The sequence below is a fragment of the Diorhabda carinulata genome, chromosome 4 (assembly GCF_026250575.1).
Source record: "Diorhabda carinulata isolate Delta chromosome 4, icDioCari1.1, whole genome shotgun sequence".
NCBI lineage: Eukaryota > Metazoa > Arthropoda > Insecta > Coleoptera > Chrysomelidae > Diorhabda > Diorhabda carinulata.
The window spans coordinates 22,485,330-22,607,225 of NC_079463.1; the positions used below are offsets into that span (position 1 = coordinate 22,485,330).

A 121,896-nucleotide genomic window follows, 5' to 3' on the forward strand; every position below is an offset into this window, starting at 1 on the left:
CATAAACGTGATTTTTATGTCATTTCCATTTTATTCGGAGATCTTTATTGTGTCATGTGTTATTTTTTCCTTCAGTTCGTAGCTTACCAATATAAAGAGATATAATGAAGGGAATACATAATATCTATTGTAGGGAAGTCGCATCTCATTATTGATACTGTCATATTTCTCGGAGGTTATTGATCTATAAAAATATTGACACAATATTACAGATAATAAATTGATTGTATTATCGTTTTGGTAACAAATTACAATATTATTGAAATTTAGACGCAGTTTTACTGGATATTATCAATACCAAACGATAAATAGACAAAGGAAGCAGCAAACAACGTTCTAGGTAGTAGATAAACCAAGATAAATTTGCCTCAAGTAAAATATAAACGATATCGATTAAGGAATTGAAGAAAATACTTATTGGTGAGTACAAACGAGAACATTCTCTATTCCATTTCATGATGTATCAATTATCAATTAATCGCCAGTTTAATTTGAATTGATATGGAAAAAATTGGTATAAGTTGGATTCGAGAATCACATATCACAAATTCCCATTCCATAGGGAAAATTCTTATTTAAGTATGAATCAATTTAGGTAGAAATGTACATTAATTTTATATGATCTATTCTATACTTATACAACAATTAAAAATAATCTTTCGGCTTGGAAATTTCTTATCTATATCGTAGATAATTACTTACGTTAAATATCTAATCTAAGTAACAATGATTGCATTTTTTCTGGGAAATAAATGTGAATGAACAAACGAGGTTTTTCCATTTCCATACGTATATGTGAGATACCTAATATTAATTTTTTTTCTTCTTCAGATTTCGAACGTTATCATAATCTAGTCATATATTGAATAATAAATAACTTTATTAACTTTATAATCAATCATAAATAACAGATACCAGACTTTCAAAAATCCTTATTTAAATAAACGCGAATGTAAATACCCAACTAATGATCTTTATACTTTTAGATAATAATTTGTTTCGTTTGTGTAACTGCTGAACGTTATTATCGCGTCTACAGATATAGAATCTATGTGACCGCAAGAGAATATTTACTCGTTATAGTATTTTTTTAATATATTTTGAGAGATTTCTTCAAGGAACACAGTAAATTTTCTTCTTTTATACCTCACAAACAAACAAAGTAGAGAAATTCTGAAACTGAAATGGAGGGACCGAGATACATCGAGATTTTCCTAACAATCATAATCAACAGTTTCTGACGTTGATACGTTCTGTATAAATTATTTCTTTTACAAATCATTGTTATCTATCGATAATTAAGTGGTTTAAATTATTATTTAATAATCAGCCATTTTATGCGTTTAATTTCTAAATCGGAATTTCTGGAACCGTTGGTGATATTCGTACTGAACGCACTGTGTAGTGGTAGTGAAATCAGTGTGTTCAATTTTCTGTTGTTCTGTTGATAAATATGGATTCTTAATAGAATTAGAAGAAATTAGGTGGATACTAGGGGGTAAAAAAGAGGGAGAATTATGGCTAAGAAGAACAAATAACGAAATATGAAAGTCATTTGGAGAAGCAGGACTAAACAAAGATCCAAAAGAATAGAGTCACATGTCTGAATTTAAAGCAACAAAAAAATTGATGGACATAGAACAAGGAGGAACAAGAAAAAAAGAAAGACCAAAGAAAATGTAGTATGCAGAGGTGATGGAAGACCTAAGAGAGACCAATTCAAGACTGAAAAACGAAAGCAGAAGTCCTTTTACCTTCAGAAACAGTGTAATTGCGAATTTCACGTAATGGTTTGCGAAAATTAAATAGTTATTTGGAAAACATGTTGAAAAATTCAATTTTTTTAACGGTAGATGTGATTCAATCTCTTTTTTCGTCAACAAAGTTTTACAGAACAGTCACGTAAACGAAAGCCGCAGATTACCAAGACGACCACGCATAAGGTTACACGACGACGTAGAACAGAATGTGAAAGAACTAGGAATTCAGTGGAAATTGATAAACACTCACTTTTAAAAATGTTTTTCGCTGACACTTCCTTCAGATATCTGCAGAGATCCTGGTGCATCAGAACGAATACCTGTGACTTCCACTCTTAAGAGAGATACTGGTCCTATTTTTACAATAAAAAACTCAGTATCTATCTAGACTAGACAAGCGCCTAATCTGGAGTAAATTTAACCTGACTTGCAGGAAAATGTACTGGACGATGGACGGTTCACCCCAATTATCTCTTTAGAACAAATTGTTTGTATACAAAACGAATTTCTTAAAGATACAGCGTTTTGAAACTAAAGTACTCAGATCGCTGGGTAAGGCTCCATGGTATATATTCTCGAATACGAACTTGACAGAGTTCCAACAATTACTTGAAAAACCTGCTAAATTAGCTGTTTATTCGGAGCGTATTGGATTTTTTTTATTAAAGCAATTATGAATAGAGTTGTTTGAGTTGAGGATTTTCGATTGGATATTTTAGAATTTAGAAATATTTGCAGATTTTATGCTTAACTTTTCAGATTTCGTAAATATCTATTAGATTCTGTACACTAGAAGTTTCGATTCCGTTTAGCTCGTATATACCAACAAAGCGGTTTTATCGGAGTTGTTAGAGCGCATGTCTTCCGACTTTTCGTCAATACCGTCACCAATCGCCGCCGTTGCTAGAACAAAATAACAAACCCGTCGGTATAATATAATGTGTATCTGAATATAATCCAGTCGGCCTTGGAACCGTTTTCCGGTTGAGGCGGCATACTTTGCGGCCGCTAAGCCGAGAAAAGATCGGTACTTACTAACCTACGTTGCGTTGGTTGGTGCGCCTACTATCTATCTCAAATTTCATTTAACAAAATGGCCGGATAATCGTGTGAAATCCCATTTTGAATACTAATCATAGATACGAGGACGAATCGAAAAGTTTTTTATCTGTTATGTCGATTTTTAGGTTAAATTCGTTCTACAGGAAATATATTTAATAGATATTATGAAAATGATTAATTCTATGTGAATCGACGCGTTTTCCTTTTTATTAATACAAATTAAAAATAGTTTGTTCGAAAATTATGGATAAAATTCTCAAAAAGATCAGAATTTGGTGATTATTAAAATATAATTAAATTTTCGACGAATATTTTGATCGGTCCCGATATATTTTTTTGTGATAAATCAAGTAAATCTAATAAATATAAATTGAGGAAATCAGAAGACAAAAAGAAACAAATAAATATAAACATTAATAAGATAAATATTTGAAAGTAAATATGTAATTTTGAAAAAACGATTTGGTTCTATTTGCTTTTGGGATTAGCTACACGTATTATTATTTTTTATTTATAATTGGCAATAATATAATATTATATCTGAAATTTTAGTAAGTAAACATTAATAATTATTAATTATATCGTCGGTTATGTATCATCAATTATTATTACTATTAATTGTAGATTAGACGAAAGCATCTCTTCCATGACCTAAGTCAATGATTTGAGTAAACATTTGACATGCAGTGATTGAATTCGAATTACGATTGTTAGTGTTATATATTATTATTATTATTATTGTGATGAATGGATGTTTATATATTTACTGATAATTAAGCGTGTGTTAAGGCATCTACTGCATTTTCCGTTTAATAATAATAGTTCCCACATACTTCTCTCTATTGATTTTATTACGAACGAAATTCATTGGACACCATATTGAATATATGGGTAGCTTCATCTGGTAATATTTATCGAAGCACTAGGTGAACAAAAAACAAAATGAAATTGACAAGAAACAAATATATATTTTGGAAATAATATTTTTAAGCATTTATAAATCGTTTACAAAACTAAACTTGAACTTTAAATAATTAATTATGCAGATTCCTCATCGTAATAGATTTATATACAAAACAAACGTCGTATCCCTTTTAAATGATCCTGCCAATTTTTCGTTTATCCTTATCCGGCGTTTTATTTTAAATGGCATTAATTTGACTAATAACGTAACAATAGCGGTAATAGTTGTGTCGGGGATAAAGTAGGGGTGCAAATCCACCCTTTACAAGATAAAGATTCAATCTGTCGTCGTATTTTCTGGTCATGGTCTGTCGGTGGGTGTTGTGTGTTGCTGTATATATGTATATGTGTGTGTGTGATTTCAACATATGGCAATAAATGAGTCCTAATGCGGAGGCTTTTATCCAGGCGGTAAATTGAGTTGTTGTTGAGATAACGCAGGAATAGCAGGATCGGAATATCATTACAACTTTATAAAAATAAATATTTAAGTTTTCATTCTCTCCAAATTTATATCTAAATCCATCAATCTCAATAAAAAATTATTTCGCGAAACAAATTTTTATCGAATAGGTATTTCCGAAGTGAAAATAAATATAAACGTGACGCGGTTCCTTAAAACTTTTCGACTAAAAAAAACTAACCAGAGGAAAGGAAAACAAGACACATACCTACATATACTTCCAAGAAAGTTGACGGTATACGGAAATATGGTTCTAAAACCAATCGCAAAGGCAAATATGTGAATTGTTACGACGATAGTAAATGTTTACAATGTTGCAGATTTCCTAGAATTCTCTCACCTACTTCTCGTCGTTCTTATCCCGAAAACAAGTCAGCCATGATAACGTTATTATCAATTGTCGATTTCGCCAGTCTGTTTGCATTTCATTGTGATTGTAATTCAGTTTGTTACGTGAGATGGCGCTGCTAATTTTATTTTTTCATTTGACAGTTGCAATTATTACGGCTGCAGTAACATATTTTGATAATCAACTGGTGTAAAATAAGAGAACAGAACAAAGTTTTTGATGAATCAAAATTATACAGAGGAAATATAGAATACATTTCATGAATGACGTGGTACTTTAATTATAACAAAAAAAACTAATATTTTTAATGATTCTTATTAATTGGAATTAAAATCTTAAATATATTAAATAAACGAAAAATACCGACTCTAAATTGGTTTACGAGGATGGTCCCGGAAGTACTTAGACTAACTAATATAAAATTTGAACTAGATTATACTCGGGATGAGACTAGTACTTTTCTATCAAAAGTAAAATATGGGGTAGTAGAGTTTAGACGAGACCGTACGACCTGCGGTAACCAGCATCGCAATGTTCGACCAAATAAGGTTAAAAATCAAGAATTGTTGAAGAAAATCCACTGGATGGTCGTCCGCTGAAAATGGGATTTCAAAAATAGCGATATATCGCGTATTAACTGAAAATTTTGACGTGAGAAATCCGTGCGCAAGATGGGTGCCACTTTAGTCACAATGGAACAAAAACAACGTCGTAAAAATGTTTCCATCGAGTGTTTGGCAATGTTTCATAAATATGGATGAAACTTTGGTCCATCACTTCACACCCGAAACAAAAGAAGAATCAAAACAATGGACTGAAAAGGTAGAATCTACTCTAAAGAAGGCAAAGAAAGGTTTTTTGGGATGCGAATGAAATAATTTTCATTAAATAGACTAAAGTTTTCCCAGATTCGTGTCATTTGTGTTTTCTTTGTAGGGCCAAGTACTTATGGGACCATCCTCGTATATCACAAAGACTACGAAAATTAATCTCGGAAGGAGTAGGTGTTTTTATGAAATCTATCGTATTAATACATAAGTTGTTATCCAATAGATCTAGTGTGGAAAATTAAACGAGCGAAGCAAGGAAAATTTTCATAGTGTACCTCGCCCTTATTTATTTAAAGATTATTTAAAAATTTTATACAGTATCCTGGCTAGATTTGTCCTTTAAATATATATATATATATATATATATATATATATATATATATATATATATATATATATACCGAATTTATTTACACAAAAGCCATAATATAACTATAAATAGAACGTTCGCGCCTTTTCATAAAATGCGGCACACAGTGTGGAATTTCATAAAACCATAAATAATATTTTATGTTGTTTTTCAACATTCTCTCGTTTTTACGATACAGAACGTTGCGTCATTGGTATAAGGTACGCCGTAGATAACGAGAGTAGATTATAGTTATCTCTATATATTACTGTACAGTTTCGGCAAAATATATCGTGTTTCTCCTTCAAGTAAAAATAATAATAAAATACAATATATCATTTTATATACTACCTTATTTGGATTTACATTTAATTTTCATTTATGTATAACTTTTCTGCTAATGCTTGTTGCCTCTTCCTAGGGTTACGTTTCTGCCTTGCAAATTACTTGGTTTTTGTTTTATTCTCGAGTTTTCCATCTATTCAATCTCAACAATTTTCTGCGGTATTTCATTTTTATAGTTTATAGTTTTTTGTGAAAATCCAGGATATCTACACATACAAATGTGGAAATTGGTCGATTAATAGTTTTATACCCCGTATCTCCCTGTAGAAACGATTCTTGTTAAATATGAAAAATTCAAATTTTCATTCGTCACAGTTCAATACCGTATGGTTAAAGACTAATTTTCCATATTATTATAGTTGTGAAAAATTTTTCTCTACAGTCACATGCCTTTTATGTGGCAAATACAACTCATTTTTCGAAATATGCGGCCTTTTACACATTTTTGCATCTATTCAAACCAATTCTAGAAATTTCTATTTTATCTCTGAACTGGAGAACCATAAAAAAACATTAGGCGATAAATCGGGGAAATACGGACATTGAGACATTTTTTCTCTTCTAAATATTCAGTTGTTTGACTGGGACATATCTTTCCGACACCTCTTCATGCAAAATCGATTATAGTGTAGTTTATTTCAATGTTGCTACAACTCATTAACGCCACTTATTGTTCGGAAGTAAAAATTTTAAGTTAACCCTCGTATATATAGATTTAAGCTAGTTGGATGGACAGAGGATTTTTTTACTGTTTCAAAAAATTCCTTTTTTTTTACGTAAGCGTTCGTTACTTTTCCATTGTAATTTTCATCTATCAGTTTAAATTGAGAAACAGAATCTATTCCAGTTCGTTAAGTTTCGAAAAAATTAACAACTTTTTTACATTCCATTAGCAATTTCAACAGACTAAATACTTTAGTTCCTATTCAAATTACTTCTATCGGTGGAAATGAATACGAATTAAAATCATTTTCGTCGGAATAATTTCATTTTAATCGTGATGATCGAATTAATTTACAATCGATTTTAATGTATAACATTGTTAATTAACCATAAATTAATTGGGAAAAAAAATCGGATGCTTTATATATTTTAGAACGAGAATTTTTTAGAAAATGGAAGAAATTCGTTCATTGATATGTATTCGGAAAAAAACAGAAAAAAATAATTACGATTAAAGCCTTACAGGACTTCATGATGATAACATATTATGAAGAAATTATGTATTATTTTGGAAAATTCTCTACTTATTTGAATAAATATGAAAAAACGAAAATAAATTTAGGGAAATATTTATTTTTCCATGAAAATCTAATAAAAATGAATTGTTTTACTTCCGGTATAATTCGGAAATAATTGAAAAAGCAAATTTCCAAAATATTATTCAATCTATAAACATTATCTAAATCCTTCGTTCACAGTATACAAATTTAAAATAATTAATTGTAAATATTTTTACCTCAAATATTTTTATTTACCTTTTAGTAGAAAAGTACATATAAATTGGTACAAAATGAAGTATTTGTTTAAACAAAACTGTAATCTATTAAACAACCAACCAAATATTGTTCAGTATCGGAATTGAAAAAGGTAATTAACTGTTTATAAAGGAAATTATGTGATTAGTTTTTTTAAAAGAGAAGAAATATGGCAAAAACGTTAACAAAAAATAAGGAAAATCCTAAAAAGAGAAACAACAGTTAAAATTCAAAGTTAATTTAATGATTCAAACACGGCTTATGCATAAATTAATATTCCGTTTAACCGCAGATGCGTTACCAAAAACTAGCCAATTGAAATCGCTCCTCTGTCTCATTTTTTCTCCCATCAAAACTCGCAGACAAGAATTGATCTCGAGTAGGCTTTAGAACAAAACTCGAAATAAGCGGTTTATTATTTGGGCCGTTGCGTTCAATAACGACGAACAAAAGAATATTCTCTTCTTTTCTCTCATATATAATATATATATGTACATCGCCCCTTGATAAAATTCACTTGTTATTCGCGTCAGAGCACGCTATGTTTTTATCGACGACAGATGATCAAGCATTATTTGTGTTAAGATCCTCTCCTATAAATAATACGTGTGCGTAGTACGTAGCAAAAGTACTTTCAATATTATGTCGTTCGGTTTTCAGATGAACTCGAATACACATTTTTAATCTTCTCAATGTCAATTTTATTCATTTGAAAAAGTTGGGGTGGAATATTGAAATAACATTCATTATAAAGAAAAATTGAAAGGCGTGTGGTTATAGTATAGGAATCATCAATCGATTATGCTATAACACATTCGATCTGAATGGATTGATCAAACTCACAAAGAGAAAAACAATGTTTTAGGTGTTATTGATAAGGGGATGATATTTTAATATATTTACATCTCCTGGAAACATTGATCTGTCTTATTTAGTGACTGCTTCAATCATTATAACTTGAAGATACAGAAAAAAATGAAGATAGAATTGGAACTCGAAAGTTGGATCAATGTTTTGGTGTAGTTTATAGGAAAATCCTTCAACGACGTACAATTTCAACATATTATAGAGCTCAAACAATATCAATAGAATATTTTCGATTGTTGTTTTATCAAGAAATTCTTGAGATATGAAATAAACAAAATTTTGAAAAGGAAAAGTGGTAAATCGAAATAGAAAAGATTTTTTTCCTGCTTTCGACCCAAAATGTGACTACCTTTTGGTCAAATTACGCAATTAATTATTAAGTATTGTTCACGTAATTTACTGGGGGTTAAATGTTTGATACCCGCTACGAAAGTCATGCAATCGTTCCACGGTGGTCAGTTAAACATGCATGACAGGTGTGAGCGAGATATTTGAATTACCCTTATTCCATTATTTCTTTAACAATATGGTGTTTATTTTTTTTTTACAAAATCTCTCAAATGTTATCACGTCATTTTTATTGCAAACAGTCATGAGTTAAATAAATTTTAATATTGATTAGGTTTTGAATGAATTTATACAAGTATACGAGTCGATGATATTTTTTACATCTTCCAAGGAAACATATAGTGGAAAAGGTTGAATTGGAAAGGGAGTTCGACAGTGACATCATAAGATCCAGACAGGGGATGAAATCTGGTAGCACCGAGATTGGAATATTCTAATATCGGCAGTTTGTTTACAGTTAGAAAGAAGAGAAAAAGAGAGGAACGAGATATAGAACGGCGCGCAATGAAATATTGAATCTCGAATAAACCAACATTTTGTTCAACTCTAGTTTAATATATTTTTTGTTCAAATGATAATATTTGCCGTATTCATATAGATTTAGAAAATTTGATTAAATTTCGTAATATTTTTTCTACAAACTCAAATATAGTCGTTTTATAAAAACTAACGTATTTCGACTTTGTTTTTCAAATTTTTTAAAAAAGATTTTCTAAAACTACAACTAAACTTTAAAATCTTGTATCACACGAGAAAATTCTCTATGAATTTCATTTTCAAATACGATCTATAGATTCTTTCATAAATCTTTAAGAATTTCGAAAGTTATATCTCTGCCCTTCTTTCTTTCTTTTTTTTTATTGTTCTCTTTATAACTATAAACCCACCGTTTAATATCGAATAAGTGATTCTTTTCATCCCCCTCACAAAATACGAGGAAACGAAATCCTTCAACCCTGGGGGCGCAATCAAACTTAAGCCGACAATTGTGTGTTCATTACACTGCCCGGGGCGTAAATCTGGCCAATACAAATTATATCCGTCGGATGATCACCCCGTTTACGAGTTTGCCGCCCTCTCTTTGTAAACGTGCATGCCACCCCCGTATATACATATATATATAAATATATCTTTAGAATCTCGCAACTTTTGCCACCAGGAATGCATAATATGCGTATTGTGCGTTCGAAGGGAATTAGATGAGGTCAAAAATTTTTATTATGTTAAATTGAATATAAATAACGTTCAATCAAACATAGATCTACTAGAGTATATTTCTATATTTATTTCGAACATAATAACTTTTAAAACATGATTTTGTGCCCTTATTTTTTTAATATAAATGAAATAAGAATTATATTGGATGAAAAGATTAAAAATATTTTAAGCGATGGAAATTAAACAAGTGAAAGCTAGTAAATTAGCCCGTGTTCAGTTCATTTACTAGTTTAAAAGTTATTCTAATATTCATAAATCGAATAAGTTCCGCCTCAAACCAAATAGTTTTATTAAAACTACATTAAACTTTTCACCTGTCTCTGTTTTACACGAAAATTTTGTAGATTTTAATTCTATTATAGTTAGAAGTAGGTACAATAAACAGCAAAAGACAATATACGACAGTGATTATATCGAGATTTTCCACCGTTTTCTTTCTGTCATTTGTCAAAATGTTACATAAATCCGACAGGTAGATTAGTTCTAATATTGATATAAGGTAAATTGTTTTCGATGTTACTTAAAATGAGGAAAGAAGAAGAATTTTGAACAAAAAGGTCATATCTCCATTGAAAAATGTCTGTATCAAACATTTATGCCTTCCTATTCACCTGATCTGGTTCCCTTCGATCATTGTATTTTCAGAATTTTGAAAAAAAAAAGACCTAATGGAAAGATAAAGACATAGCAAACCCAGAACTTGTTGATAGGTGATTGTGTTGTAACAAAATATTTGTCATTGAAAATATTCAAATCGCTTCGTATATACAAAGCGTCGCGTATAATCGTGAAAAATATTTCTTTTTTGTTATTGATTTATGGTAAACATATGTTTTGAAAAGCCTGAAATTAGTTCTTAATTCCGTGTAAACATCGATAACGTCACGGGGTAAAAATCAACATCGTTTAATTTCCGTCCCACCCACAACAAAAAGAGAAATTATCACGTTTTTACGAACGTACACCCATATGGCGTTTCATTAAAAACGTACCTATAAAATTTCGAGGCCAAAAAAAATTTCAATATAAACAATCATTAATATACATGGAGGATTAAACGAAATATCGAATAGCCAAGTGAATGAATTAAATGAAATGAATTCGAAAAATCTATAATGCAGACACATTACATATCGTTATACCGTTTAAAATGCAATTCAGTTAATCTATTCAACATTTTTCCATCTCGCCAAAAAAAAAAGTTTCCATTGAAATTTCTCATTTCCCTTCGTCGTCGTTCTTATATCCCCTTCTTTTCGTTTACGCACATAAAAACCGAAACACTCCACAACTAACAGCATCCTCGGGGACCTCTTGCGTGCATCCTGCGTTCTGTACGTTGCGCCAATGTTTTGATTTTTATGGGAGAGTAGACAGAGTCGGAGGAAAACGGTATTATGGGGAGAAAGAGATCGGATAATTGAAAAGTTTTTGTTGGTCATTGAGATTAGTAGAAACGTGCCTATATTTAATTTATTTTAATGAGTTCGATATTCACTAGAGAATTTGTTTATTGGTTTGTGTGAAAACCGTGAAAATATCTCTAAGGACTTAGTTGGAATGTTATGATGGATCATTTTACTATTGAAAATAAAATTTTTACAACAAAATCAAAAGTATGAAGTGAATTTTCATAGAAAATATTATTTGACATTTTAATATACCAAAAGAAAATCGAAATATCTCTCTCTCGTCATTTGAATATCTATAATTTCGAAAATAAAAAAGAAAATTGTAGATATAAGCTATAAAAATAATATTGAATCTACTTATTTAAAAGTTGTTTGGTTTGTAAGCTTAAATTTTCTAACAAATCCTCTGTATATGTATCCTTACATTTTATACTGTGTTATAGATAAATAAATAATCCCAAAAACGTATTCTTAAACAGTGTTACACATGCCTTAAAAATCCCTTGTTCTCGCGAATGTGAGAGAATACGATTTCAATTAAGAACATTACTAAGGGATTTGATTTAACAACGTTGAAATCACGTCCGTACAAAGGGGCTCTATTTCCCGGCACGTGGATACCGAAAACATAAGCGCGTGTCCCACCGACTGCACCAGGAGCTTATCCACTAACAGACGGCGATGCTGAATGCCTCTTAGACGATGTATTTTATTTTTCGAAACTGTTACCAAAATTGCGCCTCGAGGCGGTAAATTTTATTCGGTCGATTTATTAATATAAACGTTCTTCCATTATTTAAAACATTCTATAATTAATAATAATTGCATGTTTTTCCAGTGCTGATTTTACCGATTTATATTATACAGAGTGATTCATTAAGAATGTCCAATCTCTGAACAGTAGATTCTAGATTCTCAAAATATGATGATTCTCCTCAACATACCTTATGCAAATATTGCTAGTTTCCGAGATACGGGATGTTCAAAGTAAACTTTTTTGAGCTAAGCTCACAACTAAAATTATAAAAAAATATTAAAAAGCATTAAATTCTACAAAAAAAGTTACTATTCTTTGATTCGTGTAACTCAATCCGTTATCGAGTTATTTGCTTCTAAAAAGTTCAATAAATTTTAATTTTTTCATAAAAAAAGTTTATTATTCCTTAAATTGAAAATGATCCGCTTTCGTGAAGATCTCTTAATATCAAAATCACATTCGTGAACTAAACCTTGGTTTAATTTTTCGATTTCTTTTCAAGTAGGCTTGTATCGCTATTAGACAGTTTGCGTAGAAGCAAAAATTGGATAATAATAATCATTAACAAGTGTAATAGTTATTTATCAAATAATGCCTATAACGGTAAGGTATAACGATTTTTCCAATAATGAGATGCGCGATATGATTTTTATGTTTGCTCAGTCAAATTATAGTGGTCCAGCTGCGGCTCGAAGATATTCACAATTATACCCAAACCGAAGGCAACCCAATTACAAACTGTACCGAAATCTTTACAACCGCTTAGCTGAAACGGGGTCTTTACGCTCTAAAACTGAGCACGGTGCTACAAAAAAAATCACTGCCGATGAAGAAGATGAAATTTTAATTTGTGTTACGGAGAATCCAGATATCAGTACTCGCCGATTAAGTCTGCAAACATGTATAAGCCAATCGTCTATTTTTAGAATACTGAAGAGGAAAAAATTGCATCCATATCATCACACTCCTGTTCAGAATTTATTACCTCAAGATTTACCTAAGCGTCTACAATTTGCCCATTTTTTGCAAGATAAACAAAATGTTAAACCCAGATTTTCTGGATACAATTCTTTTTACTGATGACGCAACATTTACCATACGAGGAATATTTAATTATAAAAATAATCATTTGTGGGATTTTGAAAATCCACATGCTATAAGGGAAACACATTTTCAGCACGAGTTTAAGGTTAACATTTGGTGTGGTGTAATATGTGGGTATTTAATAGGTCCTTTTGAACTGCCAACCAATTTAAATGGATCTCTTTATTTAGATTTTCTTCAAGAACATTTACATGAATTACTAGAGGATATACCTCTCGCTTTAAGACAAAATATGTGGTTTTTGCACGACGGAACACCACCACATTATTCTTTACAAGTTCGTCAATACTTAAACGAACAGTTTCCGCATCGATGGATGGGTCGTGGAAGTGAGTTTGCTTGGCCACCAAGAGGCCCCGATTTAAATCCTTTGGATTTTTCAATTTGGTCGCAAATGAAGGCATTAGTTTACAAAGAAAAAATTACTTCTCTTCCATAACTGCGACGGAAAATATTAGAAGAAGCCGCGGATGTGATTAAAAATAATAGACAAGGATTATTTGGTATTAAGAGATCTTTACGAAAGCGGATCATAAAGTGTTTTGAAGTAAATAGTGCATTTTGAGCATTTGCTTTGAAGTTTTTTATTTTTGTTTACAAATTTGTTATTGTTACATATTTAATGAATAATAAATTTTTTTTATGAAAAAATTCAAATTTATTGAACTTTTCAGAAGCAAATAACTCGATAACCGATTGAGTTACACGAATCAAAGAAGAGTAACTTTTTTGTAGAATTTTACGCTTTTTAATATTTTTTTTATTATTTTAATTGTAAGTTTAGCCCAAAAAAAGTTTACTTTTATTTAATTAACCCATACAAGTGTAACTAGCGCCCTTTATTAGCAATGTTAAATTAGAGTGCAAATTATGATTCCTCATGCCAAAAAACGTAAAATTGCCAATTTTCAAAGAGAAATTGTGAAAACATGAAAAATTATTGCGTAAATCAAAATTTAAATTTAAACTTTGAACACCCCGTATCTCGGAAACTAGCAATATTTGCATAAGGCATGTTGAGCAGAATCATCATATTTTGAGGTCTAGAATCTACAGTTCAGAAATTGGACATTCTTAATGAATCACTCTGTACACATCTCAATTTTTGAAATGTTTATTTTTGTAAAAAGTTTCTATTATATAGTCGTGACGTTAAGAAAATTTTATATTGTTTCAAAGATAATCCTCTTGGAAACTTTAAGCTTCTGCGTGGAAATTTTGTTATCGATTCCTACAGTTTCAAATCGTTTTCCGATATTTTATTTTCTCTATTCAACAAGAAATTTTTTGGCAAAGTGAATTTACGCCTAATCTTTCAAAATATCAATAGAATGTCAACCGAGTTTAATCGAATTCCAAAAGCCATTACAAATAGATAAAAAATTATTAATAAAATTCGAAAGTTCCAGTAAAATTAGACATTATTTACAAAAGTACCAACATTTGGATGATCAAAATCAAAATATAATCAATACATATATATATATATATATATATATATATATATATATATATATATATATATATATATATATATATATATATATAGGGACCGATCGTTTAAGCAAAAACACCTCTAAACTTGATTAATAAATCTAGATAGAAAAAATAATTTCCTACAAGTTCCTTTGGAGGTCCATGTGCGGTTTTTGAATTATTAAAAGGACGCTAACACCCGCCGCCACCCTTCTCTATACCCCCCGAGTATCCCGAAACTCATATATTAAATTAAAGCCAACTTTGATTGACGTGGCTATGTGGGCGAGCGGCGCGCTTGAGGGGACGCGTGTGCCGCTGCTTTTGAGCCCCTCACTTCGCTCTGTTCGTCACTATGCTCTTTAGCTCTTTATTAGTGTTTATTGTCTGGTTGAAAGACTTACGCCGAACGGTTCTATATTTTCATCGCGCCAACTATTTATACAATTAATCATTTTCTATGATTAATATTTAAGTAAAGATAAAGTTTCGAGATGTTTCGATTTTTTATTTTGGAAATTAATCATTTTTTTATTTGGAGATATTCGAAGAAGAATTTTGTAAATTTTATAATTCTGATGATTCGTATTAAGGATTTATAACGACATTTCGGCCAAAAAACCATCACAAGCTTTTATGTCGATGTAAGTGAAAATCAATCTTACCTTGTTGTAATCTCTCCGCCATCTGAAACAAAAATATCATTATATTAATAATAACGAAAGATAATTTATATAATAAATACGAAAAATCGATGTGATGGATGGAGCTAATTAGGGGTATTATAAAAATTAAATATGTTTATATATATTTCTTTTCAAGACTATATGTTGATGATGATATGAATACAACTCATAAAATTATATTTCTTTTATAACAACTACAAATAACGTAATAAAACGTATTCTTGTTATTTGCCTATGTCGTTAACGACTTGTACATCACGAACTGTCGGCTAAATAAAACTTTGTACTCATTTTCCCCTTACACGGCCATCATGATGGCCATAATGAGTTCCCGGAAATTTTCTCAAGGTAGGCAATAAGATAAGAGAACGAAAGAGAGAGATACACATACTTATATATACCTAAACGCACACATTCCATCATCCGTGACCATAAACCAGTCTTATTGTTTACCAAAGATGGCGGCTTGTGTGTTATCTATATGTGCAACGATAAGACCAGGTATACCGTGTACCCAATAAATTACAGCATCTCTTCTCCAGACCAAAGTGTTTACTTGATACAAACATTAGCCAATGGCGTATAGAACGGAAACCTCTATATGTAGAGGGGAGATATTCATTATGTTTACCGCCGCCTCCACAACAAGGTAATTAACTAATTATCTACAAAATATAAATTTTCTTTTAATTGCGAACGTTTCTCATTTTAAAAGTATAATATAATTTTAATAATTCGGAAATTTGGTTAATACGAAAAATATTCGTACGGTTATTTCTTAAAGTTATTTCCATAATAATAAAAAAATTTAGTTACAACTCTTCAATAAAGGTCTTAAGCATGAATGACGTTTGTAGTTAGAGTACGTGTCTTCCGAATAGTTTGGTTACTTTGATGGAGTGCCCACCCTGACACTTCTAACAATGGCACTAGTCTTAATCTAGTGCACTCTGTCAGTGCCACGGTCGTTTTGATACACTGTCGAATAACAAAAATAATAATTGTGGGGAAAATGAGCAAAATATGCGTGTGACATCTCGCACACACACACACACACACACATAGATCAATGAATGTGGTGGTTTAAAAAGAAGACGTTCTTTTGTCGATGAACAGCGTATTGTCATATTTTGGGGATTTATTATACCACGGCGACTATCTACGAAATGTTTATAATATTTCGAGATAAGTTGTATAAAAAAAATTCAATAAAACTAATATATACACAATTTATCAGAAAGTAGCGAAAGAAGAACTTTTAAAAAATAAAAACTAACCAATAGTTTGTAGTTATATATAAATGCACAGTTGAAAAAATTTCAAATTTGAATAAAAAAAAACTAATGGAAAAGACGTACAAGACCTACGTAGAATAATTTGAGTGCAAAGCTGCGTTTTATCTGTTCATCGAGTTGAATCAATCGAGATACGGTGGAAGATTTAAATCTCTTTGCAAGGACATAAAACATTTTTAATAAAATCGACAAAAGATCCTGGGATGTCAGTCATTTAAGTCTAACATTGTCAAGTAACATAATTATAAATTCTTCTTAAACTGATGCCAATTGACCAGAAAAGTCATTTTCAAACTATTTCAATTTATTAAAAATATGAGGTATTTGGCGTGACTTACTACCCATATCGTCCCACAAGTGTTAGAGTTAGATACTTATTGTGGACCTAGCTAGATACAATATCCACTTTCTAGCGGTAGTTTAATACTGGTCTGAGTTTAGGGGATGTATATTACCAAATTCCGACACGTCAACGACTGTTACTTATCTAATAGTAGCACATCTCTCCAAGTCACAACCAACACACACTATAGTTTATTCTTCCAACAATTTTGCATTTGTCGTATCATCCACCAGGAAGTCGTCATAAAAACGCAATCAGTCGCGGTATTTTTTAGTGCTCTGGATACAGTACATTCGTAATTATTATAAACAATGTGATTTTCTAAACAAGTACAAAATTCAAAATTTTTGTGGGGCAGTATATATAATCTACCGAATAATCTCATTAGTAGTATTAGTTGCGGCAAGTAGTTTCAACTAAAAAAGTAAATATTTAACCGCGCAAATATTTAGTCAAAACAAAAATCGGTAACTAGTTAGATTAACGATTTCATTATTCCGAGGCATCTCTCAATATTATAATGCGAAATGTTTATTGACTACATACAATAAATAAATAAATAAATGAATATATCGCTTATTACCTGTATGTGAGTGTGTGTGAGACCGCATGTTTGCCAACTCGAACTCAAATATGGCAAACTAGTTTTAATCTGGCGATCAAACATTAACACTCAGATACAGACACAACATTTACAAAGAGATAGGATTTACTCTATATTAAGTGAGAAGATTAACGAAATCTTTTGTCGTTTGTAAATGAAACGAATTACTAATTTATAATTAATATTGTACGTAACTTGTTCGAGATTTTAAAATTATAAATTTTTCGATGTACATAAATAAATATACATACTTGACCTACTTCGACTTGTCGGAAATCGTAAAAGAACAACGACAAAAATAATTTACAAACGAAAAAAAAAAAGAATAAGAAGAATCTTATTTGTGAAAAATATTTAATACCCTGATTTGGCATCAGTAAATATTGAAATAATCACATCACAAATCCGTTTTTAAATGCAACCGTTATTAAAAATTCGCCTAAAGCCCTCTGGTTTGTTGATCGAGCAAAGTTTATATTATGAATTTTACTGCTCTTTCATCACTGCAGGCCGAGATTTTTTAAAAACTCTGTACACATTGCTTAATACATTGTTGACTTTTAGTTTTGAGCCGATATTAACCGAAATATATTAAGTAAATTTGAACAGTTTAATTTTCCCAGATGTTGTCGATTTCCACAAAATTATTAAATCTAATTATCGAATTTTTTTTTCGACGTTTACAGAAAAAGAAAATATTTTGTTCTCTGTTTAAAGGGGATTATTTTTTTAAATTTAACATCAAGTGATCTATTGATTAATATAAATACGCAAATTGTCAGTATTAATATTTTGATAAAAACTTAAAATTAGTCGAAACGTCAATTCTTTTAACAAATTATCAAAAAAAAAACTAATTTTGAAACAGAAGAGACCTAAAATCAAGAACATTTAGATGCATTAATATATCAAAAAGTCTAAGAAATCAGAAATTAAAAAAATTTAATATTTATACGAGGAAAATTTATATTTATAAATTGAACGAAATACGGGGTCACTACATCAAATAATGATAAATAAAAAATATTTTTTTTAAAAACAGAGTAAAAACATTTAATACCTTTTGAACTACTACCCTAACGTCGAATCTACTTCAAGTTCTGGAAGTAGTGTAGTTTCAATATCAGAAATGTTTGTCAAAAATTTTCCTTTTCGGCAAATTTTTATTTTTTGAGTACAACATAAATCGCATGATACTAAATTTATTCAGCGAGGTGGATGAGGATTCGTGAACGACTTTTGGTACGTCGCATTGTAATAAAAAAGAAAAAATCCGTTCTAGACGTACTCTATTTTTGAGATCAAGACTGTTTCTCATCCGTAACCGTGAATTTTCGTAAGAATCTTTGGTACTATGGTTAATTCAATACATATTTCACGATAGAAATTCCAAACACCATCCACGTCCAGAAAAGCAGGTATAAGGGTTGTCCGGAAAGTTTCCGACCTGAAGAGATCAGCACTTTCTCACAATAAGTAAGACAAAGGGCGCATTCTTATAACATTTCCTAGGTCAGGTTAAAAAAGTTGGAAAATGAAAATAATTATAGAAACAAAATGTCTCGTTTATTTTTAGATCGGAAACTTTTTAGACGCTTCTTGTATCGGTTGAAGCATCGTTCATAATGCGTAATGTAAAAAGGAAGTATCAACTTTTATTTACTCGACACTGTGTATATGTAGATTCTAATGCATAGATTACTGGTATTAGACGGTTAGTAAGTAGATAGATAGTACGCGATGCCAGCTTCAATTTTTGATCCACTTGGCTCTTACTCACATACGTTCATATGTACGTACGTACAGAGAGAGAGCAGATGTCTAGTAAATACGATATCGGTGAGTCCGGACAAAGGATGTGTACATAGGACAGAAAAGTAAACACATTTTACTCGCGAAGAATTTTCGACGTTTTACCCCACGTGTGCTATAGTTCCATCTCGATCTACTTTAGGAAAATCGTACTATGTACGAGAGAGATATCGCGACTAAGTGTACATGGATAATTTTAAGGGGGACAGACTGCATTAGTGGGATGGTGCTGTTTTGTTGGGCTCGATTCACTGACATTGTGTAATAGAAATTTAAAAATCATGTCACAACATATCGATTTCTTAAAAGTAATTGGTGTTCAAGGTGAACGAGTCTTAATATTTCTACATAATATACGTATTATATATGTATATATAGGGTGAAAACGATTATTTATTTATGATACGAATTACGTACATAATTTCTCTATAGCCCTGTTTCATCGCTTTTCATTTAATTTCCCCAATCTTACCGCTAGTAGCCAATTTTTCGTATTCACTCTGATAATTCATCTTTTCTTTATGCTACTGTATATACATCTTTTTTATATATGTCGATCTAAAGCCTTTTCGCTAATTTTTCATTTCAAGCAAAAAATATTTCTTTGTATAGCCAATACACATAAAACAAGAAGTGGTAAGATTGTGGTAGACCACCCATTAAGTGATACTTAACTCAAAAACCATTTTATATTTATTTGTCTAGTTAGACTAATATCAACATTAAAAGTAGCAGCAGTGTAGTAACATCGAGGGTGGTTCGTCTGCACCGTACGTTTACCTAAAAGGAAACTTAAATATTCCCAATTTGCCATAGTGTGTCCTAATTTTTTCACATTATACGAGTGGAAATTTCCAAATATTGCGACGTTTCGAATAATACGCGATAAACTGATTAGAAATCCATCCGAATTTTCAGAGTATGATGAATTTGTACCTTCGACTCTTTACTTTTCATGAGCGTGTATTACGAACATCGAAGGGTAGCTACCCCCTGTCCCTGATGTTTACTCAAAAGATCCAGTGGAAGGGTGGTTTTGTTCGTTCATGGGGGGCTTTCTTCATTACATCAACCACTCACCAGTTACTGGTGACAACGTTCCAGTTAAACGATATAAATTGCAACTGTTATTTTTATTTATAAATTTATTTATTAGTTGATCTGTTGTAGTTTTAATAATGTTCATAACACAGGGGTAAGTTTTGATTCAATATTTTTTCTAATCAGTCTTAAATATTATTTTTCGATACATACGAAAGAAAATGGTTTTATTTAAAGGAATTATAGGCTATTAAATTTCAAAATATAATCAAAATTTTTGGGGTATTTCGATTTGTAATTAATACTTTACGTAAGCTTAGGAGATTAATTTTTTCTGGTTTTTTGTAGAAAAATTTGAATGAAATCTCAAAATTTTGAAATATATATAATAATGTGAAACTTATTTTGTTAAAAGCTGTATTATGTTATTCTAAAACTACAGCGAGACCAAACTGATTTCAAATTTTATTGAACACCAGTATTTTAAATATTTTTGTACTATCTTAAGATATTTAAAAACAACCATGTCAATAGATAATGAAAATCGTTGAAACTAAATTCGTTTATCTGAATTCGGTTCTTAGTGATCCAGGAAAACATCGAGGATTCTAAATGTAATGGATGAGGTATTTGCTTGACCGTTTATGTGGAAAATATCTGCAGAAATCAGAGGTATCACTACAAACATTGTTTTCATCATCAAAGTCATTGTAAGGACATAGTAAGATGTCGGTACTAAGAGAAACGTTTAAAAGACCATTCGTGGTACTAAAAAGCCCATGACGTAGAAAAAAGAAAGACATTAATAGCCAATGGTAGTGCTGCAAAGGACTTTTACTGTATTTTGTGACTATACCTTGTAATTTTGGATAATTGACTGGTCTATGAAAAAAAAATTGAATTGAAGAGTCGAGCTAGTAACGAACTAACGAAAACTACATACTAGGGAATCAATATTGGAATGACTGCTACCGTAAGATAAAACATCAAAAATGGGGTTGTAGGTAAGTCGATTTGTGTAACTTAATGCGAGCAAACAAAAATCTATTGGGTTTTATCAAATTGTGAGAATAAACTCCATTAGATGTGTTTTGTTATTTTTTTGCGTTTTCTTTTTATTTTTATCATAAATTGTATAAACAAAAATGGATTGAAACTATACCTTCAACATTTAGATATGCAATTACGTATTTAAACAATATTAATTGAAAATTTGACACAACGACACAAGTAATTGTATCAAACATTTGAATATTATATATAACAGATAAAAACAAAAGATAGGAGAATACCTGCAAACTAGATTCCTAATACAGCATACTCTAAGGGGCATATAATTCCCCTTCCTTATATACCAGCGGATATTGTACGAATTCGGCGTTGCCAATTTTATTAAGTGCATTTCATAAATTCCAATATTGATTTAGAATGTAGGTTTAGAATATATAATACGAGGACTCCGGCGAGTCAGGTTTCGACGTATAGCTGTAAAAATTTCATATGTATGAAAACATTTTCTAATGACGTAATTTTCCGAAAATAAAATTTCGTAAAGCAGGAACAAGCGATGGAATTTTTGTGAGAAATAGTGAAATTTTGAAGAATCCATATTAAAGTCCCAAACAAACAGTGACATTTGACATTCCATTTTGGAGACCTCCGTTTACACCAGTGCAAGTAGTAATTAATAAAAACGCTTTTATCCAATTATTTCAGCAATTTGGACGAAAATATTTAAAAATAAAACGTACTGAAAGTTTAGAAAACGAAAAAAAAATTTGTATGACAGCCAAAGATAGACTAATATAGAATATTTGCCACGTTAGAGAGAAATTTTTGCAAAATTTTCCAATTTCTAATCCTATTGAATCCAATAATGGGTTATATAGAATGGAAAATAAATCTAGTAATAAAAACAGAATTCATAATCATAATAAGAGACAAAGTATCATGTATATAACGATATATGGTAAAAATAATAAATAAAGTTACATATGTGTAAAAAAACGAACGCCGGCAACCGCGCTTATATATTTTGTGACCCCTGAAGAGGACTGGGGTTTGCCGATGGCCCTCCCTCTTGTGTAAACAACCAATCAGAGAGTGGCCTGATAAAATCATGGGACCATAAAGCTATGCATGTTCATGCGTGTTTGCTTAGTCCATACTGGTCTACAGATTAGGTCGATTATGTACGAGGAAACTCAAAAGTGAAACTTTATTAATATTAGCTTTTCCATTGTTGATCGTTGCGTCTAGCTAAGGTAGGTATGTGTCTATCCGTTCAGGCAAAGTAAACTTTATTTATAGGGGTAATTAAACCGAAAAATATGAAAAGCTTGGCGATAGATTTCATTAAAAATGCTCATCTTCTATTTCGTATTTTCTCAATTGCAATTCGTTTTTGGATTGACCTCAACGCGTCCAATCTGACTTTTCCATTTCTATATCGAACTTTATCTGTTATTGTAACAGAAAATTTCTAATAAACTCAGCGGACAGAACCAATCGATCACCCCTTGTCTAAATGGTCGATGATAAATGATGGCAGCTTACGGTCATCTTGACTAAACTACCGAACCGAAATAACCGGAAATAGAAATTATGAATATGTACACAATCAATTGCAAATTCGTGACTAAATATATTATAGTAAAACTTTACAATAAAAGTAAAGATGTTCTAGTTGTATATTTTTAACAAATTAGTTCAGTTGCAACTTGCAAGGTGCAGTGTGCAATCTATTGTGAATCCCAGACTGATGGACTTTTTCTTCAAATTTTCCAATTTCCCCGTTTACATAGATACCACCCGTTTAAATTCGGCTTTTTGAAATTTTACGGATGTAAAGCTTTAGTTGTCGTAGGCGTATTGTTTTTCAAAATATTTAAAGACAGCTCAATTTTTTTTATTTTCAAAAAAATTTTCGGAACTAATCACACGATAAGTGCTGGCATCTTTAGGTTGAGGTAGAAAATTTGTCAGATAACCCTCGTATACTAAGCACTAGTCGAAAATAACAAATGATTCTAATTTTAATATAGTATATTTTGTTTGGAAAGATCGATATTTAATGTAAGTTTTATAAGAAAGAAAGAAAGAAAATGGGAGAGAAATATTTTCACCTAAAATTTTAATCACTTGGTATCTTTTCCACGTCCTCGGTAAATTTACATAATACATAATTAATTTTGTTTCAAGCTACAAGACGCGTTCTTATATAAGTTTCCATTTTAAAGTTGCTCTCATCCGTGCCAAAGGGTTGAGATGACGTTGAATAAACAAGAAGACGAATCTAAAGCGCTTCCTTAATTAATAAACTTCTACTAATGAAAGAAATAATTAATTTCAGCCTACCACTGTACACTCACTCCTCTCTCATTCTCTCCCGTCTCTATTACTCTTTCTCCGACATTTTAAAAAAAAGTTTTACACTTTCAAGTTTTTCATAAATTAGTAATAATAATAATAATCAAATATATAAATTGTTTTTCGTTATAAAAGAAAGAACGCACGTGTCTTTCTCTATATTTCTCAAACACATACCTGTAATAATGAATACATTGTTTACATGCCTCCATGTCAATGTTTGTTTTGTCTGACATATTGCGAATGGCGAAAAGGTAATTTCCTGTCGACTTTTGCTCGTCTATCCCGTTATTGCTTACTCGTCTCAACCCTCGCCCGTCCATTATTATATTAGATTTTATGGATTATGTCAAGAAAATATAAAAATGTCCCTATAATCGAAGTACCTGCTACAAAGATACGATAAACACACCGACCTCATTTGGGGAACCGAAATATTTCATTTTTGTGATACGCCTCAAATTTTTGAAAAACCAAACTAACAAATCACTCAATAAATCGTGTGACTAACTAAGAAAAACACATTTTTAATCAAAAATCGATTTTATTCAATCATTCCAACGCTTTACCAAATTTTCGATATCCTGCTTTGCTTTTTGCCTTAAAATATGCTTCAGTTTTAGCAATTGCTTCTTCATTTTGCTGAATTTCTTATCAGGGAGCATTTTTTTGAAATCAGCGAATAACCAGTACTCACTGGGGGCCAGATCTGGACTAGACGGTGGATGAAGAAGCAATTCGAAGTATAATTAGTTCAATTTAATCATCGTTGCCATCGACTTGTGAAACAGTAGATTTTTCTTCGGTATATGCGGTGGTTTTTCCTTGATTTTTGCATTCAAACGATCTAACAATTGAAGCCATAACCTTCTCAGCTGACTGCTATACCATTGTATAAAGAATAGGATAGTAGGTTAACCTTATGAGGATATCATTTGACGAGGTGAACGCCACCAATAGATGGCAGTAGAGAGTTGGCGTCCACAGCACGTCTTTTCTTACTGTACGTAGCTTGAATTACGTGTTTTCTTAGCTTTGGTTGCCGAATTAACCCAATAACAGATGGCGCCAAAATTATTTAAAATATTATATTCAACCCTTAAGCTATGTTGTAAAGTTTCTTATTTTGGGTAGCTATAGCAAAGTTGCAATTTGAGTTCATTATTGTATTGTGTTTGTTGTGTTATTGTTCAGTTTCGTTGGTTGTGCATTTGGCTTATTTTTTTATTTGAGAATATTTGAACTTGGATATATGGGTGATTCCGTTCTAACTGTGATATTCAATGTCCTGTATTGTTTTTTTGTACTAGTCATTAATTAATAATCAATTAATAAAAATTTTGTGTTAATTGAATAATTCTTAAGATATTTAAACATTATTTTTATACAATATAACTTGCCACTTAAAGAAAACTTATACTACATCACTTGAATGTCAGTACCGTGTCATGTCCATTCCTAGAATTTACCGATAAATTATTAATTTTTTTTGTCGTAACAAATGATTTAAACTAATTACCTTATAAATTCTAATGTTTATGATCAAACTGAGGAAAATTGATGCACTTGTTGTTTAATATCTTAAGTTACCATGTCAGTACCGTGGATAAATGAGTCAGTACCGTGGAACTCAAAATCCGACATTTGTGTCTTGCTCGTGATACTTTGAAGTTGTAGTAAATTCCTCTTAGAGTTTTATTTTTACAGTAAAATAGATGAATAATATGCATAAAAAAGTTAGAAAAGTTAAATTTTAAAATCTTGAAATTTTGAATACAAAAAATCACAGTTAGAACGGAATCACCCATATATTTCATTTTTAAGGTGAGTGAATATTATTACAATTAATATACATCACTATTCTTTTAGTTAATTTAGTTAATTACAATTTCGAAAAAAAAATCTGTATATTTAGCGAACTACTTACTAAAATGTTTTATATAACAAATAATCACTTCTTCTTTTAAATTTTTTAAAAATGGCTGAAAATAAGTGGGTTTATTTCCAATGTGGACTAAGTAAGAGAGCAGATCCTACAATTAAAATGTACCGATTTCCTGTCAATGACACCTACAGTCGGGTGAGTTATTCTTAATAGACAATTATTTTTCATAAAGGAATAAAAAATAGTGAATGTGAATAAATGACTGCTTACAAATGTTCAATACTAAATATAAGTAGGTATTTAATTATCGTCAAATAAAAGATGATTCGTCCAATAGTTTTTTCAGATAATGAGTTTATTTGTATTATGGTCGCATTGCATATTAAACGAATACAATGATTTACTACAAATTCCAAATTCATTCAATCTTATAAACTTATCAAAAGTACTTTAATCATACCTAAATTTAAACTTAGAAACCACCTTTATAGTAAAGACAAACAGAATAGAATAAAACATTTTTGAAAATATTTAAAACTTATACTTAAACACAACTAACCGAATACAAAGGACTGAACTTTAATATTTCACAAAAATTGAAATAGTATTTTTTGTTATTTTTTTATTTTTATGAACTAAGCACATAATAATAAGGTAGTGTGTCTGTGTGTTTATATTTGGAAATTATCCTGTCAATGAGGTAAAAATTTCACCTGTTCAAATGTATATAGACTGTTTTTTTATCACATATCATAATATGGTTATAATATACTATATTTTATGCCATTACAGATCGACAAAATAGTAACAATTAGGGAGAAAATTATAATTTCCTCCATTCTCAAGTTATACATGAAAATTATGCTTTTGTTTTATCCAGTATAGAATGTTTGAATGAAATAATATCAAATACTAGTTTTATTTGAATACAAATTTATTATAGACATACCAACAAATCTTCGATACGACGTTTCGTGCCTTCACGAGGCAAACATATAGGTTTTTAATGAGGATATGCTTATTTATTATATATTTATTATAATTATTAGTCAATTTAAGCGATATAGCACTCTTTTATCTCGAATAACTAACATCACTAATGATTATTCTTAAATACGTTTCTGTCGTAGATACTCGTTTTGATTTTGTCAAAAAATGTACTGAGAGCTTTACTTTAAACATTACCTGGTGTTTTCGATATAAAAAAGAACTTTTTTAACCAATGTAATGTCCCTCCATAATATAATCACCATTTTTGTCCATTGTTCATTTTTGTCCTCGTATCTATTAAGGGTAAGAATATAGTAATGCCATATACCATCTTACGATTGTTGAATACATTCAATAAAAATGAATTTTAGTTTCAATTTTATTATATATATATATATATATATATATATATATATATATATATATATATATTGCAAAAAAACACATTTAATAAGAGATAATTTTATTTGCTAGTAAGTACCCGTTTTTATGACCATACATACTTGGTTCAGATAAGTAGACCTTTTGCCTGTTTTTATTATACCATTAAACAAACAGATGATTTTGTAAGCATTTATGGTCTGATTGTAAAATATAATTTCTGAAAATTGAAGGTAGCAACAAGCTCCTCAAGTACATTTTTCCAGTCGCACATTATGAATGAATTTATCATCCCAACAAACATTTATGTTAGTTATTTATTTCACGATTTACCTATCCATAACTTCCTTCAGTGATAATAGAAACAGCCTATTCAAAACTATAGAACAAATTAATTATTTTTAAAAAATGTTACGTATAAAAAATCCTGGAGAAGAGCAATTTAGATTTTCAACTGTAGTAGTTTGTGTCTTTTTTGTAACGTTATAACTATATTAAATCTGACGCCTTGGATATATTTTTAATGGTATATATTTTTTTGTATTGCACTTTAATGGATTATAATTTCAAAAATATATGACTCATGCTTGATTTGCCTATAACAGATTTGTGAATAAAATCATTTTGTTAAATTAGTACCAGTAGTAATATAAATATATTTAACTCAACAATGAACTGAGTTTTAACATTTCTATATTATTTTGTGGTCAATCCAAAAAGTATAAATAGATAATATAATAAACAATATTTTCGACTATTATATCTTTTGACTCTCCAATGTGAAACCAAGACCGGTCCTGGGTTAGTTGGTACCCTTATCGGTAAGGATGAGGCCATTGTATAAATATCTTTACACAATGATAAAACTGACAAAACGATTGTAAGTAGGTATTTTAGTAGTAGGACAAATTTTTTTTCTTTATTAGAAAGAGTTTTTTTATTTATTGGTCTTATCCAAATTTTCGCATTGATCCGTAACTTTCAATACAAAGCCAATGAAAATAATATTTATATTAAAATCAGATTATTTAAATATCTTCGGTACGTATATACTTATTTGTATATTTTTTATTTCTGGATTTGTTATAATTCTTTTGAATGGTCTTTTTTGTTTGATTTTAAAAATCCTTATCAAAGATAAGTATGAGAGTGTTTTTACCGTTGTTGTGAGCATACCAAGAAATTTCAATGATGTATAGTTGTTTTTGACAATTATACACAGGTATGGAATTATCTTAACGCAATCCGGGAAAATTCTGTAATTCCGTCGATGATATAAGATACAATTAGGGAAATTCCAAATAAGGGTACTACTAGACGTTATTCCATTTATGCCCGTTATTAAAATGAAATAAATTTAAGTTTTTGAACATAAAAAAATACTACTTTACCATAACCATTACAATAAATATGTATGTTAACATTGATGTTTCTTATTTCAGGTAATGCTGTTTTGGCAAACCTAAGTCAGAAATCACTAAGAAATAAGCAGATCTGTAGCAAACATTTCAGTGAAAATATTAGTCAATCTAAAAGACTGCCTACTACTGCTGTACCATTCCGCTACAAAAATGATGAAGGTTCAGATAGTGAATCGGATATGGAAAAATTGGATGAACAAATAATCCAATTAAATGTTTTCTCACATCCTGAAACATATTCAAATAGTGATTTTATTGCCCCGATTCATTCCAGAAACATTGACATGACAGATAGTTCTATCAGTAACCATAAAGATGAAGAGTGGTTGAAAGAGTTACAGAACCTTCTGTCTTGTTCTATGGGAATTGGAGGTAGAAAGCAGTCATTGCAAGAAGAAAATGAACGGTTGAGATAGGAACTAACCAATGCTAGGAAAAAAGTCAATAACCTGAATACTCAATTGAGAGCTACAAAAAAAAAAGGATTATGAAAACGCAACTCTCTACGAACGTTTTGTATGGAGAAGGAACTCTCAAGAATTTTACAAAATCTATTGTGAATATGCAATTACGACATAAGAAAAAATCCCTATCTGAAAAGAAAACTGTCCTGTAATTAATTTATAAAGGACCTAAGACATACAGATATTTGCGACAAAAAGGGTTTGTTTTGCCAGCAATATCAACAGTGAAATCATGGATTGCCAATTCCCGTTGCAACCCTGGATTCGCTAAAAAAAATTTTATGCACCTTATTTTTGATGCTCCCCATCTGTTGAAATGCGTTAGAAACAATTTTTCGAACAATAGTTTCATATTTAATGGGCGGCTCATATATTTTTGTGACATTCGAAAAGTTCACGAATGATAAAAAGAGCAAAACAGGAAAGGCCTTATTGAAACTGACTGATAAGCACATCAATCCCAATTCTTTCGAAAAAATGAAAGTTAAATTAGCTGCCCAATTGTTGAGTCACAGTGTTTATTCTGCCATAATGACATCTTTGGAAACTGGTGAACTTATTTCAAGTACTGCTAACTTTGTTCTAACCGTGAACAATTTATTTGATGGCCTGAATAGTAAACGTTTACATCCAACAAAACCCTGTAATCTTGTTCTGAGCGATACGAATCCAGAATTGCTAGCAGCTTTAAGCTCAGTATATACTTTATTGGAAAATCTATTCAAAGTTGGAAAAATGGGAAATTTGACCAGACCTGATAGCTTCGATGGTTTTCTTCTCATCATTAACTCCGTTAAACAATTTGCGAGTGATCAAAAAAAAATGGAGGTTTCAATTATTTATTCACAGGCAGACTAATTCAAGATCCACTTGAAAATCAATTTTCTGTTTATCGTCAAAGAGGAGGGTATAACAGAAACCCCACAGGGAAAGCATTCCGAGCTGCATTTAAAATAAATATTGTCGCCAATTTAATGAGGCCAGCCATCTAGAAGTGCTAATGCAGACAGTCAACTGGATGATGATGATGATAATATACTGCTTTTACCAACAGATGACAATAAAGCACTCGCTTCATTAAATGTTGAAGAAGAATCATCATCTGAACAAACGGATTCATCCACCAATTCAATTTCTTCCGAGGTACATTCAAATGATATTGCGACGTTAGAAAATTGTTCTGTAGTATATTTTGGGGGTTATTTAATTAAAAAATGTTTAGATTGCTTCAACTGCAAAGACTATAAAGTCAGTTTAGAAGCTTCTGTTGACATAAACAGTGGGCAAGAGCATCTTATATTCTATAAGAATTATTATTTAAATGATAAGTGTGCATTGAAAACTCCAACAACATTATTGAAAAATATCACAATGATAGTAGTACTTAATAGCTTCGACAAAAATATAGGGAAAATTTCAGATAATAAAATATTATTAAATTTGAGAAAGCAAATTGTTGGAAAAATAGAAAAAATTCTCCCCGAGTGGTATGCAACAAATGCAATTCTGTTGTTGTCATAGGCAATACATTTTCAATTTATTATGCGAACTCAAATTTTCAAATATTATCAATTCAATCATTAAAAACTAGACAAACAAAAAAAAAATGATAAATTATCAATAATTCAGCATAACTGAACAACCAATATATTTTTATGTTTCTTATGGTATATTCTTTCTGTTTTCGAATTTCCCACTAACAAAAAATTTTTTTCAAACGCTCAGTCTTATTATTATAATTTTATATCAATAATTTTCTAATAAATTCATTTACTACAAAATTTTAGTGTTTTATTTAGTTATCTAATATGAATTACCTCAGAGCAAAAATCCGTGATTCCTGACGTTTATGCCAAAATCTAACATTTTTTTTATTTACATTCATTTATTTCAATTTATTCATAATGTACTTCATAACTTCACATTGTATTGAAAATACAAAATTTTAACTCATCCTACTCTATTTATATTTAAATCCGTCTGTTTACAATTTAACTGAAAGTCCAAGCATTAGGTAATGCCATAAGATGTTTATTGGCCAACCGACCTCTGACCTGTTAGAACCTTCATGCTAAAAAATTATCATCTAGGTATTTTTAGAATTATAAGCAACAAATAGATTTAGTAAGTTCCGAATATCGACGACGGAATTTCTTTAAGAAAGGACATATTGCACAATTGAAGAATTCAACAATTAATTGTACGATATTGTATTATGATACATTTAGTACATTTCATCTCGTTACGTTTAAAATATTTGTATAGCTAGAATTTTTTAAAAGTTATTGTTTTTGATTTTATCAAATATATTAATATATTATGAAAGCGGAACAAAATCAAAAATATTTTTCCCGGGATGAAAGGGGAAAATGGATAAATCACATAAATCAACTGAAAGTTTAAAAAAAACACAAAATAGCCAGGACTTATTTTTTCGCCTCTTCAAAATATCAAAATATGAATGTTTCAAAAATACGTGACCGAGGTTCTGAAATCGCAAATTCATATTATTTCAGTCACCAAAGGAAAGTATATATATTTTATATTCCTTTGTGCAAGGATCCTTCTTTCTATCCCAAATTTAAGTGATTAACATATTAATGAAAAATTATTTGTTTCATTTGCTAGTGCTACTCGAACTCATTGCAAAAATCTTTTTTTTATACATTGAAATTGGTGACAAATAATTAGTACTGAGATTAAGTTTGTTTTCAGTTCGAGATGAATACATTATTGGAAACATGATATTTCAAAATACGCCCTATCTATCTATTGGAAAGATTCCTATCGAATAGGTAATTTGTGTCACTTTCGCAAAGTAAAATCGGCAACAATGTACTGTCGGTTCGAATTTCGAAGATAAACAAAACACATTTAGTCGGATCTTTCCAAAAAAATTTAGTTGTTGAAAATAGTGCTGTTTATTTCAGATAGCACTAAGCTTCGGGTCATTTTTATTAAGAACGAGCGTAAAAGTTACTAGATGGCGTGCCAAATTGCCTCAAATGGTTTTAACATTGTCACTATTCTACTATCCTATTCTTTATACAATGGTTATACCTTTGGACGCTTCGGACGTGGTTCACTGGCTGAAATCGACTCAGATGATGATCCATTTTCGCAAAAATCTGTTGTAAGACGTGTAAACATGACCAAACACTGATCTGAATCATCGACACGTTGTTGGCTTTGATCGACTGTGAGTAACGGCGGAACCAACTTTGAAAAAAGCTTCCTCATGGTCAAATCTTCATGCATGCCTTCTGATTTCTTTGGGTTCTCAGCTATTTCACGCAATTTGAATTTACAATTAGATATAACTACCTCAATTGGACGATCAGAACGTTCACCATTATCGGTGTCTGTACGACTACGTTTAAATTCAGCAAACCAATAACAAACGGTTCTTTTCGAAGAATCAGAGTCCGGATAATACTTTTGAAATCATGAACAATTACCACAAGAAATTGTTTTGAAAACTGTCACTTTTTTCTGACTAATCGAAATGTCAAATTTGGTACATCATAAACGTCATATGGATTTGACATTGGCAGCGCCATCTGTGTATCAGTCACATGACTTATTGAGTGATGTTTTTGACATTCAAAATATACAGTTATTCACTTATACAAAACATTATAATTGTGTATTAAATGAATGAAGATTCAATTTTCTAAATCGTAAATCTTTCAAAATACACATGTCATCATTCGAAAGAAACGATCGGTAAATACGAGAAAACAGTCACACAAACACACGTTTTTCAAAATATCACAAAAGGTTTGTTGGACGTAGGTGTCATCTTTTACATTTCCGGTAAATGCGCATAGTCCTTTTGAAATACACCGTAGAAATTCTAAAGTCAACATTCCAAAACACAACATCACCTACACGCTTTTTAACAAAGAACACGAGATGTAAATAGATGCGATTCAACTATTGTGACAAATATGAAATATATTTATAAAAAGGAAACCATTTAGGTACCTGTATACACAAAAAAAAAGTGATAATGGAAGTATTTCACTCATTCGCCAAATCTCTACTTATTATCGATTTTTATTTAGTTTTTAATTTTACCCTTGTATATGATATGTTTCACCCAATTTTGCGTTTTACGAAATATATGTAATATCGATGGGAACGGACGTACGAAGGGCCCATGAATAACCATTCAACTTGGCAATTTGTCACAGATTATTGTCATGTATTGTGCTTTGTCAAACAATGTTCCCGGCCTGTTTATGGGGGGATACACGCAATTCGATGCTAATATATTACGTTTCCTCGTATATATATAACGTGTACCTACACCTTGATACAAACAGGTCAGTTTGATTTATCGCCATTATTGGTTATATACCAGCATAATTTATATTCAAATTTAATCAATAATATTTGAGACCAACAATTTTTTTTTGGGCTAATTCAAGAGACTTGAAGCTAAGATATTTACGAATCTACTATACTATATAATTTGTTTCCTGTAGTATAAAACACTATTTTTTTTATTTTTCTATACATACCACTATAACCGCCGTACCGCCCTTCTCGGTTTTATCAGTTCAATGGAGCATTTGAGCGTTTTATTGAACGATGTATGAATACAATACAAATTTCTGCATGCCCGTCTGAACTTTAGCTTCTGGTCAAAGCCGTTCATGCATGGTTTTTTTTATTGTTCATTTCTTTTACTCGATAATGTTTATTTTGAGTGTATTAAAAAATTGATGACGGATTGTTTAGATTTAAGAAAATGATTCCAGTTTTACAATTTTTCTTAATGGTTTGGGAGTTAATATGAGAATCACCTCGTAACTTATTATTTCGAAAAAAAAAAAAAAAAATATGAAATGAGACATGAGTATTACGTCAAAATTTCATATTTTCTCGACGAGTAGACGGAATTTCAAAAATGAAAACGCAATAACCAAAGGAGACGTTTTAAAGGTTTTTCTCGTAAAAAAATTATTCCTAGTAATAATAATAATAATAATTCCCTGTATAAAATTGAAAACTACGGAAATGTTTATATAAGAGAGATTACATAATCTATGGGCTTTTTAACATAAGGTCAATTTATCTTCGGTACGATTATGAGGACAAGATTCATGGGGCGTGGGGTCGATTTCACGGGCTTTTGTATTTTTGACACCTGGCCTACCCTACCTTTTTAACGGGGGCCTGCTTTTCCATTCAACCACTGTTGACTTTCAACATCCTAACAGCATTTCCGATGCCAATTTATCTGCGATTTTAGATGTGTTTAGCGACGGGGGTTACATTGTTAGCGGTCGGACTAAACGACGAAGGATTTTTTCAAAGAAAGAATGAAAAAAAAAATAGGAAGAAAAATAGCCGTACAGTTATCAATCTGGTTTAGTATGCGGTGATTGTCGAGCAAACATTTTTGTAAACGTTTACAAATATCAAACAATACGATTATTAGGTGTGTTTTTGTATATCTTTTAATTGAAAAAAAAATAATTTTAAAAACAAACATAATAAAACAAAATTTTTGGTTTTTTCTTATATGTAAGATTGAAATGAAAGAAAAATAGTGAAATTGGATAAATTGGAAATACACTGCTTAACGAAATTAACGCATAATTACGATTTGACCAAAATTACAATATGTGGTTAAAATTAAAACATGGTAATTGTGAAATGAATTTTTCCTTTCAAATTTCTATTCTAAGAATTATTCAAATATCACACCCCCTCTTTTAACAATTCCATATTTTAAAAAATCTACGAGGATGGCCTGACCAAGAGATGGCGGTAGTTGCTCTGGAGTATATTGGATTGTTGCTTGTGAGTGTATTTAACTGTCATGGAATATTTTTAAAATAAACCAAAAGAAAAATAGAAATATTTGACGAATATCTATTTTTCAAAGAAAATTTGATTAAAATGCAACAATGCTTAAATGATTCTTGGGCTATTAGGTCGTCATAGCAAATAACTTTTGTTACTTGACTCGTTCGATTGGTATTTCCAGAAATTGTTTGCTCCTCCGGTAGATATTGACTATCAGGAAGCAGCATCTGAAGATGGCTTAATAATTGTCCTTGAAATTTTTAAAGTTACGGACGACGCGACGCGATGGGCAATTACTAAAAAGCAACACTTCAAATAAATAAGTGATAACTGTAGTATGAAAATTTTCTTCAGTACTAATTTCAATAGTTTGTTAACCCGATAAGTTATATCCCGAGGGTACGTGGTACGACGCGGTGGTGCGTTTTTATTGAAGTGATAATTATCTCCAATTTGAAATACATATACTTTATTTCAGGTTAAAAGGCCTCAAGTCATGATGGCCGCTATAAGTTCTTTATTTAGCACTTCGTTTGGAGAGAAACGTAGGTACCTATATATACATAGGTGTATAATATCGAACAACAGTCGCGATGTTGGTATGTTGATGATAAAAGCAAACTTTGAAATTTACATAATTACCTTGAATGAGAAACATCCAATTAGAAGTATGACGACAACGAGAACCGAAATCATTAACGCTTCTATACTAACAAAAAAATTTTTTTATTTTTTTTTCGAATTTAACTATACACCGAAGTGAAATACTTTGTTTCAAGGTTATTTTTTTAAATTATCAACTAGTGTGATAGATAGATAGTTTTTCCGATAGATATTTTCATATTTTAAATAATTAAAAACGTAAAATATAAAATTGACGTCGTCGTAATCAATAAAAGTTTATAATTTATAAAAATTAATAAATGAATAGAATGAAAAAAACTACTAATAAATAAGTATAAAGAGTATCAAATATTTAGACAAATAAGTAGGTGTATATATATATATATATACACACACAATACACACGAACTATTGGGCAAACATAAACATTTACTTGTAAAAATAATAATATTTGAGTTATTTCCATGTAGTGTTGACAGGTGGGTTGTGGATCTAACAAATTTAATCTTAAATTCAAATTTGAACAGATCAAACGGTGTATGTATGTATGTACGTATATATACGCGACCGGCAACGGCGACGGGCCAATATTTAGTTATTTGCCCGAGCACACAAATTGTTGACTACGTAAATAACCACTGCCATTGTTTCCACTTTTTTTCTCTTCTTCTTTTTCTCTTCTATGTTATATAAACCTAGCAAGAGAGGGCTAATTTCAACAGAGTCTCTATTAATAACGAGATACTTTGTCAATAAGTTTACTATGTAGATATAAGCACTTAATGATTTGTTTGTGATATATTTATATCTAAAGACTTGTTTATTATAGTATTTAGTAGTATAAGATAATATTGTAATTACTATTATGATTTACTTGTTAGTAATATACGGGGTAGAACAAAACAACCACGTACATTATCAACACGTGAATTTAATTTAATATACGAGATTATTTTCCAGGAACTAGCATTAATTAAGTAAATAATTACTTTAGAACACGAAAAATGAAAAATTAATTATAAACAAACTTTATAACCAATTATTACAATATATTCGAGGGCTGTCTGAATAGTTTCCGACCGAACAAACGAACGAAGACATTTTAGTTTTCCAACATAGTCCCTTCATTTAAAGTGAAACTTTAAGGTTAGGAAATAGGAAAAAGTCGATTGGAGCAAATCTTGGTGGTTGGAAAACCAAGTTGAATAACTAAATAGAAATTTTTTTTCAAGTAGGTATAAATCAGATCCATGTTAGTTTGAATAGAATAATCACTCGATACCAAATCTGGACTATTAGGGGAGTAATTCCAAAATTTAATTATCGTAATGGAGAAAAATGACATAAGACACGATATCCAATAAGTTCTTTTTTATAATTGGAAAATATACCTATTAATGGGCACACGTTTCGCAACCTAGATAAAAATTGAATTGAATTCCATAGAAACGTCACCCGAGATTTAATTTTTAATAATATATAGATTAGAAATTGTTTACGAAGACTGTTAATTGAGTGCTTATTTGAATAAATAGAAGCTAAAGATAACTGTTAAAACAATTGAAACCAACGAGTTTGTTATCGCGTATCACGTTCTTTTGTTCGTTACCCTTCCATTGTTCTCGAAAGACGCAGACGTCATTAAAGAAACAAAAAATAAGTCCGACTTTTAGTCTTACGATTTAAACCAGATTAAATTTTCTTATTGAAATGAAAGTTGAATTGTCACGTTGTTATTAAAATACGAAATTTATTATATCGACTACAAAAGGCGCTAGTAATTATCTAAAAATCATCCCCCGCCTCCTAACGCCTTGGGGTTGCGGGGAGTATTAGAGGGAGGTAATTGCAATATATGGAAGGTAGAATTTGCAGTTGGTGATTGTTTTTAAGTTAACCCCTATCCCCCGCCAAACCCCTTGATCCTTTTTTTACCCTGTTTTACCATACACAAAAAGTTATTGAATTTTCGATTTCTCCATGTGTATTTTTCTATGATAAAATAAAATTTATAAATTGTTAACACGCGTAATTTTGAAAATGTCAAATTTTTATCCTTTAACCCCCTCTATTTTTTTAACAAGGGATGACCGATGGCTAGAATAATTTTTTGTGCTCAGTACACTTTTGTTTATTACTCCCCATAACCACAAGTCGATAGGGGGTGGGGGATGATATTTAGATAATTACCGCGAATTTTAACAAAGAATTTTAGTATTTTCGCGATTCAAATGTTCAAAATTGGGAGGTTAGCGATAACAAAAAAGTTTATAATTTGTGGCCATAATTGATACAATTAATTAACTCAATTTAACCAAGCAACTTCACCAAATTATTAACAATTTACCGCGACGTTAATTTATTGGGGAAAGAGGTAGATAATTGAATATAAAAAATCAATCGATAATTTATTATGAAAAAATAGCTACACACCACCAAGAGTGGACATTTTAAATAATGACTAGTAGCTGAAAACGAATAGTAAATGGTATAATCGATATTTGATCCAACGTATGTGTGTAATAGCCTGAAAATAATTTTAATTAGAAATATTTCGACAAAAAGAAATTTATTTTTACCGGACTAAAAACTTTTTGATATTTCTGAAATTCAGAGATAAAATGTAGTCGGTTTTACGTGTGTAAACACCGATGATTCATTTCATTGTTCCTGAGATATTTGTCGAAAAGTCGAGTTTCTCTCGACTTCATATCGAGGTGGCTGTTTAAATATAAATACAAAGATAATTTTCATACGTAATTTATTGTTCTTAAACAAACACACCCCAATTCACTTTTGTCTTTTCCTTCGGTATATACTTTTTCTTTTCGCGCAAATCTAGTTATTATATATAATATTTTTAATATTCTCGAAAAAAAAAACTAAAACAATCGATTATCACAAAATCACCGCATTGATTTCCAGTCTGACAAATAGAGGTCACCACAAATCACTTATTTTTATTTTCCCTTGAAATACACCACATTTCCGACAGCTGTTAAATTTAGTGTTCATCCTCTCAATAGTTTCGTTCAGAATAACCGTTGAAAAGTATTATAAGAAATTTTCCTCCGGGAAAATCGAGCATAAATGACTAGTAGGAAGCTCAAACGTTGCTATATAAGCACGGATGGTGCTTGATGATCAAGACGTCCAAAAGAAGCAGTTGCAATTTGAAAAATTTTGCAAATCATCACGAAAAACCGGAATTTGAAACAATTCACGTGAATACTTAAACATGAAATAATTTCTCTCAACATATATGCTGCGTCTTTACAATGGATCAAAAATAACAACAAAACCTGACGAGCTTCCAAGCTGATGGCTCTTAGCAAGCAGGGGCGGCCAAGGAATCCACCTCCAGCCGTCCTCCACCAACTCGGAGGTTCAGGTAAAACCTGTGAAGACACCAAGAGAGTCTGGTCTTACGAGTTGTCTCCAGAAGAAATAGGAGTAGGACCTGGTGCTAGATACGCGAAATCGGAGTGACGATCGAATCTGCAGTCTCTTCCTAATTCGTCAAAAGGTTCAAGGAAAGGGGCTTTTGATAGTTTGAAGTGGAAACCGTGACTATTATTATACAGTATTGGATCGATTTTAGAAAAAAATCATGAAATCGAAAAAATTAGTCAATAAAAACCACAAATTTTATAAATTAAATAGCGAATGGCTCGCGATATTTTTAGGGCTGAAGCAAAGTCGACGAGGAGAATGCCAAAGATATATCGTAAGCGGATACATGCACATCTTATAAGGACGAATTCAAAATGAAAAATTCCAGCTGCAGAAACCTGTTACTTATTATTTTAATGACAAATTATAAGATATCGAATTTTCAAAATGTATGGCAGAAAATAAAAATGCAAATTCCATTGTAACAAAAAAGATAAATTCGGTAACAACGATAAAATACAACAGGAAGTACTCGTTTCATTGAAGATTTATTACCAATACCCGTATAAAAACGAGACTACAACGTATCCTTTTGTATTATACAAAAAGGACGATTTAGGATAAGCTGCGTGTCAAATTGTTAAGAAGGTAGTACCACTGAATGAATTTTATAATGGGATGAACCCTACAGGGTGTGTATCAACAAATTTCAAATTGATCGTTGGATTTTTGAATATTTGAAAATCAAAAAAATGTTCGTACAATTTTCTAGAAGCTGATTTGTCGATAAGATTATTAAAATTAAATCCGATAGACTCAGAAACGATTAAACGTATGCATATCGTGAGAATAAGAGATACGAGGGTTGTCTGAAAAGTTTCCGATCTAATAAAAAAATAACGAGTTATTATTTTTTTCTTATAAATCTATACAATTTTTCCTCTAATCTTTTTAACCCTTTCTCCTCAAATAGGCGTTTACTATACACGTGAAACATCGAGGTTAGGAAATAGTAAAAAGACGCTCGAGGTTAAATCTGGTGTATACAGTGGGTGGTCAACCAAACGCCTTTAGAAAATAATTATTTAATGATTGTTTCCATTTTAAGAAAAATCTTCATGTATACGATTACGAAGCAGAAACTAAACTTCCAAAATGTCTCACACACTCAACGTATTCGCAAATATACAACAGAAAGTTTTCAGATGACCCTCGTAAATAACAAATTTTTTGAAATCGCGGTATATAGTATAACGTGAAACGTGTAAATTTTGTATTCGCGTTCATTATGAATTGGATTGAATAGAAAATGAATTAACAAATAAAATTAGGAAAAAAGGAGCTAGAGTTATGAAAATATTTAAAAATCCCACTTCGGTATTTATCAAACATTGACTTTTGCTCCCTCTTCACTCTACAACGCCAACATTTACTGAAATAATTTATTTAGCAAGAAAATGTATTACTGTCGGCAAATATTTCCACGCCAAACTTAGAGATAGAGAGAGAGAGTGAAAGAGCGCGGCTGTCGGGTGGTAGGTAGAAATACTTTTGTTTTGTATACTCTACAAATACAGGTTCTCGTACAATTTTCCTTATTCCACGTACCTATACACCACCACCGCATCCCAAAGATTCCGTTTACCTTTTGTACATATTTAATTTTTCGTGAGTTTGTTATAATTAGGTACGTAATATGAAGCACTTTAATTCATTATTTGACACACTTTTCTATAATGAAAACGCAAAGTACCCCAAATTAATGAAAACGTGTTTACAAACGTCTATTAAACTACGGGGGCGTTTTGAAGGGTACGTTCTGGATCCGGTTCATAATTTGTTGATAATTATCTACTTGGTAACTGAACTAACTTTGAAGATTATTCAAAAAAAAAAAGAAGAAAATATACCTTATAGTATATTTAAAAGGAAAAGGAAACTTATTTTTGGTTAATGAAAATTCAAAATTCAAATTGCGACTACAAATTCATTAGAACATAAAAAACTAAAATTGATCGATATCAAATATTCGGTACTACATCGAAATCAAAGAAATAACAATCGTATTATCCTGATTTAACACCATCAGATCATAATTATTTCATATCCCTATATTTATAAACGAGGTCAAAAATCACTTTAGCATGATATAGATAAAAATAATTTGTACTCACATATTATCATGCGCAGAGGAGACTTTCCATTTCCATTTTCCATCACTATCACTTTGAAACCGATTCGCGACACACCGAAACCGAAAATTACGAATCACTTTCCACTTCGCGGCGGTTTGCCGTACCACATTTATCACTTACATTAAGGCATACGTCACACAATCATCCCCATAGCACAGACTTGTTAGTCCACTACGTTAGAGTAACCTCAAGCCTGTACTTGTCGTTTCTAGGGAACTAATTTTCCGAAAAAAATTAGCTTAACCCAACAGCCTCGTCCTCATAGTTAAAGAAAATCTCAACAGATTACTCAGAAAGTCATTTGAATGATAATCGAGTCTACAAGTAACTGAAAAATTAGATTTTCACGGAATTAAGACATAAAATCATGATAAATAATTACGAAAAACTTATAAAAAAGTGAAAAGCTGAATAAATTTGATGTTTCTATTAAAAATAATTTGTTTGGTTAAAAAAACTTCAAGTACTAACTCCCCGAATCAAAGTCTAATTGAGGTGTCAGAGCCTCAATCTGCCTACTCCCTGATCTCAAAAGACGATGTCATTAAATAACGGTTTGATGATACTTTAGAGCGCCTCTAACTCTATTGATATCAACAAAACTTTTTGAAAGAGAGAGCAGTTTAAATATCTAATTTTGATCAAATTTAGAAAAAAAAAATAATTTTTTGAACGCGTATCTAATTTTTAGTAAAACTTGTTAAACCGAGTACCCTAAAAATATGCGAAAAATTATTGAAATGATGAAACGTTGAAGGAGATTTTCTAAAAACTACGAGTCCTTATTGTACCTAGGGATAACCACGTGATCTCATTTTATCATATCAATCAGACACACATAAATATAGAAAAAAATCAACGATCATGGACTGCCAAATCTCCGTTGTACCTAGAAAAAAATACAAGTTCCTCTTCTCCTCCTCCTCCTCATTTTAGTACATGCAAATTTACGTATATTATTGCACCTGAAGTTCATAATAATTTCATTTTATAATTAATTAATCTTTTTAACAAATTTATTTGGAAACTCGAAATATATCAGAGAAAATTTCAAAAATTCTTCTACTTCCTGAATATTTTCAAAAAAAATTAAACATGTGTAGAGTTAATTTTGAATCACTCATAAATGTTATTTCCATTTTGATTATATATTTCTACAATAATTAAACCAAATTTTATCAGTGTTTGATGAAAATTAATGAAAAATTCGGAAATTAATTTGATTTAAAAACCAAAAAATTTTCAAAAAAAATGTCAACTAAATATTCTCAAATAGATTTTGTACTTTTGGAACAAAAAAATTGATTTAATTAAATTTATTGAAGGATTAAAAAATGAATTTTAAATGCAAATCCCGATTATCCCTAATGATTTTAACAAAAAAATTGTTTTTATTACTTTCACTAAAATTCGTTTATTTGAATAATTCTCAAATAAATTATGTCCACAATGTCCTAACTGTTTTGTAAAAATTTCTTTAAAATTTCAATTTTCAAAAATTTTACTTTCCGTTGAAAACATAATAATTTTGAAAAAAAGTTAATTTACTGAATATTTTAAGTAATTATTATTAAATTTAACTTTTTTAATTTAAATAATATTATTGATGTTTTTTATATGTAATTTCCGAAAAAAATATCTCGTCCTGGGAATCCTGAAAGTATTGAAACAACCTAGAATAGACAAAAGCAACTAAACACTGCAACAGCATACCCAATAAATAAAAAAAATTAAAAAAATATTCATCAAAATATAGAAAACGAAATAAGTTTTCAAAAATTTGACACTTATTAGTATTTTATATGTTTTGTTTTGATTTTTGGAAAATATATAAAGAATTTAATCACTTCCCAAATAAATTGAAATATTTTTTTGTTTTTGTTATATATCCGACAATCACCTACCTTTCGGCATACCGCAAATTTTATCGAATCGCGCGTTATACACTTTTCGTTTCGTTTAAGTTCGAATTAAACAATTAATTATATGATCGATACGATCACTTATTACGCGAGCTGTAACAAAAACATCAAATCAAATATCTATTTTGAAAAATTATTTGTTTGTTGTTATTTGTTTGAAATAAAATAGTATCGAAAATAAACTTGAAATATTTTGAAAAAATTTCCTGGTAAATGTGAAAAAGCTCCTAGACCATTGGCAAATTTTATCATGACCAGATTGTTAACTCAAACATTCCATACAATTTAATAAACTGAACTTATTAATTAAATTAATTTGTAAAAGTTTGCTAACACCGGGGGTAATTAACAGTTTTTTAATTATAAATTCATTTTGAAATTGAAAAACAACGGAAAATAATTGATATTTAATTAGGGGAAATCAAAACTGCTACTATATTTGCATAATCACAACTTTAATACTCACAATACTTACTAACAATTAAAAAAAGAGAATCAAAATTCGTTGTTCCACTACAAAGATGTAATTAACAGCGCTAAGTATAAAGCAATAAATTAATTTTGAAATATTATATGAAAACTATGAAATAAAAAGAATGGAAAATTCTAAAAATTGAACCTATGGATTAAATATAGATATAAATCTCTCTAATTACTACTCTGTTCACGAAATAAAATTAAAAAACTTCAGTAAAATGAGCAGAAGTATAAATAATTTACAAATTTTAAGAAAGACAAAGTGAATTATCATAATGGCCGCCACTGCACATCTCATTTCGAAGTAAAAAAAGATTATTATAATTAAGGAATGGAGATAAATTGAATGTAAACTTAAAAATTAATTTATAAAAAAAAACTGATTTTAATTAGTAAAAAACGAGCACAGCTATATTTGCACAACCACCACATAACTAGATCAAACATCGACTAATAGACGAAGGAAGTTCAATTGACAGCTCAAATCAATATCGACCAATAGGGTTATCGATAATTGTACCTAACAACAATGACATTCGCAATATGCACAGCCACCTTAGTTTTCATAAGTTACAAAAAATGAAATTAAATAAAAAATATGAAAAAATGTATATTCGAGCACCACATTTTAATTAACCGCTAAAGTTTAATCAAAAACACTATATATATAGCAATAAATTAAACATGAAATCTAATATCAAAACTATAAAAGAAAAATTCTAAAAATTAAGTCTGATAATTGAATTTATATATGAATATCTCCCATTACTTTCCTGTTTACGAAATAAAATAAAAAAAAACTCAGTAAATAATCAACAATGAGTAATTTACAAATTTTTAGAAACGCAAAGTGAGTTATCATAATGGCCGCCACTGCACATTTCATTTCGAATTAAAAAAAGATTAGATATTGCAATTAAGGAATGAAAATAAATTAAATAAAAACTTACCAATAGTAATTCACTGTTATTTTAATTATTAATTTCACTTTAAAATTAATTTATAAAGGAAAAAACTGATTTTAATTAGTAACAAACGAGCACTTCCATATTTGCACAACCACCACATAACTAGATCCAACATCAACTAGAAGACAAAGGAAGTTCAATTGACAGTTGTCATTATTGACCAATAGGGTTATCGATAATTATACCTAACAACAATCACATCTGCAAACGGCACAGCCACCTTGGTTTTCATAAGTCACAAAAAACGAAACTAAATAAAAAATATGAAAAAATTTATATTCGAGCGCTACATTTTAATTAACCGCTAAAGTTTAATCAAAAACACTATATATATAGCAATCAATTAAATATGAAATCTAATATCAAAACTATAAAAGAAAAATTCTAAAAATTGCATTTTTTAATAAAATTTATATATGAATATCTCCTATTATTAACTTGTTCACGAAATATAATATAAAACTACGATAAATAAACGGAAGTGTCAGTAATTTACAAATTTTTAAAAGCATAAGATACAATTAGCACCTGTCGCAGTCGGCAGGACGATCTTAATTTAGAAGTCATTAAACGTAAAATTCAATCAAAAATACAATGATTGATAATTTAAATAAATCAAGCCTGATAGCACTGATAGTAAATAGCACAGTAGGTATGAGTGATATTTACAAATGTTTAAATGCAAAAAGTAGAATATCAAGAAAGCAGCTAATAAAAAATCATAAAAAGATGAGTGCGGTTTAAAAATAAAAAGAAATTGATGTTTAATTGATGAGAATCGAAAACTAGCATATTTGTATGACCATTAAATAACTACACCTACTGAGAAACAAATGATAATCAAAATATATGGACAATAACGTCCTTAAGGGGTATCAATCTGCTACTTTATCCATCGGTAGGGCTATCCCCTATCCGAAATTAATTAAAGAAACATTTAATACAATGTAGGAGTCCTAATTTGTACACAACAGTAATATGAATATAGCAAAAAATTAATTTCAAAATCTCATATCCAAACTATGAAATAAAAAAATGAAATATCCTAACAATTGAACTTGTTAAATATATTTATATATAAATATCTGTAAATATTCTCTTGTTTACACGATAAAATATAAAAACTACAGTACATTAACCGCAGTATAAGTAATTTAGGAATTTCTAGAAGCAAGTTAGAAATTATCAAAATGGACGTCACTGCACTTTTTATTTAAGAATAAAAAATCTCGCAAAAAGATCATTATGATTAAAAAGTCTAAATAAATAAAATAAAAACTTACCAAAGATAATTCATTGTTGTTTAACCAAAACACACACTTTATCACTAATAAACAAGTAATAACAATAATTAATTAATCAAGTACAGCCATATTTGCACAACCACTATCTAACTACACAAAGCACCCACTAAGGAACAAAGGAAATTCAAATGACAATTGATTTTAATATCGACCAATAGGGTTATCGATCTATCGCCTTCGGCAGGGCGATCTTGATTTAGTGGAAATTATAAATAAAATTAAAAAAAAATTTAAATCTGCACGAATTTGTTTTTATTCCTACACAAAATATTCAAAACGTTATTTAGATCTATAAAATAAAATTATATATTAAAAAACTTTCATTTTTTAAGCTTATACTTTCAAAGTCAACTGATATTACGAATTTATCCTATTTTAGCAACAAAACTTATTTGTTAATTCGTATGTTAAGAAAAATAAATCAATATAGTTCACACATTAAAAAGGAATGTTTACATATCGTACTTACCCACGAACAGGTTATAAGAGATCTAATTGTCTAATTATATTCCAATAAAACGATGTAATCCACTGTTACTATATAAAATTCACTCATAGAAGTCTTTGATTAATATTATTGAAAAAAACTCTCGATATCCACATTTTTTTATTGAAATAACCAGTTGTCTCAATCGATTTCATAGATCTAGGATGATACAGTTGATTTACATGCAATGATCTCATTGGCTCTAAAATAATTCGAGATAGACAACTCACAACACATTTGAGTAAATAGGTCATCGGGGTGAAATGTTTGGAAAACAAAAAATTACATTATTTAAAAATATCTGATTGCAATAAAATCATAATAGCAGAGTTATTTAGGAACTAGAATATACTTGAAAGAAACTTAAGTGGTCGGAATGTTTGCTAGCTCTAAGATAATTTTACTCGAAGCAGTTGCAGAATAGAACCGAAAGTTTGTTCTAGGAATATTAAGCGCAAATAGTAACTTTCATTTTAGCATTATTTCCATAGGTAAGCCGATTAAATATGATATATCTAAAGATCTAAGACACTGGTGCTGCCTTAATGGCACTACTTCTTCCCATTTCTATTTGACTTTCTTAATACTCAGTATTATGAGACAGGGAAATAGCAGAGGGTACAAATTATAAATCTACACGCAAAATCGTTCGATACATTAAAGTACGTACGTCCACACGTTGATTTCATTAAAAATATATCGTCAGTCGTAATTTTTTTCAAAATATTGATCATCGAATGTCATTATTTCAACTTGTATAAATAAAACTATTTTTAGAAATACAGGGTGTTATAAAAAGTAAGCAGATCAAAAGATAATAATCTTCTGATGTTTTTATCATGTTTGTTCATAATTGTATTACGAGTGCGCAAATTTTTACGAGGGTGGTCCCAGAAGTACCCGGCACAACAAAGAAACACGAAAATTTTGGGAAAAATTATATTTAATTTGAAACGTAATCATTGTTAATCATTGAAAATAATCCTTAGGGAATAAATCTGGCAAATAGGGAGCATGAGGTAGCAATTCAAACTTTAATTCGTTAATTTTGGCCATTGCAATAAAGGATATGGAACTGGTGCAAATAACTCTTTCTTTTTAGTCAAATGCGGTCGTTTTGGCTTGATTTTTTCGTTGAATAAGTTCGCATAATACTCGCCGTTGATAGTTTTTGCTTTTTCAATGTAGTCAAAAGAAATTATCCTAAAAAACCGACGCCATAATTTTGCCTGCAGATGGAACGATCTTTGTCTTCTTTGGAGCCGGTTCTTCCTTTTCAGTCCATTGTTTTGATTGTTCTTTTCTATGTGATGAACCCACGTTCAATCTATGGTTATGAAACGGATTTATTACTGTCAAACATTGCCAAACACTCGATGGAAACATCTTCGCGAGGCTTTTTTTTGTTCCATTCTGAGCAAACGCGGCATCCATCTTGTCTACAGCTGTCTTATGTCTAAATTTTCTGTTAATATGTTTGCTATCTCGCGCACTTTCAGTCGACGATTACCCAGTTCCGTTTGGTGCATTTTTTTAAACATTTCTCGATTCTTAACCTCATTTGGTCGACCAGTACGATGCAGTCTTCGGCCTCGTTTAAACTCTTCTACCGAATCTTTTACCGTTGATAAGAAATGACGGAAGGCAAAGATTTTTGAATATGAAAAATGGTAAAAAGTCAACTAAATGTGTTTAAAAATACCCGCTCCCGTATATTTTAACAGTGAATTCATTGATAACAACGTATATTGTTAGATATAACAGAAAATAATCAAATATTTGTGTTAAATTTATAAACATAAATATATATTTTATTTAAACAAATCATAGTTTGTGGCGCATATTTGACTTTTATTATTATTATTATTGTTATTTAACACAGTTTACCATACGCAAATTTACCTACCGAACCGAATAAATTCCATCTGATGTAAATAATAACGAGGAGAGAGAAATTCCAAACAGAAACTACACGAGTTTTTATGTGTATAAATAAGATTGGTCAACATTTGACGCGCACACAAAGAGGGGTCTGTGTCATTTTATTGAGACAGGTAATTTTGTTTATACATCTATGTATATAAAAACTATTGATTTTCTATGATTGACTCATTACCAACAATATTTCGCATAAATATTTGCACGTTTTCGCACCTAGTAATTTATTTCGTTTCAACATACGAGGATGGTTCCAGAAGTACTTAACCCGATCTAAAAATAACAGTAGCAGCTTGAAAAATTCCACTTTTGTCTTAAAACGTACACGATCTTTACAGAATATGTTTCAAGTTTGAAAACTCCGTATTGATTTGGTATTTGTTTGGCAACCAATAATTTAACCAATTAATCATCGTTATGTGATGAAATATTTTTATTTGAAAGGCTTTAGCTCAACCAAAACGAAAGCTGAACTAGTTTCTACTCTAGGTGAGACCGATCTTTCGTTATCAAGGTATAAACACTGCAATGCCCTTACAAAAAGGGTCACACAACTACAAGTTGTTCGCTAACAGTCTCAAACTGATTGTTGTTTCTGAAGATGCCAACCGCTCGTGTCGACGACGGCCCAAAAATCGTACACACCTAGACAATTCTTGGACAATTAATTTGTATGCCAAGGACTGAAAGTGCTGCTTTGTTGGGCGAGTCTGAAAATTGCGAGACGAGCAACATATGAGTCCAACAAAGTAGTATTTCAGCCGCGGCGTACACAACATTTTTTAGACGACTTTAGACTTTTTCAATTATACCGAGGAAAGAAAATAAATAATAAAGAATTATAAATATTTTATTTATTGAACAATATAATGTACTTAATGATATTTGCAATGTCGATATTAATTATTTGCAAAAAGTAATGTTATTAAACTGTCAACTGTCAACATTAAAGTGGTTAGAGTCACTCCAGAGCGTTCCAAAAGTGTTTTGCAGTCACTTTCACTACATGGAACACTCAGTTTCATGGATTTCCAATCGCAATAATGACACGAGAATACATTAAGAAGTTACAAAAACATCGAATAATGGCTTAAAGATTGAATGTCGTGACACCTATATAAAGGAATTACAAAAAATGAAACGACTACCAGAAATTTTGATTTATTAGAATTTCTTCCAACTCTCTGCAAAGTTTTAACAACGAAAAATTTATCAAGTTTGAAAATCTCAGCGATTTATAAAAGAAAAAAGTGGTTTGGAAAGTGAAAATACAGTTTTAATATATACGTTAGTTACAACTTTGTATTCTAGATACAAAAAGGACTGACATGGTAATGATTAGATAGAAATATAGACAATCTGGAAGGGTATTTTTCAATTTTTATCTCACCCCGAGAATATTAAAGATGCGGTACATCATTTATAGCAACTATTGTTTATTTCTTGTGGATATAGAAACGTCCTATAGGTAAACCTATTTGTGTCGTGTGGAAGTTCTGAAGGTGTAGCAAAGCAACTAAGACTGTGATATCAATAAGTTGGCGAGGGATGTTCAAGTTGGAAGTAGGGCTCTCCGAGGGAGAAACGCGATGGAATATCACAATGAATTAGTAAAAGCCCTTGGGAAAAACGTTTTACCATACTTTCTAGTAGAAAAGTTTCAACAAGGACGTGTATGAACTATGAGGAATGTGCAGAGCGATTTGTCCTTGGATAAAGGCAGACGATGGCGATAAAGGAAATCGCGTAATGAGCATCCACTAATTTACCGTGATATTCGCATATTTCTCTCCAACAACGCGCTTCTCAACGAAAATAGGATTTCCGTGGCCATTTAACAGCAGATTTGGCTTAATTAGGTCAAAATTAATCGAAAATGTTGAATGAAATTTTTTGAAATCTCGCTTCGTTTTCGAGATATCGATACTTAAAGTTATAATCAAACGTTAATTCAAAATTCGCTTTATATATACAACAGATGGCGTTCACTTCAAATTCAATATCGATCTTGTAATTCAATAAAAAAAAGATTTTTTATTTAATTTTTATAATATTTACTTCAATATTGAAAAAAAAACAAATTTCTATAACAAAATGAGGCATTTTTGATAACTTTCATCAAGTGATGAATATAACTTAACATACGATAAATATATGAATAATTTGATGTTTTTCATTAAGAATTGTCGGTTGTTTTCCATTATTTATGAAATAAAAAAAAATTTTTGATGATAATTTGAAGATTTAATTAGTAATTTAATGTAAAAATATCCCTTTTCCGTTCTGAATGCTTTCAAAAGTTATTTATTTTCGTTTGTTTTATAATTGAAGCGAAGCCCCCCATAAGAAAAAAAATTATAATAAAATAAAACTAAAATAATCCTCAGGCAAATAAATTTTGGGCTATAAAAAATTCACGATTTTTGAACTTTTTACACTCAATGTGCACCACGAAAATGTTAGGTTAGGTTGATATATATAAATTTTTCCAAATTCAAGTATCGATATCTCGAAAACAAAGTGACATATCGAAAAATTTTATTCTTCATTTTCGACTTATTTTGGGTCGATTTACAACAGCATAGTCGAATCCAAACGCCACGGAAATCGTAGTCGTGTCAATTTTATTTTAATTTCAGGGTCATAACATTGGAAATGTATGTACCAAAAAAAAATTCAGTTTATTATTCGAGATAGCGGTGGGTATCAGTTGTTTACAAGAAAATGTTCGTTGGTAGGTATAAGTATATCTTCTCTACTATGTTTGATCAATGATAAGGTAATTTATTTTTCAACTAACATCCTTTATAAAATCACAAATTAATCATAAAGTTGTGTGTACGTATGTGTGCCTCTTTGTTTGCATTATTCCGTTGGTTAATTTCCAACGTGTCGTTTATTTACGACTCCATTTCGCCAACAATAACAGAATCGATGACAAAAACTTTTAAATACATTTCGAACGTGTCTCATAAGTACAAAATTGTTTTTTAGACGACGCCATCTGATTGTTGTCCGTTCTGTATTCATTTACATACCGAAATTTGCGTTTTGAGTGACTGCAAAACACTTTAGTGACGCTCTGGAGTGACTTTGTAGTGACTCTTTCACACCTCAATGTTGACAGTTGACAGTTTAAAATGTTTATATTTCTCTATTATTTATTTTCTTTCCTCGGTGCAATTGAAAAAATTTTGTGGTGTACGCCGCGTCCAAAATCGGCCATTGTGCCAAAAAACATCGTAAACTGATGTTGCAAGATCATCATGTCATAATTTGACAATGGCTCAAAAAAGCTCTTGAAAAAAATGCCGAAACAGGCGACAAATTATAGATTTATACAAACGGACCCGAAACTAAACAACAATCGATTGTATGGATCTTTCAAAACCAGTCAAATCCAAAAAAGTTGTTTCAGTTCAAATAAAAACATCGAATTGATGGATTATCTGCTGTAAAGTCCTTGTTTGGCACCCAATGATTTCTTCTTAATCCCGTAGATCAAAAATAAATTGAGAAATCGACGTTTTTCTACACCTTATAAATATTTGTTTTCGTTTGTCTATCCTGTAACTTAAGTAGCAGCCCTCGTATACAATTAATCGTATTTATAAATGATCCGGTTCGGCGAAAATAAAATGTAACGAAAATCGTTCAACGAAAGGATCCAAATAAATGTAAAAAAAAAAAACATAAATCGCAAATTCCCCGTGGCGAATTCAAAATTTTTCATCCACCGCTATGAATATCTATTTAGATACAGTAACAAAAAGTATCAAGACGTTCACATATCCTTGTATAGAGTTCGGTACCTTCGGGTACCGCTTAAGGATTCGCTAATCTCCAACGCAAACTGGATTGTGTTGCTGAAAGGAACGAAGGATAACTAAGAATATTCGATACAATAAAATTTTTATCTCGTATTTGCAAAGGCATTACGTTAAAATAGATATATAACCATCGCGAATTGTACAATATATTATACAGAGCGTTGAACGAATAAATCAATTTTCAAAAAATAATCAGATGATTATCAGAAGTAAAAAAAAGGGGGGGCACACGATGTTGTTGTATGTAAGTATACCGAGTTACAAATTGAGTCATAATTCGATCTATGTCAATAATTATCTTTAACTGAAAATGTTAATTATTTATACAAACGTATTTGTTCTAATATGCTAATCAAAAAAGTACACATATATGTAAATTATCATTTGGAGAATTTATTAACTATTACTACCTAACAGATAAACTCGAGATCTACAGGGAAAACGAAAAACGTTATTTTAATTATGTTATTATAAAATCGAATTTCAACATTATTTCTTTTAATTTACCCTGTATTATTAGATATCAAAATTACTCGAATTCGATAAATAATTAAAAAAAAAGTAGTTTGTCATTTGACCGGAAAACAAAAGGAATGAATATCGCAAGTATCACTTCCGGTATACATAATGTTGCCACGTGTACGCGTCCATTAAACAGAGGTCACGTGTCAAATGGATATTACTGAAAAATTTACGTTCTGGATATTACCTATATAGATATATTCTAACCACAATCTAGTTCTAAAAACGACACACGATATATCTTATCGGTGATATCGAAAATGTTTGCGCGTCAGAACGGAAAACAGAAAATGACGTATAAAATATCATGGAATTTGGAGCACTGGCTAAAAGTCCGAGCTTGTTTCTTTTGTTTATTCGAAATGAAATATGAACAACTCGATACAATCAAAATAATATTTAATATACGTACAATAAAATAGCATAGAATAAATAAAGTGTAATCACCAAACCCATTTATCATTTTTATTTCCAAGTCCTTTTTTCGGTTTTCGGTGTTGTTCTATTTCCATTCCGGCACCGGTTAGTGGATTACGAGACATATTGGAAATCGATACGTTATCTGGTTCGTTTTTTCGAACATTTTTCGTTTTTCTATTACCGCCATTTCGTTTTTCATTTCGATTGGTGATTACACTGAACTCGCTCGGAGTTTTATCTTGTTGTATACTTTCCGGTATATCCGGATTATTATTATCGGTAACAGCACTACATTCACTAGGAGGTCTCGTACTATTCAGTACACTCCTCGGTGTATCAGATTTATCGATATCTTGATCGGGGCATCCTTCTGACAAATCTAAAGCTTCTATAACTTTTCGCTCGGTTTCAGCATCACCGCCTTCGTATTTATCGATATTCGAACGGCCGTATTCGAAGCAGTCGTTTTGTTGTGGTATCGGTCGTCGTCTTAATCTCATAGGACATGACCCGTTGATGGAAAACATCTCGTTACCGTCCGTGAGATCTTCATTTAAACAAAAAATATCGCTGGCGTTTCGCATTTCGAATCTATTTCAAAAATTTTAAAGAGTGATGTCTGTTGTGACAATTATCAAATATTTCAGATGAAAATAAAGATAAACGGAGGCGGCTGATTTCAACGATTCACATTATTTTGGTCAAAGATTGTATATATCATTAAGAGTAAGCGATAATTCGATGTCTACTTCCGTTGTCAACGTTTTTAATACAAAAAAATTAATAAAACAATAAAAGATGCGGCGGTAACGCCTAATAAATAGGCAACATCATATACACAATTTTCATAATACAGGATTGAAATGCCGCAACCATTACTAACAATTACCTATAGAGGGGTAGTTTATTTAATTTATTAGTAAAATAACTTGATTTTATTAAAAATACAAACGTAATACCTATTTTGTAAGATACTTTTGACTTGCTAAATAAACGTATCCGAGTAATATTAAAAAAGAAGAAGTTCTATTTTTAATAGGTTAGAATTGAATTATACGTGAGTAAATTTCTTAATTCAATCTACGAATTGTAATTAAAATAGATCTCTAGTGTTTTTTTTTCAATAACATTTTTTTGTTAATATAGACTTTCATTTGGTACGTCATTAAAAAATGTTGAAATTATCAAAGTCGTTAAATATCAATGCCCGTCGGTGTTCTAATATCGCCAGTAGGATTATTCTAGAACCATTAAAAAATAGAGGCCTCCTTCAAGTAAAAGGTAACGAAACGAAAGAATTTCTACAAGGTCTTATAACAAATGATTTAGCCCATTTGAGTGAAGGTACCAGTGGTTCAATGTACACATTATTTCTAAATACCAAAGGTAGGGTTTTATTCGACGCCGTTGTATATAAAACTGATAATAGTGACGTGTACCTAATAGAATGTGATACGAAAATTGAAGAACAATTAATGAAACATTTAAGAATGTATCGAGTTAGAAAAAAGATTGATATAGTAAGTTTAAATAATGAATATAAAATGCACGTTTTATTTAAAAGTGATAGCATTAGAAAGACACGAGAACAATCCGAATATAATACCGAATTAGACCTGCCTCTAAAATCGACACTGATTAAAAAGGGTAATGATATATTGATTTTCAAAGATCCCAGAATAACTGATCTAGGCTGTAGAATAATATCAAAGTTGGATGTAAAACTTGAAAAAGATCTATCTGTTTCAACACAAATTAGTTCACCTAATTGTTCAGAAAATTATAAAGTACTTCGCTATTCTTTAGGTGTAGGTGAAGGTGTTGAAGATTTACCGGTAGGGAATTGTTTTCCTCTAGAATCAAATTGCGATTATTTACACGGCATTAGTTTTCACAAAGGATGTTACCTCGGACAAGAACTAACGGCTAGGACACATCACACCGGTGTAACTAGGAAGCGTTTAATGCCATTATTATTTGAAAGGGCACCAAGTTTGTTACCAAACGAAAATACTATCAAAATTAATAAAATAAATTTAGGAAAATTAAGAGGTATCGAGCAAAATTTAGGATTGGCATTGTTAAAAATCGAAACTGCATTAGAAATTAGAGAATTTAAAGTCGGCGATGAATTAGCTAAAGTTTGGAGACCTCATTGGTGGCCTTTAGAACTACCCAAAGAAAAATTTGGAGCACAGAAGACTTGAAAATATAACTTTTAGGTGAGTTATTGTACGGTATCATCACAAAGCTCTCATTATATTACATGAGAATAAGAATCAAAAGTTCCATTTAAAATAAGATTGATGGAGTCTACACTAATTTAAAAACAACATTTTTGTTCACTTTTTTTTTATGTTGGTGGTTTGAGCCTTGTATTGTGTCTTACCTTACATCGTGGCACATGTGGCCTTCTCTTAATGGAGATAATCTCATTTTTGGTATTCCTCTTCTTGTATTGTACACTTCACCATTCAGAACTTTTTTGGCATTTTGGAGTCTTCCATACTTTGAATATGCCCAAACCGCTGGACTGTTCAAACTCAGATGAAATGAACACAATATATGGATTTTGTAGGATGTTGCTCATATTCTTTAGTTTCAAGTTTTTTAAACCTGCATTTTGGGGGTATGGATTAGAAGTTTGTTATTCGGAAGACTTTTGCATCATAGTCCCTGAATGCAGCTTGTATTTGCCCCTTAATGTTTAAGAATATTTTTGTAGATGTAGTTTAGTAATTATTCAAAACTCCCCAGTTTTAACTTTTAACCAAACTGACTTATTGATAAATGCACGCCAGATTTTTTTATTATATAACGAAAGTAATTTAAATAATTAAAAAAAATATTTAATAAATTTAATTTTTAGATGTTAGTAAAGTTCTATAATGGATACAAAATTAGCTACCGAAAAAAATGAAGGAAGGCCGTCAACTTCAGGTACTTTCAAGACTGAAGCTGGCAGTACCACCGAAATGGAGGAACCCCAATATTTCCAGTGTTTTAGTTGTTCCTTTAGAACACCCTACGAGTATTTCGGTCGAAACCCGTCTTGTTTTAAGAATTATCTGTTATTAGAAGATAGTTATACTATAGAAGATCCATTTTCACCACCTAAACAAGGGAAAATCATTATATTGGGTGCTCACTGTATTAAATGTAGAAAATCAGTTTGTAAAGATAATAAATGCAGTTTTTATTTCGAGGGGACATTGTGCCTTAAATGCGCTAAACAAGATATTAAAAATTTTCCAATTAGTGTACGAGAAAAGTTGAATAAAATCATTTAACGGTTGTATTCGAAAATTTTTATTTGTAATTAAAAGTTAGATTTGATTAAATTGTATCGTCGAGTGTAGATGAAATAAAGAGAAAAAAATGACAAATTTACTTTAAGTATGTTTTTTTATTTTATTCAGTTTGTCATGCTAGAAACAGTGTTTATGTTAAAATTACTTCATTATCACAGAATAAGTGAACACCACTTTCACTTGCGCTTAACTAAAACACCCGTAAAATAATATAATAAACAGCTTTTGAAACGTTAAATTCGACTTTTTCCATTAAACACATTGCATTGTAAGTTTCGTCTCTCCAAATCGTTTATACAGAAAACAAAAATAATAAATATAAGTACCACCTAACGTTAAAGTTATACGTACAAATTTTCATTTTTCCCTATATAGAAAAGAAAAAAATGAACGATTTTCCATCCGTGGTACAACAATTACAATCGATATTTCAAATTGAACACATTCACTCTATTTACCACGGGCGTTTCGTTAACCAAATTATCATCTTCAGAGGTGAACCGTGTTTATGGGTCTCCAAAGATGATAACTTTGTTATTAAAAAGAGCCTTGGGGTGGAGGATATCAAAAAATATTGTTGTCTTTTTTTCAATTTAAAATTATTTCTTAATGGACAGAATAACTAATCTAATTGTTGAGCGATCAGGGAGGTATGAAAATTGCACGGTTTCACAAAAATTCTGTATTGGCAAAGATACGAAACCTTGAAATGATTTTTTTTTACTAAAGCGTTACAAGAGCTACAAGAACAGTTTGTGAGTTTGAATATTATTCCGGTGGTCGATAATACGCAACAAAATAATTTAAACATCCTATAAAATAAGGTAACAAAAAAAAAGGAAAACAGTAAGTATGTATATGCTATTTGACAGCCAAGGTAATAATTTACATTTAAAAGTTAATATATGCTATATTAAGGATAATAAGAAAATGTATATTGACGTTTTTTATGTAAACTTGTCATTTAAAATAAAAACTTTGGTTTTGAGGTAAAGACTAGGTTCGTAACCGGTTATTAACAACAAATCTTTATGTAGATAGAATTATAACAAACAATCTCTTTGTAGAGAAGTCTTACCGCACGTAAAAGGAATTTGCGCTTTCCAAACGAATTGTTTAAATTAAATAATTGAAACGAAAAACTTAAATTCCCAATTAGTTTCGATAGGAACAATATTTCTGTTATCTTCGGGAACAAAACTACAATAATTCTATCCTTATTATAGCATTCGCAGCATTTTTTTACACTATTTATATCATATATGTATAAAATAAATATGTACACATAAAAATAGTACGTAAAATCTTTTTTTAATACGTATGTCAGTATGTAGTAAAATTGTGAAACGTATATTTACATATCATACAAAAAAATAACCAATCGAGTGTTTGGTCAATAATTCTCCTTATTTTTTAAATAATTAATGAAAAAAAGATTAGTTATGCTGATAGAATAAAGTTGTTCAAATTTACATCCACTATATCAATAAGTATCCACCAGGAACAATGTAACGCCAATGTTAGGATTTAGTAGAAGAATATGTTCAAAGATCTACTAATCGATGCATTTGAAAACAAAAATGTTCAATAATTGAAAACTTTGATAGGTTAATTTGAACTAATTTGTCAATTTTCCAACTAAGAATTTTAAAATCAGAACCATTGGTACAAATCAAATCAAAACAACCGGAAAAATATCCAATAATTTTGATGTACGTTGTTAAATACAGTGTGTTGAATTATTTAATCAACGTCTTTTTGGCTATTTATTGATTCATTTTAATAAAAAAATCAGTTGTGAGAGAATTAAACAACTTTATCCTTCACTATCCACGTGTAATGTAATGGAGTATAAATAAATAAAAATTTAAGATAATACGAGATTTTCTCGCTGATATACAATGAAAATTGTTTAAATTTAAGATCCCAAATTATTTTACCCAAAAATAAATTGCAAATTATATTTTTTTATGTAAAAATGAAATGTGAAAATCACACAGAAAAAATCCTACAGTTTACAATATACATTCACTACTACTTAATAACAAATTTACAAAAAAAAAATGTCACCCAATAATTAAAATACTGAACAACAGAATAAATCAACGTATCACATTTTTCAACAAAGTAGAATGAACAGTGAAAAAAAGATTTTTTTTTCCAACAAATTTTGTACAATTCAAATAATTAGACATAATTAACTAACAAAAAATTATATCAGAATGTAAATTGTACAAAAATCGAAACTGTTCATTATTTTTTGTTACCTTCTTGTTTTGGTCAACTTTTTCGCAAATAACGAAAAATTTTCCTTATTAATCGAAAAAATAAAAGAGAATTTCAAACGTTTCTTTTGACTTTGTTTTCCCCCAACATATGTTACCGAAAGGAATTTATGCAATTCTTTAATTGGTCGATGTTACGTTGTAGTTCTTTTTTATCGTTTTCTCTCCTGAACAAAATTGATCGTAATTCTCGCTGTCTCCTTTCGAGGAATTTCACTTCGCGTTGTCTTTTTAAGTTTTCTTCCGTCACATAGGTTCGTCGCTTTTTCAGATAATTCGCTTGGACGCTTCGATCTAAATACGTATTTATATATACAAAGTCATTTTTAATTTGTTAAAATATTCTCATCTTTTACCTTTAGAATACCTTTTATAGGCTTCGATGATCTCCAACACTCCGGGCCATTTAAACCTATTACAATCTTCTTTCTTCAACCATATATTTTCTTTTGAACCTTCGAACTTATCATTTTTAGGAGAATTTTGATTTTGGGATAATATTTTCGACAACGTAAGGGTGTTGTTATAATGAATCGTCTCTTCTCGTTTCTCGGTTTTATATTGATGTACCAGAGGCAATTTCGATATTAAATCGTCAAATATTTTTTCTTTCGCGGATCCCGACATTTTTTTATTTAGTTTTTCCGCGTATTTCGTAACTGACGATTCACAATTCCTCTTTAAGCGATCCTTTATCACCTCCGCCCAATTTTTCTCCAGTGCTAAAATTGACGATTTGGTTGAAGATTTTTTTAAAAAATGGTTCAAAAATAATCAATATGTACCTTGTTTGTCTTCTCGGGTGGTCATTTTCAAGCCGAGCAATTGAAAGAAACCCTTTTTAGCTTTGTAATTTTGCAACATATTCACAGTCAATGTTGATTTCAAAGGTACTGGCAGATTTAAGGACGCAATCTCTTCTTTATTTATCTCTTCAATTAAACTGGGATCGAGCCATTTTCTCCTTTCCAATTTTCGTAATTCTAAAACTGAAAAATTAAATCAATAGATAACCAGATAGACAGGAAAAACGAAGATGAACAGTACAGATACGTAAAGAGAAGAATACCACAAAGCCTAATAGGAGAAGTGGCAGAATCGGAAAACGTAAGAAAAGGAGAGGAAGACACAGGAAAAATTTGGTCCAACAAGTAGCACAGGAAGGAGGAAAAGAGGAAAAAACAATACGACAAATAAATACAGTAATAAAGGATCAGAAAGAGTAGAAAAAATGGATAAAAAGAAAATGAAAACAAAGGATAAACGGAGTTCAGGAGATGCTTTTACCTAAATAATAGTGGGAGAAAAAAAAATACTAAAAACAAGAAACGAAAACTGAAATCAATGATATAGTTGTGAATCAAAAGTAAATAAAAAAATCATGAATAGAAAATTATTTTTTAATGAAAAGGTGGAAAATTAGGAAATATATATCCACCCATGCCAGACAGTTGATTCCTAAGCGTGTTAAAAAAAATGAGGCGAAGCCGATGCTTTGTATCACGTTCGCTAGAGCATAAAACTTTCTAGTTTCATAATGTAAGTGAAAGGATTAAAATAAATTCAACAAATTACTAAAATTGATTGAAACAGTTGGTATCAACTGAAACCTGTGTTCAAAACAACATCAGTAAACTACAAAATGTGGTATATGAGGACCGAAAATTGTATACTTACAATTATTCATGGTGTGTGTAGTCAAATTGATGGTTTTTAAGAATTTCATCTTTTCCGAATTGGCGTCCAAGCGAAGGGGGGGACCACTCTTAATTAAAAGATCGACTTGTACGTCTTTATCATCATCACTATCCGAACTAAAAAAAGAACTATCGCCATCCGACCAATCTGAATAACCGTAAATGGTAACGCCGTATTCGGTGGTTGTTATCTTATCGCTATTCCTAATTTTTTTCGTTTTCTTGATTTTCTTCTTTCTGTTCCTTTTTAAAATAGCTAAATCGATCTTACTCAGTCTTTGACGTTTAGCTGCAACGGTTTTTGAATTATTATTATTATTATAAGTAATAGTTACGTTCGGTATATTTAGTACTGTAAAAGTGCATTCTTTTATTTTTTCTCGTCGAATAGAACGTATCGACAATTTATTATTATTATTAGTAAATTCAGTGCCGTTTTTCTCGATTATTTCAAGTTTGTTTTGACTAGCGTTTTGAGGTAAGGAAGTGCCGTGACTATCTGGTACTAGAGCGACAGCCGCAGCGGTAATAGTAAGAGTACTCGATTGTACCGGATAATTAGGTGACGGTATCGGCAATTGAGGACTACACGTGTGATTCGGTACTTTGTTCACATCGGCGATTGGAGCGAGACCATGTTTCACTTTGGAATCATTATTATCGTGAAAATCATTTCTACCAATTACAACATTAGTCGTCGTCGTCGCTACGTCTTTCTTATTTAAATAGTTCGTCGTCAGCCGATCGTTTTTTGTACTTCTATCATCTTGTAGATTATCGTTATCGAGACGAAGTTTTTTCGATAAATTTTCCTCTCCGACGATAGTTTCTATACTGAAATTCATCAATTTTTTATTTTCTTCTGTACTTTTATTCAATTCTGGTTTTCTCAAAGACGTAATCGTTGACTTCCTAACTAAAACAAATACGAAAATCGTTTTAATATCTCGTATAATCACAAAAGAAAAAAAAAAGATAACTTCACCTAAAGTTGAATTATTCCGGTAGTTTTGTACGACAGTAGCAGAAGGTCAGGCATTACCCCCGACGTCCCTAATCGTCGTCTCAGTCATTTTCGTATCTGTATTTTCTTCTAAATTTTTATTACTATTACCCAATGAGGTGGGGGTTGGTGTTGTCGTCGCTTCTTTAACATGTCCCGTCATTTCACCGACAGCAGCCGGACTTTTCGATTTAGGCGTCGGCGTATTCGACTTCGGAGATACCTGATTATTGAAAAAGTGACTTTATGTAACCAAAACAAAATAAAAGATAGAATCGATAGAATATGTTTAAATACAAATAAGTACCTTCGTAGGGGTGCTGCTTCGAGCAGCCGACGTTAAATTCATACTATTGATCATAGGTCCTGAAGGTTGTATCACGGGGCTTTGTCGTTGACTGAGGTTAAGCGTATAATTGGAACTCATAGGCGAATGTCTCTGTAAAGAAGGACTCGAACGAGGTATCGAATAACCCTGTGTAGGATTCGGCGGAGCTACGAAAGCCGAACCTAAAATTAAACGATTAATACAATGAAAATCATTTTTCAAATGATTATTATACTGACCTATCAAAGGAGATTGTCGAGTGGCGGCGGCGGACATACCGAGCGAAGAAGGCGGCGGCAGCATCGAGGTAGGATGAAGTAACGGTATCATCAGTCCTTGTGGCGAAATGTGCGGCGTTGAAAGATGCGGAGGTACACGAGCTTGCGCTTTTTCTCTTTCCCTATGAACTCTCTCTTTTTCTCTTTGTTCTATTTCTCTTTGTAGCTGCATATCTCTCTCGAGTATTTCGCGATCCACGTAATCGTCCTTTTGTTGTTGTACGCTCAATCTGCGATGTTCTTCTTCCATTTTCAACCTTTCACATATTCAAAAGATTGTTTAATTAAATCGAAATTTCCAACCAACAAAATAAAAACCGAAATTACCTTTCGTGCATATATATTGGCATTCCTGCTCCGGGAAGGGCATATACAGGCATGTAGGGATGACCTATCGGAGGCCAAGGTGATCTCAATACTCCCAATCTTTCGTAATACATTTGTTCTTCTAAAGAAGGTAAGGGCATACCGGGATACATGGGATATCCCGCCATATCTATACCAAGGGGAGGATGCGGTAACCTAAAATAAATAACAAGATGCTAAATATGTAATAAATTATATATACCACGACTTACCTATCTTCTGGTCGATATGGTTGAAAGCCACTTCTATTTAAATCTGGTATAGAGGTGGCTGGATACCTATCGACGTGGTTAGTCGGTAAACGGGGTTCGAAACTGCGTAACGTCGAACTGCTCGGAGAAGCAAACGGAGGTACGTCCATGGATCCCTTCGTTTTGTCAGATAATTGAACACCGCCTAGAAAAATAATTTAAAATAATTTAAAATATACTCGATAGTAGCACGTTTTAATGGCCACAAATAAAAATTTTATTTTAGAGTACTCTCATTCGTTTGCTAATGGAACCGAAAGACAAGAAACAATTTTGAAAGTCAGATAAGCATAAGATTTAATGAGAAATAAAGAACCAATATCAGATAGCCAGACGGAAAATTTGAAAGATGCGGTTGGAAAAATGGATAAGAGAAAATGTTTGAAAAAAAATACGAGACGTATGATCAAGAAGAATGTTAGAAAAAATTGAGTAGTTGTACAAATTGTGTTGAGAAAAATGGAGAAAATAGAAAAGAAACGTGCCGAAATTTTCCAGAATATTGAAAAAAAATCGATATTCCAGCGCCATCAAATAATTATGCTTTTATGTGTTTAGGTGTGAAAAAAAATACAGTAAATCAATTTTTATAGCAGGAATCACTTGAAATAGCATTAGTTTAATTTAAAAAAGTAGTAGAGAAGCTCGAAAAATGTTAAAATCTGATTTTGTTAACATTAAAAAATGTTTCCGAATAGTATAAAAGAGTAATTGACTACATTAAGCAGAAGGAACCGAATGGACGTAATTTCACATCGGAAAAAGATAAAATTTTACGAAAAGTGGACAATTTTGTTCATTCTAAGCATTACAACAAATAGTTTGCCAATGAGATGGGGTTAAAGCGCCAAATTTAATTGTTAGACAAAAAGAAAATCGTATACGCATGGAATTGTTACTTGACTTTTCATTAGAAAACCAGTTATTCACTTGGCCCTAAAAGGGCAGACAAGACAGTTGATTAAGGGCCAACATCATCACAAATGTGTCATTCCACAAGACGTATCGAAAGAAACCATTTCTGATACTACAGATAAAAGAAGTTTCAATTCAAGTTGTTGAATTTATCTCTTTTCCTATATCTTTATTTTTTTACTCTCTCACTGTCGAATTAATTTGATTGTTCGAAAGAAAATATAAGAATTTTCCTTTATATTTTCAACCCGTAACCAAAATTATTAAGAAATTTCAACAATCGTCGACTTCTATAGTATTTTCCATTTCACGAATCGGAGAAGAATACAAAATATATAAAGAAACATGCAAAAAATTAACAACAAAGTTAAGAACAACAGAAAGTCATGGATAGGATAAACGATAAACGAAAAAAAAAAGAAGGAGAATGAAGGAAAATCCAAATTACCTGAATTTCTTCTTAGAGTTTCGGAAGAATTGGTCTGATTAGTTGCTGCGGAAGCGGCAGAGGTGGACTGGTCTATGGATGCGGTACTATTCGGTACGGTCTGTTGCGCTAAATTGCGCAAAGCCGCGGCAAACGAATGAGAGTACTGATTCGGATTACCCGGTCCGGGACCGGATACCGCGTGCCCGGTCGTCGTTCGAGGTTTCGTCGAACTATTGGCAGATGAAAGTTTCGGACTGCTCGCTACCCCTGAAAATTAACATGTAAGATGTGTGTCATTTAGGCACCGATACGTATATGTATACATTCATAAAGAAAAAAAACTGCTAATCGAATTTTTTATTTTTCATATATAATTCTATAATTAAAATTCGATCCTATTTTTTTCTCTACATTCCTATAAAATCAAGATACAATTAAATTTTATACTTTAATAAAAAAATTCGTTAATATTGATATAAAATATTGTCAAAAATTAATTTTGATTCGATTAAAAATATCGTGTAAATAAATACCTTCAATTCGGTAATAATCGGGAAAAGATAAACACTTTACTTCCATATATTTTTAACAAAATGTTCCGATTCGATTCGGAAATATTTAATATTTATAAAGAAAAATAAAAAGGCGATCTGTCGCGTGATAACCGCATATTTGAATGCATTAAATTCTGTAAAAATTTTGGGCGTGTTAGTCGTATGCGCATTATCGATAAACTCTCCCCGTTGTTTCGAAAAGGGGAGAAAGGGTGAAATATGCGAGGGTGAGGGTATCGAGTTAGGCCAGTTTTTGGGCAAAACATTCGTAGAATCAAAGTTTTTCAATGAAAAATATATCGAGGAGAAAATTATAATAAAAAAATTGAATTAAAAAAAAACTTACCTGGTCTTACTTCAGATTTCATTTTCTTTTCTACCGTTTTTGGAGAATGGTTTCTTTTATTTGGTTTAACTACAAACGTCGGAGGTACCTAAAGAAATAAGACACTCATAGTCAGTGATCTTGTTAAAAATATTCCCTAAGCCTTATTCCAATCACTTTGTGTTCAAAATATTGTTATTCATATTCGTCGACTACTTTTTGGTACGGCTGTGAGGCATTTTTTTCTTATAATTACCGTTCGGTAATCGATAATTATTCATTTGATTTATCCACTGAATTCAATAAATTCTTTGTTTTTCTTACACTTATAATTCATTATTTAACAATATTCCACAAATCCAAATATAAAAAATGTTTATTAGAAAAATTATGTTCAAGAACAATACTACTTTAGAACCGGACCTGTACTAATTGGGTGGGAGAAAGCCACTGATAATGAACTCCATCTTTAAAATTTTCAAGTTTTAGTTGATATGTATACGTGCAATAAGGACTAAAAACATGATAAAACCACATTTACATACGTCACAGTTCAAGGGACAGTCCGCGCGAGTAAAATTTTCAAACTTTTAGACTTTATGTATACGTACATAAGGTCGAAAAAATTTTTTCACCATAAAACGTTCAGATTGTCAATGAAGCTGCCGGTAAACAGGGCAGACTTAAACGAATGAGATTATAGTTTAAAAAATAGAAATTATTTATCGACGATATATAATTTAATATTTTTATAATCAATTGATTTAATGAAAAAAGGGATAGGTTATGTGTTGATTTATTGTTCTTATGAATATTCAATAAAATTGACACGAAAACTTACTACTTTGTCGCACCGTTGGCCGCTCGGTAATCTTGCGACCATAGCTTCGGGACTATCTTCTGGAGGTGGAGGTTGCGTTATCCAATTATATTGACGTTTATCTACAGGTAAACCCCATCGTTCGTATTCCAAACTCTGAGTTCTAAGCGTTTCATAACAGTCCAAACACACGACAGCGTATTCACTATTTTCCAATAATAACGAATGTTCCGGCTGCGGATGGAATTTCAAGAAAGGAAAATCCTAGAAAAATACCATCAAGTAAAGTAAAAATACAATAGAATTCTCTTAAATGTCGTAGGTATTTGTAGTGATATATGTTTTATAATTCGATTAAATGCTTTTACCTTTATTAATAGAGCCCTTACTCTCTTCCTATAAGTAAAAATACCGCATACGTAACACCGATAATCGTGCGTGTTGTATTCTCGTTTATCCGCCGGTGCTGGCGATCCTTGCGCTTCGTAATTTCTCCATTGATTGACGAAACTGTGATAACAGAAAGTACACACTAGAGCGGAACCGTCTTCCCTCAATTGCTCGGCGTTCGGATGACTTTTGTGACTCAACAATATTGGAAAATATGGAGCATTACGGCCTGCGAAAAAAAATCAAATTTAAATTCCAATATAACGTCCTCTCCTATTTGGATTATAGACCAAGTCAATTGCTGGATTTCAGAAGCTCTTTTGAATGATCTAGAAGAAGCTACGGAATGTACTTGTCATTAAAAATTAGAATTTTGTTGTGTTTTATGGATTCTGGAGATTTATCCGTGACCACAACAAAGAAGTATTTTACATTTAAAGGTATAAAAGGGGGAAAACAGAAACGCTCCAAATACTGTTGCATCAAGAAGAAGTGCATATTCTCTGATGATATGATGTACCATCGATCATCTTCTTTCAAATGATGGCTCTTTCAGGAGCGGTTGAGGAGTTCGAGCGAGTAGCTAAGGCAAGAGGAATTAAATTAGACCTCCCAAACCACGTTCCAAGTTTGAGAAAATCGCTTCCCAGTGCGCCATAAATTCAAATATCTTGATAATTCAAGATAATTACGTAACAAAAAGAGTTGCTGCCGGGAACAGATGCTTCTGGGCAGTCCAGAGTTTAAGAGCTCAAGTTTAGAGGGCTCTCACAAAGGTTAAAGCTCACAATTAACAAGACAATAATAAAATAACAGAAATTTATGAATCAGAACGTAGTTTTGGCAAAATAGAAAACATTTTTTGTGACTACATAACTTGTTTTGTTAAGGGAAAAATAATTAACTGTGACTGTTATTGTATTTTATTTGATTAATTGAGGAAGAAGAAAACAATTCATATTCCCATAAAATAGACGTTCAAAAATCAATTATTGAATTTCAAGTTGCTTCTGCACCTAAAATATTCTTCAATTCTATTTTCCAGGGACTACTGGTCTAAGTAAAGAAATGTCAATCAAATGAGGAAGTCTCCACTGAAACATTAAGAAAAAAAAAATCGGAGTGGAATGAAGAATAAAACTAAAGATAGCTTAAAACTCGATTTTTCTTTAGTAGATCGAACTTACCTTGCGGTTTACCGTATATAACTCTTGCTAATGTAAATTCCGAATGTAATCCACATAAAAAACAATATATGCTACTTCCCGATATTGCCGGGTTGCTATTACTACAAACTGTTCTATCACTATTCGTACTGGGCGGGGTCGGAATACCTTGATCTCCGTTTGACGCAGTTTCCTGTACGGGAATATCGTATCTAAAAAAAGTGATTTTATATTAAGCACTACATTAAACACACACTCACGAGTACCTTCTTCGTTCGAGCGGTACTCTATCGGCTTCGAAAGTGTCCCATTGTTGGGATAAATGTTTGACGCATTTTGTACAACTCAAAACTCTGCCATGCGAATCCATGCAACTGTTTTCCGACGATCTCGATACTCTAGTTAAGCAAGGGAAATGCATGGCGTGCGAATTCATACCTTCCGCCGATGTACTGACCCATTCCATCTGGGTACGAGGATAGAGACTCATACAAATGTAACAACGATAATTTTGATTGCCTGATTGACCGTTTAGATCCGGCGAAGGAGACGTAGTTCGAGTTGAAACTACCTGCTAAAATGAACAAAATTCAATAAATCCGCAAATTTTTAATTTTTAATTTTACTTACTTTAGCATTTTGTCGACTTTCTAAAACTGCTTGTTTTTTCTTATTGGTGACTGTAGTTGTGGAGCTGATGTCGTACGGTTTATATCTAATGTCAGATCCTGCACTGTTTGCTGGCGATTTTACAGTACTGGGCCTCGAGGTATTGTTGTTATGTAAAATGATATCGCTGACGGACACGTGGTTACCGGTTATGGCAGCCGGATCACCACCGAATACCTAAATATAAATAACATACACGTTGGAATCGGGACAAGCTGTATATTAAATCACGTTCGAAAATATATATTTACCTGGTGTTTATGCGGAATTGATTTGTAACAAATAGAACAGACTTGGACCATCCCTTGAGGGCTGATGGGACTTGCTCCGGGTGGCGCTTTCAAGGTTAAAATAAACGGAAAATATGGTTCCTTTTCAGAATTTTGACAACAATATAAAAGACGGATACTGCTAGAAGGATACTCCAACGAACATGTATAACATATAAACGTCGTGGTATCTAAAGTAGAGCTCTGTCTTTTCCTTAAAGTGTAGTTTCTTTCAACATGAGGTAAACCTTGAGCCTACAATCGAACCACAGATATTTATTCAATTTAATCATTCGATGTTTATATAATAAATTCCTCAAGAAAAATTTGCACAATTCAAAATTAAAATTATATCCCGTTTTATTTCATTAATAAAAAATTCAAAAACAAAAATGAGTAATCATGATTTAATTTACCTGAAATGTTTGCCATTGTTTGAGGAGATGTTGTTGACAATCAAAACAAGCCTGTACTCTACCGGCGGAATCGATGGGCCGACTCCTGCTCGGTCTCGGATGTTCGATTAGACTGGGAAAAAAAGGTTTAAGCGGCGAATCGAAATCTTTTTTTGACGCCACATAGTCGAGACTGCCTTTCTTAAATTCGTCTCCGCACACATAACATACTTCTGTCATGGAATTCTTGTCGGGCATGCTCAAATCCAAAATATCCGTACCGGAGGACGAATTTGAATTTTGACTGTGAGCGTAAACAGGCACCGATTGAATCACCGATGACGACGACGGTAAAGGGTTAGAATGAGTCAAATCCAAAGCGATTTCCGATGATGTTGTATCGATGTTATTTCTGGATATTGTTGATGTCTGTGATGTGTGTAATTAAATTAGGTCATTGAACAGAGTTTGGCGACGTTGTTAGAATTACCTGTATTTGTTTTCCTCCCATCTTTAGCTTGCCCTCCTCTTTAACGATGGTAGTAGTAGGCCTTTGTTGAGGAACCTGTGGTGGTATACCTTCGTTATTTAAACCTAGAACCTGTGCAGCATATTCCCCTTGCATTCCCATATCGGCTCCGGTATATGGTCCATTGTCTGCCCTCTTTAGCCAATACAGTCTTTCTGAATGAGGTCTTGAGGTCATCTCGTGAGTATCCCATTGTTCGATCAATAATTTATAACACAAGTAACATGCTGGAACGGAATACTCATTTTTCGATATGTGCCCTAATGGAGGTTCGTGGGACTCCAAAAATGGAAAATATGGTTCTTTAGGTTTGTCTGGTATGGGCCTGGAGTTTAAATAGTATATGTACGGTTGGTTTCTGTTGCCACAAACAAAACATATTTCCGGTGCTTGATGTAATTTTGTTGGATGATTAACTTCAGACGAAGGCTCATTTTTCAATGGTATTTTGTCCATAGTCTGCATACCTTGTGTCTGTAAAAACAAATCTCTTATATTAAGGCTACATTTCATTCCTACTTTTTTTTATAATTGAATACGATTTCACAAGATACGTGAAATTTTATAGGATTACCTTTTTTGGTATGCAGTAGTACAATAAATCTTTTTAGAATACCCTGTACTCTTGATATATTTATTCACATTATTTAAGTAAACTAAATTGCTTAATGATATAAACAATACTAAACATAATTTACGATTCATCATTCTTAATAAAGGAATTGTTGGAATTATTAACTAATAGATCAACATTTTTATCACTACCCACATTAAATAGTTCCAAAATTTTCCATTTTTAATAAACAAATACAAATTTTTGTGGAGTAACTTATTATAGTTAATAACAAAGATTATTAATGAATTGTCATTTAAAAATCATTGATATTAAAGGTGTTAGTGAAACAGTGATTTTTTTGATAAATAATTGTCTAGATAATTTTTAACAGTGTCATTAGTTTTGATTTTTATTTGATTATGGATTATTAGCAAGTAATTTTTATCTTACACATATGTTCAAAAACTGACAATTAATGTTGTAATTTCACTCCAAAATCCTTTCGATTGTCAGAACGGTTCTATAGTTCAAAAGAGAACAGTAAAATTCTATCAACAAACCACATTTTCAGTAAAATTATTTACAAAAACGTATATTTATATATATATATATATATATATATATATATATATATATATATATATATATATATATATATGAGCCCATCCTTTGACACAAACTAAGAAAAAAAGTTACATATAAATGATTGTCCAATAGTAGGTAGACTCAATTAGGGGATCAACTCACACTTAATGATAATATTATATCATACTGAATTGAATGTAAAAAATAAATAATTCTTGAGTTGATACTTTTGTAATCTGGCATATTAGAAGGAAAGGAAAAGGAAGCACTATGAAAGCTAATAGCTTTTAACAAGGTTATAGTCTAGAAGAACGAACAGGAAGAAAAGAAAACAAATAAATTTAGAGAGAAACAAAAATACTTTCGACATCATCTTTTGATTCCCAGAAAATAATTTCTTTTCAAATTTTCTAGTATTGCAGCCTTTAATGATATACATAATCTTCAATGAAAGATTTTCATTTATGGTCTAATTTGAAAAATAAGTTGTTTTTTCATAGCAATATTTTTTCGTTTCGGCTCTATTTCAGACTGTATAATACTCGCCGAAATTGAGGTGAAACACGTAAATTTATTAAAATAGACGAAAATCAGGAACATTTATTCAATATATATAGCGTAATCAAAATATAGTTATTAACAATATTGCTGGAAATATTGGACTCAAAACTACAGATAAAAAATTTATTTTTAGATTCAATAAATAACTCGTTAAAATAAATAAAACTGGTAGTATCTGTGAACTATTTCTAATTATTAAAAACATTGACAAAATCGTCTAAACTTCTACCTTGACAACCGTAAAAGGTTGAAATCCCTGATACTTAACCAACCCAGTATGGATTTCAATGCATAATACATTTTCGAAGGATACTTACAAAATAAAAAAAATGGAATATCTAAATGATTGAAAGCTATATCCAGAGAATTGATTTGAGATTTTAAACTAAAAACATTAGACGTTCTTATCACTACCAGTCTAAACCTATTCGGATTCTACATTACACAACCCATCTAGGCGACATCTGAACGAAGTAAAACATTTATAAAACCCGCACTGAAAGATTAAGCATACAAAAATAATATAAGCAACTTGTTTTCGAAATGTAGATCACAAATTACATATAATTTTTGCATGATAACCAGCCATTTTATAAAAATTTTGTTCCAACAATGCACAGCAACACAGCACACATTTTTACCAACCAAATTAAAAGCAGTAGTCAAAAGATTCAAAGACTCACTTATATTGGCAACGCTGCAACCTCACAAAATTAACTAGTTGAGTCGATAGATGTCGCACTTCACTCTTTACATCAAAGAAAACAGGATAATTTGTAGTGATTATAATTAATATGTATTTAGATTTTCACATCCTTAAAAATTCCAATTTATCCCTCTTTGTAAGCGGAAAATTATTAGTCTTGTCAAATGTCAATGTGAACAGCTTAGGGCTGTTGACTTGTAGTACTAGAGGCCGACAACTATAAATAGGGTTAGGGTTTTGTTATTTGTCACTTTTGCAATATTTAAATATATTATTGAATTCGTTATAATAGCAACAAATCTCTAAAACATGTCAATTTAGTCGTTGGAATTGTTAATTAAAGTAGTAATGTCATTAAAAGGTAATACCTTTGATAAATTCGAAATATTGCTAGACAGAACAAGTAAATTTGAAGATAGTTAAAAAAAGATTTCATACTTATCACAGAGGTTCTATTTTCTTAGTGAAATTCTATTTTGCATTGGATTCTTTTATTGATGACTTATCCATGTTCTATTATTAGGATTATTGGTTTATTATATTGGTCTGTTTGTTGCATTTAAAATAAAAGACATAGATTCGAAATATTCACAATCATTTATTATCATTTTTAAAAAATAATTCCATAGTGTTATCAAATACTTGTTCACACAATAAATCTATGTTTGCATTTCGAATACTTGCTACAATATCTAATATTTGTCTTATATTACATGGTTCATTTCTGCTCTTTACCATTTGCTCTGGATTCCATTTTTCCTTTTTTACTGTAGGCATTCCTGAATTCTCTTTAGAAATAAATTTATACCCAGCGTGAGAAGGTCTAACTTCACACCAAGGACAATCTGTTTCTAATAAAATTCGATTACTAGGTAATAGTTTTACAGTTTCCAAGTTTTGATCTGTCTTTAAAGAACATCCGTTTAAACCAATATATAAGCCCAAATCTAAAAACTTACAGGCTTCTTCGTAAGATCCATCAAAACTATGTACAACTCCTTTCACGCCTGGATAATTTACTAACACTGCGTATAAATCCTCAGCTGCATTTCGACAATGTAAAAATAGGGGTAAATTGAATGCTTTTGTTAGAGAGAGTTGAAGGTTGAAATATTTCATTTGAATGTCTTTAGGACAAAAATTTAATCGATCGTAATCAAGACCACATTCTCCTAGGGCTACAACTTTATTACCTCCTGTAATTATAACATCTTTGAGTTTTTCTAAATATGAATTTGCTCCTTCTCTGTGTTCTTCAAATTCTTTACATCTTGTAGGATGACACCCTACTGTGGTATACAAATGTTCACTAGTAATCGCTAATTCTAATGCTTTTCTACTTTCTTCTAAGTTTCCACTGGTTATTATAATTTTATCCAATCCAGACTGCCAACTTCGTTTTAATACTTGCAATAAATCTGGTTCGTGTTTTTTGTTGCCGTTATATATTCCCGAATACATAGTATCCGTTAAGTTGGCTCCGATATCGATATATTTTCTTAGTTTTGACATTGTTTCAAAAGTAAATATGTAATTAATTAAAACGATTTTGTTACGGCTTATCTAAATTTGAGGCTAGACATAATTATCTTTCTTCTACTTTTTTATTGGCACAAAATAAAATTAGACATAGACAAATTTATAATGTATAGAGAAATAAATAAGAAAGTCTAATTCATGCAGTAGCTGATACTATGCTATTTCGGTTAATATTAATGAAATACAAAAAGCAGCTTGAAGTACTCATAAAGATATTACATTATTATTGGTAATATCTCTATAGGTGTACCTCAAGAAATTAGATAATTGATAAACTCTTCTTTTTTTTATTAGTGTCTTATCCGAATCAGGCACCATAGATAAATTTCATAACATAGAGTAAATTTTCAGTACTCAGATGGGTTCATTGTATTATTTTGACTATTTCCTTCGAAAAATTTAAGCCAACCAAAAAGCTGTAATATTTTATGTTTACCTAGCAACGATCAAATTTCAGCGATAATACTGCACTAGTGCAAATTATCGATAATTTGCACTAGTGCCAAATTTTCGTCTAGGATTAATAAACATCATTTGGTTTTAATTTTATATTTTAAGAAAAGGAACAATTATTGTTTATTTTAAATTAAATTTTTCTCAGGAAATAGTCTGCCAAAATGCCCTCTCGTGCCTGTCAAATTGTCTCATAATTTCCTCTCGTGCGCATTCGCGCACTCGAGAAAATTAAATTATCGACAATTTGACTTGCACTCGGGACATTAATATTGACTATTTCCTTCGAAAAATTTAAGCCAACCAAAAAGCTGTAATATTTTATGTTTACCTAGCAACGATCAAATTTCAGGGATAATACTGCACTAGTGCAAATTATCGATAATTTGCACTAGTGCCAAATTTTCGTCTAGGATGTAAACTCATTTTGAAATATTTTTCACGAACAAAACTGTTGTCAATAAGTTACCGTAGATACCAATTCAATGCCAATATGATGATCGTCGACTACGGTATAATTTAAAGAATAACAAATTTTAAACACAGAATTAAGTTTATTTTAAATTAAATTTTTCTCAGGAAATAGTCTGCCAAAATGCCCTCTCGTGCATGTCAAATTGTCTCATAATTTCCTCTTGTGCGCATTCGCGCACTCGAGAAAATTAAATTATCGACAATTTGACATGCACTCGGGACATTAATATTGATAATTATTTGCTATTTTAGATGTTTGGGGGTTAATTATGTATCTTTTGTTTACTTTATCATTAATCTCCCTTTAATTATTTTGCTCGTTAACAATGTTATTAATTACAAAGAGAAATACAGTGTTTCTTTAAATATTTATTGTTTGTATCTGTTAATTTAATCTTTTCGTATAAAAATTTTGAATAGCTGGTAATTTAGCAGTATCATTTTTATTTTGCGTATTATATTATTACTATAACAAATCGCTATTTAATATTTCAGATGAATCTCCTTGTCATTCATTTACACTTTGCGGAATTATAACATAAAAGCACGTTTTTCTTTTGTTTGTTTTGGAATTCCGACTGTTAATTACTAGGGATATCATATTAATATAAACATAGGTATATTATAATCTAGAAAAAGAATACAACATAATAAAAACCATGTTCATGGGTGTGACACCATCATTTCTTTATATATATATACATGACGTAATTTTTCTGCTTTTTATCCACTAATAAAATATATTCCTACGCCTTGAGTATGCGATCGAAAAGTAGATCGTAATGTAAAAGCAATTTTTGCAATAAAAACGTGATTATTATTCTTCTAATAGAGATTATGCACGCAATTATTAAATATTACATTTTTAAATCTTCATTATTTTTTAAAAATACATTCATGTAGTAACGATTGGGTATTCAGTGTTGTTGAGAGTCAGTTTAAACTTCGTTGAACGTTTGTTCGTTTGTTGTTTATGGTTTGTGGCCCATCCCAGTTCGCTGTGAATGTGTGTGCCGTTTCCATAATAAAATAACGATAAATTTATGGATAACATCTCTTTTTGATAGGTAAGCATTCCATTGATATCATACGGATAATAAAAAATAGAAGAATTAACGAAAATATATAATCTTTAAATCAAAACAAAACAATTAGTTGTTAGTCTACAATATTTTTCATCCAAACATAATTGTTGTTTGCATTTATCTTAAATAATCTGCTGATTCGGAATTTAGTGATTCTTTGTAAGTAGATTACGTTGGAAAAGTACAAGTTTTTCGAAAATTATTCACTAACCATTCAATCCCGTTAATTAATTTAGAGGTAGGTAATCTACAATGTAGTTAAAAGTCACTTTCCATTTTCTCACTAACTATCCAAATAGATTTAGTGTTATTGTAAGAAATAGACAGTTTTCTTTTTTTTTTCTTCAATACCAGTTAGTTTTGATTACAAGTAGGTCATAGTCAAGCTTTTTATACATGGTGATTCAAGTTACTTGTCAATGAAGCAAATGCCCTTTTAAACGCTCTATTCTTACCGAGGAGGAAATCTGGTGAGGTCTTTAACTCATTAATTTTTTTAAATAATCTAAGTTGGAATTTCGTTTATGTTGTTTTAATATATAACATTGATTTTAAATGCTTGTAAATGGGTGTTGGCACTTGATTATTGTCATTTCAATATATGGGTCATATAAAATATAGAAAACTATTTAAAGTAATTTTGTTATTAATTTTACTGAGATTTGATTCTCTTTCATAGGAAATAGTGTGATTATTAGTGGACAAAAAACATTCAACAAAACAAAAAAATTCTTAGTGTGTGTCACTTATTTTCCACTTTTCACAAAAACACTTGCATTATCTGCATGCAGTACACCGAGATTTATTTAAATATTTGATGGGAATAATTTATGTGAATTAATTTGCCAGTGATTAAAGACACCTAAATTTCATTATTGATGAGACACCTTGTGTGCAAAAGAATGTAAAAGAACATTAAATAAACATTATACTTATATCTAAATATAGATATGAATTAATTTGTTACTAATTGTTGAAAGTTATCTTCAAATTACATATTTATAAATTCCTATAGTCTTGGTGAGTAATTGGCAGACGATGACATTAAAAATTATCATAGTTTATAATAAAATGATGTAATTCAATTTTAAACGTTATGAAATTTGGTTTCAAAAGATGGGAGAAAATAATAGAGCCACTAAATATTAAATTGAACCAACATCACTTTAACCTATTTGCAGCTTTAGCATGTTAAATTGGATAATAAAGTTGAGATTTGGTGACAAGTAGTAGAAAAAGCAGGAATATTAGAATAAATGTGAATATGGCAAATTAAATTAAAACCAAAAACAATTGTGTATCGTGGGGTTAGTTTGACAACTTATATGCTTGAAAAAGAATGTAATAAATTTGAAAGTGTGTTTGTCTATATCATTATTTGTCCACATTATTAATCTGTAATAAAATATACGAGGACGAGGAATAATAATAGTGTAACAGTAATTTGTTTACAACATCACAGTTTAGAATTGGTGTAAAGCAAATTCCAAGTGAGATAATTGTCTTTAAAATTACATATTAACGTCAAGGAGAAATTTGAGCATATTAATTTTCAAAGGGCTTATTTAAGAAATAATATAAACATATAAAAATCTAAATTTTTATTGTAAAATATCAGATTATTTAGATCAAAATATGTACAATCATTGTTGATTTATATAATTCACGTTTCTAATGAGATCCTATGACCTTTTATAATCATTGTAACAGAACATTGGATTAGTCATGTTCATTTTTAGGATGAGCATTTAATTCAGTTTTATTTTAACTATATTATTTAAGAAGTTTCAATTCTAATTATTATTATTATTATTAGACATAACTATAATTTACGGTTATATATAAAATTTCAAATTTAAATATTTTTTACAGTTAAAAGGCTACGATGCCTGAGGATAAAAAAATGGCAGTTGATAATGATACTCTCTCTACAAAAAAGTCTTCCACTATTACCCGTAGTAGTGGAAGCACAACAGCGCAAGTTACAATGCTTGATGGTTCCATTTTGCCCATAGTTATTGATGTAAGTGATAAGTTATATAAGAAGAAACATTTTTATTTTATTGAACTTAATAGATAGTGACAATATTTTTTTATATCATACTAATTACAGTTGAAAAGTTTTTCTTTACTTCCACAAGTTTCATCTCTGAAGCATTTTTATGTATGTTGGGAAGGCTTCTAGTATTAGGCCTACTGGAGTTTCATCCTTCTAGTTATTATCATATACAGTTGAATAAAAATTGTATTTTCAGAGGAAAGCAAAAGGAAAAGAGTTACTGGATAAAGTATGTGAATCTATCAATTTAATAGAAAAAGATTATTTTGGATTGGTTTATTCAGACAGACATGATCCTAGAAATTGGCTTGATTTGGAAAAAAGAATAAGCAAATTTATGAGAGGTAACCGTTCCTTTCCTCATATTTTTTTTAATTATCAATTATTGAAGCTTTTATTCAACTACAATTTTATAATTTCTAGTTGAACCGTGGATGTTCAGTTTTGAAGTTAAATTTTATCCACCGGATCCGGCGCAATTACAAGAGGACATTACCCGCTACCATTTGTGTCTTCAAATCAGAAATGATATTTTAAATAATCGTTTACCGTGTTCATTTGTCACTCACGCGCTGTTGGGATCATACCTCGTTCAATCCGAATTGGGGGATTACGATCCCGAAAATATGGGTAAGAATTATTTGAGCGAATTCAAATTTGCACCAAATCAAAATCAGGACTTGGAACAAAAAGTTATGGAGTTGCACAGGACTCACAAGTGAGTATATTATCCTTTTGTTTAATTTTTCTATGAATAGGAGTAAATCATTTTTTTATTATAGAGGTCAAACTCCAGCTGAAGCTGAATTACATTATTTGGAGAATGCTAAGAAATTAGCCATGTATGGAGTTGATTTACATCCTGCCAAAGATTCGGAAGGTGTTGACATTATGTTGGGTAAGTTTCCGGTTTTTATTGATTATATTTTTAAATTTTAGTGAGTATTTACTAAATGGGTATATTACAGGTGTCTGCGCTTCTGGATTGTTGGTCTATAGAGACAGGCTCCGTATAAATCGGTTCGCTTGGCCGAAAATTATAAAAATCAGTTACAAACGCCACAATTTCTACATCAAGATACGTCCGGGTGATTTCGAGCAATTCGAATCGACGATAGGTTTCAAATTGGCCAATCATAGAGCAGCTAAAAAACTTTGGAAAACTTGCGTGGAACATCATACATTTTTCAGGTAACAATTATAATTTCTACTGTTATTTGAAGCAGATCTCAATCAATTATTTCGTAGATGTCTTTTGATTTGAACAACTAGATCAATTTTGTGATTTTAATGGTAAAGTACATACTAAATTTCACGTTCTAAGAAATCAAAACAAATATATAATATTCCTTTTTAGGTTGATGTCACCAGAAACTAATCAAAAACCGTCTCTGTTTCCGAAATTAGGCTCGAAATTCAGATATTCCGGTCGGACTCATTATGAAACCCGAAAAACTCCAATAGATCGTCCGGCGCCTCAATTCGAACGCTCTTTAACTGGAAAACGATTGACTTCTCGCAGCATGGATCGTAAGTAGTAAAATGTCCTTTTGTCTATTTTTTTTTTGTAAAACTTCACCATAATATCCAGAAAATTATATCAAAAACTTTATTGATAATCATTATTTTATTTATGTATTAAAATTTCTGAAATTAAAAATATTGAGAAAGTAATAATGATTAAAAAAAATAAGACAACATTAGTGCAATTGTATGAAATCAAACAAGTCAAGAAGTTGAAACTGTATGGAAGGAAAGCAGTTTATAATTGATTTAAGGTAAGGCTTATGATGGTAGGAGTTTATAGACTACCAAACTCTTTGCTAGAAAATGATAGGAAATTTTATGAAAGTATTAAGGCAGCATCATTTACTGAGAACATCCTTGTCATGGGGGATTTCAATTTACCAAACCTAAGCTGGCAAATACTAGGTGAGCCCAGAAATGAAACGTACTTCTATGTATACTGAAAGTAATTTGTTCCAGCATGTTGACAGGCCCACTAGATACAGAGGAATGCAAGAACCTTCTTTACTGGATTTAGTTCTCAGTAACGACGAAAATTTAGTAACCAAAATTGAATATTGTCCACCAATAGGTAAAAGTGATCATTCGGTGTTACTCGTCAACCTACAAGTGCAGTGTCAAAAAGGAATTTTGCCTCAACAGCAACAAAGAAATTTCTGGAAAGCAGACTTTAACTCTATCAATCAATTTATTAGCAATTACAATCCTGAAAATATTCTAGTAGCAGAGTCGGTCGAAGATAAGTGGAATCAATTGAAAACAATAATTGACATGGCAGTAGATAAGCATATACCCTTTAGGGCACCAAGAAGTAAAAAGTCACTTAACAAACCTTGGATAACTAGAGAGATAATTAAAGTCATTGAAGAAAAGCGTAGGTTATGGGACGAACATGCCAGAATCAGATCAGAAGAAAGTTTTGCTCGCTACAGACTTAATAATAACCAACTAACAGCCAAAATAAGACAATCTCGGCGACAGTATGAAATAAACATTGCTACTGGAAGCCCAAAGACATTCTACAGTCACATCAGGAAACAAATCTGTTCAAAATCATCTGTTCCTTGTGTTATCAACTCTGATGAGAATCATACAGTACAAGACGCGACAGCTGTGGCAAATGTATTCAGAGACCAGTTTTGTAAGCAGTATGTTACTGAAGCGCTAGATGAACTTCCAGCCTTTGATGAACTGCCAAGAGTAGAGAGGTCCTTTGACAGTATCGAGTTTGCAGTTGAAAAATTGGAAAAAACCTTGAAGAATTTAAAAAGCGACTCAGCACCAGGTCCAGACTGCATCAGTCCATATTTCCTAAAAAATTGTTGGCAGAGCCTGTCCCATCCTTTATGTTTATTAATGCAGACTTCGCTTGAGTCTGGACAACTACCAAGAGATTGGAAAATGGCCTCAGTAACCCCCATACGCAAGAAAGGTGATAAAAAGATAGCCTCCAACTACAGAGCCATTAGCCTTACATCAGTCCCATGTAAGATTATGGAAAGAATAATAGTGGATGAGTTACTGAAGTTCATGGATGAAGAAAATATTCTGCCTGCCGAACAACATGGCTTTACCCCTGGAAGGTCAGTCACCACTAATCTGCTTCTTAATTTAGATGTTTGGACTAAGGAATGGGACAAAGGAAATCCAATTGATGCTGTATATCTCGATTTTGAGAAGGCCTTTGACAAGGTCCCAATTAAACGACTTCTGATAAAACTGGAGCATCTTGGAATTAGAGGAAAAATGTTATCCTGGATTGAGTCATTTTTGACTGACAGAAAATTCTACGTTAGAGTTGGGCAAAAAGTATCAGAATTTGGAAATGTTGTTAGCGGAGTACCACAGGGTTCAGTGCTCGGCCCAGTACTTTTTATCTTGTACACCACAGACCTGCTGTCATTAATTCAGTTAACAAAAAGCTCATATGCCGATGATACCAAGATATCTAACAATCCTCTTACAAGTGGTGAAACCATACAGAATGATTTAACGAACATTTTCAACTGGACCAAAAACTGGCTATTAAACCTAAATATACAAAAATGTACTGTGCTTCACATTGGAAGAACCAATCCAAATATAGAATATCTAATAAATGGTAGCCCACTGAAGGTGGTGTCTGTTCAAGAAGATTTAGGTGTCACTATTACTGACAACTTAAAGTGGGAGTCACAAATCATCAAAATTGTCAAAAGGGCCAATTCATTAATTTATCTAATAAAAAAAGCATTTGTACACATCACAACAGAGCTCTTCGTCAAAATGTACAAATCTTACATACGCCCTATTTTGGAGTTTGGATTCCAGATCTGGTCACCTTACTTTCAAAAAGATATTGATCTTTTAGAGAAGACGCAAAGAAGGGCCACAAAAATCCTACCCACTGGTTTTTATGGATTGTCCTATGAGGAAAGGTTGATCAGACTGAATCTACCTAGACTAGAAGACAGACGTTTAAGAGGAGATCTTATAGAAAGTTTTAAAATTGTGAAACAAATATACAAGTGTAGTGCTTTAAAAGATATTTATGCCTTTAATCAAAACACCAACCTGCGTGGCCATAGCTCAAAGTTATCAAAAGACAGATGTCATTCCAATCCTAGAAAACATTTCATCAGCAACCGAATAGTGGAACAGTGGAATATGCTACCTGAAGAAGTCATCAACTCAGAAACAATAAATCAATTCAAAAATAGACTTGACTCATATTTGCGCACTCGTTTGTGATATAAACTACTGGCTATAATAACAATACGTATAATATGTAAAACTTTAACAATAATAAACTAATTGTACTCATTAATCTTAAGGGGGCGCTAACAGCTTTAGGCTGCCTGCCCTGTATTAGATAATAATAATAATAATAAATAGGATTTCTTTGAATTTTCACGTAAGGTTTCTTCTCAAATTACAGACTGAAAATTATAGGAAAATTTGAATATTTCATTAAAAAAAGTTATTTTTCTTGATTATCTTGAGAGATTAGTTAATTAATGTGTGGATTTGTGTTTTTAATTCAGCATTAGGTGGATTACGACCCGAAGACGATTTTAATGAATCAAATAAACGACACACTATGTCTCATCCACCCGAATACATACCGGATATAGACAATCAAACACCGGCGACCGTTAAGTCACCTAAAGAGAAAAAAGAAAAAGAAAAGGTACAGATATTTTTATATGTTGAGAGTACTTTACACAAGAGTTGCACTTTTTGTTTATTCCAATTTAATTAATCCTATTTTTAATAAATTTGTATTGATAATAAAAAACGATAGTACAACTTGTAAGGTGTTTATAATTTTATCGAGATTATTCACGATTTAAAAATAATTTGTGTCCGGTTGTGGTTTAATTGAAAACCCATCCGGAATTTTGGATTATTTTTGAGTTAATTAATAGACAATTTGTTATCTATTTTCCGCTTATCAATTTGACACTTAGCTTGCTAGGAACAGAAGTTCGGGATCTGTAAAATCTGGAAGTTCGGCTAGTTCTTTAGAAGGAGAATATGAGGCAGCGAAAAATGAAAAGGTCTCTTCACTTTTACGCTGAACATTTTTGTTTTTAACTGCGGCATACATTTTAATTTTTTCGCGTAGTTTATTGGCTTTATTAGCTTCCTAAACGTACGCTTACAAAACCTTCTGTTTTTTTTTGGTTAATGGTATTGCGGTTAAACTTGATTGGAATAAATTTGGTTTACTCGTAACCTCGAGGAAATAAAATATAAGAACTTAACTTGTTTTGTTTAGAATTCGAATCAAGTTTATAACTGTTGGATTACTTCAAAAGCTTTTTTTGAAAAACGTTTGTTTTTGAGTAATTTAGTTCTTGAGCTTCTGTGTAGCGTATAATAGATATTTTAAAATACTTTTCGCTTAGCTACATTTGTGTGTTTGATATTATTTTTCGATTAGAAAGGGAAGCCCGTGGGCGGTGTCGCCGTATTACCCGCCGGCGGTTTGTTCGGCAAAAAGAATGATAAAGACAAAGAAAATAGAGATTTGAATGCTCCACAACAAAACGGAGACGATTCCCAATTGAATACCAGCAATGAAAGCGATAAATCACCTCGAGACAAAAAGGACAAAGGAAAGGTACGGAAATTTGTTGTAAGAGATTTAGATTTATTAAAATCCGGGGTTGTAAAACATTTAAATTGATTATTGAAAGTTTATTAAGTATTGTTATTTAATTGTATACTTAGTTAAAAATAATCTTTGTACTTTTTTTTATAAGAAATATTTATCTTAGTAGTTATTATATTTGAAAAAATTTCATTCGCTATAATATTGGAATACTTATAACGATGCGAAACATTTATATACTTAGGATATCAAAAAGTCGAAACATACATACCAAGGGTTTTTTTTTAAAAATCTTTTCATTATTATTATTATTATTTTAGTAGAAAGCATGGTACTTCTGTATTTTATAAAATGTACAAGTTTAAATATTGTTTATGATTTGTAGAATTTTTTTTAAATTCCAATTGTTCAAACGGAATATTCCTTATTTAATTTTTTGCATGTGTTATTATTAATGTGCATGTATTTTTTTTTCGTATGGTATTAGAGTCCCGGTTTTCTGTTTGGTTCCAAAAAAGAAAAATCTCCGAAAGAGAAAAAAGAAAAAATCGCAGCTACTACCGATAAAGAAAAAAGTGGCGGTCCTCCTGTCGGTTCGCCACAATTGCCGGGATATACTAGAGAATACGATTACGAAACTACGGAAGATCAAGTAACGCCGAAAAAACCTTTCGCGCAAGGTTTCAGTTACGAAAAACCGGGTTCCCCTTCGAGTCCTACGGGTTCGAACGAAACGCCTCATTCTCCTACCAAAAGAGCGACAGCGACCGCTTTCAATTACGCTCCCGGAGACGTGGGCAAACTTAAAAAAGAACTTTTTAAAGATCCCAAAGCGGATAGCGCCGCTTTTATCGAAGGCGAGCAATATTCTCACCAAGCTCCGCCTTCGACGCAAAAAGCACTCAAATTCGGTTCGGTCGCGACACCCAAAAAAACGAAGCCGGTTACTTTGTACGTCGTTACAGGTACTAGGGATCCCAAAACCGGTTACATTGACGTTACCACGGCGACGGTCGATAAAACGGTGGGCGACCAAAACGTCGATACCGGATTGATCGATTGCAAATACGGTTTAATCGATCCATCTAACGGTACCATTATTATAACCGATCCTGCAAACGGTCAAAAGGAAGTAGTACAAGGACACATAGATCCAATCACCAAACAAATTGTAATAACTTCGGGCTCGGTTATAGATCCAAAAACCGGTAAGAAGAGTTCAAATTTGGGTCAAATTATAACCATTTACGAACCGAAAACGAGAGGTACTACCGATAAACTTACCGTGCCGCCGAATAAGAGATTAATAAAAATTACGGTGACTACGGCAAAGAAAGATCCTAAAACGGGACGCGTCGAAGCAGAAAAAGGTCATACGGAAACTTTGGACGCCATATTAGAACCGGCTACCGGTAGAATCGATTCCAAATACGGAATAATCGATCCCGTTAATAGTACTATCACTAGCAAGGATCCGAAAAGCGGTAAAATCGAACAATACCCCGTGGAAATCGATAGTAATTTGGGCCATTTCGTAGTCAGACAAGGCGTCATCGATCCGAAATCGAACAAAATCGATAACAGTTTGGGACAATTGATCAAAATATCCGAACAAGGCGATTCCGTCGTACCGGTAACGGCATTGACGGCACCGCGGGATCCCAAAACGGGACAATTGGATCCCGCAAAAGCGCACAAAGAAACAACCAACGGCAAAATCGATCCAAAACACGCTCTTATTGTTACGAAATACGGATCCGTTAACGTTAAAGATAAAAAGATTATAAGTCGCGAACCGAAGACCGGTAAAGTCGAAGAACATCCCGTACAATTCGACGTCAACGATAACGTAATTATATTAAACGGAGTTGTAGATCCAAGAACCGGAATTAGAGACGATGCCTTGAGTCAGATACTTCAAATCGAATCCGAAATCGAACCGGATATAGTGGTTACGTCGCAAGGTGGTAAACTCGATAAAAAAGGACTAGATCCGAAATTCGTTTCGGCGCCAGATAAATCGATCGGTTTATACGATCAAGAAGGCAACAAAGTTTACACCAAATACGGTATCGTTAACGTCATACACGAAACTTTGTCGTTTATCGATCCAAAAACCGGAAAAACCGAAATTAAGCAAGGACACAGAGAACCTTCCGGTGATATACTTTTTAAAGGTTTAGTCAATCCGAAAACGGGAAAAATCGATAAAGACTACGGTAGAGTAATCAAATTCGAACTTAGCGAACCTAAAGTGGATTCTTCCGTTAGTACCGCGCCTTATAAACCGGATAAAAGAAGCGCGCCAATAACTCCGGTCAAAGTACCGATACCGACCGCTAATAAAGGACGAAATAAAGTTATCAAAATTTTAACGGTAACCGCCAAAAAAGATCCTAAAACAAATCAATTGGATGTTGAACGCGGTCACGTGGATCAATCGGCAGGAATTTTAACGCCGAACGGACAAATCGAATCGAAATACGGTTTGATCGATCCGAAAAAAGCCACAATCACCATTTTGGATCCGGCCACCGGTAAACAGGAAATCGTTCAAGGACAAATAGATCCGATCACCGGACAATTGCTATTCGTGAACGGGCCGATTATAGATCCAAGAACCGGTAAAAAAGATCAAACGCAGGGCCAAATAATTCATATCGCTTCGTACGAACCGAAAGAGACGACTCCCGTTAAAAATCTACTCGCTACTCATCCGATACCTAAAAAGAGAATCGTCAAAATTTTGATTATAACCGGAAGAAAAGACGCCACTACCGGTAAAATCGATACAGATAAAGGAACGGTGGAAAAATTGACCGCCACTGCGGATCCGATCAGCGGCATAATCGAATCCAAATACGGAAAAATCGATATACAAAATAAGAAATTCGTTTCCAAGGAAAAATCCGGAAAATCCGTAGTTACACCTATTAAAGTCGACGAAAATACCGGACAAATTTATATAGACGATAACGTCGTAGATAGTAAAACTGGTAAAATCGATCGGGGTTTATCTCGAGTGATTAACGTCGTCGATCCGCAACATCCGGCCGTAATAATAACTACAATCACCGCGACGAGAGATCCGAAAACCGGTGAGATAATCGATTTGAAAAACGGTCGCACCGAAATATCCAACGGAAAAATTATACCGCAAACCGGGGAAATCCTTACCAAATTGGGTACCGTCAATTTGAAATCGATGAGAATAACTTGGAGGGATCCCAAATTCGGTATGGTACAAGAACGTCCCGTTCGAATAGATAAAGACGATAATATCATCGTTCCTTCTACTGCCGACGGTAATAACAACAAAGTACACGTCGTTCAAGTCGGTCCCGAGGTCGATCCGGAAATTCAAATAAAAACTTACGTCGGTAAAATCGATACCAAGAAAAATAGTATCGATTTGAAAAATTCCGAATGTGATACGACACCGGGACTTTACGATCCCGACAAAAACAAAATTTACACTAAATACGGACATCTAGATCCAATATCGGAAACTCTAACTATTATCGATCCGAAAACAGGCAAATACGAAATTAGACAGGGTAACGTCGAATCTAATACCGGCGAATTATTATTCAAAGGCGGTTTCAACAATCCCAAAACCGGAAAAATGGAAAAAGAATTCGGTAGATTGATGTCGGTTCAAATAACCGAACCGATCGTAGATTCCGTAACGTCTCAACAACCTTCCGAAAAAGATTATTATCGACAAATCGAAGCGTCCCCCGCTTCTCCCGTTAAAGAAGTCGTAACTAAGGGTATTCTTCATCCCATAGCCAAACACAGGATAGTCAAAATTATGGTAATCACCGGAAAGAAAGATCCGAGAACGGGTGGTGTGGATACCGAAAACGGTAACGTTGAACACATAACCGGAATCTTGGATCCTAAAACCGGTCTCGTCGAAACTAAATACGGTCAATTGGATCCGACGACAGGTTCGTTAATAACAAAAGATTCATCCGGAAACAGTCGAATCGTCGAAGGAAAAGTAGATCCGATTACGAATCAAATAATCGTAAACGGAGGTCCGGTAACCGATCCGAATACCGGCAAAACGGATCCCGATATGGGACAAATATTTTCGATAGTCGGTTTAAAACAAGCGCAAGAGCCGAATTTGGCCCCCGTTCCGAAGAAAAAGATTATAAGGATCACCGTTATTACAACTAAAATAGATCCGAAAACTGGTAAGATCGATAACGATAAAGGACAAATCGAACAAACGACCGCCTTGCTCAATCCCGATACCGGTCTTATCGAATCCAAATATGGACTAATCGATCCTAAAAACGGTAAAATAATCATCAACGATCCCAAATCCGGTAAAGTCGACGCTAAATCGGCGCACGTTAACGAAGTACAAGGTCAAATTATCGTTTCGAGCGGCGTCGGCGATCCGAAAACGGGAAAAATCGATAATTCCTTGGGACAAATAATCAGTATAGCCGGTCACAACGATCCGATTATAGAAATTACTACAGTAACGGCGAAAAAGGATCCGCTCACCGGAAAAATCGATGTAAACAACGGCCACATGGATAATTCTAAAGCTCAAAAAATATCGGCTACCGGAGATATCGTAACCAAATACGGTACGATTAATATTAAAAAATTACAAATCATTTCGTCGGATCCAAAAAGCGGTAAAACTCAAATTATTAGACCGATTCAAGTAGACGAAGAAGGTAACGTAATCGTTTTATCCGGAGTAAAAGATCCCAAAAGCGATACCGTTAATCCGGATCTGTGTCAAATTATCAAATTAGGATCCGAAATCGAACCCGAAGTTCAAATAGTAACGTTCGCCGGAAAATTAGATCCCAAAAAGAACACCGTCGCCGATACGAAAAATCTCGTACCGGATATATCGAACGGACTTTACAATCCCGTAACTCATAAAATCGATTCCAAATACGGTCAGATCGATCCGGTAAAAGCTACTTTAACTTATACCGATCCGAAAACAGGACGTTCGGAAGTTAAACAAGGCGCGATAGATCATTCGACCGGACATATTTCGTTTAGGGGTTACGTCAATCCTAAAACCGGAAAACTGGATCAGAATTACGGTCGTATAGTCGCCGTACTTATTAACGATCCGAAAATCGACGAAAAGGGAGAAATCGTTAGAAAAGACGACAAAAAAGTCCGAATCGATCCGAAGAGTAATCAAGTATGGATTTACGATTACGACGATCCCGTTACGAAAGAAGAAGTCTACGTTACCGGTCACGTAGATCCCGTTACCGGTTATATAGTTTCGGTGTACGGTCATTCCGATCCGAAATCCGGTTCTATCGCTAAAATAAATAAAATAGATCCGATTAATGTAAAAATCGATTCGGAAACCAATCAAGTTTTCACTAAAACGTCTCGAATCGACGATACGACCGGTGAACCATTATATTCGGCTTCGGAAATCGATCCGAAAAACGGACAAATTTATACGAAATACGGAAAAATCGATCCGAAAACCGGAAAATTCGTTATAGTTAGAATCTACCTTATAGCGCAAAACGATCCCCAAGGTAAAGTCAAAGAAATAGATCCGAAAGATTGTCAATTCGACGAAAAGACCGGAAGGATTATAAACGTTTCGACTCAAACCGTATACATTTATAGCATGGTCGATCCGAAAACGGGAAAAATCGTTCAAGTAGATCCCGACGATCCTCTAGTTAAGAGCGCCACCACCAAAGTAACGCAAGTCTTAACCCTTACCGGCGAAATCGATCCCGTTACCGGTAAAATACATACGGAATGGGGTCACATCGATCCACGAACCGGCGATATCGATCCCAAAACGGCTAAAAGGGATCCCGTTACGGGGCAACTTATTTTAAATTACGCCCAAATAGATCCGACTCATTTCAAAGATCTCAAAGATACCAAAGTCAAAGTAAAAACTTACGATCGAACCGGCGGCGACGACGACGGTTCTTCGGGAGATGATAGTAGCGACGACGATTTGAACGAATACGCGGCGGATAATTTGAAAGATATCGCCAATTTGAAAATACCGAAAGGCGCTAGAAAAGGAGGACCGAGTACTCCGGTTATAGTGAAAACGACGACCAAACAGACCGTCACCAAAGATAAGGACGGCCTTACGCATAACGTCGAAGAAAAAGTCGAAGACGGAAGAACTGGAGAAGTCACTTATTCGACGCAAGTTAATAAGGTCAGTACTTCGTACAAAAGGATAATTTCGCGATTTAATTTGTAACAGAATTTGTTTTTTTTTTTCTTTTTTTTTTGTCTCAAATGGTCCTTTTTACAAGTTGGAGCCTTTTTTTTTCGGACTAGTTTAATTTTAACTGCAAACGTACAAAATAAAAAAAAATTAACACAATTAACAAATTCTGTTACTAAATAATTTCAGCTTGTACTTAAATTTATTTTTTTTTTCTTTTTCAGTTGTTAATATTATCATTGTTAATTGTTATATTTTCCTTTATTTTTTCTTTTAATCGTCAAGATTTTAGTTGCTTTTTGTTTTAAATTTTCTTTGTCACCACAAAGCCTTTATTCCAAAATTAATGAGGATATATAGTTGTCAAAATTAAAATAAGTCCAATTTTTTTTGGTGCCAATTATCAAAACACCCTATATATTTTTAAAATATTGATAACAAAAAATTTATATTTTCTTTGTTATAGTAGACTTCGATATGCATACAAAAGGTCCAGAGGCTTTAACATAAACTCACGCTATTATTATTTAATTTGTTCCTTTTAATTTTTTTTTATGTTCCTTTTTTGTTTCCCTATTTTGTTTTATTTATTTTTATTTTTCGATCGAAATAAAGGCGGACGTTCCTGTTGACGATGGTAAATCGCCATTCGTGACAGCTCGAGCTGTCACAACCAGAACGGCAACCACACACGAAGATTTGGGTACGAACGCTCGTACCCAACAACTAGAAGAAAAAACCGTGGCACATTCCATGACATCGAGTGCGACGAGACAAGAACAAAGAACCGTCACACAAGAAGTCAAAACTACCAGTACGGTTGTTAGTGGAGATCAGGTTAATATTTTATTTTTCATTTATTTTTTTTTTTTTTTTTTTTTTGATTGAGGAAAGAAAGAAAATTCAACAACTTTTTATTTGGATTTGAGATTTAAAATTTCGTTGAGACGTTGCTGAAATTTGAATTCAATTGACATTATTTCGATAAATTTTCTTCTTCACACAAAATTCTACGTTTCCTTTAAAACTTGGAAACAGTTAATTGAGAATACAAAGAGCAGCTTTCATACAATTTTATAGGTAGTTTTTTATTTTCCTTTTCTGATGTGTAATTATAATTTGTGGAAATAATCTAATCTATTTAAATTTTCATTAGGGAATCAATCGAAACTTTATTAATAACAATAACGGTTAGTACATTCATAAACACTAGGCAACGTCTATAATCGATTTAACCGAAACTTTTTCTCTTATTTCGTTCATTTTCTAACAATGTGCATGGCTTATACGTACATCATATAGCTGGGCAGACGAGACAGCGTTAGTTCGACTAGTTCAGGTGACTCAGGCACACCCATCGATCCACCAGATGATCCGAATCATCCCTATTACAACAGTCCCATATACAAGGTAGAGTATATACGTCATACCTAACGATATCGATAAACTTCTGATGTTTTTGAGAAAAAAATCCCTTTCTAATTAAAAAAATAATCATCTAATGGCGTTTACAACGATATCAGAAGTTTCTTATAAATTTTAACAATTGTAAAAAGTGTAAGTAAGCATGTTTTGCGTGATTTTTTATTTTCGTTTGGAAAGCAGCATGATTTTTTTTCTGGCATATCCTGGCTTGTATTAGAGTATTAGTATAATAGTTTAGTCGTTAGCATTCAAATCTTGTTATAAAATTGATATTTCTACGTTTCAGAATTTATTATTCATACTTGAGTGTAGTAATCAATAAATTCAAATATTAATTAATCAAATCACCTTTCCGTATCATTTTCCATTAATGTTTTGCAATTGCATTCATAATTTTAATTAATTCAATCACATTTCTTCGTGTACATATAAAAACATTATTTGATATACTTGTTTTACCCTATATGTATGATATTCGCCGTTAATATTATGTCAAATTTGTTATATTAATTTTTTTCTATAAAATACTTTACACTTATAAATCCCTTTATAAAAATCCACCCCACTTATTAATCATTAAATTACATTATTTTTTGAATATATCACATCACTCTAAATGAATCATACTTATAGGGTGTAATTAAAAAAAACAATGTACAATGATTTTTTTGTAATTATTATTAAAAAACCGAATTTTTAGGATAACATACCTGAAGGTATAGTACAAACTGAAAGTATCGTTTATCGGGGAGATCCCACAATTATTCATTCAACGACCAACGTACCTGTGGTGGCAACGGAAGCACGCAAAGTTAATTTGACTTCTGAAGATGGAACCTACAGCGCTACGGGTGAAATAATAAGTTCGCAAACAATCAGTTCGAAAACTAGAACTGTGGAAACAATAACCGTGAGTACATGTATTTTTAATAAAGAAAAAATTATATATTTTGATATAATGTTTTTACGAATTTGAATCAAATGAAGAAGCAATTTTGAGTTATTTCTTCTTTATATATATATATATATATATATATATATATAGATCCAGCGGTCAAATTGGCGTCGGTACTTTTACGGTATAGCCAGGAATCCTTCAATATACACCAATGTATATTTGCAAAATATATTCAATGGACAGGTTAGCAGCTTGATAATTTGGCAACGTTGAAATAGATATATTTGAGTTTATTAAATAACTTTCATTCTGCAGATTTGATGGCCGTATATGAATGTTATACTTGTAACGGAGGAAGTGGCATCTTAAAAAATATATTTAGAATCAACGTATTGGTTACGCCAAAGTGTATGGTGATTTAAATGCATTTTGCTTTCTTGGTCTTAATTCACATATATCCATTTCTATGAGTTGTTTGAGCATAATTTGATTATTATTTATTCGAACGTATCGCTACATGTCGCAAGTATGTTTGGGACGAACTAAAAAATTAACCATTTTAGTTTAAAATTGTGATCATATTCAGAGATCCGTATTGAAGCTTATAAGCAAAAGGTGCCAATTCAAATCTAATTTTTTACTGACTATTCGAAGCAACATTCAAAACTCTCCGAACATTTAAGAGCTGATTAAAAAACTAAAAAACTGGACATTATTTCAGAGTCACCAATATGGTAGATCACAGAAACCCTTCTGTTGTCGATGTCTCAGAATAAACGTTAGTTTTATTTTGGTGCTGTTTTTTGGAAATTTCTCTATTGCATTTTTGTGATCTATGATAAGCAACCTGCATCCAGAATTGCTTATTTTTATTTTTTTATTTTATAAAAATATTGAATAGCTGAACAAATTTTTTGGCTGATTTTGATAATACTAAGAAAAAAATAACTATTAAAGAGTCTCCTCGGGCTATTACAAGCGGGCTAAACACAGACAGACGAAAAAGGACCCAAACAAACAATATTGATGATAGTTATCCAACTGCAAATCTTCGTTATGCTTAAAAAATCGTAGGAAGAAGAATTTTCATTGGTTTATTGATCTTAAAGATGAAAGAAGAATCCGTGATGCTAATACAAAGATGGGTAGTTCTTTAATAATGATTGAGTTATTTCAAAAGAGATGGGAATGCCATAGAGCATGCTTGGGATAAAATGTATAAAATACCATTGGCGAGCATGATCCTCGACCTGAATATTAGCTGTTGTTGAAACATTCCTTTTCATTAAATCCCTTGAAGAATTCCTTTGTTTTATTCTTTTATTTCAGCACTTTATCTAATTTTCATTATTCAAAGAGATGAGAAACGATTTTATGATTTTTGGTATTCAACAGTTAACAAATATATTCTCTTGTACCATAAAATTTTGTTTCAGCTTTTAAAATCTGATTGAATAAATATTCTTAACTCTATCAATATCTTCAACTTTTGAACAGCTGTTCATTTTCAATTTTTTTGAATGTATTTGAATACAAATTCAGCATGTTTTGAAATTGATTACAATTGTTCAATAACGTCTTATTAGAACAAAGTTGAATTTTTCACATGAGACATTTTGTATCTTAGATTTCAATTTGTTGCAATTTGCCATCGAAACAAGAAATATTTTTTCATATTCCATATACGGTATTCCACTAGTTCCTCGTGAAAGTCGTATGCAGATCACCACCTTCTGTACTTTGAAACGCACAACCCAAATATTCTGTCGTAGATAAAGGTTTTTAGGCCCACTCCAACTTAAAGATTTGATAAAACTCGAACCTCGTTTTGAAAAGTATATACATGTACAGAAGAACAACAAACTCTCTACAACAGTTTCACATTTTTGAGTCATCCTGTATTTCATTCTGCCAAATTTGAACAATGTGGCTCTTCTTTTAGATTGAATTGGCCCATAACTTATACCGAAACCTAAAAACTCTGAACTGTATAGTTTTTGTACTATTTAAATGTTGTTTATGAAACTTCCACCTATGAACCATTTGATTAGGGCCCTTAATGATACTTACTGTGTCTAGCTGATTTTCATAATATGCTGATATAAATGCATCAAGCTATTCGACGCCATTTAAAGAAGAAAAATAGAGTTTCACTTTCGAAAAAGGATAACTCCTTCTTTGAAATTGATAAGCCTTAAGAAGTAGCGGTAAACGACTTGAAACTCTATCCATTTGCCGATTTTTCAATAAAATAGGGTCCTATTACGAATCCACTTGGAATGCTCCCATCTACGTTTACAGACCACCTAGTCTGACTGCGAAATGAAAATTTGTTGTAGAACAAATAATGTAAATTTGTGACTGTTCGCATATCTACTTTCATGAATTGTCCACTCGTTACCGAGTAACACAGCTGCTATTTTTTGCAAGAAGTTCTCTCCTCAGAATAATTTTATCGTGTCTTTGTAATTGCAATAAGCTGTAACTGATTCTTTGGGACTCTCATATTGGTATCTTCACTATTTGCTAGTACAACATGAAATGTAACTTTCTCTGTATAGTATTGAGTTCCTATTTTAACAAACATTAGTCTCGTATACCTACCTCTTATAATGTTACTGATGTATTGAAACTTTTCTCTTTTTTCACATACTTTTATCCTAGCATTATTGTGGAAAGATAATTTTGAACTATGTATTCCAAAAAATAAATGGCGTTGAAATTTTTACGGAAAACTGGTCATATGTTTTGAAATACCCGGTGTAAACCATTATCAAGTTCATATGGTTAGAATTGGGAAATAAAGCAGAATTTAATATTGACTGATTACGAACTGATGATAAATTTGGCATAAACTGAACCTAGGATCGAAAAACCAGTAAACAATATCTCATTGACATTTGTTTCTTCTACTTTTATTGATACTCTTACAAATTATTCTGATCATTTTTGTTGCTCTGTCAAGGGTTAGTAATTTATGCTTGTAGTTTTATAATGCTGCTCTTCAACTCAGGTTTTTTGCTTTTAACGTCTGACCCAACCATTCTGTATAATAAATATGGTGACAGTTCTTTATTATCAATTAGTCATTTATGAAAAATTACTCAGATCTAAAAACCTTAATAAAACTTTTAATAACTTTTCGCGCCCCGTGTATCCAATACTCACTGTATTTATATTTACATACTTATACATTTAACGGGATGGACGACTTCTCTAGAGTATCTCTACGTTAATAATAATTGGCGCCCTTTTTTCGATAAGCTTCGTAAAGGGTTGGCATGACGTCGTAACATCATTCACGGAGACAAGCAGAAAATCTTTTTGTAGTTTTTAATAGTGTTGCAAGCAGTCAAAATGTCAAGACGTAAACGAAACGAACTAAGTATGAGCCTAGCATTAGCTCAGGAGAAAGACGGTATGTGTACTCAAAAATTTCCTAATATTATGTAGATTATTTATCATGATAAAGATATCAAATAACTATGACTTTTATAATAATAGATAGATTTCTTCGGACATTTTTCTATCTAGTTAATTATGGATATGAATTTGGGATTTTATTTTGTGTATATGTTTGATTCTATTTAATATATATTTAATAAGAACACAGAGAATGCGTGTAAAATATATTGTTTTGTGCAAATTTTCGTGCGATATTTGCTGAAAATGTTAAAGTTACAACCTGTTAAATTAAGCGTAAGGGCATGAAAACAGTTTCCAGCTAATTGGTGGTGACATCTTGTGAATACAAAACATACGTCATTATATTGTACAAAATAAAAAAAAAATTATTTTATTATGAAAAACATTTCAAAATTTCCTCAGAGGTGTCATGTAGATGTCAGGGAGTTTTTGGTGATGACACCTCAATGTATTCCGAAAAAATATTTTCGGAATAACGCTCTGGCCGTTCCTCGAAGTGGAAAACAACTACACTACTTTCCTGGCTAATACCACACGAACATTGAATTACATCCACAAAGAAGAGCGACCGACCGTCGAGACAGACATCTCAATGTTTCGCAATTGCAAGGAGAGAGGTTTATAAACCGACACATTCGTGCGGAATTTTATCCAAGCAAAGGGTAACATCGTAATTTTCAGTCTGGTTTAGGGGTACCAGACGAGAGAGTATTATGCCATCCTGATGAGATCATAACAAGGTCGAAACTAGTCGGTGGCTATACCTCTCATCTTGCAATTGCGAAACATTGAGATGTCTGTCTCGATTGTCGGTCGATCGGCATCACGCTCTTCGTTGTGGATGTAATTCAATGTTCGGCGTGGTATTAGCCAGGAAAGTGCAAAATGACTTACAGACAAATCTAAATGATTAACGAGTAATGTCAAACTAATAATACATTGTTTTTAAATCTCACGGTATCACCGTATTTCCACACTTGTAATCTCCTTTTTAATAAATAAAAGTTCAGAAATGCATTTTCAATATAAAAACGATTCCTTCTTTTCCATTGATAATTTGAAGTCGTCAATACTATATATTATAAGAGGGATAAGTACTGGAGACGATAGTTGACTTTTCCGTCTCTTGTGACTGAAAACATATTTTCGCTGAATTTTTAGCATTTGTAAAAAATATACTTCGACACTAACTTAGCACGAATGATGCATGTAGAATTTCACTTTTCAAAAACATACCTTGCTGTTGGAAATAATAAAAAATAATTGCCTACACACACTTGATGAGTACTTTAATAAAACAAATTCAAATCATTCTGAGTAAGATAGAATCACTGGTGGTCGTGGAGCAGTCTGAAAATTAGCATCAATATTCAATCAACAGTTTCGGACTGGAGAATTGACCGTATTTCTAAAAAATTTTGAGAAATTGGCTCAGTACATCAACAATATTATTATTATTTCTATCATTACCAATCTTGTTGAAATAACATTTGGTTTTAGTTTCAATATCGGATCCATCTCTTACTTCAGAATCCGAATATGTTCCTTCGTCCACCGTATCAGATATGTCAACGTTTGAGTCCTCGCTGCTACAAGCAGCACCAGTTGAAACAAAATATGAACCACAGGATGCAAACAATATATTAGGAACTCTTGAGATGAATATTTCAAATAATATGAAAATTGATGTTTCAAGTGATGAAATCGCTGGTGGTTGTCTTGCGGAAAGTACTAAATTAATGTCTGAACAATCTTTGAATGCAATTTTGGGCAGTTATGTTTCTTTTGTCTCAGTGTTTGTTGACATTCCTTAGCATACTTAAATTACCTGATGTCGAGGTTATCTTTTCAAAAAACATCACAAATTCATATTATTGTTGTAATAAGAAATGAGAGCAGAATTCATAATTAATATAAAACAAAAAGTATTACTTAAAAGCAATAATTTTAATCAAGAAATGAAGTTATCAGACATCCTTCAAACTGTTTTGATAGATATAAGGATTGCCATATACTGGTCTTTATTGTATTAATGATTCACTCATTATTCAAAGCGATTCATATTGAATCATGGAGAGTTTGATGTTATGATATTGAGAATTCACTTTTACCTAACTGAACCGAATCATTGTTTTGTTGATTCATTGAGTATCTAATTATTACATTTTATGTCATAGATAATGTAACACGCTCACGGCCACCTGGTCAGGTTACGTTAGCTTCGGTTTGCAAAATAGAATTTTCTCAATTTTTCACATTGACTTGTTCAAAAATGGATAATCAACATTTTTGTTCATTTTATTACTTGAAGAAAAAAGATATTAACAATTATTCGTCAATAAGCGTTTACATGAACATCCAAAACCATTATTTTCTGATATTCTCATATCTTCTATAAACACTTGAGAGATTTTTATTGGAATTAGATGATTTTTAGATTTTTTTACAGACGAAAATTATCGACATATTACTTATAACGTTTTGATACGTTGCCTCAGTTGATGAAAAAACAGAATATTATCAAGAGCGACATTGGTGCGACGAAAAATTTGATTTATACTAGTAACTGATATGATTACAACGATAATATTTCATTTTAAGATGAACCGTTGAATTGGCAACGTTGTGCGGATGCCTGAGTGCAAATAATATAGATATACAGAAGCCAGAGTGTCCGCTAAATGGTCAATATATACACGGATGCCAATCTGACCGTTCATTTAATCCTACATATACAAATAAGCGATACCAGAGCCATACAACAGAAACTCTGTGAACTTTAATTTAAAATCCATTCAAATATGGTGTAAATTGCACTCCGGCCCATTTTTACCTTATGTGATAGCTGATGAAATTCCAAGTCGAATGCACTATCTTTTTTCGATTTGCAAATTGGCATCTGTATATTGGATTCCACTTTACCGCTGATGCCACCTTAACCGCAATTTTAACATGGGGGGATTCCACTTCACGCCGCTAATGTATATATATATATATATATATATATATATATATATATATATATATATATATATATATATATATATATATATATATATATATATATATATGTAGATTTAGGTTCATTAACTATTCATAAGTTTTATTCTCTATTTTTCCTTAATGGATTGGTTTTAGTTAAATGCTAATAATGATAGAAATGAAAATTGTCGAAATTGAATGTTGAATTTACATTTTTTTTTTTTTTTTTAGTATAAAACCGAAAGAGATGGAGTGGTCGAGACTAGAGTAGAACAAAAGATAACGATTCAATCTGATGGCGATCCAATCGATCACGATAAGGCTTTAGCGGAAGCTATACAAGAAGCGACAGCTATGAATCCCGATATGACGGTGGAGAAAATCGAGATTCAACAACAAACTACACAATAATGCGCGTGTAGCAATATTTTTTATATTATTATTATTATAATATATATAGTGTACACTTTTTATTAAATATTTTTGATTCCCAAATGATTAGCACAACTAAATGTAATAAAATTGTAATAGAACATTTTTCGGATTGAGAACATTTTATGATGGTCAAACCGGTAAAATATTATATTCGAAAACTGATCTATTTGTAGAGCATCTGCTTCTTTTAACATTTGAGCTCTTTTTTTATCACACAAGTTGCTCTTTTAATTATTGTGTATATTTCGATTTGGGCAGGTATAATAGATAAGATTTTTGTTTTTATTCGTGTCAAACACTTTTCTTTTTAATTTATATTATTAACTTATTTAATTCTAATATTAAATGTGTGTTTTATTTAAAAATAGATATCGAGTCATTAAAGACACTCGCACCGCTAAGAGATGCTTTGCTGATCAATTTAAACAAAAAAAAAATACGTGCATACTACGGCAAAATATGTAAGGTGCTTAAACAAATTTTACGAATCTCAAAACAGTAACAACAAAATGTGTTCAACTAATAAAAAAAATAATATATATAATATGTATAAATATATGCTTAAAAAATTTCTATGTCTAACCACATTCCATAATATTATTGATAATAAAGTGTTTATCAATAAGATGTTAATATTTGAAAAAATTTTTATTTATAAAAAAACTTGCGGTAGCTATATTTTTCAGCTAGGACTAGGATGATAAGGGACCTCTTTTGTTTCACAATTTCATAGCTAATGACAAGTGCCACAAAATTAAGTCTGATATTTTGTATTTCGTTTTCTTTTTTGAATCGATTTCAGGCCGGATTTTACAATTTCAAAAACTATCTTTGGTATTATTAAATCTAGTCCTGTTTACTGCAATCATCTTCAGAAACTGATAAATTCGGGATACCTCGGTTGATGATAACTCGGCTATCAAAACGTTCATCCTACCAAAGAAACCGGTTTAAAGAACATTGTTCGGATGGTTTATAACATTTTGTAATTTTTGCAAATCGCAAATACCGGCCTGGATCGTACTTTTTTTTTTAAAGGAACTTTGTTGAGCTGTAAATGTTTGAAAACGTTTATTAACCATGACATTTTTTATTGCCTCGAGACTAATTGTCCATTCAGATTGATGTGTCGATGTGGTTTTTGATTTATTTAATTGTCCAATTAAATCATTTTTAATGGACGAGGTGGTCCTTTTTTATTGTCAAAATTATTGATATTTTCATTGCTGATATTGGAAAAAAATATACTTTTAAGTTTATATTATTATTATTTTTTTTATATACTTATATAAATAAATGTCTTTGTGGTATTATTATTATTATTATTATTCAAAGTAGATGCACTTATTTACTTTTATATCATATTGTATTTTCTTTGATTATGAATAGCATTTTTTTCTTATGATAGTGTTTTGCTTCATCATTTTTTAGCTATAGTTGTTCATACATAAATCACATTTGTTTTATTTTTTAATTTTATTTGAATAAAGATGTTTGAATAAATCACACGATCCTTGTACTTCTTGCCACGTCCATTCCATCAAAAACTGGATCTATTCACATATATACACAGTGTGTGTGAATAATGAAGATTAATCTGTTTGTTAACATTCTTTGTTATTGTGGTCAGCATAATCTCCAAATTAATCGTTTGTGGGATGATTTTGGAAAATATTAAACAAGTAATATAATTTCATAAAACTTTATTGTCGTGTACAGTAAACAACAAAATAGCACCATATAAATAAATTTTTAAATTTTAAATAAAATTCAGTAAGGAGCCACATTTTAATTATTTATGTTAATATTTTGTATTCACAATTATTCAACAATTGTAATATTTCACACTATTAATGAAACACCCAGTATTCGTTTTAACATTGTCTATTAAATAAATATGTTTAATAATTACAAAAAGTAGAAAAAGTGAAAATATTGGTGAAGAAGAGAAGAGTAAGAACGACTGAGTTCAAATTTGTTGTGAGGTGTGATAAAAAAATACATAAATTGATAAAAAAAATATGCCAGACTCTCATGAAATATCAAAATTTTAAAACTGTTCACGAGTGGTTTAAAAATAGAAGTGAGTCATTCCACTGCAAAAACATTTCCAAAAGGAATAACTGTGACATCAATTTTTAGATCTTCCAGGAAATAAAACACGTACTACAAGGGAGACATTTTTATAGCACTCCCGAAATTGAAAAGCTCACGACAGAACAGATGAGAGTCTTTGAGATTAATTTTAATTTGATATTACAGATTTACTTTATTTTAAATAGAATAAATCATTTCATTTCTTTCAATCGCACCTTGTATATATTTAATACCTTTTGAAATAGTTAATTTCTTCGGCAATTAAATTTCCAATAAAATTTCTCATGGAAGAGATCGGGAAAGGGGTAGGTTTAATTTTTCGGGACATTTTCTTTGTAAAATAGGATCTACAAACATCTAAAATCATTTTTTTTAATTGTTACCTAAACGTTATGATCGTACTGCCTATAGAATTAGGATTCTGTATGTGATTTACGGCTATTTCTATATCTTGTGGTTGATAGATTTTATCTACGACCGTTTGTATGTAACCGTCCTCAACCAATTCGGATAATCTATCTAAAGTAACGTTACACAAATGCGTTTCATCGTAAGTGTTTATAGGTAAACTGAGAATATTCTGAAAAAAATAAGTTGAAAATGCAAAAAATACAGGATGTATTTTAAAAATATCACTCACCTGCAATTTATATTTTATATTGATATATAAATAAAGTAAAAATCTTCTAAATATTCCGTAGGAATCTGAATCTATGGGAGGAGGTAGAGTAGATACAAAGGCACCTTCAGTCTTAAGAAACGCGCCGAGTTCCTCTTCTGTACATTCGCATTCTGCACCAGTTCTGAATATTATGTCAAAACGTTCGTCCCTACAATAGAATATCACAAATGACGAATGAAAAAAGTTGCAAATAAAAAACTTTCACCTATTTTCTAACTGTTCAATAAATGCCTTGTTCTGTTCTTTACGATTATTATCAGGTACAAATTTGTCTGTGGGAGTGGAGATATCGTAAAGTACAATTATGTCTGTAGCTCCTAGAGCTTTAACTACTGGCAGTGCCCTTTTATAACAAGTTGCTGTAACTGATGCTTTCCACTGGCTGAGTAATTGGACTAGTACACATCCTACAGGTGTGCAACCACCTTCCACAAGAACCCTATAAAATATTCAAATTATAAAAACTATTAAATTTACGATCTTTATGAAACAACATACTTTTTTCCTCCTGCATTCATTGAATCTAAACGAGCTTCTACTAATGCTGACAGGGCTAAACTACCAGCATAAGGAAGACTGCAAGCTCCTTCAAATCCAACATTATTTGGTTTTCTTCCGATTCTATTTTCTTCAACTAATACCGACTGACACAAAGTACCCGGCATCCAAAAAGGTACAGTCAACCATACTTCATCTCCTACTTCTAATCTAGTAACTTTTGGACCGATGTCAGTAACTATTCCTGTACAGTCTCTCCCAAGGATGATGGGTAAGTCTGAATTTGATTGCTACAATGTAAAATTATTTGCATTTTTGTCCAGTTCTCGTCATAAGTTCACTTACTGAATACATCCTTTGTAAAATCCTTCTCAAGTTCCTCCCATATCCCTTGCATATTTTAATGTCAATTAATTGAATTGAAGCTGCTTTGACGTTAACTAGAACTTTATTATTGATACATTCGTATGGAGCAAACGCATCTTCTGCAACGGTGATTGACTAGAAAATATGATTGGTAATAATTGTAATTTCTTTTGTGTTTGTTTTTCCATATGGGTATACAAACCTCTGCACCCAAATAATTAGTACAATGGATGGCTTGCATATATCTTAGAATTGGTTCTCGTTTATGGTACACTATACCAATGGACAATCCTACAACTCCCCCAATAATTAATCCTCCACAAGCAAAATATATATCTCTAGAGGTCCCTACAAAATATAATATAATGGTTGTTCTAAATAAACATAGAATCTTACTACACTTACATTTTTTTCCAAAGATATTTAAAAATGCTAGATACATTTGTTTAGGGTTCATGAACATAATTATTTTCTCTTTAAATTCATTAGTAGCTGAAATTAATCTAATAGATCCTTCTGTAACACCGACTTTAATGTGGGAAATGTGTGGATTATTCCAAGCTTCAATTAAATACAATTTTCCTTGGGCTATGTATGTCTCAAAGATTTCTTTCGCTTTAGTAGTAAGAACTCTACTTTGGATCTAAAAACAAAACTGCTAAAAATGTCCTTTCTTTCATCATTTTACTTTTGTAAATCAAAGGGGGGTTTTCCAATAAACCTCGAAGTAACAGAAAACAACAACAAAACTTGGTTTGAGTGTCACTCAAAGGAAATTTATGCAAAGTTTCTTATATGATTCCAATATTAGTCAAAATTGAAAAGAATATTTACAGTATAATCGTAGAATGAAATCCTCAAATATAACTAGAGAATATCTCTAGTAATTATTCTACCTGTATAGCTTCTAGTCTCTGTGAACCTCTAAATAAAATTTCATCCATTTTTTGTCCTTTAAACTTTAAAAATTACATAACAATAACGTTCACAATTAAATTTGTACTATCGGTGTGCTCATGCATTAACCCAAATAAGTGTTCCTTAAATAAATAATCCTGTATAAATATAGCTACAAATCTTAATATTTGAAATAATTTCATTTCCTATTTTTGGGGTTATAATATTTCATTTATATTTAGGTTATTATTCCATAGAGGATAATTTATATTTGACAAATGAAAATCCAACCTTTATTTTATTTAAAAAAAGAAGAACATAATATCAAAAAAGAAGACTATATTATGTATAAAAAAGAAGACTATGTAATGTATAAAAAAAAAGACTATATATTGTATAAAAAAGGACTATATTATAAATAAAAAAGAAGACTTTATAGTGGAGTAAAAAAAAAAGAATTTAATATTGAAGAAAAAGAAGAAGTGCATAGTTCAAAAACTTAACCTCTGTTTATATTTTCTCTCGTGTAAACTTAAAAACGTGGGTCAAAATATTTATTTTGTGATGGATTATACTGTAGGAAGTATAGCTGCTTTAATAACGGGCAACGACACTGGTGATAAAATTAAAGTCAAGAAAATTTCAGTCAAACTAAACGAAAAGAAACAAGGTAAGGGTAAAAAGTTGGATATCAAACAAGTAAACGAGGGAGACGCTAATCAAAAGAAAAAATGCTTATCAACCAGTAAAAATAATATAAATGAACACGATGATGAAGTGAGTAGCTCGGAACCTATTTTGAAAAAAAAGAGGAACAAAAAACGCAAAGAAAAAAATGGTATGAGTGATTGTCAACAAGGAGAGAATGTAGAGAATATTTCATCAATCATTTCCAATATAAAAAAAAATAAAAAACGAAAAGTATCAAATGATGGCACAGTTGAAGAACAATTTAATGAAGAGGATACTACAGAACCAAGTCCAAAAAAAAATAGGGCAAAGAAAACAAAATTATCAACTAGCAGCCATTTAATTGGATCAGATAATGGTGAAGAAGAAGAACAAGTAAATGGAAAAGGTAGTTTAGAACGTAATCTGAAAATAAAGAAGGTAAAGAAAGATAAATTATCAACAAACAGTGTAGCAAATAGTATAGTTGATAGTGATGCAGAACAAGAAAATGGAGATCAAATTGTAGACGATGGGAAACAGGTTGAAAAAAAAGTTAAAATAACCCCAGATCCAGAAGAATTGCTGAGAACAGTATATGTAGGAAATGTTCCTATAGATTGTAAAAAGAAAAATATCAAAAGTGTTTTTAAAAAATATGGACCAATCGAGACATTAAGGTTTAGAGGTATACCCGTTGCTGATCCAAAAATACCAAAAAAAGTGGCTGCCATCAAAAAAGAATTTCATCCCGATAGAAAGAGTATCTTTTGTTTTATAAGGTAATATTTAATTTCAAATCAGATATACTATATTATTTCAAATGCTATCTAAATTTATTAATTAACAGATTCAACATAGGTAACTAATGGTAATTCATATTAAATTTTATTATTGATTGCTTTAACATCTTCTCATTAGTATTGGCATTTTTTACAGATTTGTTAAACAAGAAGATGCTCAAAATGCAGTTCAAGAAAATGGTAATGTTTTCAAAGAACACCATTTGTGTGTTCGTTGGTGTGGCTCTACTACAAAAAATGATGAGTGCAAGGCAATATTTGTTGGAAATTTGAATTTCCGTAAGTGTTGTTTTTTATAATGTGATACATATTTTTGAATATTCAATAAGTATTAATTATATTTATTATTCCTTTGGGTTCTAAGGAGCTGAAGAAGAGCAGTTATGGAAATTATTTGAACCTTGTGGTTTGATAGAATCTGTTAGAATTGTCAGAGACTCATGTACCGGTATGGGAAAAGGATTTGGCTATGTCAATTTCAAAGATGCCGACGCCGTACAATTAGCTCTCGAAATGGAAAATGTGAAACTTGGTGATCGGGAATTGCGAATTAAACTGTCGAGTGTAAATACCGCAAAGAAAAATAAAAAGAAAGAGAATCAGTCTGTGAGTAAAATAATAATGTCGATTTAATTATGTTGTTAATTAATGTTTATTTTCAATTTCCAGAATGCCACAAGGCGTATGGATATGCGAAAAAAGAAAAGTGGTGATGATGCGGGCAGAAATTTTCAAGGTATTAGATTAAATAATAAAAATAAGGTGAGTATTCATTGATGTTTATATTTCATCCAGCATAGACTAAAAATTAAATTAGAGCCACATAATTTATCAATCGACAATATTTTATTTTCTGATTGCAGAAATTTAAAGTGAATAAAGGAGATTTAAAGAAGAAACTAAAGGTGAAGAAAATTGCTCCAAATTCTAAATGATTTTGGTATTAAAAGGTATATTTCTTATTGACGTGTTTTATTTGTTAATAAATCGTTTTTTTTAATATATGATAATACTATAGTACCTCAGTTTAATTTGGTCCCTGTGGTAATTCGAAACAAATTGTAAGTTTCAATGCTCCTTACACCAAAAAAAATATATATATATATTCTATAGGGATGACTTAATTATAAATGTCTATCCCAAATTTTCTGTATTTTTAGTTGTTTTAAGTGTATATAATAATAAATTTAGTTTCTAGAGAAAGTTGAAATAAATTCAGATATTTCAAATTTGAGCCTTTTGATAAACATTTAAATTATAGTGTCTCAGTTAAAGATTATTATTATAAAATATTATAAACAAATTGATAAGAAAAACTGTTTTTAAGTGTATAAAAGAGGAACAATTTTACTTTGTTATTGCCAAATTTCAATTGATTCACAAAAATCTCATAAATCACTTATATTGAATTAATTACGAATAAACAGAAATACACTGCAGAGGATCTCGTTTTCAATGTAGTGATTATAATGGCAGTTAGTTGACCCGGAGTGAATGTTTATTCAGAAAAATAATATGATACTCTAGTGTTTCATTTATTGATGGAAATATTTTCAAAACACTATTTTCGTAATTGTTAATACATATTAACTATATATTTAGGTAATAGTTGAAATATATGTTATTCTACAAATAAAAAATATGATCATTTAGTTTGACGACAATTAGAAAAAAAAATTATGCTCTCCTTTTACTCAGAAAACAAAACCAATTTGAGATTTTTTGATCGAAATTTATTAAATTTAAAAGTACACTTTTGAGATACAATATGAATTCAGCTAATCATAACCAAGAAATAATAAAACCAAATATTATATTAAAGTGTACCAAAATTTTTTCATTTTAATTGTACAAATTAGATAAAAATAATTGAAAAGATGTCATAACCTATAATTATCAGTAAATATATCCTTATATCATCGAGAGTTATGAATTCCCGATATTATTTTTTACAAATAAATAAATTCAACAGTCTAAAAAGTTAGCAGCCATAAGTAATTCGAGAGCAATCTCAGGAGCTATTGGGAATTCTGGTATCTCGGTAGAACTGTTGGTGTAACGAACTTTATATGTGAAGTACATACAGACTTTTTGAAGTACATGAGACCTGAAATAAAATTAGCCATTGAAGCGGTTTATTCAATAAAAAAAGGAAGTGAAATAGGAGATATAGGTCAAACTATTGGGAAAGATTGTAGGACTTACGGAATCTCTCTAAAATTAACTTCGTTAGCTTCGTTTTCGGCGAATTGTCCTGGACCGCTCAACATTGCTTTAATTGTACCAGAAGTAAGGGCATGTTCTCTTTTAACTATAAATTCATGGCCGTCTGATGAAATTAATTTTACGTACATAGCATCGGGTCCTTCGCATCCTCCGTAGACTCTTTCTTGATTTACTTCTGTTGCTGTGTCTGTCATTTTTTTTATAATTGTTAATTAATTGATAATTTCTTTTTGGAATCAAATGAAAGAAATTAAAAATTTGCAGATATCGAAGTTGGAAATTTGACGACAGAGGTCGACGCCAAAATCTAACCTAAAATTGATCTGTCATTTCAAAAGTCAAATATTTTCGAAGACGCGTTCGAAAAATAAAAATTAATAAGTAGTAGTAGTAGTAGTTTGAAGGAGTAAACATCGTGTACACATTATTCGGAGTAATACTAAAACCATTTGTTTTGATTAAGTAGTAAGTATATAAATTGTTGGTCAAGGTTAACTGTTTAAAAATCAAACGTTCATCGCTATATGCTTTGTTATAGTTGATAAGAATAAAGTGAATATTACCAGTCAATTTTTGGTAATAGAAATGTAAGTAGATGCATTTTCTCGAAAAATTTTACTATTATTGTTAATATAAAACATGTTTACAGATGTTATTTATACTATTTCTGGCGGTTCCGCAGATAGCATCTGCGATAATGCTACCAGTTTTCGAAGAGGACATGCATCCATTATCGGACAAATTCATCAATTCGATTAACGAAGCCCAATCAACATGGACAGCCGGTAGAAATTTCGCTAGAGACATTCCAATGTCCTATATTACCAAACTAATGGGTGTTCTACCTAATTACAAAAATTATATGCCTGCAGTGAAGGTACACAATTTGGAAGGTTAGCTAATGCTCATATTAATTTGATTCGCAAATGTTTCCATCGTTATCTAATATTTGTTTACAGATATTGAGATACCCTCACAGTTTGACGCTCGCCTTCAATGGCCTCATTGCCCAACTATTCAAGAGATAAGAGATCAAGGGTCGTGCGGTTCTTGTTGGGTAATTTTATTTTCGCATTTTGTTTGAAATTCAACTCTACTCTTTCGTTTAGGATAAAATAGTTCGAAATCATTAAAGTTATTAGGGATCGAACTATTTAAGTTTCTTTATCATATTCATCGAGATTTATAGTCGTTTCAAATTAATTTTTTAAATAATTTGATAAAAGGATGAGTAACAATTACCAAGTTGTTGACTGTTTGTTATCAACAATGAAACAGCAACAAAAGATTAAACATGCATTGTTTACTTCACTGCCTATAAAGATAAAGTGTTTCATTACTTTTAAATAAATACGCAGATTATTTTTGTTTGAGTAATCAGCAAAATTGAAAACTTTGATAATTTATGTCACTGATTTTTTCAAATTAAACTCCAAAAATGTTTCAATTCTTGATGGTCAAAGTTCAAAAATTCGGCTTCTTCAAAACAATATCTCTATAAATGACCTAACTTGATTTGTTTTTTTTGTCACTACAATATAACGTTGTAATAAATATGTAATGTAAAATATATTTTTCTATTAATTCCATTTAAATTACCAGTTTATAATTAAAATTAAAAAGAAATGAAAAAATTCAGCTTATTATTGATGAAATTTTGTGTTTAACCCACTTCCAATTAATCTGTACAATTTCTCTGACTTGTTTAATTCTAATTTGATTTAGATTTGATTAAATGAGAAATTTCTAAAAAAATTGATCATTTAGAGAGAATTGTGCCATTTTTTAAAGCTCTATAACATAGAGCAATTTATAATTTTCCTTATAAGGATTCTCACATATAGGATTTAAGGACTGTTTTGTCTTGTAACCTGAAAATCATTGGATCTTTATATTTATTTACTTTTTCAATTTAGGCATTTGGAGCGGTGGAAGCAATGTCTGATAGAGTATGTATTCATTCGAACGGTACCGTTAATTTCCACTTTTCTGCAGATGACTTAGTATCTTGTTGCTATACATGTGGAATGGGCTGTAACGGTGGTTTTCCTGGTTCAGCATGGCACTATTGGGTCAGGAAAGGTTTGGTCTCGGGTGGGCAATACGGTACTAAGCAAGTAAGTAGACTGGTATCTGCATTGCAGTAGAAAAAAAATAGTAATAATCGATTAATAATTTATTTCCGTTTCTACAGTATTGTATTTATTTTTCTCGATTATGTCTCAGCAGTTCCTTCCGTATTTTTGGCTCTCGAAGATTCCTCCTTCAATTCGTACAATTGTATAATCTGATCATCACGTAATTGATCTAGCGCCGATGGAGCCAGAGCAGAACCGATTTTTTTGGTGCCTGTTTGAGGACCTCTCAGACCTAACTGTTTAGCCAAAGTTATTGCGTAATTCTAAAATTGTAACAACTTTTAATCGTTTCATAACTAGTACTGATTTTTAATGCATTAAAATTGATGAAAAATTTTACATACCGTCCATTCGTTCATAAAAATGTTTGCCTCGTTCCGACTGCATCGTTTGTGTCTTTTGAATTCTTCTCTAGCATAGTTAGTGCCGATAATTTGCAATTCATTTGGTAAACTTCTGTGTAATTTCAATATAGTTTTATATAAAATTCTTACTCGTTGGACGTGCGTATAAGTCATGCCTTTTGAGAAATTTTATTTTCGACGAATAATTTACATTCCAACTTTACATAATATTCTTCAAAGTCTCTTCCCTATGTATCTACATAATAAAACATTGTTTAGGTTATGTGATGACAGTTAACCTTCGGTTGTCAAATAGAGTAGTTATTGGTATAATTCTATGGTGTAGAGGAGATTGTTGAAATTTTGCTCCGGTGTAATATAAGAATTATATTCGGTGTTTGCTTATAACATAACTTAAAGGCACAAACCTTTTTGATTAGATTATGGAAGGAAGGCAATATGTATATTATATATGATAAAGTGTGCGCCAAATATTATTTATTCCCCGGAAATTACTTTTGTACAACGCAAGTCATTAATATTTCAAAATTATTATTGCTATAAAAATTAAATTTCCAAATGTTGATGATTGGGTGATGAAATGATTTTTAGGGATGCAGACCATACGAAATAGCTCCATGTGAACATCACGTTAACGGATCACGACCGGCTTGTGATGCTTCTGAAGGCAAAACGCCGAGGTGTGTACAGAAATGTGAAGGATCGTACAAAATCAATTATAACAAAGATAAACATTTCGGTGCCTCCGCTTATTCCATATCCAGTGACGAAAAGCAAATCCAAACTGAAATTTTTATGAATGGACCCGTAGAAGGAGCATTCAGTGTTTACGCCGATTTCGTTAATTATAAAAGTGGTGAGTATTCGGTATAAAATAGATTTCCTCAGAATTACGACGACAATTTCGTAGGAGTTTATCAGCACACGACAGGCCCATTTTTGGGAGGTCATGCTATTCGTATTATTGGTTGGGGAGTCGAAAGGAATACTCCTTATTGGTTGGTAGCGAATTCTTGGAATTCCGATTGGGGAGACCGTGGTACTTTTAAAATTCTACGAGGAAGGGATCATTGTGGAATCGAAGATGGTATCGTCGCCGGACTACCCAAATAATATTTTTATTAAAAGTCTATAAATTAATCTGTATAGTTTTCATTTTTCAAATGTATCTTGTGTTTTTAACTTTTGTAGATCTTTGACATTAGTAAATATCTCATTTTATATATATATATATATATATATATATATATATATGCTTCAATTTTCGATTGATTCCTTTCTTTTTGTAAAGATTAAAACCAAATTCAAGAGAGATTCTCCGATTCAACGGACACATTTAAACGCTAGATTTGCCATATTTTGTTGCAACCTCTATCCACATTATCTGGAAGTGTGAAACATTAAGGAGCTGCAATTAAAGCCATCATACATTGTGGATTTTTTAAAAGGTGTGACATTAATGGATCAACTGAGTTGTCTGGTATCGCAGCAAGAAAGGGAGATATAATAAATTCTTTGGGTCGCAGTGTATGTGACAAACCAAAATATACCTACATACATCATCCTAATTGAAAATCGGAAAAATATTGAAATATTTAGTTATTAACTACCATTATATGCCTCCTTATGTATTTAGATTTTTTCTTTATTGTTTTTACGTATTCTAATAATGTCTTACTATCAATCAACGCCCCTTGCCTGGATATTTAATATTTAATACAAGATATTTTTATTTTTATATTCTGTATTAATTTCGTTGTCCCTTGATTATTCTTCTTTTTTTTTAAGGGCAAAACTGAAATTTTCTATTTTTACTACCTTCTTTTAATCGTTATTTTCGAAATTGTCAATCTGTCTAAATCATTTCAATATATTTTATCAACTTTTAATATCAATAATAACCAGTATAAAATAGAATAATTATTAAAGTGCATTATAATTATTTAGATGTTCATGTAAATCGGCAATCAATTCTACACTACGGTGTACGTATGATAAGTTGCCTGCTTTTAAGGATGAGGTAAAAAATTTTAAATAAATTTATCTATCAGATCAGTCAGTCGGAATTGTTCCTATAATAATAATAATGTAATATGTAAACTTTTATTTCAATATATATTTTATATGCGTTTAATAGTAACAACGAGTATGAAATCGTTCAAAATCTAGCAATTATAATTATTTAGGTAATTCGGGGCAACTAGTTCGATAATGAGGTGTATGGTTGGTTGCCTGCTCTCGAAGATAAATTTATCCGAATTAGGTATTTTTTAAAAATCGCTACCTAATATATTCCAAAAATGTTCAAAATGCAAATAAAAAAAACTAAATTATATTTAAGTAAAAATTTACTGTAAAATTGTGAATTGTGAGATATGATTTTTCGGATGTTGTTGTTGTTTCGCTTTTCGAGTCAGAATTTTTTTATAAATTATTCGGTCATCTGCAAAAAATTTGAAAGATGGATACCTATATAGTGGAAGGGGAAGCAATGGTTTTCGTGAAAATCCAATTTTCATGAATTTTCTTCACTTTTCCTGGCTTAATGATTTTTTCTCGAGGGAACTGATAGCTTTTCTGGGATCCTCATACCAAAATACCCCCCGTGCAAAATTCGAGCGAAATCTGAGACAAAAAATTTTTTTGTCATTTTATAACCAACCTAACCTTTGAAAATTTTGAAAAAATAGCATACTTCTAAAGTATCGAAAAAACATGTGGTATCATGCATTTTCTCATGGAGGTTCCGAAAATCGCATCAGTTTTCGAATTTGAGAGCCGGTTTTCGTGAAAATCTAATTTTCTCTTCTTGATTCACCTACCGCCATATGCCCGACAAGACACAAACTTTCTTCTCTATTCTACAGTGAGAACTGTGTGGAATTTAAATTATAGTTCGGACATTCTGGCATAGAGGACGTACGTGTTTTTGTAGCGCCTGTCATCCGCAACCCGTTATACGACACGCATAGATAAAATAAAAAAAATTTTTGAAATGAAATCTCAATCTTTTTACTTATTCTATGATTTCACGATTTTGTCGCCGTCTACCGCGATACCGGAAACTATTAATAGTCTTTTTCGTGTTATTCAACAACCAGTTCTAAACATTGTGTATGATTGGTTGCCTCTCATTAAGGGTGAGACTAAATCAATTATATCCAAATTTGAAATTTTTAAAATCAGCTATCTAATCACATCAGAAAAAGGAAAGTATCGAACAAAACACGTGGTGTCATGTTTTTTCTCATTGAGATTCCGAAAATCACATCAGTTTTCGAATTTGAGCAACGGTTTTCGTGAAAATCTATTTTTCACGACTTTTCTTCACTTTTCCCCCCTTAATGATTTATAATTATAATTATTAAACCGAAAATCAAAAAAAATTGTTTTGACGAATCAAACATTTGTTTCTCATTTCCTTCATAAATAAGTAGAACGGTTATTTTTAGAACCACAAAGAATTTAATATTTATGATAGGAATATAATATCTTGATACAAACATAGAATGTTCTTTTGAAAACAATGGAATATAAAAGGAGGATGTGATTGAGTGGATAGAGAATGCACGCGCATACACACACATTTTTTTTCCACTTTTTTTCCAGATATTCCGGATATTGTAGATTTACATCCATTATATCCAATTGAGATCGATTGACACTTTGTGTTGATTGAAAATTTCCAAAGCGAAAATAGACTTCAAAAATTTTCAATCAGCACAAAGTGACAATCGGTTTCAATGGATGTGAATCGAAAATATCTGACAAAAGTAAGTGCAAAATCACCCAAATATATAATGATTGATATAATTCGACTTCAATCGGCTTCAATAGACACAACCCTATTCTGAAGGATTTGTCCCTAATTTATCCTAATATAAAAAAGAAAGATCTTTAAAAAACCGTATTACACGTCTAATCAATAGAATTAACTTTAAACTTCACCCCGAGCAAAAAACTCCTCACGAAATGTCTATTACTGATGATGGAAATACCACTGACTCTTGACATTATCTCAGTAAATACGCACTCTCTCTTCTTTCTGAACAAGTACATTCTCCCTGGTACAGTGGAACTGCGATGGGATTTTATTCTCGACTAGAAAGAATTCAAAAAATCATTTCCTCCCACAAACCTGACTTCCTTTGTCTCCAAGAAACCAACTTCAAAATTGATCATAAACGCAATTTGAGAAACTTTGAAGGATATCATTACATCCGTACCAACTGCATAAGAGCCAGTGGCGGTACTTCAATATTTGTATCCAACGACATTATCAACAAACCTTGAAGTAGTAGCTGTCTCTACTTTGTGCCCCAATAAACTTACCATTTGCAGTATATAAATTCCACCGGACCACCCCCTTGATGAAAAAGAATTAACAGACCTAATTCGTCAGCTTCCCCAACTATACATTCTTGTTGGAGACTTTAATGCACATATGGTGCGCCATCCAAACATCCCCTCAGGTTCCCTTTCTGCTATTAACCTCAGCCTCTGTGACCCTAAAACTGCACTTTCTCTTTCTTGGCAAGTTTCCGATGACCTACATGATAGCGACCACTTTCCTATTATTATATCCAATAAATATAATAAACTGTTGCCAAAAGCTTCTGGCAAATAAAAAATGCAAACTGGCCTGAGTTTACCTCTCTCTCCGAAGCATCTTTGATCATTTCTACGAATATAAACGATACGCTAGATATGTTCACTAAGAGCATACTTGCGGCTGCCGAGGCACACATTGGTAAAACGGTCTTTTCCTCGGCATGTAGGGCTCTTAATATGTTTAGAGGTCACAAAACACAAAGAAAATTTATTGTACATAAAAAGCTTAAAGCTAAAGCTAAATTTATTGTCAAGCAAAGTAAGAAATCTGCTTGGCAAAGTTATACTTCATCCCTTACCCACAATACAGACCCCAGTCAAGTTTGGAAAAAAATTGCACAAATCCAAGGCCAAAATACTAATATCAAAATTCCTTCTTTATTATCTAACGAAATGGTTATCACCGACCGCCAAAAAATCTCTGACACACTCGCACAACATTTTAAAGAAAATTTCAGCATCCATAATCCGGCATCCGATTTCCATAACTCACATATTCAGCCCTCCTCCACACTCCAGCTAAATCCTCTCGATATTGCGACTGTCAATGCTCCTATTAATTTAAATGAACTAAAATTCGCGCTATCGTCCTGCAAAAATTCTGCTGCCGGTCCTGATGATGTCCTTTATATTTCTCAAAAAACTATCCGACTCGTCCCTCTCCAAGCTCCTTGACATCTATAACATTATTTGGAATACTCACCAGTTCCCAGATGCATGGCGCAACTCTATAATCATTCCAATTAAGAAAGCAGGCACATCATCCCCTAAGTCTTTCCGTCCAATCTTCCTCACTTGCACTACTTGCAAACTCCTTGAAAAAATAATCAATCTACATAGTAACATATTATTATTCATCCATAATTTCCTAACTGATAGAATTTTCAGGGTAAGCTCTCCCTTCCTCATCCATAAAATACTGGCATCCCTCACGGTTCAGTATTAAGCTCTACTTTATTTATCCTCGCAATAAATGAGCTATGTGACAATTTCCCATCTCCCGTAAATATGTCCAATACGCTGATGACCTAATCATTTATTGTCATGGTAAATACATCCCCTCTACATGCCAACTGCTCCAAAACGCAATAAATCTACTACAAGAGAGATCCCCCTACCTAGGATTATCATTTTCCCGAAACAAATCCATGCTGATAAAATTCTCTCGAAGAACATCTATTCACTCACCTCAAATTTTCTTTGATAACTCCCTTCTAACTATTGTGAATCAGTGCAAAATCCTTGGTATGACTTTTGATTCTCGACTCAACTGGAATCACCATATTCATGATGTAAAAGGCATTTGCCTAAAGAGGCTGAACATAATTAAAACCCTTAGCCATCTTCAATGGGGCTCCAACGAAACTATACTGCTAAGAGAGCTCTCATACGCTCAAAGCTTGACTATGGTTGTTTTATTTATATGTCCGCTTCCAAGTCTAAAACTGACTTATTGAACTCTGTACACAACACCGCTCTTCGCCTTTGTCTTGGTGCCTTTCGCTCAAGCCCCTCCGCTAGTGTCAATGTTGAAGTTAATGAACCACCTCTATTCTCTACTCCTGTCATATGCTGCTAAAGTATCTTCCAATCCTTCTAATCCTGTCCATTTGCTACTTACCACCACTTTCGTTCCTAACAACTCACGAACAACTGTATATTCAATCCCTCAATTGCTCACACCTCTATTCCAAAATACCAACCTCTCGTTGACCTATCCACTTTCTTTGCCTTCTTCTTCCCTTTGGATAAAAAATATTCTCATAGTAGATACCTCACTAACCATCTACAATAAACACGAATCTCCTAGCGTCCTTGTAGAGAAAGCATTCTTGGAAATTCTGCATAAAAATTCCTTCGACCTAATTCTCTATACGGATGCCTCCGAAGCTGAATCCGGTGTGGGTTGCGCAGTCACTACAAACCTCAAATTCATAAGTTCTTTTCGCTTACCCTCGACGTGTAGTGTTAACACTGGTGATATATATAGTATCCTTCAAGCTTTCAAATACATTTCTCCTCTCCATAAACATATCGCCATATGTACTGACTCTCTTTCATCCATACATTCAATCGCAACCATATTTTCCGACCATCCAATAGTCCAAAATATTCATGACATCTACCAAACTCTTATTGTTCTTGATATAACAGTCTCTCTCATCTGGTTTCCATCGCTCACAGGAATTGCTGGAAACGAATGTGCCGATCGCCATGCCAAAGAAGCCACAAAGAATCATCCTGAAATCCCAGTTCAGCTGGCCAATGATCTGAAGATTAACTTCAAACACCTCATTAAAAAATATTAGCACGATACATGGAGCAAGAGTACTACAGCACTACATCACATCCACCCATCTACTTCTCACATTTCCCTAAACTTTTTGAATAGGAGAGGAGCTGTGACAATAAGAAGACTTCGCAACAACCACACGAAACTTACTCACGGCTATTTGATGTCGTCAGAAAGTCGTCTTGTCTGCCGAACTTGTCAAGTTCCTGTGTCTGTTAAGCACATCCTCACCGACTGCAGAGAATACTCTACCGCATATCAACAGTTTGATATGAAAACTAATCTTAAGGAGACACTTAACTGCCCGACGGAAATGAGGAGGAAACTCGTGGAGTTTTTTAAAGCCACCAAGCTTGTAAAAGAAAATATAATTATGCATTGTAATAGATTTTGTAACAGTACTCTATTTAACTTATGATTGTTTTTGTGTGCCAATGACCAGCGCTGTCGAGGCACGTTAAACTGAAATAGAAAAAAGAATAATAATTTAATAATAAGATTAATTTGGTAATTGTCATTTGACGTAAGCTACTTTTTCTCTTCATTGCTGCTATTAAACGAAATCGTTTCAACTGTAGTAAACTCAAAGTATCACTCTCTGTTTGTTTCTCAAACTATTTGAAAGCTGTTTCTATAGCTTGAAGTGGTTCATCATGAAATGGTCCTACATCATTTTCCACGTCTAGATTTTCTTCAGCTTCATCTTCTCGCATTTCTTGCTATTCATTTATCTGCAGTATATTTTCTATGATTTCGTCATCTGACATAATCTGAAAGCCTTGATCATTACTGTCACAAGTGACTCACTATTTGATATCGTCATTATCACAATCCTGGTATATTTGTATCTTCAACATTATCTCAACCATATCTTCCGAAATAAAATCATCCGTATTGGTTATTGAATTTTCATTCTTCCGATTAAGTACTATGTTCCAAGTCTTATTTAAAGTTTTCCTTTCAATCAAATCCCATCAAGACGGCTGATGCAGCAACAACTCTAGTACCTCTACTTTTTGAATTTAGATTACCCCCCCCCCAACGAATTTCGAAGGAAATTTGCTGCTTAGAATTTTCGTGAATTTGAATGACTAATCCGATTCTTAGGGCTTGTTATGGGCACTTCATTGAAATGGAAATTACATATTGCCGCCTTATCTAAAAAATTAAGTTCCTCCTTCTTTGCGCTGAGATCAGTTTTCAAAAAACTGAACTATTCACCTCCTTAACAATCTATTATGCCTTTATTGAGTCACATCTCCGATATGCCCTTGCCTTCTGGGGTACGTGTGGTGCGACTCAATTTGAGCGAATCTACAAACTACAAAAGAGAGCTGTTAGATATTTACTAGGGCTAAACAGTAGGGCACTCTGCAGACACTTCTTTGAAAGATTAAAAATTCTGTCTCTTTCTTCTTTATTCATCTCTGAATCCCTTTGCTTAATTCGTAAGCACGTTTCTCCAGAAAGATCGTTGCACGGCTATCCACTTAGGAACGCGGAGCACGACCTTCACCTACCTACTCCATGTTCAGAATTAGTTACCGGCTCAATATTTTACAATGCAAAAAAATGTACAATCACTTGCCAATTGAAATCAAATCGATATCATCTTTAACCGCATTCCGCAATAAATTGAGGGAATATTTACTGGAAAGTGTCTTCTACTCTGTAAACAACTTACTGCATACTGGTTTAACTTTTGCTATGGACTCATATACGACTTCATACTAATAATCACCTATTACTATTATCTATAATTTTGTTACTCAGTGAGGTTTTCCTCAGTATATTGAAATTTTATTTTATTTGTATCTTTATTTAATAAAAATTTCATGTATTCCTTGTGGTTCAAGAGTGAGAAAGAGTTTTAAGCTGTAGATAATTAAAAATATATTTTTACTTGAAGATGATTTTTTGTTCTTATTATGCCATAGAAAAGTTAAAAAATATTACAAAGGTATTGTATAAGGCAATGCATTTTGTTGATTTATCTCAGCCAACTACTTGACAACTGAGTACTGAAATTCGGGCGTTTCTTAAAATTTGAAACACTGCAGTTCCCAAAATAAGAAACATTGCAAAAGTTCAGTTATTTTCGTATAATGAAGGTAATGTGAATATTTGGGAAAGTCGATTAGAATTAGAAAATATATTCAGTTATGCAGTTATATGCTATTGGTATGAAAAATACACTCTTGTTCATTTGGAAAGCATTCAATTTACATTTAAGATCTATTCACACGCAAAGCTTCAGTCACCCTTTCCTATCAGTCTTAATTGTTGACATGATCGTTGCCAACGTTAAAGCCTACATCAAAAGTTTCATTTTGGTGTAGGCTTACACTTCAGTATAATCTGCATTACATGTTTGTCAGCAGTTTCGTTTCCTTGTATTACTTAATGAGAAGGCATCAATAAAAACCTGACATCCAAGCTCTTGTTCTGTAGTAGATGCACTACGATCTTAATTTATAGCTCCAGAGGGTTCTAAGCATCTGTATGTCTAGTTGTATGATATATTTAGAAACTTCCTGATGAAAGGTTTGTAGCTTGGACAATCTTAGTTGCTCAATATAAAGATTTAATTTTGATTCCTTTAAATGTTACTTTTGATACTGGGATTTAATTACACCTCTGTTGTAGTTAAAATGATGCATTTGGTTTTTGCTAAAGGCAATATTTATATGTGATTGTGGAATTGATTTTATGATTGGTAGATTTTTACTTTTTATGTACACTTCTACATTGAAATAGGATAGAAGTCTTGTGACAAATTTTTGCAATTTTTCAACCATGTAAATTTACTTGACATCTGTTGGCACTATTACCAATATTAATTTATTTGGTAAGTATTTACATAACATAACCATAATTATTAACTCTTTCAGTTCAGCCATAAGCCACTTTTACTTTAACTGAACTCAACATACTTCAACTTCAACATAACTAGGCAATCCATGTACACTCTGACTTTTATTAGTTTATGTATGTTAGTGATGACATTGACCACTGTGATAAGTTGAACTGATTACTGATTCCTAGGGTGTTCCATGTTTGCGTGTTTTGAGGTCGAAGATTAAGCAATTTATCATAACTACATTCTAGCTCCCAAACAAATTTGTAATTATTTCTCTTTGTAACAGGTTGAAGATATTGGTTTATAAGCATCGACTAATAATTTATTTTTGTCTGTCTTCAGTTTGTGCAACCATTTTTTACGTCGCAAGGGTTTTTTTATATGTGATTGAAAACTTTCAACAGTGTAGGTTTAGCTGTTTGTGGAAAATGTTGAAAGCCAATAGGAACATCATCTGGCTCTGGGTTGGAGTCATAAAATAAAGTAATGACTTTATAAAACTCATTCTTCACAAGGGGCTCCATATTGTTGATAAAAACTTCTTTCAAAAACAGCATCGCTATATTTTCTAATCTGATTTGTATCCCAATATTCGCCTTTTTCTCTCCATATAGTACTAATATTAGTAGAGTTATTCATGTTTAATATTTGTCCAGGCGAGATAGCCCAAAAATCATAGCTTTGCATAGTTTTTCACGTGTAAAATTTTGTATTTCGGTGGCGGAAAGTATGCACAAAGACATATCTTTATCCGTGGTCTGAAATAATTTTTTGTCATTGTCAAAAACACCTATATATGTCGAATTTAAAGGCAATTTCTCATTTTTTGCTTTTAGCTTCGTTGCTGGTGACTTTACATCAAAAAAGTTGAACCCTTTTTTTCTTGTCATTAAAAGACCTACAAAAGTAAACGTTGCACGTTGAAAAATATTAATTAGTTCAAGAGACAAACGGAAATAACAATTGTTGTTTCTAGATAAAAAATTATAAAGGAGTTTAGTTATTATCATTGAGTCTTGTAATTGTGCTAAAATATTCTGCACTATCGAAAAATGGTGTGTACAAAAGCTGGAGATTGTACGTTCAATGGTTTAATGACTTATTACCTTATAAACAAATTAACAGCAATAATTGTGCTGATTTTTTGATGAGTAGATTTCATTATTTTTTGTAGGAACTCGACGTTCATTTATAAAAAAAAAATGGAATTTTGAAATTTTGCAATCAAGGGAATTTTAGGCCGAATGTAGTTGAGAATGTGTATATGATTATAAGCGCAATTCAAATTAGCATATGTTTCATCGAGGTATACCGAAGATCCTCGTGTATACAAGAACAACTTGATTTTATTTATTAACGAAAATAGATAACTAAGTTGAATTAATAGGTATCGAGATATGTATAATGAAAGGCATGAATTATTATTTGCTGTTATTAACTGTAATTTTATTAATAAAAATAATCTTAGTAAGATATAATTGTATTAACAAATGTATGGGTATTAGTTATAAACATATTTCATTCCTCATATAATGCTATTTTTATTTTTATATTCAAATAAATGAGAATGAATGAAATTTGTTGGACTCTTAGTAAAATTGAAATTTAGTAGTTTTTGGCTATGCAATAAATTCTTATCGTGGCGAGATATCAAATTAAAAGTAAATTAAAAAATTATGGGGTATTTTTTTTTCATTAACTCGCTAAATTTGTTTTACAGTCAATTTTTCAATTTTCCGGTCTGTATCTCCGTGGTTTTTCAACGAAACTCAAATTTTATTTTTTTAAATGAAAGCTAGATTTATGCACTTTCGATCTACGTAACAAAAAGTTATGAGAAAAAGACATATCCGCATGAGATTTTATTTTGCAACTGAGGGGATTTCGAATAAAAAAATTCCCTTGATTGCAAAATTCCATTATTGCGGTAGGCATGACTAGAAGAAAAACGGGGGGCACATCATTTTTCCCATGTTTTGAGACCTCCTGAACACGATTATGATGGTTTTTCGAATGTCTGTAATTTATATATATATCTATATACCTGTTTAAGCTACAATTCTTATTTTCGTCTCTCGAGCAATTGCTATGGGTCCGATTTGGTACAAAATTAGCATACATGGCTTTTTTGGCAGCGGATTGATGTTATTAGAGTTTGGTTGAAAACAAATGAATATTTCGAGAGGTCGCAGTGCAAAAAAAGTGGTTTTTGACCTTTGGTCACCTTTGCAGGTCAAACGAAAAACGACTGAAAAATGAAATTTCACATGTAGGTTCAATTAGTTGCGAGATGATTTCCTGTCTAAGGTCGAAACTTTCCATTTCCACCCCTCTCCATTTTATGGTCATTTTTGTTATATTTTCTTATTTTTTGACTAGAAAAAGTTTAACTAGAGGGTTCGAACTTCGCATGCAAGTAGGGGAGATGTTGAAGAATTGTCTTTCTCAAGTTCAAAGTTTTCTTCTCCAGTTCTTCTAGCACAAAACGCCCGAAATCATTTTGTAATTGTTGAACTGGACCGCCTCCTATTTAATGAATAATACGAGTGTGATCGTTGCTAGGGTGATTTTTTTTACTTCCCACTTTCGAAATTTCTTGTCATTATGACAATTTTTTCTTTGTTGTCAATTGGAATTGAACAAGAGGGTTCGAGACCACCGGGTCTATCGAAATTATGAATTTTCATTCGAGAGAGAGAGAGTTAACTTGTGAAATGAAAAGTTATTGAGGAATAGCAAATTTTCCATATAAAGAAATAAGATTGAGAATTGATATCATTTCCAAGAAATTCATTTTACGGAAAGATTTGTTTGTGTATTAGTTAAATTCTTCATTCGACGAAAAATTCGACTTTCGTGATGGAGCTCTCCTGCTCACGGCTTTTTTTTATAAGTGAACGTCGACTTCTTACATAAAATAATGAAATCTACTAATCAAAAAATCAGTACAACCACGTTCAACGCATATACCAAGCTTGTTTTTTATTGTTATTAATTTGTTTATAAGTCATTAAACCATTGAACGTACAATCTCCAGCTTTTGCACACACCTTTTTTTGATAGTTCAGAATATTTTAGCACAATTACAAGACTCAATGACAATAACTAAACTCTTTTATAATTTTTTATCTAGAAACAAAAATAGTCATTGTTATTTCCGTTTGTCTCTTGAACTAATTAATATTTTTCAACGTGCAACGTTTACTTTTGTAGGTCTTTTAATGACAAGAAAAAAAGGGTTCAACTTTTTTGATGTAAAGTCACCAGCAACGAAGCTAAAAGCAAAAAATGAGAAATTGCCTTTAAATTCGACATATATAGGTGTTTTTGACAATGACAAAAAATTATTTCAGACCACGGATAAAGATATGTCTTTGTGCATACTTTCCGCCACCGAAATACAAAATTTTACACGTGAAA

General features: G+C 31.6%; 11 protein-coding genes and 1 long non-coding RNA gene across 15 annotated transcripts; 5 read left to right on the plus strand and 7 right to left on the minus strand.

Annotated features, from left to right (window-relative positions):
* Window positions 1-15,320: 15,320 nt before the first annotated feature.
* On the minus strand, window positions 15,321-45,874 carry LOC130892925 (uncharacterized). Its single transcript, XR_009059128.1, has 3 exons — window positions 45,755-45,874; window positions 41,084-43,119; window positions 15,321-15,468 (listed from the first exon to the last, which is right to left on the minus strand). It is a non-coding gene; the product is annotated as an uncharacterized LOC130892925 (long non-coding RNA).
* A 7,060-nt stretch (window positions 45,875-52,934) lies between these two features.
* Window positions 52,935-53,644, minus strand: LOC130892927 (uncharacterized). The gene has a single exon (XM_057798635.1). It carries the CDS (start codon window positions 53,554-53,556, stop codon window positions 52,996-52,998), a length of 561 nt encoding a protein of 186 aa, XP_057654618.1. The 5' UTR covers window positions 53,557-53,644; the 3' UTR covers window positions 52,935-52,995.
* Window positions 53,645-53,994: 350 nt separating this feature from the next.
* On the plus strand, window positions 53,995-56,368 carry LOC130892926 (putative transferase CAF17 homolog, mitochondrial). The gene is made up of 2 exons (XM_057798633.1): window positions 53,995-55,194; window positions 55,842-56,368. Exon 1 carries the CDS (start codon window positions 54,145-54,147, stop codon window positions 55,177-55,179), a length of 1,035 nt encoding a protein of 344 aa, XP_057654616.1. The 5' UTR covers window positions 53,995-54,144; the 3' UTR covers window positions 55,180-55,194; window positions 55,842-56,368.
* Window positions 55,861-56,262, plus strand: LOC130893022 (cysteine-rich DPF motif domain-containing protein 1). The gene has a single exon (XM_057798785.1). The coding sequence runs from the start codon at window positions 55,861-55,863 to the stop codon at window positions 56,260-56,262; it is 402 nt and encodes a 133-aa protein (XP_057654768.1).
* On the minus strand, window positions 56,359-71,319 carry LOC130892928 (uncharacterized). The gene is given in 20 exon segments (XM_057798636.1): window positions 56,359-58,862; window positions 58,925-59,290; window positions 59,354-59,557; window positions 60,246-61,181; window positions 61,251-61,491; window positions 61,576-61,778; window positions 61,836-62,131; window positions 62,202-62,396; window positions 62,453-62,636; window positions 63,855-64,103; window positions 64,737-64,824; window positions 65,557-65,799; window positions 65,904-66,154; window positions 67,113-67,303; window positions 67,358-67,665; window positions 67,722-67,937; window positions 68,012-68,284; window positions 68,446-68,853; window positions 68,915-69,427; window positions 70,973-71,319. Coding segments are annotated over 19 exon segments (5,547 nt in total). The 5' UTR covers window positions 69,410-69,427; window positions 70,973-71,319; the 3' UTR covers window positions 56,359-58,662.
* Window positions 71,320-71,939: 620 nt separating this feature from the next.
* On the minus strand, window positions 71,940-72,951 carry LOC130892929 (deoxyribonuclease TATDN1). The gene has a single exon (XM_057798637.1). The coding sequence runs from the start codon at window positions 72,871-72,873 to the stop codon at window positions 71,956-71,958; it is 918 nt and encodes a 305-aa protein (XP_057654620.1). The 5' UTR covers window positions 72,874-72,951; the 3' UTR covers window positions 71,940-71,955.
* Window positions 72,952-74,406: 1,455 nt separating this feature from the next.
* Window positions 74,407-99,474, plus strand: LOC130892930 (protein 4.1 homolog). 2 transcript variants are annotated; one of them, XM_057798638.1, is made up of 14 exons: window positions 74,407-74,894; window positions 76,785-76,935; window positions 77,168-77,315; window positions 77,395-77,689; window positions 77,754-77,869; window positions 77,940-78,162; window positions 78,329-78,501; window positions 81,522-81,667; window positions 82,424-82,603; window positions 83,082-88,793; window positions 89,421-89,642; window positions 90,108-90,215; window positions 90,931-91,140; window positions 97,768-99,474. In XM_057798638.1, the coding sequence occupies exons 2-14, from the start codon at window positions 76,798-76,800 to the stop codon at window positions 97,945-97,947; spliced, it is 7,851 nt and encodes a 2,616-aa protein (XP_057654621.1). In that variant the 5' UTR covers window positions 74,407-74,894; window positions 76,785-76,797; the 3' UTR covers window positions 97,948-99,474. The 2 variants fall into 2 exon arrangements, with proteins under 2 accessions (XP_057654621.1, XP_057654622.1); XM_057798639.1 differs by lacking the exon at window positions 90,108-90,215 and having other exon boundaries at window positions 74,607-74,894.
* A 185-nt stretch (window positions 99,475-99,659) lies between these two features.
* Window positions 99,660-103,069, minus strand: LOC130892937 (reticulon-4-interacting protein 1, mitochondrial-like). Of its 2 annotated transcripts, none has more exons than XM_057798681.1 (8): window positions 102,511-103,069; window positions 102,020-102,257; window positions 101,817-101,962; window positions 101,594-101,749; window positions 101,249-101,538; window positions 100,956-101,189; window positions 100,709-100,898; window positions 99,660-100,648 (listed from the first exon to the last, which is right to left on the minus strand). In XM_057798681.1, the coding sequence occupies exons 1-8, from the start codon at window positions 102,556-102,558 to the stop codon at window positions 100,448-100,450; spliced, it is 1,503 nt and encodes a 500-aa protein (XP_057654664.1). In that variant the 5' UTR covers window positions 102,559-103,069; the 3' UTR covers window positions 99,660-100,447. The 2 variants fall into 2 exon arrangements, with proteins under 2 accessions (XP_057654664.1, XP_057654665.1); XM_057798682.1 differs by having other exon boundaries at window positions 102,449-102,755.
* A 5-nt stretch (window positions 103,070-103,074) lies between these two features.
* LOC130892939 (RNA-binding protein 34) lies at window positions 103,075-105,000 on the plus strand. Its single transcript, XM_057798683.1, has 5 exons — window positions 103,075-103,962; window positions 104,120-104,262; window positions 104,348-104,589; window positions 104,653-104,745; window positions 104,847-105,000. The coding sequence occupies exons 1-5, from the start codon at window positions 103,076-103,078 to the stop codon at window positions 104,916-104,918; spliced, it is 1,437 nt and encodes a 478-aa protein (XP_057654666.1). The 5' UTR covers window position 103,075; the 3' UTR covers window positions 104,919-105,000.
* A 500-nt stretch (window positions 105,001-105,500) lies between these two features.
* Window positions 105,501-106,537, minus strand: LOC130892945 (elongin-C). The gene is made up of 2 exons (XM_057798691.1): window positions 106,189-106,537; window positions 105,501-106,090 (listed from the first exon to the last, which is right to left on the minus strand). The coding sequence occupies exons 1-2, from the start codon at window positions 106,401-106,403 to the stop codon at window positions 105,949-105,951; spliced, it is 357 nt and encodes a 118-aa protein (XP_057654674.1). The 5' UTR covers window positions 106,404-106,537; the 3' UTR covers window positions 105,501-105,948.
* Window positions 106,537-109,898, plus strand: LOC130892941 (cathepsin B). Its single transcript, XM_057798685.1, has 6 exons — window positions 106,537-106,796; window positions 106,859-107,102; window positions 107,169-107,266; window positions 108,126-108,326; window positions 109,304-109,568; window positions 109,623-109,898. Exons 2-6 carry the CDS (start codon window positions 106,859-106,861, stop codon window positions 109,823-109,825), a joined length of 1,011 nt encoding a protein of 336 aa, XP_057654668.1. The 5' UTR covers window positions 106,537-106,796; the 3' UTR covers window positions 109,826-109,898.
* Window positions 108,373-108,979, minus strand: LOC130892944 (succinate dehydrogenase assembly factor 3, mitochondrial). 2 transcript variants are annotated; one of them, XM_057798690.1, is made up of 2 exons: window positions 108,692-108,979; window positions 108,373-108,583 (listed from the first exon to the last, which is right to left on the minus strand). In XM_057798690.1, the coding sequence occupies exons 1-2, from the start codon at window positions 108,863-108,865 to the stop codon at window positions 108,425-108,427; spliced, it is 333 nt and encodes a 110-aa protein (XP_057654673.1). In that variant the 5' UTR covers window positions 108,866-108,979; the 3' UTR covers window positions 108,373-108,424. The 2 variants fall into 2 exon arrangements, with proteins under 2 accessions (XP_057654673.1, XP_057654672.1); XM_057798689.1 differs by having other exon boundaries at window positions 108,373-108,610.
* Window positions 109,899-121,896: the final 11,998 nt, after the last annotated feature.

What these genes read in the sequence shown, in the direction of transcription:
- LOC130892930 (XM_057798638.1), top strand. Translation starts at nt 76,798, where the DNA reads ATGCCTGAGGATAAAAAAATGGCAGTTGATAATGATACTCTCTCTACA. An exon ending in AATAAGCAAATTTATGAGAG is followed by an intron (nt 77,316 to 77,394) that starts GTAACCGTTCCT and finishes TATAATTTCTAG; the next exon opens with TTGAACCGTGGATGTTCAGT. An exon ending in GAGTTGCACAGGACTCACAA is followed by an intron (nt 77,690 to 77,753) that starts GTGAGTATATTA and finishes TTTTTATTATAG; the next exon opens with AGGTCAAACTCCAGCTGAAG.
- LOC130892937 (XM_057798681.1), bottom strand. Translation starts at nt 102,558, where the DNA reads ATGGATGAAATTTTATTTAGAGGTTCACAGAGACTAGAAGCTATACAG. An exon ending in TTTTACAAAGGATGTATTCA is followed by an intron (nt 101,539 to 101,593) that starts GTAAGTGAACTT and finishes TTTACATTGTAG; the next exon opens with CAATCAAATTCAGACTTACC. An exon ending in ATATAAAATATAAATTGCAG is followed by an intron (nt 100,649 to 100,708) that starts GTGAGTGATATT and finishes TATTTTTTTCAG; the next exon opens with AATATTCTCAGTTTACCTAT.
- LOC130892945 (XM_057798691.1), bottom strand. Translation starts at nt 106,403, where the DNA reads ATGACAGACACAGCAACAGAAGTAAATCAAGAAAGAGTCTACGGAGGA. An exon ending in GTTAATTTTAGAGAGATTCC is followed by an intron (nt 106,091 to 106,188) that starts GTAAGTCCTACA and finishes ATTTTATTTCAG; the next exon opens with GTCTCATGTACTTCAAAAAG.
- LOC130892929 (XM_057798637.1), bottom strand. Translation starts at nt 72,873, where the DNA reads ATGTCAAAACTAAGAAAATATATCGATATCGGAGCCAACTTAACGGAT.
- LOC130893022 (XM_057798785.1), top strand. Translation starts at nt 55,861, where the DNA reads ATGGATACAAAATTAGCTACCGAAAAAAATGAAGGAAGGCCGTCAACT.
- LOC130892944 (XM_057798689.1), bottom strand. Translation starts at nt 108,865, where the DNA reads ATGACTTATACGCACGTCCAACGAGTAAGAATTTTATATAAAACTATA. An exon ending in TTTTTATGAACGAATGGACG is followed by an intron (nt 108,611 to 108,691) that starts GTATGTAAAATT and finishes TTACAATTTTAG; the next exon opens with AATTACGCAATAACTTTGGC.
- LOC130892926 (XM_057798633.1), top strand. Translation starts at nt 54,145, where the DNA reads ATGTTGAAATTATCAAAGTCGTTAAATATCAATGCCCGTCGGTGTTCT.
- LOC130892941 (XM_057798685.1), top strand. Translation starts at nt 106,859, where the DNA reads ATGTTATTTATACTATTTCTGGCGGTTCCGCAGATAGCATCTGCGATA. An exon ending in GAAGGTACACAATTTGGAAG is followed by an intron (nt 107,103 to 107,168) that starts GTTAGCTAATGC and finishes ATTTGTTTACAG; the next exon opens with ATATTGAGATACCCTCACAG. An exon ending in TTTCGTTAATTATAAAAGTG is followed by an intron (nt 109,569 to 109,622) that starts GTGAGTATTCGG and finishes ACAATTTCGTAG; the next exon opens with GAGTTTATCAGCACACGACA.
- LOC130892939 (XM_057798683.1), top strand. Translation starts at nt 103,076, where the DNA reads ATGGATTATACTGTAGGAAGTATAGCTGCTTTAATAACGGGCAACGAC. An exon ending in AGTATCTTTTGTTTTATAAG is followed by an intron (nt 103,963 to 104,119) that starts GTAATATTTAAT and finishes CATTTTTTACAG; the next exon opens with ATTTGTTAAACAAGAAGATG. An exon ending in TGTTGGAAATTTGAATTTCC is followed by an intron (nt 104,263 to 104,347) that starts GTAAGTGTTGTT and finishes TTGGGTTCTAAG; the next exon opens with GAGCTGAAGAAGAGCAGTTA.
- LOC130892927 (XM_057798635.1), bottom strand. Translation starts at nt 53,556, where the DNA reads ATGCGAAACGCCAGCGATATTTTTTGTTTAAATGAAGATCTCACGGAC.